Raw genomic sequence first — 138,821 nt, 5'->3', positions numbered from 1 at the left:
CTGCTGGAAATGTCCATCTGCCCTTGTCCTACTTCGGGATACCTCGTCCGGGGCACGTTGGATCCCAATGTGTTGCAAAAGTTGATTCACCAAGGTTGTCTGTTGTGCAAGGGCGCTCGTCAACTCTATGACTTGTCGAGACAAGTGTTGTTCGCCATTTGGATTGGAAGAGCTTGGAAGGAATGCACCTCCTTGGGTAGTGAAAGGGTGGTAGACTTCGGGCGCGAGATTTGAGTTGGGAAATGTCAAACTCGCGAAAAAATGTGGTGAGAATGCCCCCGATTCGATGGTAGGTCCGGATGGTTGAGATAGTCTTGGGCCGACTTGGGCTGCTTGGAAAGCCACTGGAGCAGGATAGGCAGTGAGAGTGGGCTGCTCGTCGGGAGCAGGCTGGGTCATGAAAGCAGGCTGCTTGGCAGGAGCAGGCTGGGCCACGGGAATGGGCTGCTCGACGGAAGCAGGTTGGGCCATAGGAGTCGGCTGCTTGACGGAAGCAGGCTGGACCACGAGAGTGGGCTGCTCGTCGGGAGCAGGTTGGGTCACGAGAACAGGCTGCTTGGCAGGAGCAGGCTGGGCCACGGGAGTGGGCTGCTTGATTGAAACAGGCTGGACCACGGGAGTGGGCTGCTTGATGGAAACAGGCTGGACCATGGGAGTGGGCTGCTCGTCGGGAGCAGGCTGGGTCACGAGAGCAAGCTGCTTGGCAGGAGCAAGCTGGGCTGCGAGAGCAAGTTGCTTGGTGGGAGCAGGCTGGGCCGCGAGAGCAAGTTGCTTGGCGGGAGCAGGCTGGGCCACAGGATTGGGCTGCTCGACGGAAGCAGGCTGGACTACGAGAGTGGGCTGCTCGTCGGGAGCAGGCTGGACCACGGGAGTGGGCTGCTCGTCGGGAGCAGGCTGGGTCACGAGAGCAGGCTGGGCCACGGGAGTGGGCTGCTCAACGAAAGCAGGCTGCTCAATGCGCGGTGCATGTGAATGCGAGGCTTGGGCTTGGGTCCACGTAAACTTGGATGGCACGGCTTGGATTGTGGTCTTGGTACCGTGAGCCTTGGATGGCACGGCTCGGGCCGTGGTGAAGGCTTCATGGACCTCGCCACGAGTGGCTACCGAAGTAGCCACCGCAGTGGTTCCCATGGTGGCCGTGGTGAAGGCACCATGGACCTCGCCGTGGGTGGCTACCGAGGTTGCCACCGCGGTGGTTCCCATGGTGGAAACTTGTTGTGGTGATGCCGCTCCCCTTATTGTCGCATTTTGCCTCACGGATCTCCGGGCCGTGGTGAAGGCTCCATGGACCTCGCCACGAGTGGCTATCGAAGTAGCCACCGCGGTGGTTCCCATGGTGGCCGTGGTGAAGGCACCATGGACCTCGCCGCGGGTGGCTACCGAGGTAGCCACCACGGTGGTTCCCATGGTGGAAGCTCGTGATGATGATGTCGCTCCCCTTATTGTCGCATTTAGCCTCACGGATCTCCGTAATCTCATTTCTTGAACATTAGAATTTTCACTTGTGGAATTTTCTAAATTTCTAGCCATTATATTTTGCTTATACGTTTTATCAAAGAACCTTTGCAAGTAAAAAATTCTAATAATAAGAACGTATGAAAAATATTCAAATGGACTAGAAAATAAAGAAAAAAACCTTTTTGTGCGAGAGTCTTCTACGAGTATGGATTTCAACTCTCAATGAAAGCACCAATTTGTGGATGCAAATTTCTTCCTCCTCGATCTTGGATGATTTTGCACCTACAAAACAATTAACACCTTAGGTTAAGGCCAAGAGCCTCACGCGCCCACGATGAATGGGGGGGGCTTTGGCCGAAGAACCTCCGATGCCAAAGTTAGAATTTAGAGAGAAAGAGTGTTTAGAGAATTTTGGGATTTTTGCCAAAGTGTTGGAATTAGCTTTTTGGTGAGAATGGGAGTATATTTATAGGGATAGGAGGTGGCTAGGGTTTTTAGGTTTAATTAGCCAATTTATTTGGCTATTAAACATAAAATGAATGTTTTGGTGGTTTTTTGTATAATTGGCTAATAAAAAGGAAGAAATGGTGGGAAAAGGTAGAAAAAAGGTAATGGATTAGGTTTTGAATGGGATAGCCGGCCCTCTTGTGTTTTTAGGTTTGAGTGGATGTTTCAAATTGACAATTAAGGGATTGATTAGGTAATTAATCCCTTCATTAGTCAATTATTATGATTTTATGAAATATGAAAGGAATAAGTATATTATTTAGCTAATTGATTAGCTAAATAATGAAATGGGAAATATATGAATAAATTAGGTTTTAAGTTGATACCTATTTTGGGCACTTTTGACTTGGTTGAAAAAATGATTCTCTACTGCTCGCGTGTAGGAAACCCGGTATGCCTCGAGGGTATTTTTGTCCTCTTTTGTCCAAAAGTCCACGTGTCGCCTAGTGAATATTTTTGGCTCCACAAGGGTGATGTTATCCACACAATTATTTTTACTTCTCACATCTTTGTTAATTTCTGTTATTTGATCATTTTCGATTTTTTTGATCCAACGGCCGAAAATTAAGAAATATGAGTAAGAGGTAAAAATAATGGGTAGATAGCAATACAAGAAATAAGGTAGAAATTATACCGATAATTCCAGTCTCTTTGCCTTCAAGGGCTGACTGTTTTCTTCACTCTATTCAACTTATGTCTACTGGAGTCAATGTTTTAACTTCGCTTTTCTTGCTTGGCCTTGTGTTTACACGTGGGCAAGCAGTCCACTATTAACTACACTGATATCGGTACTATTCCGATTATATAATTCTATTTTGTTAAAGAAGGGTGGGGTAGAGTGGATAAGGATCCTCTCTTGAGCAGATGGAGAGATCCTCCTGACCAGCTCATCGGACCGTTCATTTTTTATCCAACGGTTATAAATTATTATAACTTTTAGAGGGGTCCCTGTTTGTAGCCATTGGATAAAAAATGAACGGCCCGATAGGCCTGGTAAGGAGGATCCTCTCCATCTGCTCAGGAGAGGATCCTGGTCCGGGTAGAGTGGAGTTGGTATCGGTTAGTGAATAAATTAAGCATTCTGATCGTCGACCGTTGCCTGGTGGTTTCGTCGCCATACCCCGAAAACGATATGGAAAGTACGTAGAAATTTAACAGAAACAAGCGATGAAGCTTCACCCTGGCAATCGCCGCGGCCAGTTGAACCCACATTTCTTCAGTCATCTGTCATGTTCGTCTGCTGTTGAACAATCAGTTAACTGCAACTTACATGCAAGCCAAAGAAAAACAAGGAAACTAATCACACTCCTGATGGAAATTGCAGACAAATAGTTGTTAATTGAGAAACTTATAAGCTTATTTTTCCTAAAAAAACACAGATACTAGTTGCACAAATGAGACTTTACTAGGTTAAAATTATTCGAAGAAATAGACATTTTTCCTATCAAGCTAAGCTGATGTTCCGTTCCCTTTCACTTCGGGCTCATGTTTCTGTGCTTCCGAATCTTCTTCTTCCTCTGCCTTTGGTTATGCTTCTTTCTCTGCATTCAAATTTTCGTCTTTCTCTGCCTTCTGTTGAGCTTCTTCCTCGGCCTTGATCTTTGCCTCCTCCTTCGCAGCCTCCAGAGCTTCGATCAAGTTCTTCAAACAAGACTCAGCATCCTCTACATCAGATTTCGGCATCAAATTCTCTGCAACATCAGCAGGTGTCATATTCGTTTCCCCCAACAAACGCCCAATCCTTTCAAACAATTCGTGCGTCTCCAAACCCAAATAATTCCTAGCAAGAACTTTGAATGCTTCAAAGCAGCAGTAGGACAATTCTATGTGCTTGTCCATCCTTCCTCTTCTGATGAGTGCAGGATCGAGCTTGTCCACATAATTAGTCGTAAACACGATCAGTCTCTCCCCTCCACAAGCTGACCAAATCCCATCGATAACGTTTAGCAGCCCCGAAAGAGTCACCTTGCTCGGTTTGTTTTCTTGATCTTCCCTCTTTTTCCGAACTGAATCCTTTTCTTCCTTGTCCTCCTCATCCTTTTTCTTCTTTCGCTGTCCGGTAAGATCAAGCGAGCAATCAATGTCCTCAATCACAATTATAGACTTACTCGGCGTGTCTATCAGAAGCTTCCTCAGCTCAGTGTTGTCCTTAACCTGCGTTAGTTCAAGATCATAGACATCGTAGTTCATGAGGTTAGAAATGGCAGCAATCATGGTAGACTTTCCAGTTCCTGGTGGCCCGTAGAGGAGATAACCCCGCTTCCATGCCTTCCCGATTTTTGCATAGTACTCTTTTCCCTTACTGAACTTGATGAGGTCATTGATGATTTCTTCCTTCTTTTTCGGGTCCATTGCTAGGCTTTCAAATGTTGCCGGGTGCTCAAAAACAATGTGGCTCCATTTCGTCCCTCGGTATGAATTCCAATCCTCTGCAGGATTGTTGATGTAAAGCTTTCTTTGCCTGTTGCTTGCCGATATCGCCTTCCCCTCTTTTATCACATGATCAAGGTAAGACCCCGTCATGATATCTCGATAGCGTCTGTGGAACGTCAGCTTATAACATTTCTTCTCATTTGATTGAGGGTAGATAGAAAATGAAGTCTGGTTCACCATTCGTTTCACCGAAGCCCACGAAAACGTAATGCCTTGAAATTCATCGGTGATTTCTTCGTTGTCATCCATGCTAAGGACTAGAGACTTGCTGTTCTTGACATCATGAGCCTTGAGCCGCCTCACTCGGGCAGAAAATTTGGTGCTGAGGTAGCTCTGGATGGCGGAATAGACTTCACTTTGCTTGCGAAACTGATTGGTGTGCTCATCAAATGTAATTTGCACGTAAGGGTCGAAAAAGTTCGCTAGTTTATGGATGTATAGTTCGACATGATTTCGAAGTTGCACCGGAAGGAAGTCTCGAAATACGGCACTCATGAACATCACACTCGCAACCATCGAGCCTAATTTTGCCCACATTTCTCCCATCATACGCATTTTTTCTTGTATACTTTCTCGGATCTCCTTCCTGTAAATCAAAGTTCCATACATGTGCATAAATAACCAATTAAAAACACAGAAGGAAACTTTTTTACGCACATCAAATTGTGATTTGTAAGTAAGAATGACTGCTTTTAAAGAGACACAAGTAGTTTCCTTGTATTAACGGAAATGAAAATGCCGTTTAATTGTTCAGAAAGTAAATCAAGAACATGAATGTTTTGTAAGTAAAGAAATTATCAATAACTAGAGATAGTATACTTACTTCCACCTAGTTCTTCTCAGGAACTTGTTCACAGTTCAACAAAAATATATAGCAATGACAAGAAATGTTGTTGAACTTGTGTCTTGTGGGGTTTTTAACGTTCTGGCTCATGTTCTTGTTGTGCTCTGCTGCCCACAAGTTTTTCATGTTTTTGACTTAGACCTTTAGTACAGATATTGTTATTCAAAAAAAAAAAAAAGAGGAAATAAAAGGTAGTAGTTGCAAATTAAAGCTTAGCTAGCATGTACTCGAAGATGTTTAGGGCCTGTTTGGTAACGTATTTCGCGAGTGTTTTTAGAGAACGAAAACAAAAAAGGAAGTTTGCATTTTCAATAAATAAGAACGTGTCAGGTAGATTAATTAGAAAATATTTTATGAGATAATTGTATTAGTGAGCTTTTATAGACATTTGAAGAAAATGTATTCCACCATAAAAACAATTGGCAATATGAGAATTAGCTCAATTCCTTATAAGCCCATTTAAGGTCTCTTCTCTTGTAAATGCCAAACTCATTCTCAGCACGTTCCCTAGTGACAAATTTTCAAGTCAAACACGTGGACGACACAAAACGAGGTGACGTGGAGAACCTTTGACCATTGGGTTTCACACATAGGGTAACCTGCTCATAGCTTCAACTTCTCATTATTTATAGTCAGGGTCAGTTCATTTTGTTTTTGTTTATTTTGCTAAGGTTAAGTTTTGGCAATCAGAATGACAAGTTCCTGGAGACCTTCTCCGTAAATTTCCCGACTTCTTTGCTAATATATTATTCATACTACGATCATCCAAATTAAGAGCAAAAGTCACTGTCAATTGCAGTAACCACTAACCACGTCCGCTGCAGGACGTATACTCACATGACGCATCTAACAAAGCAGTGCAGAGACAATATCGACACCGATATGCTACCGAATGATGTCAATGTGTGTCATGGATGGTGAACCTGGAAGGTTCGGACTTGTTTCGTGGCCTTTCCTTCACTCTTCTTTTTCATTTTTTTAGTTTTTTACGTATAGGCCGGAACTTTAGTCTTCCATTTCGACTCATGCTTTCTTCCGGTGATGAAATTCCTGCCTGTAGAAACTGATGTGCAAAATCTTCTGTCGCTGATCGCAGCGTTTTTAATCGAGTTATGGATTTTTATTGTAGAGATCACAATTGTTCTTCATAAAAAGCTTTTTCTGAACGATTTCCTTGCGGCACAGGTTACTTATGTGCCATACATTAATTTATTTATTTATTACAACCCAATAAAATGATTCTTATTACATATAAAGGAAAACCGCACACTGATCAGACTGTACAAGGTACAAATTAAGAAAGGTTGAAATTTATACAAATAACTTCACTTGGGGTCAAGAGGGACTGAAATACCTGTATGAGTCTTTTTGGCCCCCGAAAGGTGGATTGCCGTGGCGAAGCCACCAGCTTGTTCCCTTTTTATAAAAAGATATAGATAATTTCATTCTTTTTTGTACGATATCTTCGCGTGTTTCAACTTATGTTCCATTACATTTCTCTTCGACTTTAGCAGACTGGTCTTTCTCTTTCTGTTCTTTCTCTTCCTTTCAGATTGTTGAACAATGGAAGAATCAAGAACAGAAATGTAAAGAGAGAGCAGACTCGAGAGGAAGAGAGAGAAAGAGCTCCATAACTATTTTTCATTACTTCTTTCACGCTAATGATTACAAGCCAAAGTGACATCAATAGGTTATACCATCCTATACAGTTGTAACTAACTTTACACACCAACCAATCACAATATGACACATGTTAACTAAATTCACACATCAACCAGTAATATGACACATGTCAACTAACTTTACACATCAACCAACAATTTGACACATGTCACAATCCTAACCATTCTAATTTACACACTAAGCACATAATACAACCTATCACAGTTTTGCCGCTTCCACTGCCTTCAGTTTTGCCTCTTCCTCTGCCTTTGATTTTGCTTCTTCCTCGGCCTTCACTCTTGCCTCCTCCTTCGCAGCCTCAAGAGCTTCGATCAAGTTCTTCAAACAAGATTCAGAATCGGGTATAACTGACTTAGGCATCAAGTTCTCAGCGACATCAGCAGGAGTCATATTGGTTTCGCCCAACAAACGAGCAATCGTTTCAAACAGCTCTTGTGAATCCAAATCCAAATAATTCCTAGCAAGCACTTTGAATGCTTCGAAGCAGCAGTAGGACAACTCTATGTGTTTGTCCATCCTTCCTCTTCTAATGAGCGCAGGATCAAGTTTCTCCACATAATTAGTAGTGAACACGATCAGTCTCTCCCCTCCGCAAGCTGACCAAATCCCATCGATAAAGTTTAGCAGCCCCGAAAGAGTGACCTTGCTCTGTGTGTTTTCTTGATCTTCCCTCATTTTTCGAACTGGATCCTTATTTTCTTCCTTGTCCTCCTCATCCTTCTCCTTCTTCTTCTTTCGCTGTCCTGTAAGATCAAGCGAGCAATCAATGTCCTCAATCACAAGTATAGACTTACTCGGTGTGTCAATCAGTAGCTTCCTCAGCTCAGTGTTGTCCTTCACCGTCGTTAATTCAAGATCATAGACATCATAATCCATGAGATTAGACATGGCAGCAACCATGGTAGACTTTCCAGTGCCTGGTGGCCCGTAAAGTAGATAACCCCGCTTCCAAGGCTTCCCGATTTTTGCATAGTACTCCTTTCCCTTTCTGAACATGATGAGGTCATTGACGATTTCCTCCTTCTTTTTCGGGTCCATTGCTAGGGTTTCAAATGATGCCGGGTGCTCAAACACTACATGGCTCCACTTTGTCCCCCTGTAGGAGTACCAATTCTGTGTAGGATTGTTGATATAGAGCCTTCGTTGCCTGTTGCTCACCGATATCGCCTTCCCTTCTTTTATCACATAATCAAGGTAAGACCCCGTGATGATATCTCGATGGCGTCTGTGGAACGTCAGCGTATAATGATTCTTCTCATCAGCCTGAGGATAGAAAGAAAATGAAGTCTGATTCTTCGTTCGTTTCCTCGAAGCCCATGAAAGATTAATGCCTTGAAATTCATCAGTCACTTCTTCACTGTCATCCATGCCAAGGACTACAGACTTGCTGTCCTTGACATCATGAGCTTTTAACCGCTTAGCCCGGGTGGAAGACTTCGCGCTGAGATAGCTCTGGATGGCGGAATAGATTTCACTTCGCTTGCGAAAATCATTGGTGAATTCATCAAAAGAGATTTGGATGTAAGGGTAGACAAAGCTCACTAATTTTTGAGTGTATCTTTCGACATGGTACCGAAGTTGGCGAGGAAGGTATTGTTGGAATATGGCAGCAACGAACATCACGCTCGCAATCACCGAGCCCGTTTGAGCCCACATTTCTCCCATCATCTTCGTTTTCGTCGGAAGGGTTTTCGGAAGCTCTTGAAGGTTTAGGTTTTTTTTGTTTCTGCTACGATGAAAGACATGGTTTTATATAGGGGAGGAGATGCTCGTTACTTGGAAGATAAGTTTCAGTTGTTTACAATATTTAATTGACTAAAGGAAAGCAAGAGGAAGTTCGGTGGAATTCTCCAAAGGCGGCCCGCCATGAAAAAGAAGAGGTTCTGGAGGGACGTAACGACAAAGTTGGGTGAGCTGGACAAATTTGTTTTTTCTTTAAAATCCACATAAAAAACATTTAAAAATTACATTTTATATCACGATTTTTTTTATTTTTTGTTGAAGAATTGATATATTTACATAAAGAATGGGATCTAATCTAAGTCATACAATTTTCTTGTTATAATACTTTCGTAACAAATTCGACAAGAATACCCCTGTTAGCCGGCTTTTGTAGCAAATTCTATTTGTTCTTCACCTCATTCAAAAGATTCTAATCTAAAACTTCCAAACAAGTGGAGTGAAATATACCATATTACTAAATGACATATTACTGAAGCTCTATCCTAATAATCAAGGGTAATTAATCAGAGCTTATGAATCAAGTGACAAAAGCAATTAACCATGTATGATAAACAAAGAAAATAAAACAAACCTTTTGTTTTCCATGGAACCTAGATCGTACGAGAAAATTTTATTGATAAGAAAAATTAAAGTTATACCTAGTCAAGGGGCAAAAATCTTACCCCTCAGAACGCAAGACGATGAAGGAACAAAAACTTGACCACCTCTTAAAACTTGAAGAATACAAAAAAAGAGGGGGATGTAGGAACTCCTCTAAACCAAAACTTAAATGCCGCCACGAATTGCAACCAAGCGACAAGCTACAAACCATATAAAAAAAATTACCTCGAACGAAAGACATGAAGCCAATGCGGTCTCTTCTATAAGACGCATTTGCAAAATCAGCTATCAAGTCCCCCCACGTAAAACTACTATTCATTCCCCTAGAATTAGCAAAAGCATCCGCCAAACAATTTTCTTCCCTAAAATTATGCAAAACACGCAAGCGCAAGTGAGCAATATCATAAACAATTTGCCCAAGAAACTTTGAGAAACCATGGGACATCCATGAAGCGAGCTGATAAAGGGTGAACGACATGCATAGAATCTGTCTCTAACCAAATGTGTTGTCACTCTTTATCTCACGCAATCTGAATTGCCTTGATCACAACAACAATCTCAGCTACAATTGCACTTGGACAAGAAGATTGTAAACATGAAATTTCAAAATTTCAATGCATAGTGACACGCCCAACCTTGATATTCTCCCAAACACCAGGGTAGGTACGTGTTGGCCGACACCTGAGGGTGACGAAACCATATTAGAATGCATGAGAACAAGAAATAAATAGGACTTACAAATTTAAATCTAATTAATATGCAAATGAGAAACGTGTTCAGAGCATACAACTAACTAGAACCCTAAAAAGAAATAACATAAAATTGAATGAGTACAAGAAATAGGTCCTACACCAAGAGGACTCGAAGATGCCGATGCGGAAGTGCCTTGACGCCGGGATTGTATGCCTCGATTCTAAGTCCTGAGGGGGTGCAAAACAAACATAAGTGAACCAAGTTGATATATACATAATACTGAAACAGTTATCAACATACTAACCCCTAAAGTTTTATAAAAACTCAATAGCATAATATGTAATAGGTTTTCCGAAAACCCTAGCATGCCATAAGACCTTCATAAAAGTATCTCGCATATAGTGTGCTAACTAGTGGTATCAGTATCTCTCTTCTGCACAAAACAGTGCCCAACACACGCCCGCCCGAAGGCAATATAAGTATCATCTTCCATATGCACAGAACAGTGCCCTGCGCACGCCAGTCCGTAGGCAATTTAAGTATCATCACCCCTAGGCAGAACAATGACCACTAGATACGCACAAAACCATTGAACATAGTCTTTCCAAACATAGGTACATATATCTCAAAAACAACTTCATAGTATAAAGTCATCCATCATCTATACTACAAAGAAGTGTGTAAAAGCATGTTTGTAAGCAGTATATAGTCATCCATCATATATACTACAAAGAACATCAGTTCGATAAAATATGGTAATTCAAAATATTCTTAGTAAGCCTAATATTTCATAAAATGTAATCATTAAAATCATGTTTCTCACGTGCATTTAGAAGGGGTCTACTTACAGATAGTTCGCTGCCGAAGAGCCAAGCAAACTAGTAAAGACGGAAACACCACAAATAGTTAACCTCAAGCACATAAAGGGTACAATTAATACAACTCTATTCAAATGATTGAATTTGGGAAAACGGATATCAAAAACGAATTCAGGATGTCAAATTACCCTAAGAAGGGTCACGGGTAAATTTCGAAAAAATCAACAAAAAGTCACATGGGAATATTCCAGAGAATGTTTCATCGGGTTGGGCTTGGGTCAACATCTGGATTGGGCTAAGGGTCCTTGGGCCTAGACTTTGGGTTCAAGGGTTCCTGGGCTTGGGATGAAGGCCCATGTCAATAAGGCCCAAGACCTGGGGTTAATTCTAACATTTGGGTTTGGGTTGGGCTAGTGGGCTGAAGCCCTTAGTTCTAAACGGCCCTAAGGCCCAGGTCTGAATGGTTTAAATAAAAAGGGTTTAACAAATAAAAAGGTTTGGGTTTTTAGGTTTTAGCGGGCCAAGGGCCTGATTTTGTTTCTCGTTAGGGAAGAAGGCTGAACAACACGAATGAGAAAGCCGGAGCTTCCAAGCTCTGGTCATCTCCAACACACCATTAAACTTAGTCAAACTTTATATCAATTTGAAGCCCAAAGAATAAGGAGTTGAAAAATACCTATTGGAGACCGTGAAATGGCAGGAGTTGGCCGAAAAATGACTTGAAATCCGCCGGGTTCTCGCTGGAAATTGGGTTTAAGTTCCAATGATGTTTCCTGCACCAAACTTCTACCAAAAGTCTTAGAAAAACTAGAAATACAACCCAAAGCACGAATCAAGAAGTTTTAGGTGATTCTCAGAACTTACCACCGTTGGAAACTCGCCTTCGCACCGGTTTCCATGGCGCTACACCTTTCGGTCCTGGGGTTCGAAGGTTGGTGTGTATGGATGTGTATGTGTGGGTTGGCACCTTGGGGAAGAGAGAGCTGAGAGATAGATGTCTGCGAGGGAGAGAAAGTGAATGAGTCGTGAGAGAGAGAGCTTGGGAAGGAGAGAAGAGAGGGATCTGGGAGTTGTGTGGGGGACACGTGGCAACCACAGACAGGAGGAGGGGAAAACTGGGGAACCAAAAAAGGAAAGGGGCCCACAAGGCACACCATTTAGCACCAAATAAAACAATATTTAAACCAAAACCCACAACCAATGGGAAAATTACAACCCTGCTTCTTTCGTTCTGTAAAACCTGTAAACTTAAGTGGGACAGGTTGTCACACATACAAAGATGAGGAAAACACTCATAAAAAAAACTATTGGAGTCACGAAAAACACCACCACTATCCACATGACAATTTATTTAGAAAACCCATTTGTGTTAACCTTAATCCATCCAACAAAAGCAAGAGCAATCAAAGAAAACAAAACCTAACAAGTGGACCAGTGGATAAACATATATTGAAATCTCGTTATTTCTCTCTTACCGATATGGGTCCTCACATCAAGATTTGAATCTATGTCAATTACGATTCTTCTTTAAGATCTTTATGAGCCCTTGTAAGCTATCTCTTTACTGCTTATATTTTGCAGTTTGTCACTTTGATAAGATAATCTTCCCACCGTTTGGAGTAGATAAGAATGTTAACGTTCCTGAAGAATGACGCGAATTGGCGGGGACGTTGCCCACTGTGCCTCATCTTAATCCCCGTACCGCATAAGTATAATAAGCACATGCAATGTATTCTAACTTTCAGAATGTTGCTCCAAACGCATTTCTCTGATCTAGCTAAAGTGACGAGACCATATACCAGCTACAAACATGTCTGCATAGATATATGTACCTAATAGAAGTCAAGTTAACATCCTGAAGGGTGTGCCGCCTCAGTTGGACGGCCTGGTACATCGATTGATAGCCAATCTGTCCTTGACCTGAAGCGTGACAAATCACTCGATTTGTATGATTCACTTCCTTAGAAAAAAAACAAGGCACAAAATGAATCCATACCCGATCACTATCTCAATCATTTCCATCTCATGAGATTAATCCGGATTACCCCCTTAACTTGAAGTTCTTGATCCAATATACTAGTTTGGGTGAGAATTTGTATAATTTTGTGGAGATTAAATTAAAAATTAAAATATATTTAATTGAAAGGGGGTTTTGGGTGAGTTGGCATTGATTATTCTGTGTGAATACATTGAGTAATGCTATTCTTACCACAATTTTATACCACATTTTTTTACCATCTTAGGTGGCAGATGAGTTGGACAAGCTACATCATTTAATTTCAATTTTTTTATTAATTAAAACACCTAAATAATTTTAGGTGGCAGAAGAATACTTCTTGTATACCACAATCATCATTTAATTAACAATCTTTTTATTAATTATTGATTAACATTTTGAAATTAAATGCTAATTAATTTAAATGATGTGGTTGTCCACATTAGATACCACCAAAGATGATATATAATTGTGGTACAAAAATATGATAAGAATAACATTATTGGAATACATTTAAACAATCCGGTCCAAAAATTGACTCGATTACTTGCTCAGTAGGTTAAGTTAAAGTAAAACCAAATGGAAATTATTATTTTGTTTAAAAAATTGGAAACTGTATTAGTTCTATGACGTCATATTGCAATGATGTCATCCTAGTCTTTCAGTTCAGCATCACGCACATACTGTCTTGGTACTTTCCTTTTAGTATGGTCCAAGAGTAAATCATGAACCCAAATGTTTGGTAATAAAATATGTTATCAACACATAACTTGATGAGATGTAGAGCAGACGTTTGTTTCATAGCCGGACTAGTAAGGAAATATTAATGAGTAACCGTAAGCCTTGGTGCATTTACTTTCACCTTCTTATCCTTTCTCAGGAGGCTCCTTGATCAGTTACGCCTTCCTCCTGTTCTCTTATTTTGTGTTTTTAGAGAGATTTTTAAGAAACAGGTTCATCGTTACTGTAATACTTTGTACCATCAAATATAAATTCACGTGTAAGATTTTATTTTCGTAACCTTGTATTTAGGGGACCATGGTAGCGGTGAATCCATCCACCTCAATTCTTATTACATTGTTAAGATAAACACACATTGATCTGGGTGCAAAATGGAAGAAATAAGGTAGAAACTATATACTGATAATTTCAGTCCTGTGCCTCCCAGGGCTGACTCTGTTTTCTTCACTCGTTTCAACTGATGTCTAACCTTGCTTTCCTTGCTTGGCCTCTGTAATTTACAGATGCGGACAAGCGAAGTGGTCACTACTAACCACACTGATACCAATGCTATCCCGATTATATAATTATAATTTGTTTAAGAAGAGTTGGGTGGAGTGGAGTTGGTATTGGTTAGTCAATAAATTAAGCATTCTGATCATCCGCCACTGCCTGGTGGTTTTGTCGTCATGCTCCGAAAACGATATGGAAAGTACGTAGAAACTTAACATAAACAGGCGTGAAACATCACGCTGATTATTTAAAGTGAATATCTTAAGCATTCTGATCATCTACAAAGCTGGTGGATTCGTCTCTATGTCCCGAAAGCGATGGGGAAAACACGCAGAAACTTGGCACAAACAAGCTTGATGCATCACCCTGGCAATCGTCATGTCCAGTTGAACTCACATTTCTTCGGTTATCGTCATGCTCGTCTGATGTTGAACAATCAGTTAATTGCAACTTACATGCAAGCCAAAGAAAAACAAGGAAACCAATCACACTTCTGATGGAAATTGCAGACAATTACCCTTAAGACTCGAAGCGGTAATCGAAGAAGGGTATCGTTTGGTATGCAGACGGAACGGGACAGAACGGAGAGGGAGCAAAGATGCCCTCGGATGGAAACAAGGAGGAAGAAGGAGACAGAGAGGTTATAATTTTGTGTTCCACGGATGTGGAACGAGTCGTTCCAGGGGGTGAGGCGGAACGAAAATTCACCCAAAATTCATTATGTGGAACAGCGCGTTGCACCCGTTTTAGGCACACCAAACGTGGGACGGAACGCCTCGTCTCACTCCGTTCTGTCCCGTCCCACATACCAAACGGTATGATAGTGAACTGAGGTTTTAAATTACTCGTCCAAAGCGTCAAGTACGGATAATCGGTGAAATCAGCATTCTTTTCCTTACCGACTGAAAGCAGTTAATAATATCTGTCTGCCTGCCTCAATGCTCGCTGACTTACTGGCCACGTTACCGAGTTCCTAGGAACGAGCAAGGAAGAATGCCGCTGCTTATAGTGTAGAAACTTATGATTCTATGAGAGAAAAGGTAAAGGTAGAGAGAGAGAGAGGATTCTAGAAAGAGAAGTGTATTGATTGAATGAATTCATCTTACAGTCCGAAAGAATACAATATCATATAAATAGGTACAATTAGCTTAACAGCTAAGTAAAGTAAAACCTTTAATTACATATAGGTTCTATTATATTCCTAACACACCCCCTCAAGGTGAAGGGAGGAGGTCGAACTGAAAGCTTGGAAGCCAAGGCGGCAAATCTATCAGAGGGCAAAGATTTAGTGAAAATATCTGCAATTTGAAGAAGAGAAGCAACATGATGCACACTGACTTTGCCACAGAGAACCTTCTCACGAATATAGTGATAGTCTATTTCAACATGCTTCGTCCTAGCATGAAATACAGGATTGAAGGCTAGTGCAATTGCACTTTTATTATCACAGAAAATCGCAGGAGTTTTGAGAAGAGGAAAGGAAAGATCCTGCAATACTTGACAAACCCAACTGAGTTCAGCAGCTGTATGAGCTAGAGACCTGTACTCAGCTTCAGTAGACGATCGAGCAACAGTGCATTGCTTCTTTGCACTCCAGGAAATGAGATTCGGTCCAAGAAAAACACAGTAGCCACTGGTGGATCTTCTGTCAACAGGACAGCCAGCCCAGTCAGCATCAGACCATGCAGTGAGGTAGTGAGGACCTTTTGTTAGCCAAAGACCGAAATGAAGGGTACCCTTCAAATATCGAATTATCCATTTAACTGCCTGTAAGTGGACTGTCCTAGGAGAATGCATATGTTGACATACTTGGTTAACAGCAAAAGCCAAATCAGGCCGAGTCCATGTGAGATACTGCAAGGCTCCAACAGTGGAGCGATAAAAGGAAGGATCAGAAATAGGAGAACCAGAGTGATCCAGTTTCGCAGAACCAACAGGAGTGGAGCAAGGCTTGACACCAAGCATATCAGATTTCTTCAGCAAATCAAGAGCATATTTGGACTGATGCAGAAATAAACCTTTGGCAGATCAGTGAACCTCAATACCGAGAAAGTAGTGAATATCACCCAAGTCTTTCACAAGAAACATAGTTTGTAACTGAGTAATAATGGATTGACAAACTGTGGTAGAACTACCAGTGATGATGATATCATCAACATAGACTAAGATGAAAGTAATGGTAAAATCCTTTTTTATAAACAGACTGGAGTCAGAATGTGAAGAGGAGAAACCTAAAGAGAGGATAGCCTTGTGAAAAGCATCATACCAGGCACGAGGTGCCTGTTTTAAACCATAGAGTGACCGTTGGAGTTTGCAGACATGTGTAGGTTTGGACTGATTAACAAAACCAGGAGGCTGGACCATGTAGACATCCTCCTTTAATGTACCATGCAAAAAGGCATTACTGACATCAAGCTGATGGACAAACCAGTCATAGGAAACAGCGATGGATAAGAGAATACGGATAGTAGTAGGCTTTGCAACGGGACTGAATGTCTCAGAGAAGTCAAGACCCTCTTGTTGATGGAAACCTTTGGCGACAAGACGAGCCTTATACCGTTCAATAGAGCCATCAGGTTTATGTTTGAGTCGAAAGACCCATTTGCAACCAACCAAGTTCAAATGAGACTGAAACGGAACCAATTCCCAAGTGCCTGTGGATTTCAATGCTTGAAACTCATCCTTCATAGCTTGCATCCAGTTGGGATTTTTGGAAGCTTGTAAAAAGGTTGTAGGTGTGGAAGGAAGACAAGCAATAGAATCAACAGAGGCTTGAAGGGAATGTTTGGTTGCTGTGAAGACCTTTGGTTTATGAATTCCAGCCTTAGCTCTCGTAATCATAGGGTGCGAATTAGGTAGAGCAGGGGCAGGCACAGTAGCAGATGGTAAACAGGGAGTAGACTGAGGAGAAGTAGCAGTTGTGGATGCATTACTGTCAGGTACAGAAGATGCTTGATGTGGAGTACTGTCAGGTACAGAAGATGCTTGATGTGGTGAAAAACCAGCAGGACTAGCAAGCTGTGAAGTACGCAGTGAAGTCTTTGGTGAAGAGGAGACAGGAATAGTGACAGTAATAGGAGAAGAGCTGAGAGGTGAAGGACGCTGGGGTAAAGGAGAGGCAGAGAACAAGCCTTGCTTAAACGGGAACAGGTGTTCATCAAAAGTAACATGCCGTGAGATATACACTTTGTTAGCCACAGGATCAAAACACCGATAGCCACAATAATTGAGACTATAGCCGAGGAAAACACACAACTTGCTATTCGGATCAAGTTTAGTTGACGAATAGGGCTGCAGCCATGGGTAGCATGCACAGCCAAAGGCTTTGAGAGTGTGATACTGAGGTACAGCATTGAAAATTTTTCCCAAGGGCTAGTAGGAGATGCTTGAGGAGGCAGTCTATTTATAATGTAGACAGCAGTCTGAAAAGCCTCAACCCAGAATTTTGGTGCCATTCCACTCTGAAAGAGAAGAGTCCGACCCATTTCAACAACATGCATGTGCTTCCTCTCTGCGCAGCCGTTTTGTTCAGGTGTATGCGGACAACTTAACTGATGTGTAATACCATGTTTATTGAGAAAAGTCTGAAAATTCTTGCTTAAGAACTCACCCCCTGAATCTGACCTGAGACATTGAATCTTGCAAGAAAAGAAATTTGTAACTTTGAGAACAAAAGTCTTGAAAGTGGAGTAAACATCAGACTTATAAACCATAGGATAAAGCCAGCTGTATTTAGTGTAGTCATCGACCAAAATGAGGTAATACTTGAAACCAGTACATGAAAAAGTGGGAGAAGGACCCCAAACATCTGTATGCAGTAAGTGAAAAGGCCTAGTGGAAGTACAAGGCAAAGTAGAAAATGGTAATCTAGATGCCTTCCCCATCTTACAATCAGTACAAATGGACCCTGAATTGACAGAACCAATAACAGGTAGCTGATGTTTATGGACAACATTATGTAAAACTAAGCTCGATGGGTGGCCGAGTCTTTTATGCCAGAGATGAACATCTGCCTTAGCTATCATCAATGCCGTAGGCGAGAGAGCAATGCCTGAGGATTTATTGGATGCAGTCCAGTAGAAAGGATATAAGCCACCTTCACAGAAGCCCTGGAAAAACATCTTTCCAGTTCTTAGGTCCTTGATATAGAACCCAAAAGGATCAAAAGTCAGAGAAGCCCAATTGTCATAGACAAATTTGTAAACGGATAACAGATTATGGGATGCTTTGGGAACCAACAACACATCATTGAGCTTAAATGTAGCATTGAAAGTACGAATTAAGGCAGAACCAGTATGAGAAATGCACAGACCTTTACCATTACCAACAAACAGCTGATCACTGCCATTGTAGGGAATTGCAGAATTAAGAGATGATGGATCAGGTGTCACATGATGAGAGGCTCCACTATCAGTCAACCAATAGCTCGGTGGAGGAGAAGTCGCAGCCGTCATGCCAACATGAGGTCCATGAGGTGATCTTTGAGATGCAAACTGAAGGAGCTTCTCACAGTTGAGAGCTTCATGACCAAATTTGAGACATAATTGGCACTGAAGAGAGCGGCCAGAAAAGGAATTGGTGAAATTCTGACCAGAGAATGTGGATCTGGAATTAGGACCAGGACCAAGAAGACTTCCAGAAGTGTTGTTGTAATGACGATTTCCTCCAAAATTGCGATTCGAATTGTAGCGATTTTTGTTCTGAAATCGACCACGGCCTCTGAAATTGTTGGAACCAGGTTGAGCCGTATAAGCATGAAAAGATGCTGAAGAAGAAGACGGTTTTCTGGATTTGCGTTTCAGAAGAGAAATCTCTTTACTCAGGAGTAATCCATGCAGCTCATCAGGATTGACAAAGTCAGATCGTGTTTCAATATAATCAATAAATGATTCATACTCAGTAGAGAGACCAGAAAGAATGTAGGCCACAAGATCTGAGTCAGAAATTGGTTCGCCAGCCGCGGCAAGTTTATCAGAGATTTCCTTAAGAGAGTTGAGGTAATCAATCATTGAAGAGTCTCCTTTTTGGATAGTCTGAATCTTCGAATGAAGGCTGTGAATGTGAGTACGAGATGCACCAGAAAACCAACGTTCGAGAGATTGCCAGAGAGATCTGGAATCGTCCATGCCAACCATCAATGGAAGAAGATCTTCAGATAATGTTGAATTAATCCAAATCATCAAGATTTGATCACGATCACACCAAGTCTCAAATGCAGGATTAGAAACTTGAGATCCGGACAAATCAGTCACAAATGGAGGAGGACACACATCAGTTCCATTGACAAGCCCTAAAAGCTTGAATCGTTTCAGAACAGGAAGAAAGAGACTACGCCAAGTGATGTAGTTGTGGCGAGTAAGCTTCGTTGCAATCATGCCAGTGATATTCTGAACAGTGATCGAAGAAAGAGACGGATTGAACGCATTGGGCGCGACATTAGAACCAGAAGAACCAGCCGGAGAAGAAAGATCCGCAGAATTCACACCAGTCGCCATCAGAGAAGCAAGAGTGGAGAAGAAATTTTAAGAAATTGAAGAAGGTCAGGCAGATAAGATCTGTTTGGGAGAAGAGAAAGGGTGAGAAAATTCAAGAAGACGGAAGCGGTGGATCGAGGTCGTTAGACATCGGCGAAGATACCATGTAGAAACTTATGATTCTGTGAGAGAAAAGGTAAAGGTAGAGAGAGAGAGAGGATTCTAGAAAGAGAAGTGTATTGATTGAATGAATTCATCTTACAGTCCGAAAGAATACAATATCATATAAATAGGTACAATTAGCTTAACAGCTAAGTAAAGTAAAACCTTTAATTACATATAGGTTCTATTATATTCCTAACAGATAGATCACATCCAGATCGTTGGTTAGACCGACGAACTAGGTGGGACAATTGACCTTTTTAAATTGTTAATTGAGAAAATTATAAGCTTATTTTCCTAAAAAAACACGGATAAAAGTTGCACAAATGAGGGTTTACTTGGTCATATGAAGCTAAGCTGATGTCCCGTTACATTTCACTATCTGCCTTCGAATCTGCTTCTTCCACTGCCTTCGACTTCACTTCTTTCTCTGCTTTCAATTTTTCTTCTTCCTCTGCCTTTTTGCTTGTTTTTACCTACGCCTTGATTCTCGCCTCCACCTACGCAGCCTCAAGAGCTTCGATCGAGTTCTTCAAACAAGACTCAACATCCTCTACATCAGATTTTGGCACCATTTTCTTCAAACTCGAATGAGTAAATACCTCGGAAATGAGAGGAATTTGGTTTTAGAATAATACATACAACTTTTAGGAAACAAGCTTTTTAACCAATTCTAAACCTATTTTCTTGCTCTCTTTTTATTGCTCATCAGATGATCCTGTATCACAATCATTTTCTTCCTCTTTAGGTGATGATTTCTCCTTTTCCCTTCTTCCTTGGCTTTCAACCTTCCATTCTCTTTTTCTTTTTCGAGTGCTTCGATCAGATTATGTAGGCAGATTTAAGCATCCTAAGGATTTGTCTTAGGCATCAAAGGTTCTGCAACATCAGCTGGAGTCCTATCAGTTTTCCTCCGGCAGCGTACAATTGTGGAAAACAAATCGTGTGATTGAAGTCTAAGGTAGTTCCCCACCAGCACCTTGAATGCTTCGAACTTGCAGTACAACAATTCTATGTGCTTGTACATCCTTCCTTTCCGGACAAGTGCTGGATCGAGTTGCTCCACATGATTAGTTGTGATGACAATGATCCCCCATCCGCTGCAAGCTGACCATAGCCCATCCGCTCCACATGATTAGTTGTGATGACAATGATCCCCCAAGTGCTGGATCGAGTTCCTTTCCGGACAAGTGCTGGAAATATTAACCCGGCTGGTTTTGGTTTATCTTTCTTGTTCTGCAAGCTTGTCCATTGGATCTTTCTCTTCCTCCTCTTCCCCTTTATCTTTTCTCTTCCTCCTCGGTCCCGCAATATCAAGTGAACAATCGATGTCTTCAATTACAGTAATAGACTTGCTCGTTGTTTCAATCAGAAGCCCCCTCAGCTCAGTGTTGTCTTTAACTGCAGTGAGTTCAAGATCATAAATATGATAGCCCAAAAGATCAGTCATGGCAGAAATCGTGGTGGACTTTCCAGTACCTGGAGGGCCGTAAAGGAGATATCCCCGCTGCCATGCCCTTCCAATCCTTGCATACTAGTTTTCTGCTATGGTGAATGCCATTAGGTCGTCAATAATGTCCTTCTTCTTCTCCAGCTCCATGGCAAGTGTCTGAAATGTAGCGGGGTGCTCAAACACGACATGGCTCCAATGTGAACCATTGTTCGAATAAATCTTTCTTTGCCGGTTTACCACCTTCATAGCCTTGCTTTCTTTCAAGATTTGAGTAAAGTATGGACATATTACGAGATTCCCGTGCCGTTTATGGAAATGAGCTTGTAGTACCTTTCTCACCAACAGGGTAGAAAGAATACGTCTATCTTTTCAACACGTTTGTCCCAGAAACCCACAAGAAACTGAGTCCTTGTGTCACGGGCCATATGTTAAAAACAAAGAAATCGCCCAAGACATCATATATCTAAGCCCATAAAGCCTTGTCTTCATGGAAGCTTCTGGAACATCCCGGAAAAATCAAGAACATGGCGGAGCGTTCAAGATAATCTAGGGCATTCCGGAACATTCCACACAAGTGTACAAATTTAAGCCTCACCTAGAACAATCTAGATTATGCAAGTTGTATCTAGAACTATGCTAGATATTTTTGGATGTAAGTAGGGAATTCTAGAACCCTCCATTGAGGAGGTAACTTAGGCCTATAAATAGGAGGCAAGGCCATTTGGCCAAGGCATCCAAGAATTGTAAGCAATTGTAAAGTTCTCTTAAGTTTCAATACAAAGCTTCCTTTCTCCCATCTTCTAAGTGGATTTAGCATTCTCCAAGCTATCTTAGCTTTCTTTATGGTTTGATCCGGGGAAGCGAGGCTTCGAAGGCTTACTTAACTTGTTCATCGAGGTATTCAAGTCTAAGTGCCGCACGGGCGGAAGGCTTAAAGAGTCATCCCGTGACAGCTAGTATCAGAGCCTAGCTCGTGAATCACTTGAAGGAAAGTAGGATATGGCAAGTGGAGAGATGGTGTCCGGAGTCTCCGACCTAAGGGAGCGTACTGCCGAGGTCCAAGATGTTGCCAAGAGCAAGCCAAAGTTAAAGGACTTGCAAGCATCGATGGAGACCATGGAAGAGCGACTCGAGAAGGTGGAACGAACCATACTCGAGTTCGATACTCGACTTGATGAGGACGTTGTCGACAAGGAGGAAATCCAAACCATGGTGGACAATGGTAAGGATGAACTGCGTGGCTTGGTGGAAGGGCTACGAGATGAGCTCTTTGGCGCTCTCAACACCATGGCAGACAAGATGCGGAGGGAAGTCCAGGTTCACCTTGACAACATAGAGGCAAGGTTTGTGGCACTTCAAAAAGAGATAAAGGACACAAGGGAACTTAAGGGAGATGTGGCGTTTTGTAAAGAAGCAGTCGTGAAGCAATTCGTGCAAGGGCCGAGGGAAATCAAGGCGTTGGACTCCAAGGTAATCGACTCCTTTAAACCCAAATCCTATAATGGGAAAAGGGAAGCAAAGGAGCTCGACACATTCGTGTGGAACGTGGAGCGATACTTCAAGTACCTGAAGCTTGAAGATGACGAGTCCAAAATCTCAACGGCAACCATGTTCTTAGCTGACAATGCCCTTATGTGGTGGCGTCGCCGGAGCATGGAGATTGACCAAGGTACGTTCTCTCTCACCACTTGGGATGAATTTAAGAAAGATCTTATGTTGCACTTCTATCCCCAAAATGCCAAGTACGAAGCCAAGGAGAAACTAAGGTGGCTCAAGCAAACGGGGAGCGTCAAAGACTATGTCAACACCTTCGTGAGCTTGTTATTCGAGGTGCCCAACATGTTAGAGGAAGACAAGCTCATGTACTTCATGAGTGGACTGCAAAATTGGGCAAAACTCGAACTACAAAGGAGACACGTGCAAACATTGTCTGATGCCATTGCCGCCGCCGAATCCTTGATTGAGTTTAAATCAAGCCACCAAGGTGATTTCAAGTCCACGGGGAAGAGGGGTAATCATGAGAGAAGTGGGGGAGAACATAAGCCGAAGGACAAGGCCGAGACAAGCAAACCGAAGGAGAAGAAAGCCGATAAGCATGACAAAAGCAAGGGTAAGTCTTGGCAACCCACTTGTTACCTATGCGACGGCCCTCACATGATGCGAGATTGCCCACAAAAGAAGGCCCTTAAGGCCATGGCTTTCAAGGAGGACAAGGCTGAAGAGAGTAACGATGCAACGATAGGATGCATCCGTCTACTGAATGCCATCCAGACAACCCTCCCACAACCTAAGGCTCAAATTGGGGGAGGATCATTGTTCGTCGACGTCAAGACTGGTGACAAGACGACGCGTGTGTTGGTGGACATAGAAGCAACACACAACTTCATGACGTCGGAGAAAGCCACAAGGCTTGGCCTCTGAGTCACAAAGGAGCCTGGTAGCGTGAAGACGGTAAATTCCGCTGCCACCCCCATTGTTGGAGTTGCGCGCAATGTACAAGTAGACATTGGCACATGGAAGGGAAAGATCGACTTCACCGTAGTCAAGATGGACGACTATGGAGTAGTCATTGGGTTAGAGTTCATGGACAAGGTACGAGCCTTTCCCATTCCCTTCTACAATATTTTCTGTATCCTGGCCGACGGAAGACAACCTTGCCTGGTGCCATTGGAAAGGCAAGCCAAGAAGTGTACCCAGCACTTGTCGGCAATTCAATTTGCCAAGTCTTGGAAGAAAGGCGAGGCCACATTTCTTGCAACCCTAATGTTGAATGAAGGGGAGGAGAAGCACGGGCCTTTGCCGAAACAAGTGGAAGACGTTCTTGTGGAGTTTACGGACGTGATACCTAAGGAACTGCCAAAGAAGTTGCCACCAAGGAAAGAGGTCGACCATGCGATTGAGTTGGAGCCTGGTGCTAAGCCTCCCTCCAAATCACCTTATAGGATGTCGCCACCCGAGTTGGAGGAATTGAGGAAGCAACTCAACGAACTACTTGATGCTGGCTACATCCAACCCTCCAAGTCCCCATATGGTGCACCCGTCTTGTTCCAACGCAAGAAAGAAGGTAGCCTAAGGTTGTGCATCGACTATAGAGCATTGAACAAGATTACCATCAAGAACAAGTACCCACTTCCGTTGATCGCCGACTTATTCGATCAACTTGGTGAAGCAAGGTACTTCACAAAGTTAGATCTTCGATCGGGATACTACCAAGTGAGGATAGCCCCTGGAGACGAATCAAAGACGGCGATGGTGACCAGATATAGATCGTTCGAGTATAAAGTCATGCCATTTGGTCTGAACAATGCCCCCGCAACATTCTGCACATTGATGAACAAGGTATTCCATCCTTATCTTGACAAGTTTGTCGTGGTTTACATTGATGATATCGTTGTCTATAGCAAGACATTGGATGAGCACGTCAAGCACTTGTGCATAGTGTTCAAGACCCTTCGGGAGCATGAACTCTATGTCAAGAAGGAGAAATGCTCATTTGCCACAAAAGAAGTAGAATTTCTTGGCCACAAGATAAAGGAGGGGAAACTTATAATGGAAAAGGGCAAGATCAAGGCCATTCAAGAGTGGAAACCACCGACCAAGGTACCAACACTACGATTCTTTCTGGGGTTAGCCAACTACTATCGGAGATTCATAAAAGGGTATTCAGCCATAGCAGCACCCTTAACAGACCTTCTTAAGAAGAACAAGGCATGGGAATGGACGGACCGGTGTCAAGAGGCCTTTGAGAGGTTGAAGAAGGCCTTAATGGAGGAGCCTGTACTAAGGTTGCCCGACCTTAGCAAGCCATTCGAGTTGCACGCTGATGCTTCCGACTTTGCCATAGGAGGAGTGTTGATGCAAGAGGGACATCCGATAGCCTATGAAAGTCGCAAGCTAAACAATGCCGAGAAGAGGTACACGACCCATGAAAAGGAGATGACCGCCATCGTCCATTGCCTTAGAGTTTGGAGGCATTACTTGCTTGGTACCCCATTCATCATCAAGACGGACAACGTTGCAGCTAGCTACTTTCAAACCCAACAAAAGCTTACACCTAAGCAAGCAAGGTGGCAAGAGTTCTTAGCGGAGTTTGATTACAAGCTAGAGTACAAGCAAGGAAAGGAGAACGTGGTGGCCGATGCTCTAAGTAGACGAGTAAAGTTAATGGCTACGGTACTCAAGCCGCAAAGCCATCTCTTGGGCCGTGTCCGAGAAGGTTTATCACATGACGTCCAAGCCAAGAACATTGTGGAGTTTGTCAAGGATGGGAAGACAAGAAGGTTTTGGCTTGAGGACGGCTTGCTATACACCAAGGGCAAACGGATCTATGTCTCAAAGTGATGAAGCTTAAGGAAAGAAATCCTTAAGGAGTGCCATGACTCAATGTGGGCAGGACATCCTGGCACTCACCGCACGTTGGCTTTGGTGAGCGATGCTTATTATTGGCCACAAATGCGGGATGATGTAGATTCATACGTGAAGACTTGTCTTGTGTGCCAACAAGACAAAGTGGAACAAAAGCAACCGGGATGACTGTTGGAACCACTTCCCACCCCATCAAGACCATGGGAGTGTTTAACCATGGATTTCATCACACATTTGCCTAAGTCTGATGGATGTGGATCTATCTTCGTCGTGGTCGATAGATTCACCAAGTATGCCACTTTCATACCCGCACCTATGGAGTGCACAGCCGAAGTAGCTGCACGCTTGTTTCTAAAGCATGTGGTGAAGTATTGGGGTGTTCCGAGGAGCATAGTCAGTGATCGAGATGCTCGTTTCACGGGTAGATTTTGGAAGGAGCTCTTCAAGCTACTTGGCTCAAAGTTAGACTTCTCCACAGCTTTTCATCCACAAACTGATGGACAAACGGAGCGGGTTAATGGATTGTTGGAGACTTATTTGCGGCACTATGTTAGTGCCAATCAACGAGATTGGGCTAAGTTACTTGATGTTGCCCAATTCTCTTATAACTTGCAACGTTCGGAGTCGACGGGGAAAAGTCCGTTCAAATTGGCTATAGGGCAACAACCCTTGACCCCGAACACGGTCGTGACTGGCTACACGGGGAATAGTCCAGCCGCTTTCAAAACCGCTAAGGAGTGGCAATTAGCCCACGAACTTGCTCGAGCTCATTTGGAGAAGGCTTCAAAGAAGATGAAGAAATGGGCGGATCGCAAGCGAAGGAATGTGGAGTTCCAAACTGGCAACCAAGTCTTTGTGAAGCTCAATGCGTCTCAGCACAAGAGTACTCGTGGCTTGCACAAGAGCTTGTTGCGGAAATATGAGGGACCATTCCCTATCATCAAGAAGGTTGGCAAAGCTGCGTATGTTGTGGAACTCCCACCCCGCCTCAAGTTTCACCCGGTGTTCCATGTGAGCAACTTGAAGCCTTATCATGCAGACGATGAGGAACCAAGCCGAGGTGAGTCTCATCGAGCACCCCCTTTGATGACGGAGGCATTTGACAAAGAAGCGGAGAGCATTGAAGCCAAGCGTGTCGTGGTGCGACCAAGACAACCAAAGCATATGGAGTACTTTGTCAAATGGAAGGGGCTACCATACTCCGAAGCAACATGGGAGAAAGAGACGTCCTTATGGCAATATAAGGACTTGATTCAGACATTCGAGAGGCAAGAGTTGACGAGGACGTCGACGGCTTAAGTGGGGGAGGATGTCACGGGCCATATGTTAAAAACAAAGAAATCGCCCAAGACATCATATATCTAAGCCCATAAAGCCTTGTCTTCATGGAAGCTTCTGGAACATCCCGGAAAAATCAAGAACATGGCGGAGCGTTCAAGATAATCTAGGGCATTCCAGAACATTCCACACAAGTGTACAAATTTAAGCCTCACCTAGAACAATCTAGATTAGGCAAGTTGTATCTAGAACTATGCTAGATATTTTTGGATGTAAGTAGGGAATTCTAGAACCCTCCATTGAGGAGGTAACTTAGGCCTATAAATAGGAGGCAAGGCCATTTGGCCAAGGCATCCAAGAATTGTAAGCAATTGTAAAGTTCTCTTAAGTTTCAATACAAAGCTTCCTTTCTCCCATGTTCTAAGTGATTTTAGCATTCTCCAAGCTATCTTAGCTTTCTTTGTGATTCGATCCGGGGAAGCGAGGCTTCGAAGACTTACTTAGCTTGTTCATCGAGGTATTCAAGTCTAAGTGCCGCACGGGCGGAAGGCTTAAAGAGTCATCCCGTGACACTTGGAACTTGTCGGTGACCTCTTGATAGTCATCCAGGCTAAAAGCAAGGGACTGTTAGTTTTTTATGTCGGCCTTTAGGCGCTTTGCTTGCGTAAAGATTTGGAGCTTAGATATTTCTCAATGGAGGAATAAGGTTCATTGCGCTTGAGACGCTCTCCAATGAATTCATCGAATGTGATTTGGATGTAAGGGTAGACGAAACCCTCCAATCTTTGAGAGTATTTCTTAGTCTGGCTTCGAAGGCTGTAAGGAAGGTATTGTGGGATGATAGACCACGCAAACATCAAACTGCCAACTGCGGATCCCAGATGAGCAAACATGTCTGCTGGAGTCATGTTTAAACTTTGCTTTCTTGTTTGGCCTCTGTATTTTGTTGAGAAATGATGTATACTTCATAGCTTTACATAAATAATTTTTTCTTAGAGAAGGGAAAATACTTAAAATTTAGCGTAAACAAGCATGAAGCACCACAGTGATTACTTTGTATGAATATACTAAGCATTCTGATCATCTACAATGGCGGGCGGATTCAGTCTCTATGCCTCGAAAGCGATGGGAAAAAATGCAGAAATTTGGCATAAACAAGCATGAAGCATCACACTAGCAAATCTCCGCGTCCGGTTGAACCCACATTTCTCCCATCATCATCATCATGTCTGTCTACTGTGGATCAATCAGTCTTAGTTTCTTGCAACATACAATTAGTTGTTAAGTGAGAAAATTTCACTTTAAGAAACAAAATAAGATACGAAAGAACTTAATTAACTAAGGATATTTTGATAAAACACAGATTAGAGTTACTTAGTTAAACTTATTCAAAGAAATAGACATTTTTTCCTTGCGGTACAGGTTACTTATGCCCTTGATGATCGAAACGCTTAATTAGTACAGCCCCATGAAATTATTCTTAGTACACATTAAGGAAAAACACACACTGATGAGACTCTACAAAATACAATTTAAGCAAGGTTGAAATTCATACATATGATTTCACTCTCTTTCGTTCATCTTCAAGCGCTAACTCTGTTTTCTTCGCCCGTTTCAACTTGTTTTCCATTGCATTTCTCTTCAACTTTTGGCAGGTCTTTCTCTTTTTCTTCTTTCTCTATCTTCAGTTTTGCCTCTTCCTCTGCCTTTGACTTTGCTTCTTCCTCGGCCTTCACTCTTGCCTCCTCCTTCGCAGCCTCAAGAGCTTCGATCAAGTTCTTCAAACAAGATTTAGCATCCTGCCTAACAGACTTAGGCATCAAGTTCTCAGCGACATCAGCAGGAGTCATATTGGTTTCACCCAACAAACGAGCAATCGTTTCAAACAACTCGTGTGAATCCAAATCCAAATAATTCCTAGCAAGCACTTTGAATGCTTCGAAGCAGCAGTAGGACAATTCTATGTGTTTGTCCATCCTTCCTCTTCTAATGAGCGCAGGATCAAGTTTCTCCACATAATTAGTCGTAAACACAATCAATCTCTCCCCTCCACAAGCTGACCAAATCCCATCGATAAAGTTTAGCAGCCCCGAAAGAGTCACCTTGCTCTGTGGGTTTTCTTGACCTTCCCTCATTTTTCGAACTGGATCCTTATTTTCTTCCTTGTCCTCCTCATCCTTCTCCTTCTTCTTCTTTCGCTGTCCTGTAAGATCAAGCGAGCAATCAATGTCCTCAATCACAATTATAGACTTACTCGGCGTGTCAATCAGTAGCTTCCTCAGCTCAGTGTTGTCCTTCACCGTCGTTAACTCAAGATCATAGACATCATAATCCATGAAATTAGACATGGCAGCAACCATGGTAGACTTTCCAGTGCCTGGTGGCCCGTAAAGGAGATAACCCCGCTTCCAAGGCTTCCCGATTTTCGCATAGTACTCCTTTCCCTTTCTGAACTTGATGAGGTCACTGATGATTTCCTCCTTCATTTTCGGGTCCATTGCTAGGGTTTCAAATGATGCCGGGTGCTCAAACGCCACATGGCTCCACTTTGTCCCCCTGTAGGGATGCCAATCCTGTGTAGGATTGTTGATATAGAGCTTTCGTTGCCTGTTGCTCACCAATAACTCTTTCCCTTCTTTAATCACATGATCAAGGTAAGACCTCGTGATGATATCTCTATGGCGTCTGTGGAACGTCAGCCTATAATGTTTCTTCTCATCAGACTGAGGATAGAAAGAAAATGAAGTCTGATTCGCCGTTTGTTTCCTCAAAACCCATGAAAGCTTAACGCCTTGAAATTCATCAGTCACTTCTTCATTGTCATCCATGCCAAGGACCAGAGACTTGCTGTCCTTGACTTCATGAGCTTTTAACCGCTTAGCCCGAGTGGAAGATTTCGCACTGAGGTAGCTCTGGATGGCGGAATAGATTTCGCTTCGCTTGCGAAAATCATTGGTGAATTCATCAAAGATGATTTGGATGTAAGGGTAGACAAAGCCCACTAGTTTTTGAGTGTATCTTCCTACATGGTACCGAAGATGGGGGGGAAGGTATTGTTGAACTATGGCATTAACGAACATGACACTCGCAATCACCGAGCCCATTTGAGCCCACATTTCTCCCATCATCTTCGTTTTCGTCGGAAGGGTTTTAGGAATCTCTTGAAGGTTTAGGTTTTTCTGTTTCTGCTACAAGGAAAGACATGGTTTTATATAGAGTGGAGGAGATGCTCTTTTCATGGAAGATAAGTTGACTAAAGGCAAGCAGCGGGAAGTTTGATGAGTTTCATTGTTCACAATATTCCATTGATTAAAGGAAAGCAAGAGGAAGTGTGCTGGGGTTTTGCAACTGTAGCCCACCATTATTGACTAAAGACTACAAAAGGCCATTTTTTACGGCTTTTTAGTTCTAAGATTGACAGAACTTCTCATTAGATATCTAAAATTTAAAATGATAGAAGTGGTCTGTGAGTTTGTCCACCGTCATCATTTTAGTTTTTTGTAAGAAAATTTCTGTTAAATAAGAACAAACATAACAAAATACCTTCAATTTAATAAATAACGGGTCAAAATGATTTGAAAAAAAATTGAGACTATTTTCCTTATTAACGAACATTTTTCACGAAATGATTGACGGTGGACAAACTCAAGTACTAGTTCTATAAATTTTAAATCTCAGAGACTAGATGAGGAGTTATACCAATCTCAAATACCCATATTTCGAATGTGAGCATGCAATGGGATGATTTGTAGTACAAAAAATGAGTCTGCAGTATTAAAAGAGAAAACTGCCATGTATATATAGGAGATTTTTTCTTCGGGAATTGTTATTAGCACTTCAAAAATCTCATTTGACACTCTAAACTTGTTAGATCCCACATTGCCCAGGGGTGAGGATCCTCTATGCCTTATATGTACATGCTCACCTCCTTTAGCACGTGGCATTTTGGGAACTCACTGGTTTCGGATTCCATAGGAACTCCAAAGTTAAGCGAGATTGGGCGAGAGCAATCCTATGATGGGTGATCCACTAAAAAGTTCTTGTTTGAGTTCCCAGAAACAAAACCATGAGGGCGTAGTTGGGACCCACAATAGACAATATCGTGCTACGGCAGAATCGAGTCGGGATGTGACAAAACTTTCTAGAATTAGAAAGAAAAATACACTTGTGAGGAGTGTAGAATAAGATTTTTAAAATGTTAATAACAATTTCCTTCTCCTCTTTTAGATGTTCCAAATTATGTGCCGTAATGGAAACACTTAGAGGTGAAAGATTTGGACATGGAATCGTAGACCATAATGTTGCTGTTATGAAAATTCCGAGTCTCTGATAAGAAAACAAAAACAAGACTTACAAGTCAATGGTCCACCTCACCACTCAAAACCAAGGCCAATAACATCTACATCCTCCTCGTTTAATGACAGCTACTCCCGTGCCCTTCGAGATGACAACCGTGTTGTCGAGGCTATCCTTAATGCTATGAGAATCGACACTGGTACGATCGTCCAAAGACTTCCAAGTCAGTGCCATCCTTTAATGTACACATATCATGTCTTCTAGCTTAAAATTTAAGAATTTTTCTATGTTAGAGAGATTAACAGGAAAAGTATTGAAGTAACACCAGTTGTTTGCAGCAGTCAGCTGTCAAATATAAAAGCTGCTTTCGGTAGACAAGAAGACCGGAAGCTTGTGTGGAAGTCCGGTTTAGAGAACATATTTTCGTTTGTACTCAGTTAGTGCTGACCGAAACGTGCTCTTATTTTCCGCTTATGGACACCGAAATTTCAGCAAACTTTTCTGTCCTGGTATGTCGAACATTTTCTCGAATCAAAATTTCTCCAAACGTACAACACAAGTAAATATTGAAAATAATGGTTCCATATGAAGTTTGGGATTGGAGGGTTTGGAGGGAGTAAGGTGCAGTTTGGGATTGAGGTGATTAAAACAAAAGCTGGTATGAAAAAAAGTTAGGAGCTTTTTTGTGTTTGGTAAACATTCAGCTTCAGTTTTTTTTCACAGTTTTGGGTGAAAAAAACTAAAAACAAGAAGCTGCAAAACCCAGCTTTGAAAAACCGGCTTTTTTTCACATTTGTTTTATATAAAAGTTTACCAAACACTATAATACTGCTTTTTTTTTTCAAAAGCATTTTTACAAAAAAATTTACCAAATACTCTACAGCTTTATTTCACAGTCGCTTATTCTCACAACATAGCAGAAGCAGCTTTTTTTTCAAAACACATCAATACCAAATCAGCCCTAAGTCGTGTTGTTTGAATGAAACGAGTATTTTGGTTTTGGCGTGAGTGATGAGTGGGAAGAGTTTTTTTTTTCTTTACAAATTTTAAGGGTTTTGGTTTTGGCGTGAGTATGGGTGCAACTTGGATAGGAACATCCGATTCCGACCGATTTGAGCTGAAATATTCCAAAGATTTTGTCCGATTCAAATTCAAACATTTGAAATCCAAAGATTTTGTCCAATATCAGGAACATCATACAGAAGTTCAAGTATACCTCGTTAACTCTCAACTCCTCAACTCCTCAACTCCGTCACTCTTCTCCCCATTGTTTTCTAATTCACCTCTCCTTCGAACTCTTCAACTACAAATTTATATATAGCAAATTGAACTGTCCATTTCAAATCATACATACATAGGCAGAAAAGCAAAAACTAAACTCCCGCCACATAAATTAACTGGTAACCAAACAAAGAAAAATTCTTGGAAACCAGAACAAATCCAATTGAACCTTCATGCTGAGTGATTGTAATTGAAAAAAAAAACGTATATTTAAGTGCCCAAAATTGGAGTTTTACATCATATTATGTTCTTCTAACACAAATGATTTCTCGGCCGTTAGGTAATTTATGTGGTTTTCAATCAATAGTTGTACTTATATACCAAAATGGTAAAATAGTTGAACACAAATGAAAGAAATTAATAAGAAATCTAAGTTAGAGCTGTTAAAATTCACTTTCATCTGTACAATTCAAACCTCCACACATTTATTCATACACTTCACCAATTGTAAGACACTACTAATTGCCAGGATAGCAAGATAATGAATTTTGTGAACGAAAAAAAAAATTATATGCAACTTCAACTTACCATGCCAAAGAAGCTCCATAAGAGTAGTAGCATCCTCCTTATTGCATGCATCAAAAGCATTGCAACCATAGATCCTGGAAATTATAAAAATTTATAAAAATTCATCCAATCAAGAGACAATGTAATAGTTGTGGGAAGGTGACTCTACAACCAATAGTCTAAGATATACCTCACAAATTTGCGATTCCATCATAATTTCACACAAAAAAAGTTTGAATTTCTTACTTTGAGTACAAAACTGTATTTTGTAGTTTTAACCGTGGTTCTTTTCCGGCCAAATTTCAATCAGTTAAGGAATTTCCTTAAGAAAATTACAAAACTTTCTAAGTGAACGAACAAAGAAAGAAGCAAAATTTCTATGAACGAATTGCATCCTGATCAAAATTAGCTTAATCGTTTTAAACACAAAATTAGCCAAAAGCGGTAAAGGATTACATCCAACACAAAACTTATCAATGATTGCACCTGCTTGCTTTACGTTCCAACCAAAATTTGCATTGAACAACAATAAAAAAACAAAAGAAAACAGAGAGAATATCATATTGATTGATTATGCCAACATCAAAGCCAAACAATAAAGCAGTGAGAAAGAGAGAAAATATAAAGATAAAATCCAAAATTGGATTTAGAAATTTAAGTCCTCCTCTCTCTTCATGTGTTTGTAACTTTTCAGCCCTTTTTTTGTATTGTTGTGCGGTGGATGAGTGTGAGGTGGGGTTAAGGGTAGCAACCGTTCCTGGAAAAAAAAAAACCACTCAATTGGAAATAAATCCAAACTGATGCAATTTTGCTTTGCAAAGGGAAAACTTTGTAGAACGTGGAGGTTACTTTTTTAACATATGAATTGCAACTTTTGCTTGCAAAGGGAAAATAAATCCGGAACAAAATTACAAAAATATCATAGAATGCTAACCTTCAGTCTTGACTTGAGTATGAAAAACCGGAACCGGATCCCCTCCATATCCAATAAAACTAAGCCTACTGAGCAGGTCATTGAAATTTGATTCAACGACTACAAACAATGGGACCCTCTAAAAGTTATAATAATTGTAGTCGTTTGATCAAATTTCAACGGGTTGAATGGCCTGCTTAGCAGGTTCAATAAGTGCTAAAATCTTACTTTGTTAGAATTTGAATTTTTTTAGGTTGAAATGTTCATAATTTTTTTTAGACAACAAGCCAAAAAGTCACCTTAAGAAAAGTTAACACAAAAAAAAAAAATCGCGTAATCAATTACTACATAAATAAATAAATATATATAACTCCGTATAGAGCCCGAAAGTAAATAGCCCATCATTAGGAGAAATTCTTGTATAAAGACTGACGGTTCGAAGCTCTTTGTATTGGGATTGACTGGTACTTTAGCGTTGGGAATTTGCTTTTGGACTTTCTTTTTGTATTGGGATGGACTTACTTTAGTGATGGGAATTTGATTTTGAACTTTCTTTTTATATTTGGATAGATTTATAGTTTAGTTTTGGATGCTTTTGGACTTTCTTTTTGTATTGGGATGGACTTACTTTAGTGTTGGGAATTTGATTTTGAACTTTCTTTTTATATTTGGATAGATTTGTAGTTTAGTTTTGGAAATTGCTTTGGAGTTTTCTCATTTTGTATTAGCGTTATTTTTAATGAAATAAGTTGTTTGACAAAAACAAACAATTGGGTGTACACTAGATGATATTAAGGAGGTGGTTTGGGATAACAGTTTTATTTTAAAGAAATTTATTAAAAAAAGTTTGGTAAACAAAGATAAAAATCGTGTTCAAAACAGCAGAAAGCATAAACAGCTTTATACTTACTTCCAAAAAAGATGCTTTTTTCTCATTAAAGATATGAATAATACCAATTAATATAACTTTTTTATTTACAATCTTACTTTCATTTTTTTTCCTAAAAGGACCAAGACCCTATTTGGTGAGCTTGATGAGATGGGTTGTTTCCAACTAATTTAGACTGGTAACTCAACCAATGTTTGATGTGAAAAATTGTAATGTGAACCGGATTGGCTACAAATCCAAAGTAAGGAAACTAGGATGGATTACGTAACTGTTTGGGCCCAAAATATTAGTTTGGACCAAGTATAGAATCATTCTCGGCCCAGAAGGCCTTACGACGAGATTATCATGGATCGTTTAGGTCGTGGGCTTCCAAACTTGGGTCGATTAAGTCATGCTGCAAGACGAGTCGAATCCTGGCGCAATAAGGAGTCTCGGCGAGATTAATAACCCGGAAGTGAATCCATCTCGATAAAGGACTGGGTTCAAAATTATAGTGAAAATAGGACTGGTCGAGTTAGAGTTTGATTAGGAGAAGAAGTCCTAATCCGGGTAGGTTTTTAATTCAACCTTGAAGGTATCCGGTGCTATAAATAGAAGAGGTTACGCATCGTTCAAGCCCCCTTCAATTCAACACACAACTGCCCTGCGCAAACTCTCTCAACAACTTGAGATTTTTTATTTTCTCTTTTCGCTGACACATCTTCCGTTGGCATCAACAGCACTTTGAAAGCAACCGGTGATATCTTCAGTCGGCATAGATAGCTTTGTCGCAGTAGAATCAGCCGATCTCGCAGCATCTTCCGTTGGCATCAACAGCACTGCAGCGAGGACGGTTGGTTACCTATCAAAGTCTCTGTCGAGAAGGATTTCTAAATCCTTTTTGGTCGAGGTCATCTCATTAGCCTTCTCGGCGAGGTGAGGTGTTACAATTTATTAGGCTCGGTGCATTGCACGCCGAGTTCTTGTATGATCGGATACTCCCAAGTGGGATTTAGAGTTCGGCATTCAGACGGCCGAACCACGTTCATTATTAAGACTCATATCTGCTTTGAGTATTTGTGCCCTTACACTTTGGTGTCGATTCGGCGAGAGTTTACTCTGACGAATACCATCACTGTGGCCGAATCCGACGGCGACAATTCGTGAACTTCGTAAGAATAGTAGCCTTGTCTTCAGGTTTCAAGAACCCAAGAGGCCGAGACGTGTTCCTTCCTTGGTCGCAATCGCAAGACGCAGAAGTCAGCCGCGCACCCAACGCAACATCAACAAATTTACTCCCCGGCCGAGCTTGGTCGACGAGTTGGCACGCCTGCATTCACCGAAGTACGCAGTTAGCTTATAGATTACTCGGCATGCGTGCCATGTAGGCTTGGTAGTTTTTAGGGTCAACAGTAACCCAACCATACACACAAGTTACAAGTCCCTATCCAACTCTCCGTTCTTCCACTCCATTTCTTCTCTTCTTGTGCAATTTTTTCTGTCGGCAGCAATCTGTTTCTTCAATTTGTTTTTGTTCATCATCTTCTTTTCAACCGACGCTCTTCTTCGTTTCAGCGACCGCTTTTCAGCCTCCATGTCTCGTCGCGAGAACCGTCGTTTGGATTGTCGCAAGCAACACCGTCGAGTCGTCACGAGCAGTGCAATCGATTCTTCGATGCTACATATTTTAGCTAAGCTAGCTATCCCATGTCCCAAAAGACAGAGGAGAGAGATTTTCGTATATTCCAAGTCAAACAGTCAAAATCTGCTATATGTTTCTGTTTGGACCCGATTTTACATCATCGGCCCAAGCGATCGAGGCCGTTGAGTGGACATGATTCTCGACTGGCAGATGAGACAGTGGAAATAATTTGATTATTAAAGGATAATATTATAATTATCTTTTAATATGAATTATCTTGGTATCTTTTTAAACCAGCTAAATAGAGTGCAATTCATATCCCGAAATAAGCAGTAGAATTCGAATTGATGTCTAACAGCACTTGGAAGTAAAATGAATTTAAAATTCGTCTTATCAGAATGGTGATGGCTATTATGGATGAGGTGAGGATGAGATAGGAGACCTAAGGGGGTGTTGTCAGATGAAGTAAATTAATGGCATGTATGCCGTGAATCTCCCAAAATCTCCCAAATATATATATATATAGCCTGCATGCCTATATGGCTATGCGGTGAGGCTCCCAAATATCTATTATATATATATATATATATATATATATAATAGTAGTTATCACTATTTGGTCAGATGATGTGATAAGCCTTGACATGCTTTTGATTTGTTTGAGAGGGCACGGCAGTTGAAGGATAGCCCTCTGATATGGATCAAATTTCTTTTCACAAGTTTAAGTTGCAGTTGGACTTTACAACTCTATCTAGTCGTGCCAAGCAAGTACATCAGCCATTATAAATACAGAGTCACGAACAACGGAAAGAGGACCTCCAATTCAACACACAACTGCCCTGCGCAAATTCTCTCAACAACTGAGATTTTTTATTTTCTCTTTTCGCTGACACATCTTCCGTTGGCATCAACAGCACTGTGGAAGCAACCGGTGATATCTTAAGTCGGCATAGATAGCTATCACCGTAGAATCAGCCGATCTCACAGCATCTTCCGTTGGCATCAACAGCACTGCGGCGAGGACGGTTGATTACCCATCCAAGTCTTGGTCGAGAAGGATTTCTGAATCCTTATTGGTCGAGGTCATCTCATCAGCCTTCTCGGCGAAGTGAGGTGTTACAAGTGATTACATTCGGCACGTTGAAAGCCGAATTTGATATTGGACTTCGTAAAAATAGTAACCTTATCTTCAGGTTCGAGAGCCCAAGAGGCCGAGACGTGTTCCTTTCTCGGCCGCAATCGCAAGACGCAGAAGTCAGCCGCGCGCCCAACGCAACATCAAAAAATTTACTCCTCGGCCGAGCTCGGCCGACGAGTTGGCACGCCCCGCAATCACCGACGGACGTAGTTAGCTTATAGATTACTCGGCCTGCGCGCCACGTAGGTTTTGTAGTTTCTAGGGTCAACAGTTTCTTAAGCAAAAAAAAATACTCATCCCATCCTTTTTTTTTTTTTGAGAATTTTAACAAAAAAATTCTTTAACTGTTTATTTTAATAAAAAATTATATTTTTACACTAAAAAGTTAATTCTAATATCATTCACCTTACCCTTTATTTTGTCCTTATCGTTAAAACTTAAAATTTTCAAATCTTTTTCATTAGTTTTTCTTTTTTTTTTTAGTGAAAAGTTGCTTTATTAGAACACAACAATTACACTAGAAAAAGGCCACATACATACACACAAACAAAAAGACCTTCAAAGCAATTAAAGAGCCTGAAACAAAATTTTGAGCCCAAAACAAAAAACAAAGGAGTTTTAATACTGTTCACTTTAACGAAAAATCATATTTTTACACTAAAAAGTCAATTCTGGTAGTACTATTCAATTTACCCTTTATTTTGTCCTTATCGTTAAAACTCAAAGTTTTCAAACCCTTTTCATTAATTTTTCTAAAAAAAACATTGAAACTAACCCTAGCAGCTTCAAACCGTCTGTGTATTTACTAAAATAGATTAACAAAATAACCTTAATTTTATTTCATTTTTTTACAAAGATGATCTTTACAATATGATTTATAATATAAACGATTGTGCAATTCAAACACAATAAGTTTTGAGTAAGTTTCTTTTCAAACCTTTTTCATTAATTTTCCTAAAAAAAACATTGAAACTAACCCTAGCAGCTTCAAACCGTCTGTATTTACTAAAATAAATTAACAAAACCTTAATTTTAATTCATTTTTTTACAAAGATGATCTTTACAATATAATTTATAATATGAACGATTATGCGATTCAAACACAATAAGTTTTGATTTCAAGTTCCTACTCATCAACCAAACATTATTGTTTTATTAAATTAGATATTAAATTAATCACCGTACGTTGAGCTATATAATCAAACGGTGATAAAAACTAGTGACTACTTGGAGTGGATGTGTTTTCCTTGCAATCTCTTTGGGATTTAGGTTTCTTGCCTAATTAATGGTGAAGTATGTGATCGTGTTTGGGTCGACTAACCCCCACCTTCTCATTTGTCCATGTGTAATAATGGCCATCCATGACCCACCCTTAGTGATTATGATAATGCAAGGAGGAACGCTTTAGCATTAGATGCAACGTCGTGGTTAGGTTGTGAACTCCTCGCACTACTCTTTTCTAATAGTTTATTCGGTTGTTTGCCTCGGAGTAGGTTTTCTTGTAACTGAGCAGTAACTGCGCAGAACAAATGTGAAGGAAAACAATCTCAGACATCCAAGGAAGGAAAAAAGCAGCATAAGCTCTCAAGCCCGGCGAAAGGCGAAAGCTCTTAGGCGGCCACTGCGAATGTTCTTGAGAAACAAGCCTTACATTTTGTCATCATCGATATCCATTTTTTTACATTCAAACAAAAATTCTAATTCAAAAAAATAATCATAATATAAATAAAAATAATAATTCTGCTCAGATAATTTGAATTTTCATTCTCATTGATTTTTTTACAAAATCTCTGAAGTCTGACATGTGAATTAATTCAGAAATCATCACAGCAGATTATTGTAAAAATAAATAAATATTAACCCCGAAAACCAAAATTAAGCAACAATTAGAAACTAATTGCTCTCATAATTTCTCTTAAGAGTTATCCATTCATGTTCTGAATCGGAATAGCGTATATTGCCAATTCCAGGCACGTAATCACAGAGCAAGATCAACACAAAATTCGAACAGAATTTTAAAAAAAAAAACTAAATAGTTTAAACGAAAATTTGAAATTGGTAAAAATTGGAAGAGCGATCAGAGATGGTTAAGGGTTGTCGGTCACGGTTAAATCAGAAACACGGACCAATAAGTTCCTCATCATATCACACTTTAAACCCTAATATTTCCAATTAAATTGGTTTTTTTTTTTTGAGAAATTCATGAAACAAAAAAAAATCAACAAAAAATAGGAAGAGTGGAAGAAATCATCAGAGACTTAAATACTACGAATCACGGAAAATGGAGCGTATCCATCATATTGTTGCAGTATTTTCTTCATCACCTGATTCGCAATTTCCACATCACAAAACTAAAATTGAAGTAAAACAAACTAAATAAATCATACATGAAGAGGGAGGGGCGGCGGAGGCGGAGGGGCGGCGGAAAGGGGAGCGGGCAGCGGAGAGTGTGTGTTTCTGTGCAGTTGACGAGAAACCCTAGAGGGACAGGAGGAGGAAGAAGAAGATGGTTTGGAGCTCTAGGAGAGCATATTTATAGTGTAACGGCGGAGGTGTTAAAACCCTAATGCGAAGGTCCTGGATTTTGATATGGGCTTTCAGACATAAATGGGCCTTGTATTCACTTACTACGTATTCATACTGCAAAGGCCAATCTCTATACTAGTCCACAAATGAATCCCAAAAACAGATCTTTTGGGCTAGTATGACCTACAGGTGGGCCAGGGGCGATTCCGTTTGGTTCGGTTAAACTTTCAAATCACATACTGACTCAAAATTTTGCTTACTCACTTTTTTTTACGTGTGAATGGTTGAGATTTAAGTGATTAAGCTTGTGAAAAAAAAAAATTGCAAGGGAGAATTTCGACACTAACTCAATGCAAGTGTTAACAAAATAATAAAAGTAATATTGACAATTAAGTTATGTTTAGGTGAGTTTCAAAGAGTCAAATTCGATAGGAACCAAACCGCTTAGTTTGGTTCTGTTCATATAAGATTTCATTGCTTTAACATAAAATTCAAACCAAATTGCTCAAATTCGTTTGGTTTGGTTTGGTCTGGTCTGATCGGGTTGAACAGTTCGAACAATTGTCTGACTACTCCTAGGTCTTTCCCTTTTAAAATTCGAAGAAATTGAGGATCCAACGAAAATAAACGTAACATATAAACATAACCATAAGAACCAAAAGCAAATAAAACTTGATACTTATTACAATGAAAATACTCTTAATCAAATATAAAACTGGATTACCACAAATGAAGGGCAAACTAGCTACAAAGAGGTATACCCAGCAGCACCCCACCCTGCAGGACAAAATGTGATCACATACTCGCTTGCCTTGCAAGTCACCAATGGAGGTGGTGAATCATAAGCATAGCTGTAATACGAAGGGCAAGCATCTTTGAATATCTTCGAGTACACACTCGGCTTGCATTTTTCCGGGGTTCCATACTTATTCCGGCAACAAAACGAGTCCGTATCAAACGCCAAACAAGCACTTTTGCACGCCACAACTTCCCCTTCGTCGTTTAAAACCTTCAGCTCATCGGGGCAACAAGTTTTCAAATCTTTCAAACACCCTCTGACAGCGCAATTGGATGCCGCCGGCCTTGATAAGATTGCAACCGGAAGATTATATCCATCAACCACGCTCACAGCGTAGAAATTTGGCTTGCCTTTGTCGTCTTGAAGCGAAACTTCCACTAGTGTCACCGGTGGATTGCCTATTAGTCCATTGCATGCTAATCGTCCGCCACAATCTCCTGTTTCGCAAGCAGGCTTGCAGTTGGAGACAAAGTCGCATCCTGTTCGGGCCCAAATCCGACCACTCCATGACCACGGGGCAGTAATGGGCTGAGTATGTCCGGCGGGGAGGAAGAAGCCGCCATCAGCTATCACAGGCTCTCCGGTGTTGGGGGCAGTCGCTGGCCATATGGGGAAGGGGCACTTATTCTGTATGTAAAATGTAACCGTATGTGCCATTCCCTGTCCTGCAATAGAATATATTGATTCAATGCTATCATACATATAAGATTAAGAACATATTTGACACTGAAAAATCTGAATCTACTCTAAAAGCGGAAAGTGATTTTCGCATTCACGTTTTCTCCCCTGTACTCCCAATTTTTATGTTTCAACGAAATTACCAAATAACATGAAAGTCCACAGTAGGAGCAGAAAGAAAGCGGCAACAGAGTCAGGCAACTTCATGGTACATTCAGGTGGAATACAATGTTTGTTTAGCAGCAACATTTATAGGTAAAGTTAAATGGTGCTTCTTCTTGGATTGCACTTCAAGGTTTGAAGTGGACAATCTTCGGAGATAATTAAGACAGGATTATAGTTATGTTGCCCCTTTAAGCAACATTCTTAAACTGCCATTTGGACCCTCCGTTGACAAATCATGAGAAGCAAAACAATGTCTAATTACTTTTGCACACAAAAATCACCACTAATAGGCCACATGGAAAAAATAAGATGGGCAGTAATTATCAGCGGTGCCGACTAAGCAGAAAAAAGAGTGATGTGACCCTCAATTCCCAACTTTAAGGTCACTCTTTTATATGGTAAAATATTATGTGCAATCGATTATATATGATAATGTGTCTATTTTTCTTCTCATGTGATATATTATGTGAAGGAAGAGATACTAAAATAATGCTAAACATAAGAGCATATAAGTTCGGTTATACCTAAGTTTATCTCATTTTGTGTGCAAAATCTCAACTGAGTATAAACTTGTTCATGTTATACATCTCATGTGTCACGTGAGGAGCAAGATTGGTAAGGGAGGATATACAATTGGTTGCACCTAAATTTCTCTCAGAAAGCAGAAAGGCAAAAGCTTTACAACAATTTAACAATGGGTCAATGATGATGAAAGATTTGTGTAATATGATAAACGAAATATTAAGGAGACTCACTCAAAAGTGACTCTCTATGAACTAATGTTGACATGAGAATTAAAGTTAAATTGTGAGGTGATAAAAAGTTTATAGAGAGTCTCCTTAGCATTTCTCAAAAGCTCTCGGATAATCATCAATGCAATTAATGTGGTAATCAAGAAATTCAACCCAGGATTCTGACCAGACCCTCTCAGCTTTTGTGCATTGTTTTCTTTCCAAAATCCAGATAATATTTGTTATAACAATAGTGATATTTGTTGCCCATTTTATAACAAAATAATAAATGAGTTCCCTTCTTGTTCTGGTCTCTGCAAAATATGTTTCAGAAATTCAAAAAATAAAAAATTGCCTCTTTTTAGTAAAATCTATTCACATACATGGAAAATGACATTATTGTCCAGAGTGGATTACCTTACCTTCTCCTTCACCTGCCACATTCAGCTGTCAAGAATATCCAATGGTATGCACACTGCATCCCCTGCATCAATTTCACTTTGCAAATTTGCTATTCACCATCTCAGCAAATACCATCTACTCAAGTCTGGATGCAGTACATTGAAACTGTTCATACTCACAAACTTATATACACCAAAATGTCGCTGTGACGATATATCACGGACCTTCCACCAACCCAAAATTGAGAATCACATTGCACCAAACACTCAAACCAGAGGGAAGGCCACCACGGTATTGGCTGAGGAGGTGTAAAATATGTTTTTGCACTTTCGATTTCATTAGAAAAATCTGAAAGGCTTTTGTCGTCCTCGTGAACAGGGATTCTCTGTTCCTTTCTCTCTCATCCTCCCTCTCTCTCTCTCTCTCTATCTCTCTGTGTTGTGTTTTGTCTCCAAGCTGTAACATTTTCTGGGACAGAGAGTAAGAAAATGGACATTGGTTCTCTCACCCCGTTCTTCCCACACTCAGTCTCATTTCAAATTTGAACACCGTTTTTGTACACTCTCTTTTGGGTCCCTACGCTCAGCTCCCTTCTTCGCGCCCGCGTCTCTCTCGTCCTCCCTTTGACCACCTCGTTCACACCCCCATCCAACCCCATCCCACCACCAACCCCCATTTCTTATCGCATTTTTTGTCTCTGACATTCATCGAACACCTCATCCGCAACCTCTCAACCATGGACAAGACGCCCCCTTCCGGCGAATACCAGAACGGCGAATCCGTCACCAGCAACCTCCAAGATCTCAGCTTCCAAAACAGCTTCAGCATTAGCATGTGTAGCAGCGCCGTTTCTGGGTCCGATAGCACCAAGGTCAGCAGCACTGGAACTCCAGAAGTACACAAGAACGCCGAGAATGCTGATTGCGAAGACGAAAGTGACAAAAGCAGTTTAAGTCACTTGGGTAATTCCAGCCTGTCCGATCCGAACGAGGGCAGCTGCAGGAGCTTCTGCCCTTCGAAGCCGCACAAAGGCAACGACGCGCGGTGGGACGCGATACAATCAGTGAATTCCAGAGACGGAGACTTGGGTCTCGGCCATTTCCGGCTGCTGAAGAAGCTCGGCTGCGGTGATATCGGAAGCGTCTACTTGGCGGAGCTGAGAGGGATGGGTTGCTTTTTCGCCATGAAAGTAATGGACAAAGGAATGTTGGCGGGGAGGAAGAAGCTGATCAGAGCTCAGACGGAGAGGGACATATTGGGGTTGCTGGACCATCCGTTTCTTCCGACCCTCTATTCGAATTTCGAGACCGATAAGTTTTCTTGCTTGTTAATGGAGTTTTGCTGCGGCGGCGATCTTCATACGCTGCGGCAGCGCCAGCCCGGGAAGCATTTTACTGAACAAGCAGCGAGGTTAGCGTCGATTTGTCTTGATATTACCCTTTTGTCCTTGTATTTTCTCTGCGTGATATTATTAAGGAATAAGGACGTCGTAGTTCTTTCGTCTGTATATTGTATCCACACTGATAACTATTTAAGACACGATAGATGGATGATGAACGGACACAATTAATTAATCCTTCGATTTTTCATAATGAGAATTCGGAAATGATCATATTCCCTATTTAAGGACTTTGAAAATACATTAAAATAATTGAAAGCGTTTTTAGTATAAATATTTTTCAAAACTCACCACTTCCTTCAGTTTTCAACCATCTTGTTATGTTTGTAGCCACAACACTCTTATATGTGGTTGGACGGACCTAGATCCCAAAACCGTTGGCTTGATAGCCGTGTGGCCACCAACATTATGATTCCGTTAAATCCTCCCCCTTCCTGTTCTCTCTCGTGGGGATGGACTTACCTACATCGCGTACTGCACTGTGGCAGTATCTCACAGTTATAACGCAATATATGTCATGTGTTTTAACATTCTTACATGTCAGTGAGTATTGGTTACATTCATAGTGATTTATGATCAAATTGCATTTTGTTTTGCAGGTTCTATGCTTCAGAAGTGCTTCTTGCCCTAGAGTATCTCCACATGATGGGAGTGGTGTACAGAGACTTAAAACCAGAAAACGTGTTAGTGAGGGAGGACGGCCATATCATGCTTTCCGATTTCGATTTATCGTTGAGATGTTATGTGAGTCCTACTCTCGTTCAGTCCGGCAACGATCCATCTTGTAGAATAACTACTTACTGCATTCAGCCTGCATGCATTGATCCGTCGTGCAAATTACCGGTTTGTGTTCAACCTGCTTGTTTGCAACCCTCTTGCTTTAAGCCTCGGTTTCTTAGGTCCAAATCAACCAAGGAGAAAGCCGAAAGAACAGGTTTTGGAAATTCGGATTCGTTGCCTGTACTTATTGCTGAGCCAACGAGTGCCCGCTCTATGTCATTCGTCGGGACACATGAGTATTTAGCTCCCGAAATAATCAGAGGTGACGGTCATGGTAGCGCAGTTGATTGGTGGACTTTCGGTATCTTCTTGTATGAGCTGCTGCATGGGAGGACGCCATTCAAAGGGAATGGAAACCGGGAGACGTTGTTCAATGTGGTTGGTCAGTCTCTTCAGTTTAAGGATGGATTCAACGTCAGTTTCGCCGCAAAGGATTTGATCCGGGGCTTACTTGTGAAGAACCCTCAAAAGAGACTGGGATTTCAACGTGGTGCCACAGAAATTAAACAGCACCCCTTCTTTGCAAGCATAAATTGGGCTCTCATTCGCAGCACGCGCCCGCCGGAGATTCCAAAACCGTTTGATCTTGCTACTCTAAGTCACACATTCAAGTCTGCAGTGCCTCAGAACAAGAAGGGAGCTACCGAATCGAATCGATCGTCAGGTCCATACTTAGATTTTGAATTTTTCTGATGAATTTTGATGGCGCTAGAGAAAGGATTTTAGCATTCTTGTGAGTTGTTCATGTTCTCAATGACATATTATCTTCACATAATTCCTTCATTCAACTCATTGCATAGTGGGGGTGTAAAATGGAACCTAGCTAGCTTTCCTTTGTCACTTGGCATGGGCGTTTCTTTACCCTTAAGAGCAACTCCACCCTTGGTGGTTGCTCGAGGGACAGGCGAAGAGAAAGGGCCCGAGGGCCGGTGGATAAGGCTCCAGCGTTGGGCAGCCCGAGTGAAGGTGGGAGCCCGAGGGCCAGGTCCGTGGAGGATTGCCAGCCCTACAGCCTGAGGTGGGTGTGACGTCAGGCTAACGCCAGGCCTAGCGTCGGTCTTTTTTTATTTTTTTTGTGTCAGGCGCGTGCTCCTCACTCACGAGTAGGGGCGCGTCAGCCGACAACTTTATAGGGCACGGGGCTCGCACGCTAGTTTTCGCAGGTGATCGTTGGGAAGCCACGTGGCTTCCCACGATCCGTTCGATCTCAACGGCTCTTTAATATGAGCTGTTCGATTTGAAACGGTAATTAAAAAAATTTGATTTAATATCAACCGTTCGATCTGAGATCAACGGTTTATATTAATATGCTTTATAAATTAAAAAAAAAAGTTTTAAAATTTAGAAAAGTTACCGTTGTGACATGTGGCACAATCTGGAGTGTTAGAATTTAATTTTTTTTAAATCCAACGACAGAGATTAATTATTTGAATAAAAAAATTTAAAAATTGTAAAAAATCCGAAAAAAAATTCTGAAAATTTAAAAAAAATGTTTCTACTTTTCTATAAATACCTTCTCATTGGATAAAAATTTTATCGAAATTTATGACCAATAATAGTCGTTTTGGGTAAATGACACGTGGCGCAACGAGAACGATTTAAAATATCTTATCCGAAATTACAAATAAACTTATTTAGTATTATTTTGTAAAAAACAATAATAATAATAATATTTTATTGCCTATTGCCAGGGCTATTCAAGTGCAACAATGGAGATGCAAAAGGCAGTTACTGTTCATTAGGGCAGTTACTGTTCACATGGTGGATTGAATAGTGGATTGCCTGGGGGTAGGGCTCCAAGGGTGGAGTTGCTCTAAGGACGTCACAATGGCGGGGCAAGACACTAATCACGCGTTGGCATATGAAAAAATTAAAAACGCTACCCTTTGCGATTTGTTTGGAATACTATAACATCCAATTTGTAGATGGTTACTTAAGTCTCTCTCCCTCTATTGGTGTGAGGTTGTGGAGAAAAACATCGGGCACATACTATTTACTTCATTCGTCCTGACATAAAACTAGGAACAAGATTTGGTTACTTAAAGAATGCGTAGGAGTTCCTACTCAAAACCGTTCGTTGCCGATTTATAAAACTTTGTGTTTATGATCGGAACCATTTATGTTACAAATCACTCTATAAAAATCACCTCTGCAAAAGTCAATTAAAATTACGGTTGGTTGTGTAGTTTTGTTGTACAATAAATTGACTAAACAATCTTACTTTTAATTCATTTTTTACTGAGATGATATTTTCTAAGTGATTCATATATGAAAGGTTCTCAATATATGCATGAAGCTCTGTGATTCTAACATGAAGAGTTTTGTGTATAAATTCTTACTTATCCTTGAGTGGTCAAACATTGTTCATAAAACCAGCATTCTTCATGTATTTTAACTCACCAATTATTCTTGAACCCTACATGTTGTACGAACTGCCTTAATGAGGCAGCCCTACACAAACATCGGGCACAACAATTTGCCTCGTTCGCTCTCACATAAAACCAACCGTCCCATGTATTAAAACTCACAAACCCTAACATATTGTACGCACTACCTTAGAGCACTTCCAGCGTTGGCTGGAGCTCAGGGGACAGGCCAGCAAACAGGGCCCGAGAGCCCGGCCTATTGACTCCAACGTGTGGGAGCCCGAAGGACAGGGCATGCTCAAGCACCAGGCCTGTCACGAATTGCCAGCCCGTGAAACCGAAGGCTATCTGACGTAAGGTTAACGTCAACCCCTTTTTTTATTTTTTTCTGTTAGGCGCTTGCACTGCACCCACGCGTGGGGGCGTGTCACCCTACATGTTTTCAGCGCATGGGGCCCGCAACGCAATTTCAAATTGTTTCCGTTGGGAAGCCACGTGGCTTCCTATGGTCCGTTGGATCTCAATGGCAAGAAAATGTAGACCGTCAGATTTGCAACGGTGAAAAAAATAAAAAAAATCTTATTTAATATCAACCGTTGGATCTAAGATCAACGGTTGATATTATTCTCCTTTATAAATAAAAAAATAGTTTTAATTTCAAAAATGTTACCGTTGTGCCACGTGGCACAATCTGGAGTGTTGAAATTCAATTTTTTTAATCTAACGGCAGAAATTAATTAGTTGAATAAAAAAAATTTAAAATTAATAAAAATCTGAAGAAAAAAAATTGAATTTTTTTAAAAAAAATTGTTTTTACTTTTCTATAAATACCTTCTCATTATCATCTACCTTACACCATTATTTCATATTTTCTCAACTACTTTCAACCACATTCTTATCTTTCTCTCAAAGTTTCAATCCACTTTTTTTTTCAACAAATGACTACTGATGCAGATACGAATTGGACGCTTCTTGAAGATGTTGCGTTATCATCTCTCATTTTATGCTCCTCGTCCTCTTCCCTCTCATTTTGGGCCACCTGGAGATTGAACATTTCTTCTGATTGGTTAAACAATTCTTCCTCTTGCTGATCAAGTTCCCACATCATCCTTAAAGAAGAAGACATTGTAAAAATGAAGCATAAACTATGAATAATGATATAGATTTTCGTGAAGAATGAAGCAGAAACCACACCTGGAGATTGAACATTCCTTCTGATTGGTTAAACAATTATTTCTCTTGCTGATCGATTTCCCACATCATCCTTAAAGAAGAAGACATTGTAAAAATAAAGCAGAAACTATGAATAATGATATAGATTTTCGTGAAGAATGAAGCAGAAACTATGAATAATGATAGAGATCTTGAGAAAATTGGTGTAAGATTTGTGAGGATGGATGGTAGATTATATGGAGGATTCAGAAATGATTAGGTTGTAGATAATGCCACGTGGCATGCTGTCATTCGTTGAAAATCTGATGGAAATCTATCCTAAAAAATTATGACACGTAAACACGACGTGATTGGTTAATAATTTTATCGGAAATCCATCACCAATAATTGTCTTTTTAAATTTTATGACACGTGACGCAACGAGAACGATTAAAAATCTTATCTGAAATTACAAATAAAATTATTTTGTATTATTTTATAACTTTTCGGATAATGACACGTGACGCAACGAGAACGATTAAAAATCTTATCCAAAATTACAAATAAAATTATTTTGTATTATTTTATAAATAAATAAAATGATAATATTTTATTGCTTATTGCCAGAGCTGTTGAAGTGCAACAGTAGAAATGCAAAAGACGGTTATTATTTATTAAGAACAGTTACTGTTTATTAAGTGGATAACGTAGTGTCTTGCTTGGGGTGTAACTGCTCTTAATGCGCCAGCCACACACGTACCGGTACTGCCATGATGTGGCAACCCTATTGAATACTCCATCAGTGGTGTCGTCTTTTCAATCACTTCACTATATGTTGGAGCCGGAATTGACATGAAAAATGTCTGAAACTTTGGCTGGAAATGCACTTTTTGAAAATGAACTTTTGTCTCCTTAGCACTTTGATCTCTTTTGTTCTTTTATAATCTGATTTATGAGTGTTTTGATTCTGCTTTTTTTTTTTTAAGAGCGTTTTAACAAAACACTTCTAGTATTGTTTATTTTAACAAAAAATTATATTTTTATCTTTTTTTAGTACTATTCATTACATCTTTATTTATCATTTTTACTAAAATTAAATTTTTTTTGAACATTTCATTAATTTTTCTTTTTTTTTGAATGGTTCCATGCGCTTCTTTTTCTTGTGCAGCCAGCCTTTCTTTAGTATTATACTTGAGGGTGACGTTATTTATACGCTTCTTATAATTTTCGGTTATCCGACCAAATGCATTAAAAATGATCAAATGACACAAATTAATAAAGAAAGTGTAAAAGATAAAAAGAAGTATGTGGATTCCACTACCCAAACTTTTTCATTAAACTTTTCCTAAATTGTGAAAATGAAAATTTTATTTGGACCCATTTGTTTTATCCCGACATCCAACTAAGCAATTTTCTCTAACGAACTCCCAAATTTGCCCCTAAATAAAGAAAAGAAAGAAAATAGAAAGTGGTCTTTTTATTCTCTTTCTCTTCCTCCCTCTTCTCATACCTTTAGAAGAATATGAATCATCATACTATATCGGCGTCGATGTCAGCGTGGACGTCGAACATGGCTCCGCACTATGCTCCCGTCAATCCCACTTCAAATCGGCCTCCAATTGATTGGATCCACATTCAAATAGAGAAACAAGAAGGAGAGCATCAATGATCGACGGTATTCCACTAAACATTTAATGGCAAAGTTGGAATTCTAAATTTAATTTTCTTAAATTCTTTATTTATTTAATGGCAAAGTTGGAATTCCACTAGACATATAAAAAAAATGAAAACAGTATTTAACTTTCAGTTTTTGTTTTCACTTTTGAAAAATAAAAAATTATTGGTTAACTAGGTTTAGTTTTCAGAAAATAAAAAGCAAAAAACAATTCAAAATTTGAATTTGAGTCTGAGTTTTTATTATTTTTTTAACTAAAAAAACTTAAAACAAAATAGTTATCAAACGACACATAAAAATTATCATCTTTCACCACAACTTTTACATCGAGCATTTTTCAACTCCCTCCTTCCTGAGAGAAGTTTCTAGGGAACTTTAACGAAAAACACCCGGTACTGTTCACTTTAACGAAAAACCACATTTTTACACTAAAAAGTCAATCCTGGTACTATTCACTTTACCTTTTATTTTGTCCTTATCATTAAAACTCAAAGTTTTCAAGCCCTTTTCATTAGTTTTCCTAAGTTTCTATGCTATTAAAACATAGCCTAATACATTATATGTCATCATAAAAGTAGAGATAACTTCGTAAGTGTCTATTTCTGACCTTATAATATAGGAAGCCTTTAAGGGAATGAATCCTTTTTTTTTTTTTTTATTTATAAAAATGGGGATTAGTTGTGGGATCCACATGACATCGAATTGTAACGATCTGAACTGTCTATTTTTCAAGTTGCACCTTATATATCATTCTTCCAAAATATTAGGCAAATCAAACATATTTAAGACATCTAATTGAGTTTAAAAAAAAATTAACGTATTGTTTGAGCCCAAAAATATGGTTTTGAGCCAAGTTTAGAATGTTCTCGGCCCAGTGTTGGTTGGGCAAAGTTCAGAGTCCTTCTTGGCCCAGAGGCTGTGTATGGGTATCATTGAGATTGAATTGAATTTTTGCAAGGATTATTTATGAATCAAGACTTACAAACTAGACGATTCAGATTGTAAAAATTTGATGTGGAATAAACCTCCCACCTAGTCTATATTTAAAAATAAATAAATAGAAATTATTTTGCATGAAGGGCCTGAATACATGACATACTGGGTCATGTTTCAAATCTACCGGATAATCTTCATCCTCCCCCTCACCCCCTCCAGCTACGTGTCATCAATGACAGTCTTAAAAGCCACATGAATTATTACGGTTATTGGGCCACCGGTGGGCCGAGCAAACCAAAGACCCCGCGGACAACTTTCCATTACCATCTGATTAAGGACAAATACGAGGCCACTACACGACAGACATCGGCGACACGCACGAAGATGCTCTCAATTTCTTTCACCAAAACGCATTAAAAACATTAAAGCATGATAGAGATCAACGTTCATGTCATTAGAGTCATGCATGGCTAATAGATCAATATTTTTATTAAGAAATCATTTTGAGGTTTACGATACAATATAATCAGTTTAATTATGTTATAACACGTTAATATTTATTATAATATGACTTTACAAACTTGGTGTTTAGAAGAAAATTTTCTTATGACTGTCATCGTTAGCATGATATATTGATTCACTTACATTATACCTTAACTCATTACAACACGTAAATTGACTCACATTTTGAGTAATGTGACTCATATTCCAAGTAATGTAGCATTGTCGATGTGCGCTCAAAGCACAAAATAGTACATTGTATGTTATAATTTTTCAGATACACTAAAAAAAACCTATTCATAAACGTCTCCATAATATTAAGCACTAATACAATAATTAGCATCTTTCTCTCTCATCGTTCATTATTAAGCCTCATACACAATACAACACACACAAGACAAATGGGTGGTGAATCCAATATGATGTTTTCACCATTTCTCACTTGTTTTCGGAACTCTCGGCGACACTGTCATTGATCACATAAGCCAAAACATTCAAGCAACCACCATATTGCTCTCTCTGTCTCCCTCTATATATATCCACATACAAACCCTCTTAGTCAGGTGCTAATAACAAATTAACACTAACTAAACATAAAAATTGTTAGTACAAACAGTTTTTCCATAGCCAAGGTAGTCTAATTGGCAAAAAATTCATTCCCCTCCATGGCCACCACTGTAGAGGAACGTTCTCTTCCTACCTTCTCGACAATCGACCGCTGCCCGTCAATTGGTCGCGAAAAACATACCGTGATGGCGGACATGGATGGCACTTTGCTTAGAGGACGGAGCTCATTCCCTTACTTTGCCCTCGTCGCGTTCGAGGTCGGCGGCATACTAAGGCTTCTCTTTTTACTACTGGCGTCTCCACTCATTGGCCTGCTGTACTACTTTGTATCGGAGTCAGCCGGCATTCGTGTCATGGTTTTTGCCACCTTCGCCGGCATGAGAGTTTCCGACATCGAATCCGTGGCGCGTGCGGTACTCCCCAAGTTCTATTCAGCGGACTTGCACTCCGAGACGTGGAGAGTCTTCTCTTCATGTGGGAAACGCTGCGTTTTGACCGCGAACCCCAGAATCATGGTGGAGCCGTTTTTGAAGGAGTTTTTGGGTGCTGACCTGGTTCTGGGGACTGAGATCGACACCTACAGAGGCAGAGCCACTGGGCGGGTTCTCAATCCCGGAGTTTTGGTCGGTGAAGCCAAGGCCAACGCGCTTAACAAAGCGTTTGGCAACGAGCCCTCGTCCGCACCAGATATCGGGCTCGGTGATCGGAAAACGGATTACCCATTCATGAACCTATGCAAAGAGAGCTACGTGGTTCCTGCTACGCCGGAAGTCGAGGCGGTGAGCCACGATAAGTTGCCAAAACCGATAGTGTTTCACGACGGAAGGCTGGCTCAGAAGCCATCGCCGCTCATGGCTTTGCTCATAATTCTTTGGATCCCGGTCGGTTTTCTTTTAGCTTGCTTGCGAGTAGCAGCCGGCTCACTGCTTCCTATGCACGTCGTATACTACGCTTTTTGGGCGTTGGGCGTACGGGTGTATATCAAAGGGACCCCACCACCTCCCGCCAAGAAATCCACAGGCCAAACCGGAGTTCTTTTCATTTGCTCCCACCGCACTCTCCTCGACCCGATTTTTCTCTCGACCGCTCTAGGCCGGCCCATTCCGGCCGTGACCTACTCTCTCTCGCGCCTGTCGGAGCTCATCTCGCCAATTAAGACCGTCCGGCTCACCCGGGACCGGGTCAAGGACGCGAACCAGATTAAAGAGCTCTTGGAACAAGGCGACCTCGTCATATGCCCCGAGGGAACAACGTGCCGGGAACCATTTTTGCTCCGGTTTTCAGCCCTGTTCGCTGAGCTGACAGACGAGCTCGTCCCCGTAGCCATGTCAAACCGGATGAGCATGTTCCACGGGACGACGGCTCGAGGATGGAAGGGGATGGACCCGTTCTACTTCTTCATGAACCCTAGCCCGGCGTACGAAGTGACGTTTTTGAACAAGCTGCCTTACGAGATGACTTGTGGTGCCGGGAAGTCGAGCCATGACGTGGCGAATTACATACAGAGGAACATCGCGGCGAGCTTGTCGTACGAGTGCACCACCTTCACGCGGAAGGACAAGTACCGGGCTTTGGCGGGGAACGACGGCATCGTGGCGGAAAAGTCTAAGCGCGCGGCTACAGCTACGAAAATTATGGGCTGCTAGCCATAATTGGTGTGTGTGTGTTTTTTTTTGTTCCTTCTCATAAATTTAATCGCAGATAATCACATGCATATAACAACTTATGCATGGTAATTAGTTGAAATACATTTACTAGTTTAAATGTATTTGTTATTCCTTTGCTTTGTACTTTCGCCTAGTCCTAGAGGTCAATTGTGAGAGAGATTTTTCAATGTGATTGGTACACGAGGTGGTACATCACATGTCACAACAAATTGTGAGATATATATGTTAAAAAGTTAATAACTTAAAAAGTAAAATTTCCCACCACTTACAAAACACGTGATGTACCACTCATATTCTCGTCACAATTAAAATTTTCTCTAATTTTGATAAGGATAATTCTATTCACACATTCCCTTTAACCTCCTACACACTTTTGTTAATCTTTGTTCATTGATTTTTTTCAATTCTTTAGATCCGACGGTCAAAAATTAAGAAGGATGTGTGAGAGGTAAAATTGCATGTGTGGATAGTACAACCCTTTTGAAAATACCTAAGGCCAATTGCCCAGTTAATATGAGACATTTTTCAATATGATGGAAACACAGTGCAATATGCTAAGTGTAATAATATTTTCGTGCAAAACAATAAAATTTGTGAACTTTATTATAGTAGTCAACAGTTAATATTAACTGGCCCAATAATAAAGAGGTTGGGTAGTAGCAAAATGTAAATTCCCACAAGATGTCAGGCCCAATATTTAACCTTCCTAGGCCCAATATTTAACATTGTGTTACACAATGCAAGCCTAGATTTTTGTAAGTTATACAACGAACGGAATCGAGAGTTCCAAGTGGGTCATTTTTTTTATTATAAGTATAATTAAGAATTTGGGATGAACGGGAAGTCGATTTAGTTACAGTGCGTAACTACACCTAACTCATGATTTACAAAAAATGTTGGTCGATGAAGACAATAGAACAATAGCCACAAAAACAAAAAAATTTATCATTGGAACAACTGACCTGACGAATCAACTAGTTACTAACTCGAAAAACCGATGGCACTAAACCGCACCATCTATACTCAGTTTACATGATAAGTTTTAGACCCATGACGAGTAGGAGAAAGCAACATTGCTGCAAAACATGAGTTTGATCCAACACCTCACTAATCCACTTAATGTGATAGCTACCCAATCAAACAGCCCTATCGAAATTTTTCTTTAACTAGCACAACAAAAAATAATCAAAAGGGTTACCAACGAAATTTCTTGAAGAACAAAGTCAATCCACCAGAAAGTTGAGAGAAATCCCAAAGGGTTAATATTGATTGATGATTGAATGATTACATTTGTTACATCATGATGACTTAAATAAAAGATTACAATTGCTTGGAACAACTAAAAGAAATCTAGGGATTAAACAACATTAATTAAACATTAATCGGATGGAAACCGAAAGGTATAGTATTTACTACGAAACTTTAAACACTATTTTGGAAGCTGAAACGATATAAGGTAGCCAAAATCCAACGCATATTCGTGGCGCCGTTCCTTTTTGAAAAAAATATCACGGGCCCAAATCAGAACTCGAACACTAACTCTATAAATCCCACCGCATCCTTTTATTTTCCGACGATCCATTTCCTCTTCGATCTATTCTGTCATTTCTCTACCTCACCAACCCTTGGTATTTGTTTTTCTTTCTTTCGACTGACCTTTTGGATTTTGTATACCCTACGAGCCTCAAACTCAAGGAACATTCCAAAAAATAACAATTGGGGCTTTGACAGTAGAAAACATATGGAATTGGATCCTCCTAACCGACACGGATAGTTGGATTTTGATCTAACGGATATAATTATTATAATTTTAAAGAGACATTCCTATTTGTAACCGTTGAATTAAAATCTAATAGTCCGTATTGTCCGATCAGGAAGAATCCGAGGCTTTGCCTCGGAGAGGATCCAATTCCAAAACATATCCATTTACTTGTCACACCTGAATAAAAAGCTAAAAAATCGAATTAATTAATTAACTTTTAGCAAGAAAATTAATTAATTTGCAAACCAACCCACCGTTTTAGTACTTTTACCGCCATAAAACCCCAAGGAAGGGCCAACGTCTTCCCTCTTCGTCTCCTCCGATTCTGTAACATTTCTTACAGACCTTCACCAAAGCCCTAGATTTTCTCATGGATCTTCGATGCTTTCTCGCACTTTCTCTCTGTTTCCTCTGCATTTTCCCTCACCTCGCCCATTCTCGAACTCGCATCCCAGTATTGCTCGAGCAGAAGAAAACGTATTTCTCCGTCTCTTTCTCTCTCTACGTATTTTTTTATCTACATTTTTGTGGAATTAAATTTTTTGTTTGTTTGGAAATTGTGTGAATTTTCAGGGAGGGATCGGTGATCAGATTGAGAAGAGGAGCTTCATCTGCTACCTTCGATCCGACTCGTGTCAGTCAGCTCTCATGGCGTCCCAGGTTTGTTTTTCTCAATTGCATATCCAATAATTTCTGCTCAATTTCTCTTTGTATTATTGTTTCATTAGTTTTTTTTTTTTTAATTCCCGTGTGATCAACAATCTACAGGGCGTTTTTGCATAGGGGTTTTCTTTCTGAGGAGGAATGTGATCATCTAATTGAAATTGTAAATGATTTTCTTCCCTATATTTTCATTGAATTTTGTTTTTAGTCCATCTGAAATTCACTAATTAGAGTCTTTAATCAGTAATAATTTGGTTTTAATTTTGAATTTGGTTTGGTTTGTGTGAATTTCGCGAGGTAGGCGAAGGATAAGCTAGAAAAGTCTATGGTGGCCGATAATGAGTCTGGCCAGAGTATGGAGAGTGAAGTCCGGACGAGCTCCGGCATGTTCCTTCTGAAAGCTCAGGTTTGTCAATTCCTCTGCTTTCTTGAATGAATGTTATGAATTCGTTCGATGATTTTGATTTACTTCATTAATGTCGTAATGGTATCAGTCTAATGCGTTGTGATTCCATTTTGTTGTCACTTCATGTTATCCATTATACGTTTGAAGGTCTGCGGACATAGCTTAGAAATAGAGGATGTTGATGAGTTTGACAATTTGTAGTGCATCTTACTATGTACACATTTATGTATACTGTTTGTGGTAGATTCAACAACTCATAGTAGTCCTTTCGTGTAGTTCTGGACATTCTAGTTCGGTACAATTGTTAATTTCCTTTGGTGTTGTCCAAGTTGTGGAATTATAACTGAAAAGCCGAACATTCTTCGGGTTATTAAGTATGGTTTTTCCACTGTGGACAATTGAATCTAGTGTGCGGAAATGGTCAAGATGATCATCTTCTTCTAATTTACATAAACTCAAGTTTGTTGTTCGTCATATAAAAAATGTGTGAGTGGGATTATTGATCAAACCTTCGTATCAACGTATCTGTTTCGGAAAATAGAGAAGTTTCTGTTTGTGCTTAGTTGTCAAGTAATGATCCTTCTTACTATGCTCTGAGGTCCATACCCATTATTCTCCTTTTGGTACGTTGCATGATAGATACATTCCCATGTGTGCATATATTTTCTATTTATTCTGTGACTTTTGAACTCAGAAGGCTTACTTGGTGTTCTTTGTTTCACCTTAAAGGATGAAATAGTTGCTAACATTGAGGCCAGGATTGCTGCATGGACCTTTCTTCCAGTTGGTAATTTCTCGTGCGCATTTGATTTATAGCTTATTGGACTACTGAGAAAGTGTCTTATTTCATCTTTATTGAAGTCTTATTTCATCTTTATTGAACTTCCTTTTCTTTTCTTATCAGAAAATGGGGAGTCCATTCAGATACTGCATTATGAACATGGTCAAAAGTACGAACCACATTTCGATTATTTTCAAGACAAGACTAACCAAGAATTGGGTGGCCACCGTGTTGCCACTGTATTGATGTATCTCTCTAATGTTGAAAAGGGTGGGGAAACAGTCTTTCCCAATTCGGAGGTAATTGGTTACTTGCAAGGCTGAATTCTCGTCCTCTTTTTTTCCTTACCTATTGAATTTTCATTTGTCTTCTTATGTGTTGACAGGGAAAACTGTCTCAACCTAAGGATGATGACATGTCTGATTGTGCTAAAGACGGCTATTCAGGTATCACGTTATGATATGGTCACGTAAACTAAATGTATTTGAAACTTGCTGCTTAGTTATCTTTTAACTAATTCACAAGTGGGTGTGTCCTGTGTACAGTGCGGGAGCGGGTAGTGAGAATTGTAGTTTGAAATTCATAGAGACAAATCGTATTTGCTGTTATATTTGTGTTGTATTCATTTATTTACTATGTCTATGTATCCTTACAGTGAAACCGCACAAGGGTGACGCCTTGCTGTTCTTCAGTCTCCATCCCAATGCAACAACCGATCCAAGCAGCTTGCACGGGAGTTGCCCTGTCATTGAGGGTGAGAAATGGTCTGCAACCAAGTGGATTCATGTGAGATCCTTCGAGAAGTCACTAATAAAGCGTGCAACTGGCGGGGTTTGTTCAGACGAAAATGATAACTGCCCCGTGTGGGCTAAAGCGGGAGAATGCAAAAAGAACCCAACTTATATGATAGGCACGGAGGGACTTCTTGGATACTGTAGGAAGAGTTGCAAGGCGTGTTCGTCCTAAGGGAGGTCAATATTTACACACAACGGTTAAATGCTAAGTTGTATATAACATTGAGCTCTGCCATAGTGAGATATATGTTTGGCGCTGCTGTGCCCAGATCAAAATTTTAGAAACATTGTTCATTGTTGCACAGTTTACTATTACAAATATGAAAGGTTATTCGTTGAAGCATCGCGAGCTCTTTACATCCTATGAATGTGTTGAAATGACTAAATTTGCTAACGGACTACACCACGAGGGTTTAAAATCCTAATTTTTGTTACCACGCGGCCTTGGATTTATTGTGCTTGTGCCTTAACCAAATAATTCATCCAATTAGCCAGCTGAGAGAGAGAGAGAGAGAGAGAGAGAGAGAGAGAGAGAGAGAGAGAGAGAGAGAGAGAGAGAGAGCATAGGTTTGTGATGTCATGTTAAACCGTTAGTTTTCCGAGAGATGAAAATGATCATGCAATTCTGGTTAATTGAGAGCCTATTAGCATGCATTCCTTGCCCTCTTCTCTTTGCCAATTTCTTTCCTCTTTTTAAATAACACTTGCAAAGCTTAGAACTTGCATCACCATTACATAATTATTCTCTTTCACCTCTCTCTCTCTCTCTCTCTCTCTCTCTCTCTCTCTCTCTCTATGGGAAGGCCGCCTTGCTGCGATAAATCGAATGTGAAACGAGGCCTCTGGACTGCCGCAGAGGATGCAAAAATTCTTGCATATGTATCGAAATATGGTGTCGGAAATTGGACATTGGTTCCTAAAAAAGCAGGTTCAGTTTTATGCTTAACTTATTTAATTGCTAACCGAAGTGCCTATTTGATAACTATTTCGTTAGTTTGTCCGATGTTTAAAGATTATGTGTTTGCATGGTTTGTCTGCAGGACTCAACAGATGTGGGAAGAGTTGCAGGCTTCGGTGGACTAATTACCTGAGGCCTGACCTCAAGCATGACAACTTCACTCCTCAAGAGGAACAACATATCATTAACCTTCACAAGGCCATCGGAAGCAGGTGGAGTTGATTTCTTTGTTTACTTTTCTCCTTTTCATATGAGTGTTGTTGTCAACAAGCAAATACAACAGTTTACAAACTTTTAGCCAAAAAAATCGAATTGATGGACACAAACAGACAATAAGCCGTACTTAAATTGAGGTTTAGTGTCCCTTTAATGTATATTTAATATCAATCCATTTAAATTTTTTATGAAAAATTTGTAGCTGCTTTTATGTGCACATATTTGCTTAGAAAAATTAACCAAAAATGTCTCTTTTAAGTAGATAAAATTAAAATGCCAAGAGATTAATCAAGATTAACATGAGAAAAGTAAGATTCAAAGATCTGATTTGGCCTTATTGAATGGATTTCAAACACTCTCTCTAACTCTAAAGGCTGATGACATGTTTACTTGCTTAAAATGAGAATCGAAATTATTCTGATTTCCGACTTTTTCATATCTACAAACAAATAAATATTGGAATTATTCACATTATTAACTTCCTATGCGTTTACTAACACATGCAATACTTGTTTTATGCAATGCAGGTGGTCTCACATTGCCAAGCAACTACCAGGAAGAACAGACAATGACGTCAAAAACTACTGGAACACCAAGCTCAAAAAGAAGCTTTCCAAAATGGGAATTGACCCTGTCACCCACAAACCCTACTCCCAGATCCTCTCCGACTACGGAAACATCAGCGGCCTCCCAACCGCTGCCGGAAATCAATTATCGTACTTCTTTAAGTTCTCAAATAGGGCATTCGCACCCGAACCAGAGCCTTCTTCCGGCATCACAGGAATCCCATATACCCGTGTGATGATGAACCCTAATATTAATGGACAAGGATCAGAGCACAATTCCTGTGATAGCACACTTTCACTTGGCTTTTTGGCTCATCGGTTTCAAGAGAGTGTGCAAATTGAGCAGCCGCACTTTTTAAATGAAGTAACCTCCTCTTGCTCCTCATCATCCTCTCCTCGTGCCACAGATCATCAATTAATTTCTCAACCAACTTACGCGTGCCGGGAATCACACGAGGCTCAGGTTACGCCGTCTTCTTCTCCGTTTAACTGGAGTGAGTTTCTTCTCCATGATCCTTTTGCATCAGCTGATCCTTTGAAGCAAGAACAAGATTTGCATGACGTGGTGATGTCAGCTTTAGAAAACCCTAAACTTGGAGTGCAAGGCAACTCTGATGCAATTGAGGGATGTGATTTCGGAGGTCAGAGGAGCAATGGCTTGCTTGATCAGCAAGCTTCTTCGTCTTCCATGAGTTCGTTTGTGGAGACTATCTTGGATCAAGACAGTGAGATGCAGGCAGCTTTTCCTCAACTTTTGGATGCTTCTTTCGATTATTAATTAGTAGTTAAACTTTTTTTTTTTTGATAAGACGATATCTTATAAACTATGATAATTTAGAGAAAGGCGGATTCGAACTTTGGATGCAACGGGCGAACATACTACTATTATCAACCGGTAATAACTTACATCTGCATTAATGAAGTTAATTTCTTGTCTCAATTTTAACATGTTCCGTTAATTACGTAATGAAATTATCTATATTACTTTTCACTTGCCACCAAGGATCAGACCACAATAATCGAGATGAAATTATTTAAGGTTGAGGGAGAGAAAAAACTACTTTCCCTTGTCATCATTTTTAAGTAATTTTTCTACAATTAACCATATTTGACGAGAGATTATTAGATAGTATTAGAAAATGATCACGTTTTAATATGGGTGGATTATTGTTATATTATAACCTAAGGCATAAATTCGCCATCCACTCATTATAATGTGAACTAACAAGTTACCAAAACCAAGGAGAGATGATACTCGTAAAATGAAGGACTTTTTAGTTACTCGTTAAAAAGTTCTTGTGTAATATTGGAATGTGGACAATGTTTGAAATTTCTTTGATACTAGAAAGATATGGGGAGGGGTTGAAGTTTAGACTTCATCCTATATCAAAGAAACTCTTAAATTTTAGCTATAATCGATATATTTGACATATCAGTTAAATATTAGAGAAACTCTTGCATTTCGTATAAACCAGTGTTGACATTTCCTAAAGTTTTATTTGAAATTTCCATATTTTTTTTAGCAATTTTCCATTATTTCTATCGAGAACAACTGATATCGATATCAATATACCAATCGATATTTTCGTAAATTTGCATATCGATATTTACACCGATACGAATATTTTAAACGCTGAATGTTTTACGCAGCATAGTAATGTAATTGCATCTAGAATACTATAACCACATAAAAACCACTATTTGATATTTCCAAGTCACTTAATGAAAACTCCTCTCGCTCAGCTGTAATTACGGGTAAGTGGCCACAAACTCAAAACAAGAAACCGTTTTGTTAGTTAGAAAAAGGAAAGCCTTTTAATATCATCCTCCTCCCAGTCAAGGAAGGGGACCGAAAAAAGACGGATGAAACAAAGCAAGACGGAGACAGAGACTGAAAGTATCGATCAATGACTGCGTTGCAGAGATCGGCGACTTCATTCCGAAGGCAGGGCTCCTCCGGCCTCATTTGGGAGGATAAGATTCAAGTCCTCGAAAAAAAGCCTACTCTGAAGGTCGCTATTTCGATGAACAAAACTGACGGGGAAGAACATCCAAATCGAGACGAAGGGTTTCGAGAAAGAAAGGATGCTGATTCACATTCCTCACCAGATTCATCTTTACGTTCTAAGCCTGAAGAAAATGTTCATAAATGTTCTTTGTGTACCGTTTTCGGGCGATGTATGAGGCCACCTGCAGCGTAGTTGGATCTTTGAAGATTTGAATGAAATCTATATTTCTTACTTTCTTACCATGAACATCTGGAAAGATGAAATTATTGATCATCAGCACGCAGATAAAAGAAGCAGCTTCAAGATACAATCAGTGGATTTAAATGGAGGGGAGGGAATGAGACCTGTAGACGCAGCAGGAGGAGGAGAGGTGAAGATACTGGCTCTTGCTCCGATTTATAGCCAAACCTGTTGCTGCCAAGAAGCTGCATACAGAAACCGGAAGCATACTGGACACGGAAGTATGAATAAAATTTTCTTCTTTATTTCACTCTTCCTGCTGAAACTGTACATTCAAAATTCTATATACATACAAATTGAAGAAGCTCAATACTAAGATTTTGAGACTCCATATGATCTCGTATTAGTTAACTTATTTTTCTGTTATTTATCGATTTGAAAAACTCGAGTATTGTGTTGGGATTACAGAAACTTTTGATTCAGAACCACCGGTAATGATTTATTATTGTAGTCAACTTTGTTGAACCGTATGCAGCATAACAAATGCTCCGGCAACTCTTCTGCTTTGTTCCCCTATTTGAAATTCACAATGCATAGCACAGATTAGGTGTCGATCTTAAGTATGAGGTAAATACGCCAAGTTCAGATTTATGAAATATATTGTTTACCTGAATTGTGAGACCAAAATCCAATATCGTCAGCTTCATTCTTTCGTGAAATGCATCAATACCTTTTCTAGGGATGTAGCTGAATCTGTGCATATCCAAATCGATCTCGAAGTAGTTTTCTCCCTGTATGAGTATGATTGGAGGGAAAGAAAGGTTAAATGGATATGGTGCATTTTCTGATAATTATGCAGGTGGAGAATCGAAACCAAAACTTACCAAGTAAAATTCATGTTGAGGACGTGAAAGAACAGGTTTTTCATTGTAAGCATTCATTAGCTTCTTCTCGGCTGTATTTAAATGAAGATCCTCCAAATTTGCCACTCGGCCCAAAATTTTCAATCTTTCCCTGAAGGGTGCAATTGTATCGACAGGGAATCCTCTAACTCTCTCCACTTCATCATTGATTAATCTCTGTCAAGAAATTAACCAAGGACACAATAATTAATTAGTTATACATACTAAATCAACCTAATGAGCGAGTCACGAGTCTGCCATGTGATGCAGCATATTTTCAAGAAAACCAAACTTCGTAACTTTATTTATACGTGTTAAAAATCAGGAACGGCCACAGCTAGAGTTTCAAGCAGCTTACAGTGATACTTTCTCGGAAATGAGGAGGAAGCTCCTTCGAATAAGTTTCAGAAATCTTACAATACATAACCAAGTTCATTCCTTCTCCATCACCATCGCCTATGAAAAAATTGGCTGGATAAAGTGGTATCTGTAGCATAGAAGATTCACATAGAATTTGAGAAAAAATTACAAAGAGCATTTAGCATAAGAAGAAAAACTATTCCCAAACATAGAGGACAAACAGATTATGAACATACAAACAGGTTTAGCACGGAAACGAAATAAGACGTAAAAAGTTCAGGAAAATAAGTTTGTGAAGGAATAGGCACCTGAACATTTACAACAAGAATAGAAGGGACATCTCCGGTGGTACTCACAACCGGAAGTTTCACAAATCGAGCAATGTGATCAATCTTTTTCGGAGATACGAAAATATCAGCGGCAAAAGGATAAAATGCAGCGCAATTCGGAGCAATTTCTTTCTTCTTATCCCTATCAAGCAAATGAAGAGTTGATACAAACACAAATCAGACAGATTATTCCGAGAAAATAGAGAAAAAGATCAATTCTATTGAAAGTACTAAGCTCTCACCTAAGATAATTTTTACCCCGGACTTTGAAAGTGTTTGGCTCGAGAGGTGACCAACAATCTGGCATTCTCTTCTCAATGGGACAGTAGGGAATTGTAGAACCGGCTAGTGGTCTTTTCGCAAGCGATCTCGGTGAAACTAACACAAACAGGGAAGATTAAGATCAGCTGCCAGTCCACATTGTTAAGCTGCATCATAATACTAACAAATGGGAAAGTCCACGGGCAACACTCACGTAATGTGGGGGTGTGATCAACTGCAGCTGCAGCAGAATGCCCTTCCCTCCATTTAAACGAAAGGCCTTTCCTCCTCAAACTTGGCGTGGCCGTGGTTATTCTTTTGTCGCCCGACAGGCTATTGGAAGGACGACAAGGCAAGCAAGAATTTTGAAGAATCCCACAGTGATCCAGTCCCTGCATTCTGTCCCCTCCGCCATGTTCGTCCACGATCTCCTCTGCAGACACAGCGGAGGTGGAATGCAATGGCGGCGGTTTCTGTGCCTGCCGAGAAAGACCTCTCGGTGACAAAACACTCAACGTGGATGCACTTTCCGACTCGTTTAATGACATCACATCTGCATATTATATCAAACCAACCCACTTCTTAAATAATGCTCTCGCCTAAACTCGCTTAACTTCGGTTGCATAACGCTACACAATTATTTGAAAAAAAAAATGAAAAAAAATACTGAAATTGAGAAATGATAATACCATCGTAAACACTGTAAAAATCGTCATCTCGCTCCGACTCGATCGCCGAATTTGCATCAAAAAACGCCCCATCCATACTTCCTGCTGGTCAGAACTCATCCGATTAAATTAAATCAAAACAGAAACAAATAAAATAAAAAGCAAACCCAAACCAATCAAAGAGTAAATTAAACACCTTGGAGTGCAGGAACGGAGCGACCGGAGGACGACGAAACGCGCCGGCGAATGACTCGTCTCAGGCGGCGGCCGCCGCCATTCTTCTTTTTCTTCTTCGAGAATCCGAAACTGCAGCCCTTCGGCCTCGAAGCACAAGCTCCCATTTCCCCAAAACTAAATTAATTAAATACTTAATTAATCAATTAATTAATCAAGATTCGAGGCCTCCTTCTCGCTCGCTTGCGACTTCGGAACTGGGCAAAGTTGGAGTCTTTGTGACGCCCGGAGAAATGTCAATTATGTGGAACGCAGAAGTGACTAATTTTTAATTATAAATTGGATTTTAATTTTGGCAACGGGTAGTTTGGTGGGATAGTTCAGTTTCTGTGACGCGCTCTTTCCACCTTAGTAATCGACGGCTGAGACGATGCCGCGTGGCGAGCTGATCGTCATGGTTAGACTCCGTGTTTGCATTGCATGTTTGATGTGGCACGTGTCAGCTTCATGTCGTTTCAGAAATAATTTCGGCGACGTTCTTCTTTTAGTATAAGTGGACAGAAATCATCTTCGGATTTCGCTGTCTGAAGCTTAAGAATCAAACAAATTTAAATAATTTAAATTGTTCGACTGTTGTCAATAAGGTCATCTCCGACCGACGTGTAGAAAAACACACGTAGTTGAGTTACTATAGGCCCAGCTCAATAACCCCACATGTAGGCCCAGCTCGTATTCAGCCCAAGAGAAAAAAGGATACTTGTTTCTGATAACTTGAGAGACGAAGTGAGGAGCTCTCCCTCTACGGTCTGCAGCTTGAGGTGGAGCTCAGGCAGAGCGGCAATGGTGGTTTCATCTCCTTCGATTCTCTCTCCATTCCGAATGAATGTAACAGCTACGGAATTTGGCTGGCCTTCTACCACTCCTCCTCGCATCAATTTCTGCAAACAATCGACCACAATCGCCCGTCGTCGTCCACGCTTCCGGTAAACCTCATCGTTTTTGTACGACACAGTTCATCTGATCAAAGTTTCGTCCTTTTTCTTAGAAATTTGAACTTTTTAGTTGTGTTAATGGCTGCAGAATCGGAGAAGGAATCGTGGAGTGCGTCCGTTGATGGAGCAGTACGGTTTCAACCCCGACGAGGCCTTATCTCCTGAGCCCTTTCCAAACGTACCTCTCTCTCTTCCGTTAATCTGTTTGATTATTACTGGTGATATATATATATATATATATATATATATATATATATATATATGTGTGTGTGTGTGTGTGTGTGTGTGTGTATTTACGTTTGGAAATTGGAACGTTAGGGGAAGAGGAAGAAAAAGCTAAAAGAGTCTGGACGGGACATGCAAATTACACCAAGGGAGCCCAAGGCCCCACGAACTACCCATAAGTTGCTTACTGTATACAATATCTCCAAATTTTGTGTCTTTTCTTATTAGTTTTTAATGCAAGTTAAGAACACATTTAGCTGCTACTTGTTGATTAGCGAAATGGCGGTATACAATAACATGTTTGTCAGTTGGAAAATAGTGAAATACTGATTTATTAAGATTTCTCGAGTATGAGGTTGCAGCCAATGTAGGTTCTTGGAGGAAAGGCTCGGAGAATGAAGTTGCTATCTCCAAAGGGTATGGATGTGCGCCCGTTGATGGAGGTCGAGAAAGGTGCAGCCTTTGATATCCTGCAGGTAAGTAAGTCTTTTGTCTACGACACGTGCTTGTAAATTTGACATTTGTGCTTGTAAATTAATATTTGTGCCAAAAATCTTAGGCTGCTGGGGGTTGTCCTGCATCTTTAAGGCCTGGCCGTTGGTTAGACTTGTACAGTGGTACTGGATCGGTTGGAATTGAAGCTCTTAGCCGAGGGTGCTCTGAGGTACCATTCATAAATTAGTTCATATCTCTTTCTACTACAAAAATCTTGAATTTTTGTATAATAGTTTTACGTATGTACTTTAGCTCTCAACTCATAGCTGAAGTGCTGAACCTACAACAGTCTAAAGTAGTCGTCTAGTTTTAAGTGAAGTTGGGTTTTAACGTGGAATCTCCAACGAAAAGTTTTGTACAATGCATTTTTTTTCTGTTTTTGTTGTACTTTGTAGCATGTTTCTCTCGTCTCTTTGGGTCAAGGAACATACATCTTTATGGATTTCCTACCTTTCACAATTACCAATTCCAGGTACATTTTGTTGAGATGGATCCATGGGTCATTTCAGATGTTTTACGTCCAAATTTGGAATGGACTGGGTTTCTTAATGTGTCAGTTATACATACTGTTCGTGTTGAAAAATTCATGGAACGTGCACAGAAACTTGCAGGTATGTGCTAATACTCTCTCTCTCTCTCTCTCTCTGTAACATAGACAAAGGATGAGTGCTGATTAGAAGAGACTTCATGGTGCAAAAACATTGTCATAATCTTATATTTGTCATCGTCATATTTCTTAAGACATATGTACCATATTTCATTTTCCTTTTATATCCAATCATTACAATAAAATTCAATTTCCTGCAGGTAAAGAACCATTTGATTACATTAGTGTTACCCCTCCGTATATGGAAGTTGACTAGGCAGTACTGATGGATCAAATATCAAGTTCGGACCTAGTTGGAGAAGATACCTTTATAGTAAGTTCTGATTTTCTATTTCTGTTATTGCTTATGTTTTTGCCAGTTCTTCATTAATCTTCCAAATTCAAGGTCTAGGTAGTTGAGTACCCACTAAGTGTTAGACATTGAGCCTTATTAAACAACCAATCAAGACCAAAACATGAATTACAACTTAAAGATAACTAACCAGAACTTGAAACATAGAAGAACCAAGAAGAAAAGCATACCTGCGCCAGTTCCAGAACTTGAAGCCATTGCACCAAGCTTTCCAGTGAACCTTCTCTTCTCTCGCAGATGACTAAGTACTTGACTTACAAATAGGCTTAAGTCCAGATATGAGCGTGTATCTGTGAGAAGAGAGGCCACCATATATATACATATAGTTCTTTCCATAATCAGATAGGATTCCCTATTAAAATCCTAATATGAAACAAATACTTGTTTCCTTGTCTCATAAGAACTGATTTAAATGCTATACAAAATCCTTTATCGTAAAGGATCAACATTCCCCTTGTTAATAAGACTTTTCTACCAACTGAATACCTATAGCCAGTCCCCAAAACTTCCCTATCTCATACTCATTCCAACATTCTCCCACTTGAGTATGAGAACAGTTTTAGGCACTCAACTTATTCAATTTCTGATAGAAGTGATCACTAAGTCTTATACCAAGAGCACTCAATCACAAACCATTCATATACATTTTAAAACATAGAACTCTGTAACCTGAATTGCAGCCATAATGCAAAACCGTTCTTCAGAATTACATATATTTAATTTGCATTTTCCATCATTGTGAACCTGATCATCAGCAGCAAAATATATAACAATTTGCTCCCACTATTTCATAGCATTGACAGCACGATTCAAAGATAATCAATTGCCCTAAACAATGTATGAATCAATAATTCAATAACAATTGCTTAAACAGACTAACTGTTATAAAAAGCATCAAATGAATTATCTCAAACTTTATTTCTCAAAATAACAGATCATAAACCTGATCTCTATTCAAAATAAACCAAAAACAAAACTAGCTAATCTGATACTAGCATAAAACCTGTCTATATAGCCGCACCAGCTCTCTGAACTTCACAGCAGCTATCAACAGTTGTTTTTTGTTATGACAGATCACTCCCACTAATCAAATGATTCCAGGATCCCCATCCGAGAAACATGAGCTTTAAACACTCCAATTGGTAGTGCTTTGGTCAAAGGATCTGCAATCATAGCATCAGTGCCTAAATGCTCCACCTGAATTGCTCCTTCCCTAACCTTTTCTCGAACCTTAAGAAACTTTACATCCATCAGTCTTGAAGCAGAAGTTCTCCTATTATTCTTGGCAAAGAATACTACAGAATTGTTATCACAGTACATTTTAATAGGTCTTTGCACAGAATTAACAACCTTCAAATCTGTCACAAATTTTTTTAACCATACTGCCTGTTTCATTCCTTCAAAACAAGCTACAAATTCTGCCTCCATTGTAGACGTAGCTATGACAGTCTGCTTTGCACTTTTCCATGAGACTGCTCCACCACCAAGCATGAATATATAACTTCCAGTGGATTTTCTATCATCTATATCACCGGCCAAATCAGAATCAGTGTAGCCAACTAATTCCAAAAGCTCATCTCTGCCATAAACCAACATGTAACTCTTGGTTCTTTGCAGGTACCTTAAAACCTTCTTCGCTGCTACCCAATGTAACTCTCCTGGATTTGCTTGAAACCTACCTAACACTCCCACTATAAAAGCAATGTCAGGTCTTGTGCAAATAGTTGTATACATCAAACTTCCCACCAATGAAGCATAAGGCTTATTTGCCATTTTATCCAGCTCCAATTTTGTCTTGGGACACTGAGCCTTAGAGAATTTGTCTCCTTTGTTTACTGGTACTTCACCATTATTACAGCTTGCCATGTTGAATCTCATTAGTACCCTTTCTATGTATCCTCTTTGTGATAAACCAAGTACGGATTTTGATCTATCACGAACAATTTCAATACCAAGCACATAGTGTGCTTCCCCAAGGTCCTTCATTTCAAAATTCTTGCTAAGCATGGTCTTTGTGTCTTTGAGCAGCTTCATATCAGAACTCGCCAGTAGGATGTCATCGACATACAACACTAGAAATATAAAGCTTGGTCCTGAAAACTTAACATAAATACAATCATCTAATTTGTTTTCCACGAATCCTTGTCTTGTAACTACTTGATCAAATTTTAAGAACCACTGTCTTGATGCTTGTTTAAGACCGTAGATCGACTTAGTATGTTTACAGACCATATCTTCTTTCCCCCTTTCAACAAATCCAGGAGGCTGTTTCATGTAGATGTCTTCTTCCAGTTCACCATTTAGAAAAGCAGTCTTTACATCCATTTCATGTAGTTCCAGATTGAAATGAGCAACAAGTGCCATGATAACCCTCATAGAATCCTTGGAAGAAACGGGAGAAAAAGTGTCATTGTAGTCCACTCCCTCTCTCTGAGTGAATCCCTTGGCAACCAACCTAGCCTTGTACCTTTCAATATGTCCCTGAGCATCTCTCTTGGTCTTATAAACCCATTTGCATCCGATGGCCTTGAATTGAGGATTGTAATCCACCAACGTCCATACTTTGTTCTTTGACATAGACTCTAATTCCTCCTTCATTGCAATATGCCATAATGATTGCTACGGACTATCCATTGCCTGAGAATAAGTAAGAGGATCATCCACATCGCCAAAATCAAACTCACACTCCTGCAAATAAACATAGTCATTCGACATTGTGGGTTTCCTGATTCGTGATGATTGTCTTAATGGCAATATCGGTTCATGAGGAACTTCAGTGTTCAAATCCATTTGTACTTCAGAGTTTGAAGTAGGATCCCCTTGCATCTGAATTTGAGTCCCAAAATCAACTTCCATTCTGTCCACAGTAGGTGGAGCTGCCAATTGATCTTCTTCCAACTCAATTACAGATGAAGGAGTTATTAACATTTCCTTGTAAGCATCATTGCTTGAAGACGTCTCTTCATAATCAGGTTTTTCAAAAATGAACCTTCCTTGTGATAAATCTGCAACATCTTGATCTTTAAAGAACCTGGCATTGTTAGTTTCTTGAATTCTAGTACGAGCTTGGGGACAATAGAATTTGAAGCCTTTTGATTTCTTTGAGTAGCCAATGAAGTAGCACGATTCAGTCCTTGAGTCCAGTTTCTTCTCATGTGGATTGTAAATTCGAGCCTCAGCTTTACATCCCCAAATATGGAAGTGATCAAAACTAGGCTTTCTCCCATTCCAAACTTCGAAAGGTGTGGAAGAAACTGCTTTGCACGGGACTCTATTTAGTATATACGTTGCTGTCTTCAATGCTTCTCCCCATAGAAATCCTGGTAACTTGGACCTTGTCATCATACTTCTTACCATTCCAATCAAGGTTCTATTTCTCCTCTCTGAGACTCCATTTTGTTGTGGCGTTCCAGGTGTGGTGTATTGAGCCACAATGCCTTGTTGCTCAAGATAGAGAGCAAAGGGACCCTTGCATTGTCCAGCCTCACTGTACCTGCCAAAGTACTCTCCTCCTCTATCTGATCTAACAATCTTAATAGTCTTTCCTAATTGTTTCTCTACCTCAGTTTTATAAATTTTGAAACAATCAAGAACCGATGACTTCTCACTAAGTAAATACGTATAACAAAATCTTGAGAAGTCATCAATAAAGTTAACAAAATAAGAGTTTCCACAGATGGTTTTAGTTGGAAAAGGACCACATATGTCAGTGTGTATAATTTCTAGCAAATCATGACATCTCTTAGCATCCAATTTCCTAAAGTTAGTCATTTTTCCCTTGACACAGTCAACACACTCAGTTGTAGTAGTAAAATTCAATTCAGGAATTAACTTGGCCTTGGACAGCTTCAAAACCCTTTCTTTGGATATGTGTCCTAATCTTTTGTGCCAAAGGATGAAAGAATCATCGCCGCAGTGCATTCTTTTGGTGCTTGTGTTTAAAACATGTTGGTTAATAGACTCCACAATACAATTCAAACACCATAAGTTGTCACTCAAGTATGCAGTTCCTAAAACACTATCTAGATGGTTCTTTTGAAATTTTTTTAAGCATTCATCATCTCCTAAAAACCCAAAACCATCTTTGACTATTTTAGATGCAGAGATCAAATTTCTCCTCATCTTTGGCACAAAAAGCACATCATTCAATCTTAGTATAAAACCAGATGATAATTTTAAGCAAACAATTCCAATGGCCTTTACTGCAACCTTAGTTCCTTCACCCACAAAAACGTTATAGCTTTTAAAACCAATTTGTTTTGATGTCATAAAACCCTCTAAAGAATTTGTAATGTGGACCGAGCAACCAGTGTTGAACCACCAAGAATTCACAGGGATTTCAATCAAATTTGACTCAACACAGACATTAACTTGTTCTACACCCTTACTCTTAAGATAGTCCTGAAAAACTTGACAATCTTTCCTTAAGTGTCCTTTAGTTTTGTAGAAAAAACACCTAAGTTTAGCAATATTTTTGGTTTTGACTTTAAGATTGTTAGATCCCTTAAAAGAGTCCCTTACTTTAGCAGATGCATTAGACTTAAAAGAGGTTGTCTTTGTATGAGAATTCTTACCAGAATATCCAGATTGTGAATTGAATGCCTTTTTCCCCTTGTCTGATTGCACGAAATTCACCATTTCAGCATCCTTTCCTCTTTCTTGCCTTTGTCTGTTCTCTTCTTGAACACATTGTGCTATTAACTCATCAACATCCCAATTCTTGTCTTGAGTATTATAAGACACTTTTAATTGACTAAACTTGATTGGAAGGGCTTGAAGAATCATGAAAACTAGTTGTTTCTCTCCAATGTTGACATCTAGAGAATTCAACTTCTCGGCGGCATCGGTCATTTTCATAATATGGTCTCGGATGGAACCTGTGCCTTCAATCTTATATGTGGTAAGCATTGCCATGTATTGACTGATTTCTGCCTTTTGAGATTCTTTGAACTTCCTTTCAATCGCATTCAAATAGTCAATGGCCAAGTCATGCTTCTTGATCCCACCTCGAACCGTATCTGTCATGGCACTTTCAAGTATAGAAAGTGCTACTTTGTTAGCTCTAACCCATCTTTCTGCATCAGCTTTCTCTGCCCGAGTGCTTTGATCAGTCAAAACTGGCTTGGGAATGTCGAGAGCTATGTCAAATTCATTAAGTGTCAGTAAGAGTCCAATCTCTCTTCTCCACTTCTTGTAGTTGCTGCCTCCGGTGAGAATGGGGATATTAGCCAAGTTCATAGTCCTTAATGTTAAAAATGAGTTAAACTTTTTTATGTTAAATCTGAGTTTTGTCAAGAAAGTAAGAAATCTGAAACTAATTTTTTGTATATATTTCTTTCATTGGAAAGTTAACTGTTTAGGTGTATTCCTAAGTATTTATCTTCTCCCATATCTGAGTTGCTCAAATTATTAGGTCTTATAGCCAACTTATCATTTGGTTTTGCTTCAAATAATGACACCAAAATTGCTCGATATCAATACCTGCTATATATGTGAATTCTTTTCTTATGAATACAAGATATATATGTGCTACATGGTCTATCTCTTGATCTTCCAATGCTATAGTTATAAACTTATTTTATAACTATATAAAAAGTTGTTTCCTTTTAAATTTTGAATGCAAGATGTATGTATTTATGTTCTACATAGCCTATCTACTTATACTATTGTCTTGTTGATTTGTAGCAAAACATTTCCTTTAGAATTTCCTTAAAAATTGGTATCCTTTATTTTCTTTTGAATCCTTGCTGATATGATGTTGGCATTATTTTATTCATATTGGTGTGTGGTCTTACTCCATTCAAGGCCGGCAATGGAGGTCTAGAAGAGCGCATTGCATCTTAGTATAAAATTGGTTGACCCCACTAAGTGATTTATGCTTCTAAGATCTAAGGTGAAGCAAATACTTTTGACTGAATCTCTTGGTTTTACTGGGCCCTTGAAAGCACATTATATGTTCACCTAATAGAGGTGGCAGTATCTAAAAGTACAAATTTCATAAAGAGAGGTGAATTTTGATCAAATGACAAACGGTGGCCCTTAATAAATACTTTGAGTTTCGTAATTGCAAGTTTGATTTTCTGTTTCTCTGAAAGCACAAAGAAGTTGCATATGGAGTGGGGGAAAACTAGTAGATTCAATAAGGCATTATATCAGACATGCAGGTTACACTTGTTTTGGACAGAATACTAACTTTGAACTAGGTTCATGCCTTCATTGTGGGATGAGGAGGGTTGGATTTATTGTGACGTGTTAATGTCATATGTATGTCAGATTGATTAGTTCACACACACTCACATGGATACTGTGCATCACAAAGAACTAACATTTTCTGACTGGATATATTTGCAGAATTGGATAGACAAATATCTCAAATTCAAGTCAAGTTCAGTATTTAAATAATATTGGATAGGTACCTTTCTGGTAGCATTTCTTTATCTGTCACTTAATAATCGTCTCTCGGGCGAGCTTTTGTACACATCAGTTTCTGTAAGTAGTGACCATGGATAAAGTTCAATCATGTGGTATCATCGTCAGATTTCGTAAAACACCACTAGTTTTTTTTCAGGTTTCAATGTTTCTGATTCCTCAATTAACCGTCACTCTCAGGTTGTATTCTTAAAATGCTAGGGTTGTTGCTGACATTGATGAGTCTGATGGGAAATTCCCTATTATACCCTTCTCATGTTATGATTAATAAGAAAGTAGATTTTGGAAATTTACTTGTGTGTTTGCTTCTCCAGTTTGTATCTTTGTTATGTATTACTGAATTTAGTAGAGTAATTATGTGCTCACATATCTTTATTCAACTCTTGTTACTCTACAGGCTTTTAAATTTTGCACATCCGCATGCATGTGAATAAAACTAGTTCAGTCTGTTACGAGATCATCCTTACTTGAAGACGCTTGAGGAGTAGGTAGAGTAAGCTTTTGTGATACATTGTATATCATATATTCATGTGACTGACTGATGTTGAGTAGTGTTGCAACTGACTAGGGGACAGAAAAACCTTATGGTCCTGTAATGAATTGATTGCATCAAAGTAATTACATAATTGATAGCTTAATTGATAGCTTAATTCATAGTTCTAAAGCATTTACCCTCTTTTTAGTGGGACTTTTAAATTCTGTTTGGAAATTTCACCTCATTTTGAGGGCATATTTGGAAAATTATGCCTAGGTGACTATTTGGTATTGTTTTGTTTGAATGAAAAGTAGCATATGAACTTTCTTTTTATTATTAATTATTACTTTATTACAGACAATCATATGTCGAGATCCTTACTAAGCAAGAAAACTCTCAACCGTAGCCAAAGTTTTAGCCTGACACCTTTCTGTTTATTAATATTATTATCATTGATATCATTTGGTTTCTGTTGTTTGGGTGAAGAATGTGGGTGAGGCCGTTTATATAATGTGAGATTAGTTTAATTCAGTTAAGAAGTCAGCTTGTACTCTGGAGCCAAGTATTCATCATAGGTGGGGATGGAGGAGTTTGTGTGCAGCTACCATATAGGGTAGCTGACTCAAACTGTAGGACCAGCGTGTGGTTGGGTGGGACCAAATACAGGGGGACCCGACTCTGTTGTTGGGAGGGTTGGACAGGTTACGTGGTCCAGCAATCGGATCCAAGATTTTTCCGGTAGAGGGGAACAAGCAAACCAGTAAGTAGGGGGTTCCAACTTCCTCAGTCCCGATTGTATATAATGGGGTAGCTCTAGGCTCTATGTCTTTTAGAAACTTGGGAGTACGTAAGGATTAGGAGGACAGTGAGGTCCCCTATTAGCTGCAAAACACAAACTAAAGCAGAGAAAGAGAGTTCAAATGGACCCATTCAACACAGAAAAGGGTTAGAATAACGAACTTTTCTGTTTATTATTCTCCGCTTATTCTCTCTCTCTCTCTCTCTCTCTCTTCACTCACACTCACAGATACAGATCTCATACAGCACCTTCTTGTATGAGCCTTTAAATAGAACCAACAACTCTACCCGCCAAGTTACAACCTAATCATTTGTTCTATTCTGTTCTCCTTTTTGCTCTCTCTCTCTCTCTCTCTCTCTCTCTCTCTCTCTCTCTCTCTCTGTGTTTCCATTTGTGCTTGCTTGTCTGAGAGTTCATCCTTGTCCTCTCGCCACAAGCATTGGTCTTTTGGGTACAGTCTTTATCTTGGTTTGAAATGACTGGCCATCAGGCGTGGTCGGAAAGCCAGTAGGTAAAAGTTAAAGTCGGAGGGGGCTAAGGGGAGACATATACATGGAGAGTCGCAGGAAGGTTTTAAGAGCTCTGTTTGGAGCTCTTCTGCTGCTGGTTGTCTTCTGGTTTTTCCTTGCTGGAATACTTGTAAACCGCGGTGCCGAAAAAAAACCAACCGTTACAGTTTCATCCACTAAAATCTTCAAGCATTGGAAGTTGATTGGAAGAGAGAAGCATACTGTTGTCTGGGACTCCACCTTTATCTACGTGAGCAAAAGAAGAGTGCCAAATGGACCTGATCCCATTCATAACAGGTACTTTCATTTTCCTTCATCAATTTGTACTAGTATATTTCTCTCTCGCACAATAATGTCTGCTGCATGCTTAAATATGAGGGAAGGGGACATGCATACTGAGACTGAGGAGAGAGACTTCCCTATACCCCGGGATGCCACTGGCGTCCCAGATCAATAATACAATGCTGTGTGGGGGATTTAAAACTCATGGCATTGTATCATTGGTCCGGGAAACTAAAATGGCATCCTGGGTGTAGGTAAGTCCTTCAGTAGACAAAGATCCTAAAGAAAGAAAACCAATATAGGAAAAGCCAGATCACATCAATTGGAAAGAGAATATATTGTTTCCATAAATTACGTTTCATATGAGACGTGACGGTGAACTTTATTAACCGGCTTTGATATCAACACTAAGCAAAAGAAATCGATAAATTTATTATATATTCTAAATAGAAGGAACTTATATTTCAGATTATATATGGAAATTGATGATTGTCTCCCTCTTTATCAAAAGCTTCTTTATATACCAAGCTTTCTCTTATTTTTATAAGCAACACATAAAGGCCTTGGAGAAAGAAGAAGACAACTTTTGTTGTGGGAGAGAACATAAAGAACTAGCTTCTCCTTTTTCTTTTACTAATTTTGTTAATCTATTTAAAAGTGTTCATCCGCTCTTTTTTCCCGTAAGAATTCAAGATTAATCAGGATATTAATTGTAATCTTAAGTATGATAGAAGACCATGGAGCCCCCGAATTGTTCGCCTCTCATATTTTTAGTGCTTTTTTTTTGTGTATACAGGAGAGCAGTGAAGACTAGACAACCACCTACACGAGCCTAGACGTGCGGAGTTTTGAAGCATCAGAACTCGAGCAGGAGGCATGTACAATAAGTTAATTATATATCTGCATTCTGCATTTTTTTTTATCCTTCAGTTAATTATCGTTTTCCCTGCCCGGTAGGAATTAGGACTTGTGGAGTGATTAGTTACTAGATTTTTTAGGAGAAAGATAAGCTTAAGCTCACTAGTTTGATCGATTTCCAAGTTCCGAGCATTGTTGCAGACTCACTGTAGGGTTGTTCATGGGCATGGAAAGAAGCCAAAGCTTATCTCAAACCAAATATACACGTTCAAGAATCTTGAGAAAGATAAGAACTTTTGAATGTATCTCGATTATGTTTGCTTAAAATGTTTTGGAGACAAGTTAATGGAGTGGATTTCACTTTTGTATTGAAAAAACCAAGTATATATAATCTAGTACCATCCGATGTGAGAGTTAGCCTAGTCAGATAGCTCTATTGAAGTCTTGGTCCCCCTCGCATGATATATATTGATGTCACTCGAAATATGCACTCACGTGAAGATGTGAATATCTCTCTCGTTACGTGACCCCACATGAGACTGATTGGAGTGGAGTGGAGTGGAGCTTGTAACTTGCGTGACTCACTAATCATTCATCTCTCTGCTTTCTAATAGTTAGGCCTTCTTCAAGTGGCTTTTGTTGTTTGTGTTTCCCACGTAAAGCAATTCTCTTCCACTAAAAGTAAGAACCTTGAATAGTGTTTGTGCTGATAATGCTCCCATTTTTTTTTTTTTTTAAATTTATCTTTGAAAAGAAAGATGTTGAACGCACGGGGCGTGAGCTTGTTTAAGGGCGTTCACCGTGAGAAATTTTTAATTGTGACGAGAACACGAATGGTACACCATCACATGTTTTTATGTAAGTGATGAGAATTTTTATTTTTTAAGTTATTAGTTTTTTAACACACATATCTCATTATTTGTATAATAACATGAGGTGTATCACCTCGTCTGCTGGTCATATTAAAAAATCTCTCGTTCACCGCCACCTGATATCTAGGCTTCCAATCGAATCCCTTCATTTAATGCGTATTTTCTCCCAAAAAAAAAGGAAGATATAACATAAAGCATAACCCACCAAACGTAAATTTAAAAAAAAAAAAAAGATTTAGAAAAGAAAAGGAAAAAAAAGAGAAAGTGCTTTGAATATGCAAAAGTGAAAACGAAGGAGCTTAAAAATGTGGTGTTTGCTTTAACTTTTGCTTCCTTTTGTGGTTTGATTTTGATTGATTCGAGAGGAAAGGCGAGGACTGGGTCCAAAAGTGAACGAGTGAGATTCAAAATTACGGTCCTTTTCTTTGTCGCATGGGAGACAGACTCCTCTCCCCTCCCTTCGAGAAAATTTTCACTGTGTTAAAAACATGGTCGAGTTCATCAAATGACATGGTACAAGTGGTTAAAAAAATTATTTAAATATTCAACCATTAATATTATAACATTTAATATACTACGCTGTGTTCCCTTCACACTAAAAATTCTCTCCCTTCCGTGCAGTGCATTTCCCCTCTCTTTGCATTCAAACTAATCCAACCAAATTACTTTATCACTAGCTTAAGATATCGGTTTTGATATCAATAATTAATTACGAAATTCGGGTCACTAATCATTTTGATATCAGTAATTAATTACGAAATTCGGGTCATTAATCATACTTAAAGGCAATGCTAGAACAATCACACTATTTTTTTAGAACACACGATATTATCTGCACTAAGGGAAAGGGGTGAGCTTAGCTTTACAATGAGCTAAGCAATAATGTGATTCAAACTCGCATTTGGCGAAAATCGAACCTAAGACCTCTCACTTACAAGTGAAGAGGAATACCACTAGACCGTAATACTAAATGGCAGAACAATCACACAACTTAAACACACAAAATTTACGGCATTGTTGCCACTCTTCCAAATATAGAGGTGGGCTACGCGGCATTTACTATTGCATGTAGGATCCACCTGAATTAAAGAGTGTCACCAATGTGATCAGTTATGCAGAAAAAATCTTGCATAATTGTTGCTAAATGTGAGTGGTTGGCGGTTTGGTTGTGTCTTATCGATCTACCAGTTACTCACATCTCGTTGCTATTGCACAAGACTTGACACACCCGGACCCCAATGTCCTCGGGACATCGGGATGGTCACGTGCTAGCTGACATCCGAAGGGTGACGAAAGTAATTTAATTTAAGCAATTACTGAGAAATATGCTAAAACAGGCAATATGGATTAATAATACAATACTAAAGTTCAACAACTAATTAATAAAATTATGATAACACATAATATTCAGAGCATATGTCTAATACAGAGTATAAGTGGAATTTAAGATAGAGAAGTGCTATTACAATAGGTGCCGAAGTAGAGAAGATATAGCACGAAATCATTGGTAGGGAAATTCCTCGTAGCTCAGATCATACTCCTCGTTATAAGGTCCTGAAGGGGGCGTAAAACAAATGTGAGTGGACCAAGTTGATATATATATAATAAAATAATTATCAACATACTAACCTCCAGATTTTATGAAAACACATATATCATGATCAACATAGGTTTTCTGAAACCTAGCATGTCGTGCAATATCTCAAATCATAACTTGTATATATAATATTCACTAGTGAATGTCCAATAACCCCCAGACCCCATGCCGGCTGTAATACCCTGAAAATTTTAAATATATGAAAATGTGGAGAAAATCGAAAATAAATCAATGTATGATTATGAAGAATTAAATCGAGAATATTATTGAGCTTTTATATGATTTTTCAAGAATTTATAATAATTCGTGTAAGTTAGTTTTAAATTAAACTAGTTACGAGGTTTAAAGTTTGGACCTTGATTATTTAAAATACGTAGACCTTTCGAGGTCAAAAATTATATTTTTGAATAGAGCTCGACCTCACGAACGTGTAGGCGCAAACCGTTCGTGAAACGGAGTTAGAACGAAGAAGTTATTAACGTTTAAAGTTGGGGGCATTTTAGTAAAATAGTTGAGTTCAAGATAACTCCAGATTTTTTAAGACAAATCTGGAAGGCCACGTGTGTGGCCGAGATTTAAAGACAGAAAAGATGGGTGGTGGAGATGGATTATAAAGGAGAGAAAGGAGGGAGGAGAAGAGGAGGGGAGGAAAGGATGACCAATGGGGAGAGAGAACCGGGAGAGGAAAGGAGAGAATGAGGGAGCGGGGGGTCCCTTGACCCGTGTGACCGGACCCAACCCGGTCGGGTTTCTTTCCCATTTTTCCGACGAAACTAGCCATTTTTCCAGCGAAATTACATCAAATTAACCATTGTAAAACCCTCCATAACCTTCCTTCTCCCTAATACACCTCGAAATTTATGTAATTTGGCTTTGGATTTGGGAAAACCGCACCGGTGGGTGCGGTGAACTCGTGACCTTGTTTCCCCAATTCTCAAATGATTCCATCAAATTAATACCACAATTAGACTCCTCTTAAGAGCTGGAACAAAGCCCATTCATTGGTTGGGGCGTCAGAGTTGCTATGGAGTCGAATTGAGGACACCCAAATTCTAGGGTTCTGACGGGTTTTGACGAAATTGGAGTCTTTCCAGGCCAAATTGGCCTTGGTTGTAGGTATGAAATTTTCTTTACTCATTGAGATCTTCATTTTTGTAATTTTTGAGAATTTTTAAAAATAATTGAATTTTTCGGCGAACCGGGGCGGCCGACCGCCACCTGCGGTGGCGCACGGCCAGGGAGCCGACAAGTGAGTTTTATGCAAATTTTGTTATTCTAATTATTTTTTTATAAATTTAATTGTTGTGGTTTGAATATTACTACGATTTTGGTATATGCGGGATTAAAGGAATATTTCGGGTTCGGTTTAAAATTTGAAGTTTTGAACTACGAAAGGCTTGATCCCTATTGAGGGTACGTAGGCAGTCTAACGAGACGTTAGATGCAGCCGCGAAATAAATGTGTTTAAATCTTCGAGAATTAGTATATAGATGGAAATTGATCCAAGAGAAGAACATAAATTAGCTATGTTTTTAGGTTGGGCCTACCATAAATATTTTCCGAAATATACAAATATTTCGGGGCATGGGCTTTACAAATGGTATCAGAGCAAATGATCCCACTTTACATTATGAGATATGGTTGAGTTTTGAATGTGAGTTATGGATCTCGTTGGTATTGCATTATCTCATAAATTCTATGAAACATGAGGAATCTATGTGGAAAGTATGCGTTGTAAATCATCATGAAATGAATTAAATGGGAATAGAAATTTTTGAAATGTCACATCTCTTGTAATAGCCTTAATGTTGGGGGTATTTGATTAAGGTTGGGGTTAACCTTTATTTAGGGTTGAATTTATATTATGCATTATGGAAAACGTATAGGAAATACATATATGTATGCATTGTGCTTGTGATGACAATTCCATGATGAATATGAAATAGTGATAGTAGAAATAATTATTTTTATTTATATTGCATTAGTCTCTAAGTTCTTTGAATAATAAGGAACTTTTGTGGAATGTATTGTTGTGAAGTATGATACTTTGAATTGAATGGAATGGGAGTAGGAAAATTTTAAAATATCATATTTATGTTATAGCTTTGAAGATGAGCATTTGATTAAAGTTTGGTTTAACCTAGAATTGAATTGATTTTTGTTATGCATTATGAAAATGTGAAATGCCAAAATGATGGTGGAATGGTGACAAGTAGATGGAAAAATTGCATTATACCTGTGCCAGTGGGCCGAAAAGAGCCCGTGGACATGTGATTGGGCCGAAAAGAGCCCGTGGACATGTGATTAGGGCGAAAAGAGCCCGTGGATATGTGATTGGGCCGAAAAGAGCCCGTGGATATGTGATTGGGCCGAAAAGAGCCCGTGGAAATGGGATTGGGCAAAAATGGCCCGTAGATGTGAAATTTGGGTACAATGACCTGTAAATGTGCAATTGGGCGAGAAGGGCCGTGAAAGAAAAAAAAAAGTGGTGAATATTGGCCAGATATAATACAATATTTTCCGCATACTAGTCACTTATGGAGGTAAAAGAAAATGGTGGTGAAATCATTGTTTTGATAATGGTAAGTATAACTCGAAATTTAAAAATCTGATGGCCATGAAAATTTTGGTTGGGCATATCAATATTTATGGAAGCGATTGTGATTTATTGAATGGGAAAGGAAATTATAAACGATGGTTATGGTCTGCCTAATATAATTAGAATGGTGGTAGGTAAGGATGAAACTATGAAATGAAATTCTAAGCTTGTTTAATATCAACAAATTTTTGGTGGTGTGAGATGTGAAATTTTTTATGAAATGTAAACAGTACACTAGACATGTAGCTCACTAAATTATTCAAGCTGTGGTTAGAATTTGGTTGAAATTGTTGATATTTGGTTTGTCAATTATAAAGATTTGGCTTGAAATTCTACTAGGTTACTAGTCGATGATTTGAAATTTCAGTATTTAATTGGTCGGGAATAGTTATGTCTGAAAATTTATAATACTTATGCTGCCAATATTGGGTATTTTCTGATGTTGGTATCGTCAGTGATGATTGTAAAAAAAAAAAAAAAAAAAAAAAAGAAAGAATTGTGGTAAATGGCTGCGTATAGCCAATGAAGGCCATGAGAAATTTTGGCTAAATGAGGATTTATTTTACCAATGGGTATAGTTAAAATTTTTGATACTAAATTTGACAATGAATGTGTTGGGGATATGACAATGAGAGAAATAATCACGATTATAATTCGTTGTTTTGCTTGAAATCGTAGGTGGAGGTTATAATTTTATTCACCCTAAAAGAAATGGTGGAAATAATGCTAGTTCCTTATCGTGATTTGACGATTGAAATCTCGGGGACGAGATTTATTTTAACGGGGGGTGAATGTAATACCCTGAAAATTTTAAATATATGAAAATGTGGAGAAAATCGAAAATAAATCGATGTATGATTATGAAGAATTAAATCGAGAATATTATTGAGCTTTTATATGATTTTTCAAGAATTTATAATAATTCGTGTAAGTTAGTTTTAAATTAAACTAGTTACGAGGTTTAAAGTTTGGACCTTGATTATTTAAAATACGTAGACCTTTCGAGGTCAAAAATTATATTTTTGAATAGAGCTCGACCTCACGAATGCGTAGGCGCAAACCGTTCATGAAACGGAGTTAGAACGAAGAAGTTATTATGTTTAAAGTTGGGGGCATTTTAGTAAAATAGTTGAGTTCAAGATAACTCCAAATTTTTGAAGACAAATCTGGAAGGCCACGTGTGTGGCCGAGATTTAAAGACAAAAAAGATGGGCGGTGGAGATGGATCATAAAGGAGAGAAAGGAGGGAGGAGAAGAGGAGGGGAGGAAAGGATGACAAATGGGGAGAGAGAACCGAGAGAGGAAAGGAGAGAATGGGGGAGCGGGGATCCTTTGACCAGTGTGACCGGACCCGACCCGGTCGGGTTTCTTTCCCATTTTTCCGACAAAATTAGCCATATTTCCGGTGAAATTACATCAAATTAACCCTTGTAAAACCCTCCATAACCTTCCTTCTCCCTAATACACCTCGAAATTTATGTAATTTGGCTTTGGATTTGGGAAAACCACACCGGTGGGTGCGGTGAACTCGTGACCTTGTTTCCCCAATTCTCAAATGATTCCATCAAATTAATACCACAATTAGACTCATGTTAAGAGCTGGAACAAAGCCCATTCATTGGTTGGGGCGTCGGAGTTGCTATGGAGTCGAATTGAGGACACCCAAATTCTAGGGTTCCGACGGGTTTTGACGAAATTGGAGTCTTTCCAGGCCAAATTGGCCTTGGTTGCAGGTATGAAATTTTCTTTACTCATTAAGATCTTCATTTCTGTAATTTTTGAGAATTTTTAAAAATAATTGAATTTTTCGGCGAATCGGGGCGGCGGGTGCGGTGGTGCACGGCCAGGGAGCCGACAAGTGTGTTTTATGCGAATTTCATTATTCTAATTATGTTTTTATAAATTTAATTGTTGTGGTTTGAATATTACTACAATTTTGGTATATGCAGGATTAAAGGAATATTTTGGGTTCGGTTTAAAATTTGAAGTTTTGAACTACGAAAGGCTTGATCCCTGTTGAGGGTACGTAGGCAGTCTAACGAGATGTTAGATGCAGCCGCGAAATAAATGTGTTTCAATCTTCGAGAATTAGGGTACCGTTTGGTACGCAGACGGGACGGGACGGAACAGATGATGTAAATATTGAAAAAGATAAGGAGAAATTTTGTCATAAAATGTTATAAATTTGTGTTCCACGAATGTGGAACGGGTCGTTCCAGGGGGAAGAGGTGAAACGAAAAATCAGCCAAATTTCGTCCCATGGGACAACTCGTTCCACAGTTTTTAGGCGCACCAAACGTGGGACGGAACGGCTGGTCCCGTTCCATCCAGTCCCGTCCCACGTACCAAACAATACCTAGTATACAGATGGAAATTGATCCAAGAGAAGAACATAAATTAGCTATGTTTTTAGGTTAGGCCTACCATAAATATTTTTCGAAATATACAAATATTTCGGGGCAGGGGCGTTACACCGGCTCCTCGTCTTTGAGTAGACAGTCAGAGGAAAACACACTACAGGCCACATGCATGCTCCCCGTCCCTGTGCTAAATAGCCAGAGGAAACACACTCCAGGCCATATGCCAACACAAAATTGTCGCCCGGGACGGACCTAAATCTATCCCTACGTCCCGTAGCGAAAAGGACCACTAGGTAAGTACAAAACCATTGAACATATATATATTGAAAAACAACTTCATAGTATAAAGTCATCCATCATCTATACTATAAAGATGTGTTCTAAACATGTTCTAAATATCATATCGTCATCCATAAGATATTTTATAAGAACACGGGTTATAAGAAAAATAGTAGTAATTCAAACTTGTGTTAGTAAGCATGTTATCTCAAAAAGTTTCATAGAACATAATTGTTAAATCATGTTTTTCATGTATGCATTTGTACTATAAAACATGCATTTTTAGAAGGGGTCTACTCACTATACACCGTTGGTGCAAAGCTATACTAAAAAAGGAATAACGGAATCACCGCTAATAATCACACCTATTCACATAAAGGAGTACATTTAGTCAAACTCTACTCAAACGATTGAATTTGGAAAAACGGACTTCAAAAACAGGTACAAAACGTCAAAATTAGCCTAAGAGAGGTATCGGACGAAAACAGAAAAGTCAACACGAAAATCAAAGTCAACGATCAACGTTGACCGGATCAACGGTCAGACCGGGTCAAAAGGGTCTAAGCTTAGGGTTGGACCGGGTTTAGGGCTTTAGGGTTAGGCCGATCGGGCCCTAAGGGTTTTGGTTTAGATAATTAGGCGGGCTAGTTCTTAGGGGTTTAGGAGGTCTCTAGACTCGACCTAGACCCACACACGACCCGATAGCCTAATTAGAAAGGGTTTAGGGTTTAGTCAACGGGCCAAAGGCCCTAAATGAAACGGCCCGAAGGCCTTTTGGGTTTTTAAGGAATTAAAATAAAAATAAAAAGGGAACGGGCTAGGGTATTGGGCTAAAACAAAACGGGCTTAAGGCCCGTGGGTTTAGAAAACGGCCTAAAGGCCTTGGTTGAACGGAGAAGAACGTCGGAGCTTCTACAGCTCCGGCCGACTGCAAACGCACACCCTAGACCCCGATCTAGGTATCAAAATGAAGAACAAGACGAGATGAGTGTTTTTATATCTTTGGTTTACCGTAAAACGGTCGGAGGTGATCGAAAAATCACTCGACAACCACGGGCTCGCCAGAGATTGGTGTGTCTTCCCCCGAGTTGATCTCGTGTTACAACCTTGATAAAAATGAGCTAAAACTCAACAAATTTCATTCGAGCTTCACAATAGAACGAAAATAGAGGAAAATCCAAAACTTACATAACCGGAAAAACGAATGAATCTCGCCGAAGAGTTCTTGGGTTCCACCGCTCCTCGCAGCGATGGGAGAGAGAGACGGCGGAATGCTGATGATGATGATGATGCCTGAACGATGGTAAGGGTGTAGGTGCACTTGGGTGTTCTTGGGTTAAAGGAATGGAAAGGGATTAGGGGGTTTCGAGAGAAGGAATGGATAGTGAGTGCAGAGAAAGAAAGGAAAAGGGGTCACGGGTAGGGGACAGAGAGAGAAACGTAGGGGGTGATGGGGTGTTGCCACATGGCAGTTTGAGAATGAGAACAAATCTCATTTTCAGATCCTGATTGGGTAAAGGAATGGGGTCCAAATTGATAATTCTATTAATATTTGGGGAGAATTACAGAATTACATTTATAAGTGGGGGTGGGTGTAACAATCTACCCCCCTTATAAAAATTTCGTCCCTGAAATTTACAACCTTAAGCAAATAAAAACGAATACTGACTCCTCATCAAATCCTCTATTTCCCACGTTGCTTCCTCAACAACGTGGTTCCTCCAAAGCACATTCACCAACGAAATAACTTTGTTCCTTAACACTTTATCTTGTCGATCAAGTATAGCCACTGGATCTTCGACATAGCTAGCATCCTGATTCACTTCCAGCGACTCTAACTGAATGATATGAGAGGGATCTGGTACATATTTCCGAAGCATAGAAACATGGAAAACGTTGTAAATCAGTGACAACTCCAATGGTAGCTCTAATCTGTAGGCAACTGCACCAATTCTCTCATTAATCTGATAAGAACCAACGTATTGAGGACTAAACTTTCCTCGCTTACCAAAACGAACAACACCCTTCCAGGGAGACAACTTCAAAAACACAAAGTCACCAACCTTAGACTCACTGCCTCTGGAATGTTTATCCATGATACTTTTCTGTCGATCTTGCGCTGCCTTTCGGTTTCTTTTAATCAGCTGGATGTTAGCATTAGTAGTGTCCACAATTTCTGGTCATAGTAACACTCATTCGCGGACCTCTATCCAACATAACGGCATCGAACACACTTTTCCTTACAAAGCCTCATAAGGTGCCATACCGATACTCGAATGATAGATGTTATTGTATGCAAACTCAACCAACGGCAGATAGCTATCCCAATTACCCTTCCATTAGAGAACAGACACTCTCAACATGTCTTATAATGTTTGAATTGTCTGCTCAGACTGACCATTGGTCTGTGGATGATAGGTAGTGCTAAAAAGCAATTGAGTACCCATGGCAGTATTAAAAGCTTTCTAAAACCTGAAAGTAAACCTGGGATCTCTGTCTGAAACAATATAGACGGGTACACCATGAAGTCTGACAATATTATCGATGAACAACTTTGACAACTTCTTCAAGGAATAGGTCTGTCAAACAGGTAAGAAGTGAGCGGTCTTAGTGAGTCGATCCACAATTTCCCAAATGTCGTCCAATCTCGACTGTGTCCTCGGTAAACCATACACAAAATCCATAGTGATGTCTTCCCATTTCCACTTTGCTATCGGAAGATTTTGCATTAGTCCCCCAGGTCTGTCTATTGGCATTCACCTGTTGACAAATGATGCATCTACTTACATAATCTGCCACATCCCGCTTCATTCCTATCCAATAATAGAACGGACGGATAGTGCGATATAATTTGGTGTTTCCCCGATGCATGGCATATGCTGAAAGGTGCGCTTCATCCATGATTTCCATTTTCACTGATTCGTTATTCTGAGGCACGTAAGGCACGTACAGTCTGTTTTCCCACATTAATGTTTCATCATTTCAGATATTAAAATCCTCATTTTCTCATTTTTCCACCGAAGTCTTTATGTCGGCACATTCATGATCAAGTTCTTGGGCTTCTCGGACCATATCCACTAAAACAGGTCTAACCTGGAAATGTGCCAATCAAGCTCCCCGATCACCCGGTTTCACCGTGACGCCAGTTTCTCGAAGCGAAAATAGTAGTGGGACATGGATATCTCTAAGGGATGCAAGTTGTTCGTGATATTTCTAACTTGTGCATTCGCCACTACATTGGCATGTTTGGGATAATATTCAATCGTGCAGTTATAATCAATGATAAGTTACATCCACCTTCTCTACCTTAAGTTCAAGTCTCTCTGCGTAAAGATATATTTGAGGCTCTTATGATCAGTAAAGATGCGACACTTCTCGCCGTACAAGTAATGTCTCCAAATCTTTAGAGCGAACACCAATGCACCAAGTTCCAAATCATGTGTGGGATAGTTTCTCCTGTGGGTCTTAAGCTTCCTGGAAGCATAGGCAATGACTCTTTCATGCTGCATCAATACAAAACCCAAACCTGACAAAGATGCATCCGTATGGATCTTAAACTCACCGTTATCGTCTGGGAGAGCAACAACAAGAGCTTGAGTGAGACGCTGCTTCAGCTCCTGAAAACTCCGCGTACAGTCTTCATCCCACTTAAACTCGACCTCCTTTCGAGTCAACTTATTCAAAAACAAGGCAATTGCTGAGAAACCCTGAATAAATAGTCAGTAATAGCCAGCCACACCTAGAAAACTCCTTACTTCTGTAACATTCCTCGGTTGTTCTCATGTAGTTATTGCCAACACCTTCTGATGATCCACACCAATTCCCTCAGCAGATACTACATGTCCGAGGAAACTGATATGGTTTAACCAAAACTGACACTTGTTGAACTTAGCATGCAGCTGCTAACTTCTCAACCTTTCCAACACCAACCTTAAATGTTCTATGTGTTCGTTAACACTCTTAGAATAGATCAGAATATCATCGATGACCACAATCACAAACCGGTCCAGATACGGTCTAAAGACTCTGTTCATCAAATCCATGAACGCTGCAGGTGCATTTGTCAATCCAAAAGGCATGACACGGAAATTCAAAGTGTCCATACCTAGTGCGGAAAGCAGTCTTCGGTACATCTTCCTCCCGAATTAGCAGTTAATGATAACCAGAACGAAGATCGATCTTAGAGAACACATGAGCACCCTTCAGCTGGTTAAACAAGTTATCGATTCGAGGTAGAGGATAACGATTCTTCACCGTCACCCGGTTCAACTACTGGTAGTTGATGCAAAGTCTCATTGATCCATCCTTCTTTTTGACAAATAAAACAGGAGTGCCCCAGGGAGACATACTAGGATGGATGTAACCTTTATCCACTAATTCCTGAAATTGAATATTCAATTCCTTCAACTCTACTGATGCCATTCGATAAGGTGGTAAAGAAATATGGTCCGTACCTGGAAGTAAATCGATGGTAAATTCAATTTCCCTCGCAGGTGGTAATCCTGGTAAATCCTCTAGAAATACATCGGTGAATTTCTTCACCACGGGTACATATTTAGGACTTAATGAGGATTTATCCATCGTCACTCATCCTGAAGTGTGATCGACGATCGTCCAGGCCGATTGAACGTCACAGATTTCTCTCAACATGCGACATAAGCACGGTGCCTAGATAGCCAATCCATCCCCAAAATAACATCGAACTCCGCCACATTAAAAGGAACCAAACTAGCCTCCATCATTTCCCCTTCCACTATTGCCAGGCAACTTTTATACTTCCACTTTGCACAGAACATATCTCTTTACGGCATTTGCACAAGCATATCATAGCCAAGCAGTGTAGGTTGCGAATTTAAATTCAGTGCAAATGATGAAGACATAAATGAAAAAGTAGCACCAGATCAATGAGAACTCTCGCCCAATTACCACAAATAAGTAACATACCAGTAATAACTTGAAGATCCTGATAAGTCTCATGCTGAGTCATGACGTTGATACATCCATGGAACTGAAGTCCTGCACCATTATTACGGCCACCTCGAGCCCTAAAATCCTGGTTGTTAAGGCATGCTTGGTTCCCCTGAGTGTGGCTACCCGAAGCTGCACTAAACTGTTGCGGCTGTCTCTAAGTAGAAAATTGAGTATTCTGGCTCCCACTCCCGCCATAGTTCTGAGTATAATTGCTGTCATAACTAGAACTCGGGTTATCCACCATAACTCGGAACAAATGCATAACTTTCGGCAGGCTGCCCTGAAGAGCAAAATCTGACAATATGCCTCGTGCCTCCACACCTGTGACATGTGATTGGTGATGTGAAATGACTGAATGATCGCCTCCCATATTCGTTGCCTGAGCCCTCGCTAGAAGAACATGAACCCTGGCCCTGACGTTTGAAGGAATGAGAGTGTCTAAGGCCAACAAAGTTAGAGGAGCCACCAGGTTCCCTCATACTTCGAGATTGAAAACCACGACCCCTATGGTTCTGGTACCGAGGTCGGTCTTGATTTTTGGGTGGTTCCTGAAATTGTGACTGTTCCTGATTAATAGTCACACACCTAGACTGCTCAATTCTCAAGCAAGTCTCAATCATCTCTTTGTAATTTCTATGTCTCTAGGTTGCCACTGTTTCACGATAGTCTGGATTCAAACAGATCAGTAACTGAACCATCATTTTGTTCGGATTTCTATAAGTCCTTGCATGATGTCTCGACATATGCTGAAAAGTATTATCCACCTCAGTGACACTCAAATCGACTTGGCAAAACTCTAGAAATTGTTGTCTCATCCTTAACTGATAATTAGGGCTCAGAAAATGTACGCTGAAGAGTCTCCGGAATGTAGCCCAAGTCATCGAAGTACCAAGTGGATGAATATCTTTCACTGATTTCCACCAATCTTAGCATTCCTCTTAAGAAAACAAGCTGCAATCTCCGCTCATTCACCTGGTAGACATCTCATACTCTCTAGAGTATCTTCCACTTGCTCCAACCAGTCCTCAGCCTCCAGACAGGCTCTCACTACTTAAAGATTCGGAATACCATGACTATGAGTAATCTCAATATAGGTGCAATTCGATCTATTACCACCAGTAAAGGCATTCCATATAGCATTAGTCAATTGCTGGATTCCTCCCCCTACACCAGAACGAGCTCGACAAGGTACATTCCCATCAGCGGGATCTATAATTCTGATAAGAGACAAGCACGATTTAGAACAACTGGAGATTAAAGATACAATAAAAATGATGATTACCAAATGATGGAAAGAAATCTTAAGTATGCTCTGAATGAATCATGCTCTGATACCAATCTAACACGCTTCGACCCTGATGTCTTCGGGACATCAGAATGGTCACGTGCTGGCCGACACCTAAAGGGTTACGAAAGTCATTTAATTTAAGCAATTACTGATAAATATGCTAAAACAAGCAATATGGACTAATAACACAATACTAAAGTTCAACAACTAATTAATAAAATTATGATAACACACATAATGTTCAGAGCATACGTCTAATACAGAGTACAAGTAGAATTTAAGATTGAAAAGTGCTATTACAATAGGTGCCAAAGCAGAGAAGATATAGCACGAAATCACTGGTAGGGAAATTCCTCGTAGCTCAGATCGTATTTCTCGTTATAAGGTCCTTAAGGGGGCACAAAACAAACGTGAGTGAACCAAGTTAATATATGTGTTTTCATAAAACCTGGGGGTTAATATGTTGATAATTGTTTTATTATATATATATATATATTAACATGGTCCACTCATGTTTGTTTTGTGCCCCTTTGAGGACCTTATAACGAGGAATACGATCTGAGATACGAGGAATTTCCCTATCAGTGATTTCATGTTATATCTTCTATGCTTCGGCACCTATTGTAATAGCACTTCTCTATCTTAAATTCCGCTTGTATTTTATATTAGACGTATGCTCTGAACATTATGTGTGTTATCATAATTTTATTAATTAGCTGTTGAACTTCAATATTGTGTTATTAGTCCATATTGCCTATTTTAGCATGTTTCTCAGTAATTGCTTAAATTAAATGGCTTTCGTCACTTTTCGGATGTCGGCCAACACGTGACCATCCCGATGTCCCGAGGACATCCGGGTCAGGGCGTGTCATTCATTCATAGCATACTTAGGATTTCTTTCCACCATTTGGTAATCATCATTTTTATCGTATCTTTAATCTCCAGTTGTTCTAAATCTTGCCCGTCTCTTATCAGAATTATGGATCCCGCTGGTGGGAATGTACCTCGTCGAGCTCGTTTTGGTGTAGGGGAGGAATCCAACAATTGACTAATGCTATACGGAATGCCTTTACTAGTGGTAATAGATCGAATCGCACCTATATTGAGATTGCTCATAGTCATGGTATTCCGGATCTTCGAGTAGTGGGAGCTTGTCTGGAGGCTGAGGACTGGTTGGAGCAGGTAGAAGACACTTTGGAGGGTATGAGATGTCTACCAGGTGAATGGGCCAAGATTGCAGCTTATTTTCTTAAAGTGAATGCTAAGATTTGGTGGAAATTAGTGAAGGATGCTCGCCCACCTACTACTTCGATGACTTGGGCTACATTCTGGAGACTCTTCAGCGCATATTTTCTGAGCCCTAGTTATCAGTTAAGGATGAGACAACAATTTCTAGAGTTTCGCCAATGCGATTTGAGTGTCACTAAGATGGATAATACTTTTCAGCATCTGTCAAGACATCATGCAGGACTTATGGAAATCTGAACGAAATGATGGTTCCGTTACTGATCTGCTTGAATCTAGACTATCGTGAAGCAGTGGCAGCCTAGAGACACAGAAGCTACGAGGAGATGATCGAGACCTGCTTGAGAATTGAGCAGTCTAGGTGGGAGACTATTAATCAGGAGCAGTCACAGTTTCAGGAATTACCCAAAAATCAAGACCAACTTCGGTACCAGAACCAAAGAGGTCGTGGTTTTCGATCTCGGAGTATGAGGGAACCTGGTGGCTCCTCTAACTTTGTTGGCCCTAGACACATATTCCTTCAAACGTCAGGGCTAGGGTTCAAGCTCTTCTAGCAAGGGCTCAGGCAAAGAATCTGGAAGACGATCATTCAGTCACTTCAGATCACCAATCATGTGTCACAGGTGTGGAGGCACGGGGCATATTACCAGATTTTGCTCTTCAGGACATCCTGTCGAGAGTTATGCATCTGTTCCGAGTTTTAGTGGATGGGGTAACTCGAGTTCTAGTTATGGCGACAATTATACTCAAAACTATGGCGGGAGTGGTAGCCAAAATACTCAATTTTCTACTTAAAGATAACCGCAACAGTTTAGTGCAGTTTCGGGTAGCCGCACTCAGAGGAACTGAGCAGGCCGTAACAACCAAGGTTTTAGGGCTCGAAGTGGCTGTAACAGTGGTGCAAGACGTCAGTTCAATGGACGTATCAACGTCATGACTCAGCAGGAGGGTGATCAGGATCCCCAAGTTATTACTAGTATGTTACTTATTTGTGGTAATTGGGTAAAAGTTCTCATTGATCCAGGTGCTACTTTTTCATTTGTGTCTTCATCATTTGCACCGAATTTAAATTCACAACCTACACCGCTGAGCTATGATATGCTTGTGCAAATACCGCAAGGAGATCTTTTCTGTGTAAAGTGGGAGTATAAAAGTTGCCTGGTAATAGTGGAAGGGGAAATGATGAAGGCTAATCTGGTTCATTTTAATTTGGCGGAGTTCGATGTTATTTTGGGGATGGATTGGTTATCCAGGCATCGTGCTTATGTCGCATGTTGGGAGAAATTTATGACGTTCAAATGGCCTGGACGACCGTCGATCACATTTTAGGGTGAGCGACGAATCCTTCCTAATAGTATTATTTCTGCTATCCAGGCGACTAAATTGTTGAATAGGGGATGTGTGGGATTCCTAGCCCACGTAGTGACGATGGATAAATCTTTGCTAAGTCCTAAAGATGTACCCGTGGTGAAGAAATTCACTGATGTATTTTCGGAGGATTTACCAGGGTTACCACCTGCGAGGGAAATTGAATTTACCATCGATTGACTTCCAGGTACGGACCTTATTTCTTTACCACCTTATCGAATGGCACCAGCAAAGTTGAGGGAATTGAAGATTCAACTTCGGGAGTTTGTGGATAAATGTTGTATCCAGCCCAGCATGTCTCCCTAGGGCGCTCCTGTTTTATTTGTCAAAAAGAATGATGGATCGATGAGACGTTGCATCGACTACCGGCAGCTGAACCGGGTGACGGTGAAGAACCGTTGTCCTCTGCCTCGAATCGATGGCCTATTTAACCAGCTGAAGGGTGCTAAGGTGTTCTCTAAGATCGATCTTCACTCTGGTTATCATCAGCTGCTAATTCGGGAGAAAGATGTACCGAAGACTGCCTTCCGCACTAGGTATGGACACTTTGAATTCCGTGTCATGCCTTTTGGATTGACAAATGCACCTGCAGCATTCATAGATTTAATGAACAGAGTCTTTAGACCGTATCTGTATCGGTTTATGATTGTGTTCATCGATGATATTCTGATCTATTCTAAGAGTGGTAACACATACAGGAAACATTTAAGGTTGGTGTTGGAAAGGTTAAGAAGTCAGCAGCTGCATGCTAAGTTCAGCAAGTGTCAGTTTTGGTTAAACCATATCAGTTTCCTCAGACATGTATCTGCTGAGGGAATTGGTGTGGATCATCAGAAAGTGTTGGCAATAACTACATGAGAATAACCAAGGAATGTTATAGAAGTGAGGAGTTTTCTAGGTCTGGCTGGCTATTACCGACAATTTATTCATGGTTTCTCAGCAATTGCCCTGCCTTTGAATAAGTTAACTCGGAAAGAGGTTAAGTTTAATTGGGATGAAGACTGTGAGTGGAGTTTTCAGGAGCTGAAGCAGCGTCTCACTCAAGTACCTGTTCTTGCTCTCCCGGAAGATAGCAGTGAGTTTGAGATATACACGAATGCATCTCTATCAAGTCTAGGTTGTGTATTGATACAACATGAAAGAGTCATTGCCTATACTTCCAGGCAGCTCAAGATCCACGAGAGAAACTATTCTACACATGATTTGGAACTTAGTGCAGTGGTGTTCGCTCTGAAGATTTGAAGACATTACTTATACGGCGAGAAGTGCCGCATCTTCACTGATCATAAGAGCCTCAAATATATCTTTACGCAGAGAGACTTGAACTTGAGGCAGAGAAGGTGGATGTAACTTATCACTGGCTATAATTCCACGATTGAATATCATCCCGGACATGCCAATGTAGTGGCGGATGCACTTAGTCAGAAATATCACGAACAACTTGCATCCCTTAGAGCTATCCATGTCCCGCTACTATTTTTTCTTTGAGAAATCGGTGTTACGGTGAAACCGGGTGATCAGGGAGCTTGGTTGGCACATTTCCAAGTTAGACATGTTTTAGTGGATATGGTCTGAAAAGCCCAAGAACTTGATCATGAATATGCTGACATAAAGATTTCGGTGGATAAAAGAGAAAATGAAGATTTTAATATCCGAAAGGATGAAGCATTAATGTAGGGAAACAGATTGTACGTGCCTCAGGATAACGAAGTAGTGAAAAAGGAAATCTTGGATGAAGCGCACATTTCAGCATATGTCATGCATCCGGGAAGCACCAAATTATATCGCATTATCCATCTGTTCTATTACTGGATATAAATGAAGATCTGGGGGATTATGTGAGTAGATGGAAATGATGTGACGGATTATGTGAGTAGATGTATCATTTGTCAACAGGTGTAGGCCGAGAGACAAATACCTGAGGGACGAATGCAAAATCTTCCGCTACCAGCCTGGAAATGGGAAGACATCGCCATGGATTTTGTGTATGGATTTTGGAAAGCTTTTAATACTGTCATGGATTTTGTTCAACACTGCCTACCATCCACAGACCGATGGTCAGTCTAAGCGGACAATTTAAACATTGGAAGACATGTTGAGAGTGTATGTTATCTAATGGAATGGTAATTGGGATAGCTATCTGCCGTTGGTTAAGTTTGCATATAATAACAGCTATCATTCGAGTATTGATATGACACCTTATGAGGCTCTGTATGGAAAAATGTGTCAGATGTCGTTATGTTGGATAGAGGTCAACAAACGAGTGTTACTAGGACCAGAGATTGTGGACACTACTAATGCTAACATCCAGCTGATTAAAAGAAACCTAAAAACAGCTCAAGATCGACAGAAAAGTATCGTGGATAAATATTCCAAGGATAGTGAGTATAAGGTTGGTGACTTTGTGTTATTGAAGTTGTCTCCCTGGAAGGATGTTGTTCGTTTTGGTAAGCGAGGAAAGTTGAGTCATCGATACGTTGGTCCCTATCAGATTACTGAGAGAATTGGTGCAGTTGCCTACAGATTGGAGCTACCATCGGAGTTGTCACTGATTCACAACATTTTCCATATTTCTATGCTTCGGAAATATGTATCAGATCCCTCTCATATCATTCAGTTAAAGCCGCTGGAAGTGAATCAGGATGCTAACTATGTCGAAGAACCAGTGGCTATACTTGATTGACATGATAAAGTGTTGATGAACAAAGTTATTTCGTTGGTGACGGTGCTTTGGAGGAACCACGCTGCTGAGGAAGCGATGTGGGAAACGAAGGATTTGATGAGGAGTCAGTATCCGTTTTTATTTGCTTAAGGTTGTAAATTTCGGGGACGAAATTTATATAAGGGGGGTAGATTGTTACACTCACCCCCACTTATAAATGTAATTCTGTAATTCTCCCCAAATATTAATAGAATTATCAATTTGGACCCTATTCCTTTACTTAATCAAGATCTAAAAAGGAGATTTGTTCTCATCCTCAAACTGCCAAGTGGCAGCACCCCATCACCCCTCACGTTTCTCTCTCTATCCCCTACCTGTGACCCCTTTTTCCTTTCTCTCTCTCTGTCTCTGCACTCACTCTCCCTTCCCTCTCTCGAAACCTTCTCATCCCTCTCAATTCCTTTCACCTGTGAACACCCAAGTACACCCACACCCTCACCATCGTTCACGCATCATCATCGTCATTAGCATTCCGCCATCCCTCTCTCTCCCGTCGATGTGAGGAGCGATGGAACCCAGGAACTCTCCGATAAGATTCATTCGTTTTTTCGGTTAAGCAAGTTTCGGATTTTCCTCTCTTTTCGTTCTATTACGAAGCTTGAATGAAATTGTTAAGTTTTAGCTCATTTTTATCAAGGTTATAGAACGAGATCGGCTCGGGGGAAGGCACACCCATCTCCGACGAGCCCGTGGTTGTCGAGGGATTTTCCAATCACCTCCGACCGTTCTACGCAAACCAAAGGTATAAAAACACTCATCTCGTCTAGTTCTTCATTTGATACCTAGATCAGGGTCTAGAATGTGCGTTTGCAGTCGGCTGGAGTTGTAGAAGCTCCGGCGTTCTTCTTCGTTCAACCAAGGCCTTCAGGCCGTTTTTTAAACCCACAGACCTTAAGCCCGTTTTGTTTCAGCTCATTACCCTAGCCCATTCCCTTTTTATTTTTATTTTAATTCCTTAAAAACCCAAAAGGCCTTCAGGCCGTTTCATTTAGGGTATTTGGCCCGTTGACTAAACCCTAAACCCTTTCTAATTAGGCACTCAGGTCGTGTGTGGGTCTGGGCCGAGCCTAGAGACCTCCTAAACCCCTAAGAACCAGCCCACCTAATTATCTAAACCCAAACCCTTAGGGCCCAATCGGCCCAACCCTAAAGCCTTAAACCCGGTCCAACCCTAAGCCCAGACCCGTTTGACTCGGTATGACTGTTAAGCCGGTCAACGTTGACCATTGACCGTTGACTTTGACTTTCGGGTTGACTTTTTTGTTTTCGTCTGAGACCTCTCCTAGGCTAATTTCGACGTTCTGTACCCATTTCTGAAGTCCGTTTTCCCAAATTCAATCGTTTGAGTAGAGTTTGACTAAATGTACTCCTTTATATGAATAGGTGTGATTATTAGCGGTGATTCCGTTATTCCTTTTCAGTATGGTTTTGCACCAACGATGTACGGTGAGTGGACCCCTTCTAAAAATGCACGTTTTAATAGTAGAAATGCATACATGAAAATCATGATTTAACAATTATGTTCTATGAAACGATTTGAGATAACATGCTTACTGTGGCTAGTTTGAATTACTTCTATTTTTCCTATAACCCGTGTTCTTATAAAATATATGATGGATGACGATATGATATTTAGAACATGTTTAAAATACCTCTTTATAGTATAGATGATGGATGACTTTATACTATAAAGTTGTTTTTCAATATATATATGTTCAATGGTTTTGTACTTACCTAGTGGTCATTTCCGTTACGGGACGTATGGATATATTCCAATCCGTCCCAGGCGATGGTTTGGTGTTGGCATCGGGCCTGGAGTGTGTTTCCTCTGGCTATTTAGCACAGGACAAAGAGCCGGCATGGGGCCTATAATGTGTTTTCCTCTGACTATCTGCTCAGAGACGGGGAGCCGGCGAGCCGGCATTAGGCATGGGGGTTATTAGACATTCACTAGTGAATATTATATATACAAGTTATGATTTGAGACATTGCACGACATGCTAGGTTTCGGAAAACCTATGTCGATCATGATATATGTGTTTTCATAAAACCTAAGGGGTTAATATGTTGATAACAGTTTTATTATTATTATTATTATTATTATTATTATTATATATATATAAACTTGGTCCACTCACGTTTGTTTTGCGCTCCCTTCAAGACCTTATAACGAGGAATACGATCTGAGCTACGAGGAATTTCCCTACCAGTGATTTCGTGTTATATCTTCTCTGCTTCGACACCTATTGTCACACCCTGGCTCAGGCTCCACCACATCCCGGGCTCGACTTCACCGTAGCACAATATTGTCCGCTTTGGGCCCAAACCATGCCTTCACAGTTTTGTTTCTGGAAACTCACACGAGAACTTCCCAGTGAATCACCCATCATGGGATTGCTCTCGCGCGAACTCGCTTAACTTCGAAGTTCCGATGGAACCAAAAGCCAATGAGCTCCCAAAAGGCCTCGTGTTATGTAGAGATTTGAATATACATATAAGGTTTACAGGATCCACTCCCTTGGGCGATATGGGATGTTATAATTCACCCCCCTTAGGGGCCCGACGTTCTCATCGGCACACTTCCGGCCAAGGATTGACTCTGATACGAAATTGTTACATACCGGCCCGAGCCCCTACCACATCCCGTGCTCGACTCCACCGTAGCACGATATTGTCCACTTTGAACCCCGACCACACCCTTACGGTTTTGTTTCTGGAAACTCACACGAGAACTTCTCAGTGGGCCACCCATCATAAGATTGCTCTCGTGCGAACTCGCTTAACTTCGAAATTCCGATGGAACCCGAAGCCAGTGAGCTCCCAAAAAGCCTCGTGCTAGATAGAGATGAGAATATACATATAAGGCTTACATGATCCACTCCCCTGGACAATGTGGAATGTTACAAGATTTTTCTCGTTTTAAGTAAATCTAATATATTTTGTGTAAATAAGTGTCTGTTTATACTTCAAATATATATAATTTTATTATAAACTACAAAATAGAATGACGTATATAATGAGATATACATATAAGGCTTACAGGATTCACTCCCCTAAGCGATGTGGGATGTTACAAGATTTGTCCCGCTTTAAATAAATCTAATATATTTCGTGTAAATAAGTGTCTGTTTATACTTCAAATATATATAATTTCATTATAAACTACAAAATAGAATGACGTATATATTATAAAGTATTGGAACATAATGAAAACATGAGGAACAAGCATATAATGTGTGTTTATTTAAGTATTCAACAAGTCTCATACAATTTATTGGGAAAAAATAAAATATAAAATGAAAGTTATTTATTTTCTGTCTAAGTGATTCGCAATCTAGGCGGGTGTCAAGGCTGGTCTGGGCGGACCCCTCAGCAGGTGTAGGCGTCATTTCTTAATTTCCAAACGCCTAGGTACTAATTGGGACGGTAGTCAGCCGCCTAGCGCCTAGGCATGGTCTAGGCTAGGGCTGGAAAAAAATCCCAAAAATCCCAAACCAAACCAAAAAAATCCCAATCCCAAACCAAAAAAATCCCAAACCAAAATTCCCGAAATTTTCGGGATGTAATCCCAAACCAAACCGAAAGTTTCGGTATGGGATTCGGTATTGCATTTCATTTTTTCGGTATTCCCATACCGAACCGAAAAAAAAAATATATATATATATAATTTTTTAATTATAAGAGAATTATTTCAACCGTTGATTGTTTTGGATTTAATCTGTGCCGTTGATTTCTTTTTTAGGTCAGATCACATTTCATTCCTCCGTTCATTTGTTTCGAAGTGCAGCCCCCTAACCCTTAGCCTCCGGCCCTCACATCCCTCACCAGACTGAGAATTTCCAGTTCTCTCTCGCTCTCCATAGTTGCTGACAGAAACAGATGCTAAAGGGAATCAGGACATCAGAACTTGATTGGTAATCTGCAAATCCACGAGGTGGGTTTTTTCGAATATTCAAATCTTATTAGTTTGAACTTTTGGTGTTTTGAGGAAATTTTTGTGATTATTTGGTTGTGAAATTTAGGATTTTGGCAACATGGGTCGGTCCAAATCTGATTAGGGAGGGCTCTCTGATCAAAAGGGAGCTATTTTTCTGTAAATTTGAGAGAACCCAGGAGGTAGGATTTGTTATTGTGGACAAGTTAATATGCGTTGCAGCTGCTTTGGTGCTTCGGTTGCTGAGAGGAAAAGGAAATCTGGTTCTGGTCAATTTGGCCATGATCTTGATGGTACGGACATGGTTAAATGTTCCCACTTCCTGGTTTTGTTATTTTTTTTACCTCCGTACTGTGGTTTTTTTGTTCATTGGATTCTGCGGATCATCATTGTTATTGTGATTGATTGATTGTTATGTGTGTTTCATAGAGAATGTGCTGGAAAATATCAAGGCTTTCTCCTACAATGAATTAAGATCCGCGACGGATAATTTCCATCCGAGTAATAAGATCGGGCGAGGCGGTTTTGGAACTGTGCCCAAAATTATTTCGGGATTCCCGATTTGTCCCGAAATCCTGAAATTATTTCGGGATTCCCGAAAATTGGGATTCCCGAAAATTTGGTTTGGGATCGGTATTGAAATTGAGATTCCCGAAAATTTCGGTATGGGAATCGGGACAAGGGTTTCGGTATGGAATCCCATACCGAACCACCCCTAGTCTAGGCGGCGCTAAGTGAGGAATTTTTAGAACAGTGCTGAAAGCACCTCCCAATGAGCAGCTCAAAACAAGTAGAAAGCCTCAGTCTGCATCGAACAGGTCCGGCTTGATTGTCTGCTCGGTTCTAGCTTAGCGCCTAGGTCGGGCTCAGTTCTATAAGTTGTAGTTCAAGCCTATAATCCATCCACCAGTTTCTTGGCCAACACATAAATTGATCATAAACACAGTTAATTTCTGAAAGAGTGAAACTGATCCTTGGAAGCAAAACAAAATCTTGTTTAAATCATAAACACAGTTAATACGAAAGGAGGTTGTAAGAAGTTGAACTCAGTAGAATCAGCACGAAACACAAAATCTTGTTTAAATCTGAACAACGAGAAGGTGAAGGTCACGGTAGTCTATGGAGTCTAGCACGATTCAGAAAAGCTTGACATCCTGAAAATTTTTCTTCGTGTGAAGCAGTAAAAGTAGCACTTAAAAACAGATTGAACAGATAGAAGGCAAGGATTTAACTGTTTGCATATAGTATATTACACTAGAAGTTCCATTGTCATCTTTCGTTCCAATTTTCCGTGGCGAAGAACTGGAAAGCATATTGTAAATGTCGCTGGATCTCTAACAAAAAAAATTCGTGGGATGCAGGACCTATAGCTTGTTTATTGGATTATACAGCTAACTAATTAAAATCGAGATCACATCGTACGATTTACATACATGAGCCTTATGATAAATTACCTCGATATGGAATTCTGCAACCATTTGTCATCTCTCTCCGCTTTATTTGAGTTTAAGCGGAATCCTTATTCCTTATCTGGCCTGCGAAAAAGCAATGGAAACTCGTCGTCTTGTCCCCTGAAACTGTGTTCTTTGCTCATACTCTTCAATGCATGGTAAACCTGGTACATAGACCACCTGTCTTTAGGCCGAGAAATCACACAACTACTAGCAATCTTCAAAAACTGCAAAATTTCCTCGTCATGCCCTTTTCCGATGAGAGCTTTATCGATGGCATCCTTGGTTCGACCAGAACTAGAGAGACGATTCACCCAATCCACTACATTACCCTTGAAACCTTCATCAGCAGTGCTGACTTCGAGAGGCTTTTGCCCGGTTGCCAGCTCCAGAAGCACAATTCCAAGTCCATAAACGTCCCCTTTCAGTGAAGCAACCAGAGTACTCGGATACTCTGGAGCTACATAACCAAGTTCTCCCAAGTCTCCGTTAACAAAACTGCTCTCCTTAGAATCAGAAGCCGTGAGCGTTGCCAATCCAAAATCCATTATCCTAGCATCAAAATCCTCGTCGAGGAGGATCACATTGGAGCATATGTTCTGATGCATAATCGGAGGTTGGCAACCGTGGTGAAGCCAAGAAAGTCCCCTGGCAGCACCCAAACCGATCCTAAACCTAGTCGACCAGTCCAATCCCTCACCACTTCCGTGCAACAACGAATGCAAAGTCCCACTCGACAAGTACTTGTACACCAAAAGCTTCTCCTCCTCCACAATGCAGAACCCCAAAAGGGGGGCCAAATTCGGATGTCTAAGTTGTCCTAACCGGTTCATCTCCAACCGAAACTGCTTCTCACCGAGCTTACAAGCACTAAGCCGCTTAATGGCCAGCGCCGACCCATCAGGCAGCAGAGCCTTGTAAGTTGTCCCTGTCCTAGTCGAAATGATCACATTTTTGGGGCTAAAATTATTGGTAGCCGCCATCAAATCCGCCAACTTAACCTTCACAAGTGGCTTCTGAAACAAGGAAACCTGAGTAAGCTTACGAGCCCTCAACCTCTCAGCCCAATCCTCCCTCCCAACACCATAACCTCCCGTCCTCCGCCGCTTACTCTGCCTCACATGGTACCACCACCACAGCCCCAAAAAAGCCAGCAAAGACGCCGCAGCGCCAAAAACTCCGGCAGCAATTATAATAGTAACACTCTTCTTGCTCAGACCACCACACTTCGACCCGAGAGGCCCGCCGCAAAGGCCGCTGTTCCCGGCAAAGTCCGCCTTATCAAACCCGTCGAAAAACGAAGGGATAGACCCCTTCAACTTATTATTCGCCACTGAAAACGTCTTAAGCCTACCCAAGCTAGAAAATTCATAGGGAATCGGACCCGAAAGCTTGTTGTCCGAAAGGATCAGAATGTTCAGATACTCACAGTGCTGCAGGTCCGGCGGGATAGCGCCGGAGAAGTCGTTCCCGGACAAATCGAGGGTCACCAAAAAGGGCAACCAATCGCAAATATCCGGGGGAATCGGCCCGGAAATCTCGTTCCCGCCGAGATCCAGCTTCGTGAGGCTGGCGCAGTACTCGATATCCTTCGGGACCTCGCCGGTGATCTCCATGTCTCGGAGCTCCAGACTAAAGATCCGATTCTCCCGATCGTTCCAGCAGGTGACGCCAACGAAATCGCAGATGACTCCGACGGTGTGGTTCCTGAAATCCCAAGACGCCAGCTTTCCGAGCGGGTCATTCAGCGACTGCTTCAGCCCCTGAAGGCACCTCACGTCGTCTTCGACCACGGCGGCGTAAGAGCAGAAATGGGTGCTCATACAGCCCCATAACAGTACCGGAATCCAAATCCTGGCGATGCGGGAATCCATATCCGGGCAATTCAGCAGGAAAAACAAATTGTGGGTTCTTCTTGGTGATGTCTGAAATGCTCAAAGGTCCGAACTTTTCAGTCAACTTTGCACGTATGATCCTGTAAAGGAAGAAGAACGTGCGATAGACAAGACGAGGGCCATTGACTTCTCTGCTTCTCTGTCTGAAAGTCTGAAATTATCAATTTATCAGTACAATCCAGTCAAATGAGTTGCTTGTAAAATCTTGGGTTGAATTTCTTCTTGGTTTAGTGGACAGGTGTTCAATTTAATTACTTTTTAATTGAGGGATTATTTGACCAAAAGGGGTGCCTACTACACTACAAAATGAATTGAATATGATACTTCCTTAATTGTTTAACTAACTTCCAATTAGTTTATAATTAATGTGAGTTTTATCTATGGTGATTTGTCCTTTATTGCGCAGCCAATCAGGGTTGGGCATTGGGCAATATGCATCTTTGACTGCCACTAGCTAATAGCTAGTGGCTAGCATATTGGGTTGGAATTTATCTTTAGTATTGCGCAGCCAATCAAGGAATTTTTTTTTATTGTGACGGAAAAACGAGTAATATATCAAGTGTTTTTATGTAAGTGGTGAAAAATTTTATTTTTTAAGTTATTAACTTTTTAACACACATATTACATCATTTACATAATGATTAATGACATATGATGTACCACCTCTTATGCTGAGCACACTAAAAAATCTCTCATTATCTAATTTGTTTAGCTTCTAGTTTGGTCATATCATTCTGATTTCTAACGTCATATTAATTTCAAAGCCTTGCTAACTACTAAGGCATGCTTATACTCTTGTGACATTCTATTGTCTACATAGAGAAACCGGTAAGGATGATGTTATACACACACTTCTTTTTACATTTAACATACTTCTTTTAGTTTTTTCCCATAGATCGAATGAATTTTAAAAAAAATTATCAATGAACAAAATTTAATAAGGATGTGTGAAAGGTAGAAAGAAATGTGTGAATAGCATTACCCAACCATAATGCTACAATAAATTTGTAAATGACTCATTTTATATCAAATTTATAAATTTCTTCACATGCATTTCAATGCCTATGAATGTCATTTCCAATCCCTTAATATTTTATAATATATTATTTAATAATTTAGTCTAAATGTCATCGTAGCAATCCAAAACCCATAGTGAAACTTGGAATTGAATCATTTCCTGAGCCCAAGGAGAGGATCCTCCTGATCAAGAAACATGGGTCATTGGATTTTTATCCAACGACTACAAATAAGGGATCCCTTTAAAGTTATAATAATTATAGTCATTAGATGAAAATCCAACTGCCCACGTTCCTTGGTCAGGAGGATCCCCTCCTTGGGCTTAGGAGAGGATCCAATTCCATGAAACTTTATACGAAGAAGTTTTGACACATGAGGTCGTTATTCTAATGTGACATGTCAAAACTTAGAAGCGTTCATAATAGAACGAGGTTGACGTACAAATGTTTGGTCAAACCAACTAATTGTGTAAACTAAATCGTACTAAAATATAATCACGTGATATAACAGTTTATTTGATGTGTTATGAGCGGATGTTTAATTACGACATCATAAAAGAAGAAAATATCACCTCCATCGTCTCTGCGTATTGTAACAAGTTTGACGAGTAATTTCACGTGGCTGTATTCTAATACAACGAAATAATATTTCCGGTTAAAGCATTGTAATTCAAATAGAATTGAGGGGCAATTAGGTAAAATTAGATAGAGAACGGACAGGGGCGCACGCAATACGGCCAACTACCGAAAACTCCCCCCAAGAGAAAATGGACGACGAGGCGCAGGTGAAATTCCCAACCACCTTCCACTACTACTGGTGGCGCCACTACCATCTCCGCCACTCCCGCCGCCTCGATTTCAAATCTTTTTATTTCATTTTGTGAAATCCGGCGCTGATTTACTTTGTTTTGCTGTTGATGGTGCAGAAAATGGTGGCTCTGAAGAAGGCGTACGCGGAGATAATTCTGAACACGGCGAAAGAGGCGGCGGCGAGAGTAATGGCGTCGGAGCGCAAGGCTCTTCGGTACCAGCACGATCTGCAATTTACGAAAGGCGAAGCGCTTCGCGTGCTTTGCCGCTTAAAGCAAATGCTCGATTCCAAGGTTTGTTTCTTTCTTATTTTTCTTTTCTTTTATTTTTTTCCTTCTGAATTTTGCATCCTTGTTTTTTGAACCAGTTTTGATGATCGGATTCTTGTTCTTGGAAAGAGGGGTTTTTTATTTGTCTAAACTAAATGGAATCATCAATCTTGAATCTTTGTGATTTATTTATTTTTTGATGGAATGTGAATGTGTTTGAATTCTGGAGGTTGTAATTGCGATTCGTTTTCGCGAAAGAGGCCATTTTCTGTTCTATTGAACTTAGATGAAGCTTCACTTTCAAAATTGGGTGTCTTTTTGTCTGCTGTAAAAGCAGTTTTCTATTTCTAAAAGCAAGAAAGCTCTTTGTTAATGTTTAAGCTCTGAATCTTTATAATCTAGTTTGGATGGAATGTGACTGTGTTAGATTTGAGAGTAATCGTGATTCGTAGTAGTGAAAGAAGCCATTTTCGGATATTTTGAACTTTGAAGAAGCTTGACACTTGAAGTTGGGATTCTTTGTGTCTTCTGTTACAACAACAACAAAGCCTTTTCCCACTAAGTGGGATTCTTTGCGTCTTCTGTTAAGGCAATTAAATTTCCCGAAAAGCAAGAAAGCATTTCCTGAACGCTAACTACTTGTTAGGAATGTCAATGTCGTTGTTTAGCAGTAAGCTCTTTGTTGATGTTAGCTCCTTGTTGATGTTCAATCAATCTACACATTTTTAAACTCCTGTGATGTATCTGTTATGCCTTGTCTAAATTTTCAGGTTCCCCCCTTTGTGATGTTTGGTGGTTTATACTGGCATCGTCTGGTGTTGCTTGAAGGTTCTTTAGATTCTCTTTGCAATAACACATGTGCAAATTGAGTGATACAAAGAGTTTTAGTTTTTACCTTACGGAATTTCTACTGATCACTACTCCTTGTATTTACTATAAGTGTTTTTATATTGGATTAATCGATATTTTAATTGATGCAGACTAGTGACGCGGAGATAACATCTTTGAGCCAACAACGAAAGATTGAAGAGGTTGAAGCGCAGCTCCAAGAGGCGGAGGATATCATAACTGATCTGAGATCAGAATTGAAACAAGTATGGAGTGAATTGGAGAGGCTAAATAACAACCAAGTGAAGCCTTTGGACGAACAAATCATGAGGGAAGATACATCATTTTCTGACAATCCGACACCTGAGCCCATCATACTATCTCCTTCAGGTTCAGGACATGAAACTGTTCCAACTTCAGGCCCAATGAACATCGAAGTAAATAGAGGTATTGAGCATAAGTTCTTTAATGAAATGAAACAAAGTGAGCAGTTAAGTGTTCCTGAATTGGATAAATTTTATGCCCCTGACTCTGACCTTGCCTCAATAATCATGAGCCGTAAGGAGCCAGAGCTGCTCAGAAATGGGTGTACACAGAGAATCCGTGCATTTGAAAGAAGCTTAATTGATGAGAAAGTGCTGCCTTCTGGATACGTAGACAATCACAATTCCCCCGGGAAGAATGAGTTGGTCATCAAAGAAATTGACGAGGAAGAAAGGTGTAATTTGCCCTCTTTTAGCGACAACAGCATGGAAGTAGTTAATGGGTTATCTGTGGGAAAAACCAAAAGTCATGCTAAAGTACACACATTACGCAGAAGAAAGACTCGATTTGGGAAATCCAAAACTTCACGCCGATGTCGTCCTAGTGAGCTCGTGAAATCTCACCAACCAAATTTTGTTCAATCTCATTGCAGAATATATTCTCTGAATGGAAATGATGGATCCCCTAAAGAAGCTTGCATCCTGCCCTCTATCAAGACCGAGAATGTAGCCATGACAAGAAGTTCCAGTGAGTTGGAAGAAAGTTTGCAGCATAGTAGCTGCTATTTCATGGACATAGTTAAGAATATTCCGAAGGGAAAAAGAAAAAGGAAAATGAAAAGTAAGGATGGCATTACAACCTCACTCACGAGTACTGATCAGCCGTCTTCTGTTCTTTCCCGCTGCAGGACTTTTGCATATTTACATCATGGTGGTTTGAAATCTTGGGAAGATAAACCAAACACAACTGAAAATGAGGCTAAGATGAAGCCATTGCCTCGTCTGGATCCTGGGTTGACATTAATTGGAAGTCATGTGGATCCTATATCAGGGTCAGCTAGTGTCAATGTGAGCATGAAGGGGATCAATAGATCTGGAGCTGTCCAAGATGCAGCAGACAAGGACATGGAGTTGATAGATGTGCCTGTGTTGATGACGGAAAGTGATGCTATGGAGAATTCAGAGGCTCCGAGTTCTGCACTCAACCTTGGTTCTGCTGATGTATCACTAATGAACTCTGAGTTAAAAACTGTCAAAGTATCATTGATGAATTCTGAATTAATACATGTGAATGCATCATTGATGAAATCTGAATTAAAAGATACAAGTGCATCATTGATGAGTACTGAATTAAAAGACGCGAGAGCATCAGAACAATCAAATGGTTCTCCTAGTCTTGTGGACAACAGCAGACTTCTCAAGTACACTTTCCAGAGGAAGCGCAAGAATTCCTCAAGAAACCCTGGTGAAACTGCTGCCTTTGAAGAGAACACTGCTAAGAGGAGGACGGAAGAGAAAGAATGTGTTGCACAACAGCCACAAACGACAAATGAATTATCTAGGGACAGCCGGCGACTAGCTCAGGTTGCTCGACAGGTTGGTTGCCAACAATCCTTTTCTTCACTCCTTCAATTTGAATTGAAACTGAGATAGCTTGACCTTGTTTTTCATAACTGTGAATTGTATTAGCACGCCAACGGCTAACTGCTAAGGTCACTTTGCACTGTGTTTGGGAAATACTTAGGCTGGGGAGGAAAGTAGCTCGATTAGGCAATCATGAACCACGACGTGTTACAACTCGCACATATTTGTTAAAATTTCATAGAGCACAACCAATAGAGTCAAATATTTTAATGTTTCATTGAAACTCAGGATCTTTAATTGAAATGATCTGAAGTATGTTGTAGAGCTTTAATTCCCAGGGATAGAACTCTAACATGATCGCTGAAGATGGGAACTTAGCCGCTGTTTTCTCCGCATATTTATGCTTTGATATATGGTTTGTCTGTAAAATCTTTATTTTTGGGGACTAGAAGTATCTTATGTAGCCTCTATAACTCTATAATCTATATGCTTGTTAAGTTACTGCTACGGGGTGATTGATCTCTCTTAATCTTTCATTTGTTGGCAGCTCATATCGTTGTCTGGGAAGAGATGGGATTAACAACCCCCGATCAGAGGTAGTTTTCGAAAGAGAGAGGGCAAGAGAGAGATTTATAAATCTGCAGTAATATCCGTTCATTTCTGTTAGTTTTCTAATTTGCATTTGAATGCTATTTTACAAATCCAATACCGGTGCCAAAGCTAACAGGTGACAAATTCAATTCCTGTCAAAACTTCCCCTAAGATGTCTTATTTAGGTCAGTTTGGCAAAAGGCAGGTGTGTCCGCCTGCTTGCACCCAAATCAATCCCTCGTAGATTAGACTAGTTTAGATTTAGAATATCACATTTCAAGCCAAAAGAATAATAACCAGTTCATAGCTGTCTAGTTTCTGAAAATTTGGGCCATTTCTTATTTGATTCTTTTTTATTTTGTTTTGGTCCGCAAAAGGGTGCAATCTAAAGCGATGCAATTCGATTCCAAAGGTCTACCCACAGCATAACAGCTGGTTATTGCATTTCAGTCCGGTTCGGTTCGATTTTAAACCATGCAATTTTTTTGTCCAAACCAAACCAGGTTCAGCTCGACCGGTTTGGTTGGCTGGACCATATTAATGTAACTGCTAAGCAAATGAGATTTGTTGAGCCACAAAGGCAAAACACTCCTCCAAAGAACTAGGGAATTGTCTAGGTAAAAATACTTGGTGGGAGTTCATGAATTCAAATCCTTTCTTAATTTTTGTGTCGAAAGCTTAATGGAGCAAAGAGTTCTGGCCCTTCAAGAGAGAGAAAGAGATTTAGGCCGCTTAAAGACTGTATAATTTAATTGATTAGTTTAAATTTCTTGATCCCTCGGCTTTGGACAGAGATCCGAAAACATTTGAAATCTGAGTTAGTGAGGCCATTTTGCCTGGTTGAGAGAGAGAAGGCAATTTGTGTTCCCTCTAATATTTTATTAGTAAAGCATATCTCATCTTCCTATGAAAATTTGAAAAAAATCCAGAAACCGAAAAGAACCAAAAGAACGATTGTCTGGTGTTGACAATGACAGCAGCTGCCGATGGTTGTGATGTAATTACGGTGGCATGTGGGGTCGTTTTCTGATGATGAAGCAAACAGGCGTGCTTTTTCGACCTTCACGTTCCATAATTCCGTTGCCCCTCCGTTACGCGGCAAGTCCCTCTTTTCCAACTTCGGATTCGAGTAAAAAGGCACGCGCCTTTCCTTACCTTGGTAAGTGATTCCTACTTCCCTTAATTTTTGCTTTTCTCAAAATAGAATTCTTTTTTATCTTATATTTTTTGTATAATATTTTATAATATTATTACGACAATTAATGTTGATTATCAAGTGACAAAGCCTCATTAGCATTTATCTTAAATCTAAATCAAATAATTTATTTTTCTCAATTTCATAGAATCAAGTAGAAGATCGATCTTGATAATCCAAAAAGTAATGATACTTGTTTGGGCACACTTGGATTAAAGCCAAGCACCAAAAACAAGGGAAAATTTTCGAGTTAACACGATATTTTGTTGCATAATCTCATTTATCATATTACTATAAATTACGTAATAGATGAGATGGCGTGATGAATATATATATATATATATATATATATTCAATTAAATCTACGGATGTCTTCAAAATCAAACATTAGAAACTTGCATGGTTAAATCTAAAGTAGGAGAAATTGTCAAGACTATGTTTGATAAGGACTGCAAGGCTGCCTGACTATGACAATATTCATTGAGAATATATTTTTGAGAATTTAAGCCCAGCTAAATTGCCAAAATCAAGAGAAACATTTGAGGGTAATTGAGGATGTCCTCTATCGTACTTACTCTCATGATCAAATATCACGTAACAGGTGAGATAGAATGATAAACATATACTCTGATTACATGCAAGAATATTTCATGAACTAGCTAGAAGGCTAAATCTAAATAGGAGAAATCATATCATAACGGGAGTAAGATTCTCTCACATCCAAATCCTCTCTCTTCCCCACCTCATTCCTTCTTGTCGTTTTCTCTGTAAATAAATCATCACAAGATGTTAACGCAACTTAATCGAGAACGTTTAAATAGGAAGAAACTGAAAGAGAAGAAAAATAAGAGAAGAGAGAATCCGGATCCTTCAAATGGTTCCAGTGCAGGTTGCTGATGGGAAGTACATGGAGTGCAGGGACTGCAGGCTTTAGTGGATTTATGTCTAAATGTCTCCCCTCCCCAAGCAAGCTTAAGACATGTCTCTCTGATCATCACAGCTGGCCCCTGAAAAGTGAAGCGCACTCACAAATCCCACAAAATCCGCTCCTTTGCCCAAGTACAAATTCGTGACCGTGTTCTCGACACACTGAATTTTTTTTTCTTTTTAGATAAATCTCATTCCCTTGGTGTATATAAACCAAAGAGATGATATCACAATTTATACATGTAGAATTTGAACATCTTAAAAAACCAAACGCATCGATCACATGGAGAAGTGGAGAGAGAGTGGGAGAGTAAACACAGTTTTGTTCACAGCAGGAGCAGCTGTGGCAATGGCATGTTTAAAACGTGTTATATTAATGGTGTTTCTCATGGAGCAATGGCGGGCGTCGGTTTTCCTTCTGCTCAACCTCGTCCTCCTAGCCATTGTCTTCACCTCCATTTCTTCCGGGACCTCAAATATTAATCGGAATCGAGATTGCGAAAACGACAATGGCGAAGGGATCAAAAGCAATGGAGGGGGAAAGAAGAGAAGAGAATATCGGTGCCAATCTGCTCCTCAAGCGGTTGAAGAAGTTAAGGAATGTGAGGATGAAATGTGCAAGAGCTCAGCGCGCGGCGGCGGCGAGAGCGAGCAAGAGCGGGATGAAGACGATACGGAGGAGGAGGAGGAGGAGGTTCGGAAGCTGTCGGAGGAGGATTTGAATGAGAAAGTGGAAGCTTTCATCGTTATGTTCCGGCAGCATTTGGTTTCCGATGCAAGAAATTGATTGAGGTTTGAAGGGTTTAGGGTTTCAAAAAATCAGCATTCTGATGTTCAAACCTGTAATCTGTTTAAGCTATTGATCTTGGTTCACTCTTTATTTTTTCCATTTTCTTGATCAAAAGTTTCACTCTTTTATCTTGATTAAATTCTTGGATTTTACAACATTTTGATAGAGATAAATAAATAAAATGTACAATTTGATCTTTTTTAATTCATTAGATTTGACAGCTGAAAATTAAAAATGAAGTGAAAAGTAAAACGAGGTGTATGAATATTATTCCCAAAACTTTGAGTGTACCTTTTATATTATAACCTTGTAAAGAGATTTGTGTGTATTATGATATATATTCTTATTTTTATCTATGTTTTCACATGATGAAAATGTTTTCTTATGTACGAGATCACGTGAGAAGAATATAGATACGAACCCGAGCCCGCCATATGTGGGTAGCAACAATAACAATTAACTAAGGTTCTTTTTCCCACCCAAACAATTTTCCAAACACTTGACAAGGTATTCAATACTGTGAAAATGGGTGCTAAAATGGGAGGGCAAGATCGTAATTTGATGATTAATAATTGGAAAACGAAGCAAATGGGTCCCCAGTGAAGGAAGGTTGAGGAGTAAGTAAGCATCTCATTATAGTTCCAACATGATCCTCTCCGATCCTTTTAGGGTTTGTTTGTTTGCCTTCACTAAATATTTTTGGTCTGGACTGGACTAGCTATTAATCGAATATCGTGTTTGTTACATGCAGGAATAGATTTAATGAGATTAGAGCCGACTAAGTCCTTAGTTAGAAGGTCTTAGCGAGACGCCCTAATAAGCACAGGATTGCTAAGACCGTTCGTGTCCTCATCCAGTTGTTCTCCTCGCTTCTTTGTTTTGGTCTGGTCAACTGACCTCGCCGACCAACCCATCGATGGCGATGGCGACGATCGTCGACTAGATGTACTTGTTTTCGGCTCCACACTTCTTCGACTTCATAAAGGACGAGAGCGAAGCCGAGTCTGCCATAGAAAGCTCTTCACTGCCGACGGCATGGTCATTCACGTCGATTGGAAGAGGGGATGAGGATGGTTCATCGGAGAAGAGAGGTTAGATGAGGAGATTATGGTGGGCTTGCGGCTGGAGGTTTGATTCAGAGATGAAGGATCTCAATTAGGCAGAGGTCTGATAGACTGATTCGCTTTTTTCCATTTTTTCCCACAATTTTTATTTTTATTTTTTTAATCTTTTTCATTTAGGGGAAATTTATTGGCAGTGTGGATTTATTGTTTGGTTTGATTTGAATTGGGCATGGAAATCTTTGGTTTTTTTATATAGAAAACGAACTTATGGATTGGATTATGAGCTAATTTGCAATTTCTCCTCCTTCGTATTTTTCAATTTAGGATTTGATTGCAGGTTAGTTAGTATATGATGTTGTTGCATGAAATTGTGTTGCTATGATTGTATACGGTCCATTTTTCACTGTTTTCATTATCCTTTTTTTAGTCCGACATAGCATCAAACGCTTCATTACGTTAATCCAGCTTAATCTATTCTAAGCCAGTTCAGCTTAATCCTAAAAGTTAATCCGGTCCGAGATAGTTTGGTGCAACAAATGCACCCTTAGTGAGGATCCTGGAGATTCGTAAATCGTGTTCGTTCATCGTACATCATGCAGTTAGTTTTTATCAAGTATTCTTTGTATTTAACATTAAATAAAAATATTTAAAATAATTTTTGACCGTACGATGTACAATGAACGGATATAATTCACAAATCCTTGGAATCTTCACAAAGAGGATCCGGATTCATTATAATTTGAGGTAGAAAGGTACTGGAATCGCATCTATTTCGTTCCATGTATCCAACAAAAATATATACCTTGTTTTATTATTATTTTTCTTATGAAAAAAGGGAAATACATTAGATAGAATGACTTCAGTTCCGATGGAATCAAAGAGATGGGCACTTTTCGCCATAAGGAGGCAGTGACCCGTCGCCATAAGGAGGCAGTGACCCGTCCCAAATATGAAATCATTAAAATGAAATCCTATGCTGGTAATTATATCCGCCAACAAGATTGCTTCTCTATAAACTAGACCCAAACAATTATCTAATCGAAGGAGAATGTCTTAAATAATACTTTTTGGGATGTGCTATCCACACACCCTAAATTACTTCTCACATACCTTTGTTAATTTCTGTTCGTTGATATTTTTCAATTCATCCAATCCAACAGCCAAAAATTAAAAAAATATGTGAAAAGTAAAATGAAGGATGTGAATATCACACTCCTACTTCTTAGTCGTCAAAAAAAAAGGCGCGAGACCCTTTGTATTTGATATATTTTCAGTATGATAATACTTTGTACTTTGGGTCTACATTATTGAACCTCCACAAAAAGAAACCCATAAAAAAATTAAAAATTAATACTTTGTACTTTGTGTCTACATTATTGAACCTCAACAAAAAGAAACCCATAAAAAATAAAAAATTGGATTTTTTATTTATTTTTCTTGCAATTGAGGATAAGTTTGGACCAGATGATATCCGACCGGCCTACTTAAAAGACCACCCTAGATGCTAAGTTGGGTGGAAAAAGAAAAGGACTTGTCTGCCCTCTTAGTTATGGTGTCCTTCCATGCCCTCCTATTTTGTGCAGTCACGGTTAAACCACGTCAATATTTTGTATTAATTTTTTAATAAGATAATAAGACAAAAAATAATAAAAATATAAAATATTAACGTGACTTAACCGTGACCGCACAAAATAGGAAGGCATGGAAGGGCACCACAACTAGGAGGGCAGACAATCCAAGTCCAAAAAAAAAATGAATTGAACAAAATTGTGCAGCCGACAAAAACTGTGATCTGTTATAATGATAAATTTTGTTAGATTAAATATCAAATTAAATACGAATCTACACTATCATACAAAAATTTAACATTTTTCCACTACTATAGTAAGGGACCATTTGATTTTAGGAAACTTTAATGAAAAGCTCTCGGTACTGTTCACTTTAACGAAAAACTACATTTTTACACTAAAAAATCAATCCTGCTACTATTCAATTTACCCTTTATTTTATCTTTACCGTTAAAACTCAAAGTTTTCAAACTTTTTTCATTAATTTTCCTTTGATTTTAACCGTTTCACTTTGATTTTTGTATTTTCTTATTAAAAATTTAAACGGTTAAAAGACCTCAAAATTGCTCTAGAACACCATAAAAAATCTTCGTGTATATATTGTTTTGTCATGTTATGTACTTCATGTGCTTGCACAATAAATTCAAACGTACAAGTCGCTAGTGTCATTACTACTACTATGGGCCACATATCCATGCTCCCACATGGACTGATGGTGAGATGATCTGTCATTAATAGTTTTGTTTTTGGCTATTAATCCTTGTTAGGGGTTTTTACAACAACTTATCATATATAAACCAGAGTCCTTAAGCTTAATCCTTCGCGAGACTCGTTTCTATCATTGGCTTAACACCTATTTACATACGAGCTTTACAACTGTCTTAGCTTATCATATTTTCAAAGAGTCACTCATAAATATGCAGTGCAACGATCGATCAGTAATTTACGTACATTCATCAATGATCGATAGACAACCAGTATAAGTCAAACAAATGATTAATCAAAAACACTATGAATTGGTTCCTTAGGTTCATTTCGTTTAATTAAGGAGTCAAGATCCTCTCTTAATCTCTATGTCCGGAGCTCAAGGACCCAAAAATCCGAGCCATTGAAGAGAGAGAAAGAGGGATTCAAACTCATGGTTTGTGTGAAATGAGCCAGCATAATGAGCTAATGAGGATCACACAATTTAAAATGAGTGATCCAAATCTCAGAAATTCTTTAGCTTCAAACTTAAAATTCAAAGAGAATCTCAACTCGTAATTAAGGGGCAGCAACGTACGAAGAAAGAGATTCTAGCTTGTTGATTGGACTTGGACCACTAGCCTATAACTTGGCTTTAAATTGTTTGATTTGGACATGTAATAAACTTGTCACGCAGAAATCCCACAACACCAACGTGACAAGCACCAACCTAACCAACCCTAATAAACCAACCAAATGATAGAATCACTGCGAGGCCAATATCTTTCTTCATAGCCCTATTAATCCTCCATTTGTTATCCTAATTCCAACCCACCTTTTACTTCACCCGCACGGTATGTTTTCTCTCTTTTGTTTGCCGCCGGATCTGTATTTTCCCTCAGCTTCTTGTGCTTGTCTGTTTCTACGCTTTCAAATCCTTGCGAATACGGCGGGTTACACAATGATCTTACGGCTAAATCCGCGTTTTGTTTTCGTGTCCAGAGCAATGCGACTTGAAGCCGCCATGGTAGGAGGGGAACAACTTTCATCTGATCAGCAAGGTGCAGGAACAGCTTGCATGGACAACGAAAGACGGGATGGTTAGGGATGGACGGAGAGGATCATAAATCGAGGAGGAGAAGGTTTAGAAAGTGGTTCAAGAGAAAGCATAAGAGAGCTGACCCCTATCAACTGAGTCAAGTTTCAGGTTTTGTTTCTTCTATCTATGCATCTGATATCGACTTCTTGTTTCTTCCCACAGCGTAAGTTCAATCCGGACTGAAGTTTACTCAACTTTTCTTCAGATGGGTGCAAAGATGAAAGCGGAGATTACTTGGATGATATTCTCTTTCGGTCCATGGAGATGGATCCAGGCACTTCAACTAGTGAGCTGAGGTAATTTTTCGATTTATGGAAGAAACAAAGCAACGAGAAAGTGTATGATCTTCGTAGTACTCCGTCTGATAACCATTTTCGTTTGTTTTAGAATCTTCGTGGGAACTTGGAATGTTGCCGGACGGTCTCCGGTAGGGAGCTTGGCAGTAGATTTGGATGAGTGGCTGAATCTTAAGGATGATGCGGCAGACATGTATGTTCTCGGGTATGTTATACAAATTTCGACCTCAACATTACTTATAGTTTCAGGATATCACAAGCTAGAATCTCAAAACTAGTAATTTTGCTTGCAGATTTCAGGAGATCGTACCTTTGAGGGCCCGAAATGTGATAGGAGCGGAAGACCCAACCGAAGCAAGAAACTGGAACCAGCTGATAGGAAAAGCTCTCAACGAAAAATTCGGGTGCCCTTGGTTGACGCCCATTGTGAATCCAATTTCAAGTGAGAACTACCACTACGTGCAAGTTTCCGAACCCGAACCTGAAATCACGAGAGAGCAATCAAGAACCCTGCATGAAAAGCCAAGGAGTGTGAGTAAATACAAGCTGATGGCAAGCAAGAAGATGGTTGGAGTCTTCATTACTGTATGGATGAAAAGTGAATTGGTAAAAAAATATGACATTTCAAATGTTAAGGTTTGTTCCGTGGCCTGCGGCATCATGGGTTATTTGGGAAACAAAGGCTCGGTTTCAGTTAGCATGACGATTGAAGGAACTAGTTTTTGCTTCGTTGTAGCCCATCTAGCTTCTGGTGAGAAGAAAGGAGATGAAGGCAGAAGGAATCATCAAGTCGCAGAGATTTTCAAGCGAACTTCTTTCCCTCGATCGCCTTCAAACGACGATATTCCTCATCCTCTCACCATCTTAGGACACGAGTAGGTGTTCCTCATCCTAAAACTGACAATGATAGAAGGACAAATTTGACAACTAGTAGTTCAAATTTTTTTTGCTTTAATATAACTATATTGCATACCGAGCAAGATTTAGTAAGTAATCAAAATTCGATACTCACAGGAGTCAGTCAAAAATTAACCAGATTTCAAAACCAATAAGGTATCTGGCTGACCCAATTAACTTGATGAGTTAAAATTATCGAAGAATGTATGAAGTCATCCTTAACGAGCTAATTTTTCTGTTGTGAAACAGTCGGATTTTTTGGTTTGGGGATCTAAACTATAGGCTATACTTGGAGGACAATTCAGCCAGGCAGCTGATAAGGAAACTAGACTGGAGAGCATTGCAAGAGTTTGATCAGCTTCGTATGGAACGGGAATATGGTGGGGCATTTCAGGGTTGGATGGAGGGAGCTTTAGAATTTGCACCTACCTATAAGTATTCTTCATCAAACTGCAATCGCTATTCAGGTGGGCTTCCAAGCAGATCAGGAGAGAAGCAAAGGACTCCAGCATGGTAAGAACCACCACCATGCTACTAGATGTTTAGCTCTCACAGATAAATGTGGCCACAACACAATAGACCAGCGATAGCTTTACCTTAGAGACTCATGAGGACCTACCCTAGACTAAGTTATCTACCCCCGATAGGCCTCCCACAAGCCTTTATCTACAAACAGCTTAACTTTCTTTCTTCTGCGACATAAAAATTAAAGAGATAATTTGATTATGGTGGCAGGTGCGATAGAATTATGTGGTATGGAAAAGGAGTGACACAGCTCTCTTATTTCCGTAGTGAAAGTAAGTTCTCTGACCATCGCCCTGTCTCTGCCCTATTCGCAACACAGGTAGACGTACTGCAATCTACTAATCCAAGAATGGTTTCAATTCATACCGTTCTTCCCATCATACCAACTCTTAAAGAAATTGTAAGTTCTCTCTAACAGTGTCAAGTATCAGTACACTATAGTCACGTTCAATTTGAGTTTTATAAGGAGATGAAGCTTTTGTTGTTGAGTAATGAGAATACATTTACCAATGCAGGTACAGAGAGACCGTGACGAAGAGGCCAGTTCTACATTATTATCAATGATCTTAAAGGATATAGAAGAATCACCAACAGGAAATGCAAGTTGTATAGATATAGATGACAGTGGTTGCAGCTAGTGTCTAGCAAGTTGTGTTCTTCGATGCATGCTCTCAAATGTATAAATAGAAATGAGCTGAAATAATATATAGAAAGGTTTAAAATGAAAATTCAGCGGTACGGAACCTTAACAAAGTCAGAGGCAAACTGCGGTCACTGATAAATTGTGTAAGAGTGCCATAGATTTATAGTTCTTCAAGTTCTCATTTGCAGTACATTACGTGTTAGGTTAAACGAACATATAAAGTGTAGTTATGTGAAGTAGATTATTACTTACAAAATGTTAATTTGCCTAACTTGACTGAATCAATCCACCCAGGATCTCCACGTTGTCAAAATGACAACTGGGACAGACATCTGCTCTGCAACGTCTCACCAACGGTAGCACACATCTGTTCCAATTCTGAAGTCTGCTTGTTTCCCGTCAAAGGCAAAACATATGTAGGTCATGCTCACAAATATGGCATTCAGCGGAAAACTAGACCTTAAAATCCAACATAGCAATTGAATTCTAGACTAACTAAAACAGGCATTCACTTAGGAAGAAAGCTGTCCAAGAAGCTTGTACAAATAGCCGATGTGGATTTCTGTTGCATTCAATTATGGCAGTTTTCAAAACGATGAAGAATTCAAGCAGCCAACTGTTCTTATGATTGTGCTTAAGCATTGAACAATTTCTGTAACCAATGTATTCTTGAAAAGGATATCTTGTCAAATCACGCACTTCTTTTGTTGCTTTCAACGTCTCCTCCATTAAGAACACCTCCCTTCTGCAAGCACTCAGCGCCTGCTGGACCTGCAGAGGCAGAAGTGCCATACAATCCAATTACTTAAGCTAAGCTTTTATCAAACTGTAAAGTTAGCCATTTGTAATGTTTCAAAGACCGATTTCTTCACCTGCTTTTGAGTATTCTGTTCAGCTTCATATTCTTCTGCCGCTTTGGTTGTCTGAGACACCACACCAGCAAGCATATCCTCAAGTTCTCTTAAATCACCTTCAGTAACCTCCTCCTTTCCTAGCTTGGGATCTTCTTCTGAAACAAAATTGCAATTTCTTTCAGTTTCTACCCACATTACATTATGGGATCATTTTGTTCCAATTGTGAGAGAGATTTCTTTTGAAGAGTAACGAGAGATGGAGGATTTTAATCCATAACAAACAGAAAATTCAACAAATGAATTGGAATAAGATGGAACAGCACCTGTTACGAGATCAATTCTTCTGGTAAATGGCTAAACGTACACAGGCCATCACCTTCTGCACTTCCACTGTACTCTTCCACATGAATATGGCCAGCAATTGACTCTTGGAACCTCCTGCATTCACAAATGCGAAAGTAGACTATAATGGGGCACCAGAAATACGTCACGCATTCCAAATTATTTGTGAACTTCTTAAGAACTGCAGCTTCGTCGATCAATTCATAAAATGTGAAAACTGATCAAAGCAAAATTCAGTTAACTGTCTGTCAAGATTACGAAAATGCCTCCTCTTCTTCGTTACATGCATAAAATGTAGCATACAAGTACAACATTTTCCTTCTAAAATGATGCTAACCTTATCTTAGTGTTTATCTAAATCATTTCACTTATAAACTCGTCTCTGCATAAACAATTACTGAAAGTAATTAATAGGAAAGCAATTAGATTTCGAAAAGAAATGGAGATGTGGAATTTAATCGAAAAACAATTGAGATGAAAATTTCCTACCGCGAAGCAGCTTGTTTGTTCTTTTGCAAGATCCAAGCACAAAAATAACACAATGAGGATCAGTAACCAAACATTTTAGCTAACTAATTACAAGAAACTGAAATTCCAAATACCTTGAGAGCTTCGACTTCAGATCCAACGGCGGAAATCTCTTCTTGTGTATGAGAAATCCTCAACTGAATTTCAAAAATCAGATTAAAACCTAATCACATCAAGAACAAAATCACTCAATTCAAAAAATGCACAAAAATAACGAACAAACCTCCAGCGTTTGAATTGCTGCTTCGTTCATCGCCAATTCAACTTCGTAGCCTTTGATCTCTTGCTCGGTGTATTCCTTGGCGCGCTTCGCTTCTTCGAGCTCTGCATTTGCAACTTCCAGCTCGGATCCGAGCTCGTCGATTCTCTTCCTCAGACTTAACACTCTTCGCTCTGTATTTCTCAAATCGTGCACGTTAAAGTTCTTCAGTTCAATGTCTAGCTAAATTTAGTGAAATAAAAAAATCGGAACTCTACTTGCTCGTTTCTCGAGAAAATTGATTTTTCAAATTTTCCTTTTCATCCACATTTTCTCGGGAACCAAACAGAGTAGCGAATGCAGAACGGGAAAAGGTGTGTAGGTAAGAACTGTACCTCCGTGCGACTTTTCAGATGCGAAATCGTTAATTAAGTTTAGGAGCTGCTTTAGAGCGTCGCTTCCCGCCATGACTTGTGTGCTTCTGTTTCGCGCTTCTTCCTACTCAAACAGTCTCAGATCATCACACTCGACCGCGGATCTATTTTCTCATATGCGAGATCATAAATTCATAATGGTCTTTCAAGCCCAAGACTAGGCCCATTACCCTTTTATTAAAGGGAGTTTTAACGAAACACTTTCTGTACCGTTCACTTTTAACGAAAATGACATTTTTACTTTAAAAAGTCACTCATGGTACTATTTACTTACAACATTTTTTTGTCTTTTTAATTAAAACTCAAAGTTTTCAAATCATTTTCATTAATTTTTCTTTTATTTAAATTTTGATGGTCAAGCCCAAAAAGGGCCCACTACCAGCACTAGGAAAAATAGGTCAAGTTCGACTTTTAATAAAGGTGCATTTGCAAGTTGGATAATGCTAGGAGACTAAATTTTTAAACCAAATTTGCAAACCAAATGGTGTGTCACCAATAAGAAATAAGCACGTTAATCAACACTTATGTAATAATTCAGCCATCGTCAACATCCACATCATTTGATTTGCAAAATTTAGTTTAGAAATTTGGTCTCCCTAGCATTACCCCTTGCGAGTTTAAGTGCCTATGCGCGTTTACTCATATATTCGAGGTTTTACGCTTTGAATGTCACCGAAATGACCATGTGCAGTAGTGTTTTAGTTATGGATATAATGGATATATGTGCTTCTAATAAACACTTGGCATACGATGAGTCTTTAGATGTGCGGTCCTTTTTTTTTTTTTTAGGAAGATGGTTTGTGTCTTGCACACTGACAAATAGTTAATCTCGCCTAACACACTTCTATAAAAAAAAAATACAAAAAAATAAAAATCATCGCTTCATCTCTGTATCTATGTGACTAGATTACCACCTATGAGTCCAATATGGAGTGATTAAAAGTTGAGGTGATCTCTGCATAGTAATGTCATGACAATCCGCAATGGTACCGTCCGGTTGCATTCCATTCGAAGCTGAAATGGAAGGTGACTTAGCCAAAACCCTAAGTGGCGGTAGGAGAGATTCAGCCTTACAATAGAAGTGGTGACACAATACATATATCGCGGTTGCGTAACAGTGTTTTTTGTTTTTGTTTTGTTTTTTTTTTCATGTGCTGGGTGGATGAGGTGAGAGATTGCTGGAATGATTCTCTTCGGATTCTTTTGGTGAGGATTTTAGATATCCGTGAATCGTATTCGTTCATCGTATATCGTGCGATCAGTTTTTATCAGATACTATTTATGTTTAATTTTAAATGAAAAGATTTAAAATAATTATTGATTGCACGATGTATGATGAACAGACACGATTCCTGAATTCTCGAAATTCTCATAAAAAGAATCCGGCAAAGATTCGGATTCGAAATAGAGAGATGTGCCTGCAGAAAAAGCTGTTGCATGGTCATGTTGGACGGCTGGTGGGATGTCGGCACATAACTGTCATAGTACTATTTTTATCCACTTTTGCTGGTTTCCATTATCAAGAAGCATATAATTTCAACAACGGAAATGCAAAGGGATTATTGATATACATTTGGACTTCTTGGAGAAGTCGAGGTTTCATAAATATTGGTAATATAAGAAGTATTTTAACTACTTATAAATATATAAAGTTTCGAATTTTGAAATTCAATATGTAAACAACACAAATTGAATGACGTGAAACATGTGTTGCAGTTGAGTTTCACTCATATAAGTAGTTTAACTATTTATAAGTACATGCAATATTTCTTTTTTTCTCAATGTGAGATTCAACCTCCACAATGTTTCCCTCCAAACAAAAAGTATTTTGCCTTTGTGCATGTTTTTTTTTTTATTCATCTCATATATATCTATATATATATATGTGTGTGTGTGTGTGTGTATTGTTAAAATATCTTACCTCAGGTAGAGATAGAGAAGAGGAAGAATTAAAATATTTTAACCTCACTCCATCTAATAAGGAGATTTTTTGTGATAAAACTCCCATTTGTCAAACTGTGCAGGTGGTAATTACAAATTGAGGACAATATCAGTGTTACTAGGCATTTGGCCTGTCTCTCTAATAATTTGACAAGTTCAAAATAAAGGGTTTATGGAAAATTCAAAATTGTCTAATAATCTCTTTGACACTTTATTCTTTTTCATAAAGAGTTATTTATAAAATTAAAAGGAGCAATATTAGGAAATAAATTAAAACAATAGTTTGTCCACAAAATAAGGAAATCTTGACCAAACCAAATCAAATTATATCAAATCTCTAATTAAATCGAAGGAAAACTAATGGAAAAAAACTTGAAAATTTTGAGTTTTAACGATAAGGACAAAATAAAGAGTAAAGTGAATAGTACAATGATTGACTTTTTAGTGTAAAAATGTGATTTTTCGTTAAAGTTCCCTTAAATCAAACCATACCAAATCCCTAATTAAAACAAAGGGTAAATTACACAGTAGCCCATCAGGTTTTGAGGTCTACTACAACCCCATACAACAACTTTAAAACATTTCACTTTTATATCTCAAGTACTATTTTATTTCAATATAATACATCCGTTAGATTTTCAATCCATTAATCCGTTAAATGCTGACGTGGCTACCACATTTGTGCCACGTGGCAAAAAAAAAATTTAATTTTTTTAAAAACTGAATTTTCTTAAAAAATAAAATAAAATAAAAGCAAAAGTTGAAACAAATGCCCGCAACCCCCCTAAACCCAGGAAGAAAAAAACCTCCCTGTCGATTATTCCCCCCACACTCCCCTCTCCCCCTCCTGCTGCAGCGACTAACCCCCACCCTCCCCCCTCCTCCTCCTCCTCCTCCTCCTCCTGCGACTGATCCCCACCCTCCCCCTCCTCCCGTGACTGACCTCGCCAATTATTCCCCCTCACCCCACCTCCATTCCCGATTATCCCCCCCCCCACACTCAGAAACCCACATCTCTCCCTCCGCATCCACCCTCTTCCCTCCTCTACACACCCCACTCCTTAAATCCAACACCCATTCCTTCCATCTTCACCTCACGAACTGGGAGTAAATGAGATCTGAGTTTTTTTTTTTTTTTTTTCTGGGTTGCAGGTGAGGGGTTGGGGGAAGAAGACGAAGATGGGGAAGAAGAGAAGGAAGGAGGAAGGGAGGAGGAAGGGGGGAAAGATGAACTGATGGGGTTTTTTTTTTCTTTTTTTTTTTCTAGGTTGCAGGGGGAAGAAGATAAAGATGGGGGAGAAGACAGGATGAGGATGAGGGGTGGGGAAGACGAACTGAAGGACTTTTTTTTTTTTTTTTTTCTGGGTTGCAGGGGAAAAAGATGAAGATGGGGGAGAAGAGATGAGAGGAGGAGGAAGGGAGATAAGGTTTCTGGGTTTGGGGGTTGCGGGGAGAAGAGAAAAGGAAGAGGGGGATAAGGTTTTAGCTTTTTTTTTTTTTTTTAATTTTTAATTTAGAAGATTCAAGTTTTAAAAAAATTTAAATTTTTTGTTTTGCCACATGGCACACACTTGGCAACCATGTGGCACAAACGTGGCAGCCACGTCAGCGCTTAACGGATCAATAGATGAAAAATGTAACAGAGGTATTATTTTGAAATAAAACAGTACGTGAGGTATGAAAGTGAAATGTTTTAAAGATGTTGTATGAGGTTGTAATAGACCTCAAACCTGAGGGGTTAATATGTAATTTACTCTAAAACAAATCTTTAAAATACTTTCTTTTATATTTTTTAGCACTCCCCTTTAAACTCTTGATTTATGAGTTCACCAAAAAGGAATCAAATCAAATTTGAAACTTTATAAAATTTAACACCCCCTCACACAAGGCCACGTATTAAGTGAGCCACACAGCCAATAAATCTTCACTGATATTTTGAAACAAAACGCCAATCGTTTCGAACGTTCAACAAATTGCAATCCACCTTAACTAACGTCTCTTTTTGAATGTCCAACTGGAACTAGCGCCAATCTTTTGAAAAGCCCAACTATAACAAATGCCTTTTTCGAAAGGGCGACTAACAAATCATAATCTTCGGAACTAACGTCTCTTTTCGAAAGCTCAACTAAAACTAACACTAAATCTTTTCAAAATACCAACTAAACCAAGCCAAACCAAATCAAATCGTATCAAATCTGTGACATCCCACATCGCCCAGGGGGTGATCCTTAAATGTATATTCTCATCCCTACCTAGCACGAGGCCTTTTGGGAGCTCACTGGCTTCGGGTTCCGTCGGAACTCCGAAGTTAAGCGAGAAGGAGGTCAGAGCACTCCCAGGATGGGTGACCCACTGGGAAGTTGCTCATGAGTTCTCAAAAACAAAACCGTGAGGGAATGGTAAGCCCAAAAACGGACAATATCGTGCTACGGTGGTGGAGCGGGCCCGGGATGTGGTGGACCTTGGGTCGGGATGTGACAAATTGGTATCAGAGCTTAACCCTGGTCGTGGTGTGCCGACGAGGACATCGGGCCCCCTAAGGAGGGTGGATTGTGACATCCCACATCGCCCAGGGGGTGATCCTTAAATGTATATTCTCATCCTTACCTAGCACGAGGCTTTTTGGAAGCTCACTGGCTTCGGGTTCCGTCGGAACTCCGAAGTTAAGCGAGAATGAGGCCAGAGCACTCCCAGGATGGGTGACCCACTGGGAAGTTGCTCGTGAGTTCCCAAAAACAAAACCGTGAAGGAATGGTAAGCCCAAAGCGGACAATATCGTGCTACGGTGGTGGAACGGGGCCCGGGATGTGGTCCGCCCCGGGCCGGGATGTGACAAAATCCCTTAATTAAATCAAATCATATCAAATTCCTAATTAAAATAAATTTTTAAAATACTTTTCTTTGTATTTTCCAATATTCCTCCTCAAACTCATGATTTATGAGTTTGCCAAGAAGAAATCAAAATCTAATTTGAAACTTCATAAATTCAACATACGCATGGTTAATGCATGCAACAATACCATATATTATTCGGTGAAGGGGAAGAAGATGATCGGTTTCTTTTTTTTTTCTTTTTTTTTAAAGTTTTTATTTATATAAAACAAAATAAAAAATATTTTTTATTACTAAATATTTTAAGATGGTAATTGTTTGGACCCGTTTTTACACTATCGGCTCGAGTGATAGAGGCCGTTGAATGATAAAATGGTTGAAATAATTTTGTATTGAAAAATAATATTGTGATTTTAATCATGGTATTATCTTTTAGTAATATATTAAATTATTTGAACCTTATATTACTCTAAATCCGGGATATGCACGGCATCAGATAATGAAGCGGGCATGATGAGATATTATCTATATGAATTTGAAGTTCAGGATGCATGCGGCAGTTTTGGTAAAAGATGATAAGAGCCTAGGAAAGCTAGGTTTTTGGTGATGATGTGGTAATGCGATAAGCCTAGGATTTGATGGTGATGGAGTTATGATAAGAAGCCTAGATAGGCTAGGTCTTTGGTCATGATGGGATAAACCTATATGGGTTTTTATTTGAAAAGCCAGCCACACAGATCATATTTCATTCTGCAAGTTAGAGTTGTAGTTGGACTCCACAATTATCTAGCCGTGTCAAGCAAATATCAACCCTATAAATATGAGGCGCTGTGCAACGTAAAAAGCCCCTCCAATTCAACACACAAATTGCCATGCACATTCTCTCGCTCTATGCGAAACCTCTCAACAACCTTGAGATTTTTGTTTTTCCTCTTTTCGCCAACGCAACTTCAATTTGGATAAACAGCACTGTTGCCGTAGAATCAGCCAACCGTGGAGCATCTTCAGTTTGGATAAACAGCACTGCGACAGGGCCGACTAGTTACCTATCAAAGTCTAGGTCGAGAAGGATTTTTGAATCCTTATCGGCAGAGGTTATCTCGTTAGCCTTCTCGGCGAAGTGATGTGTTACAAGTTATTATACTCGGCACGTTAAACACTGAGTCGTTTATGATTAGTTATTCGCAAGTAGGTTTTAGAGTTCGGCATTCTGACCGCCGAACCACTTTCACAATCAAGACGTATATTCGTTTTGAATACTTGTGTCCTTATACTCTGGTGTCAATTCGGCGTGCTTATACTCTTACAAATATAATCACAGTGACCGAATCCGGCGCCGACAATTTGTGAACTTCACAGAACTAGTAGCTTTGTCTTTAAGCTCTAGAACCTGAAGGCCGAGGCGTGTTCCTTCCTCGACCGTAGTCGCACGATCGAGAAGTCAGTCGCGCACCCAACGCAATATCAACAAATTTTGCTCCTCGGCCGACGAGTTGGCACGCCCCGCATACAATCGAATGACGTAGTTAGCTTACTAATTACTCGGCCTGCACACCACGTAGGTTTAGTAGTTTTTAGGGTCAACAATAATATTTAATTATTATGGGACCTAGTTATGTGCCACATTAGCACATAACATAAATTTTAACAAAATTATGATGAAATGACCACATTGATTTGCGACATTAATTTTCAATGACTACATTGATCGATTTTCAATTTCAGGGACCATCTTGATAGAATGTGACGACCCGTCCCGATTAATTATATATTTTTATCCTTGAATGTGTGAAATGACGATTATGCCCTCGAGGCTTAATGATGTGGATGTACGTGTATAGTTTTAAATTATTATTTTCCTGCTAATGTGATCAAATCAAGTTCGTAACGAAAATGTTACAAACAAATAGGTGTAGATGAATAAGTTTTGGTTTTACACTTAATCTACCAATCATTTTCTTTTCTTTTCCTACAACCTTAGACCAATTGTTAGGCCCTAATTCCATAGCCCAAACAAGGCTTTGTTTCTTTTATTTCTGCCCAATCCCCGTAACACACACATACACTCACACGTGCAAACCTTCTCTTACTCTTTTCTTTTTTCTCGACTATTCTTCCTTGTATGTACGATCCTAGCCTTCAACTCTCAAACATCATCCAAACTTCATCGATCGAGCTTGAGCTTTGCACCAACGTGTTTCTGGTGACTTTATGAACCCATCCACACCATTGGATCAAAGAACAGATCACAGGAACCTGAGAACCTAGGAGCTCTGGCGTGGTGCTCTGTTGCTCCGTCGTGATCGTGGTTATTTCACGGAGTTTTAAAGCTTAATAAAGTCTTAAAACTACTCCATAGAGACCTGGGAACAATTTTTGGAAAGTTTTGGATGTCGGGATAGGCTAGTTCCTCAAGTTGCAGGTTGATTAGAATATTCAAGATATATTCCGACTATACTTCATCAGTTTTAGGACCTCTAAGAGCTAAAATCATGTTCTACTCGTTCAGGGCTTCAAATTGATATAAAGTTTATGAAATTTGGTTGAAAAACGAGGAAGATATTAAGGTTTAAAGATTTTTCCAGAATCCGGTGACGCAGCGGCAATCGGCGACGGATCCTGGTGAAACATCGGAGAAGAAATGAGCATATTCCGTCAACTTTGACGGAATATACTAATGGCATCAGGTATATTTAACGAAATATTCTATTATTTAGCGGAATATTCTCTAACGGCGTTAAAGGTTCCGTCCAACGTGTCAGGCACTTGCCTACGTGGGCCGGCGCGTAGGTCATCAGAAATTTTTTCTAAAAATATGGGGATGCTTGTGGTGTTGAGTAAGCCACGATGGTATATTCAAACACCCCAATTGAGTAACGTATGAGAAGTTATTTTATGGTTTTGATTATGTGCTTAAAAGTAACGTTAAAATAGTTGTTTTACATATAGGTGAGACGTTTCTTGAGGACGAGCGCAGTCAGGCGAGACTCAGGGGTTACGACCCAGCTACATACCAGTGAGTGGACTTTTGGTTTTCTATATATACGTATATATGTTTTCCATTTTCTCAGAAATTATTTTAAGTGGATTTGCGTTTTTAAATGTCATGTCAATTGCATTACATTTTAGCATATGCATTAGTATAGATATGCATATTATTGCATGATGCTGCGGACGCCAAGGTAAACTTCGGGTGAGTACATATTGATGATAGTGATTGTAGTGTGTATAGTTATGTTTACATGCATTTAGTGCTCATTATCCTGCACCTCGGTGTTAGTGCTCCGTCCTAGGCCAGGGCCTAGCCTTCACGTGATTGTTCACCTCCCGCACCACACGCTCACCTTGGATCCAAGACAAGTTCCAACCTGTCGTACATACCACACTAGGTGGTTCCGACTCATAGGTGACTTGCGATATTTCGCACAGCCTTCACATGAACGTAGCACTTGAGCGTATTTATTTACACCTAGCCTGTCGTACAGACCACATTAGGTGGTTCCGACTCGTGTGCAAGATTTGATTGATGAGCTATAAACTCAGCCGTACAGGTCAAGTTAGGTGACTCCGGCTGGCATCTTAATTTATGTTGATTCATTTCACCTAGCTTACTTATTTCATTCATGAGATGGTTGACATGGCATATACTTAGTTTTCACTACTCTCAAGCACGATTTCTATATACGTATGTATTATTATTTTATGGGAAATTATATGGGTTTTACGGTGAGGGGTTATATGTTTTGAAAGTGAAATGGTTTTGAAAAATTTTATTTTTGCCCACTCACATTTTCTGTTTTGCGCCCCTCCAGGTTCTAGATAGAAGTTCGTGTTGGTGAGTCACGAGGACTCTGCGGCAGTTATGATAAACATCTATCAATGTAAGGTTTTCTTTCATATCCTGTATAATTAGTATTTAGCATGTTGGACTGACCTTGGTACCTACGCTCTGATTATGTGTATCTACACTAACACTTCCACTCGTACTTATATACTAGTCTAGTGTAAGCAAGGTTCTAAAAAACGCTAGGCGCTAGTCAGGCGGCTGGCTGGCGCCTAGCGCCTAGGCGGCTAGGCAGGGTCTAGGCGGGCGCCTAGGCATCCTAGGCGGATTTAGGTACTTTTCTTGTATATCTTGTAAATAAGTGCATATTGACACTTACAAAAAATTATAGTTGTATGAAATCCATGGATAAGATAATAAAAAATGATAAAATGAAAAAAGAGTATCCAACAAGTCCAAAATTTAAAAACACATTAAGCATATATGTCATATAACCATAGTAAGGAGCATTGTAGGATGACAAATGTACAACAAGTTCACTATTTTAAACAACTTAGACTTAGATAGGATTTTTTTTTTAATTTTTTAATTTCATTAAAAAAAAAAACCGCCTAGCCCCACCTACCCCGCCTAGGCGCCGCCTAGAGCCGATCCAATTTTTCCAACCGACTTGCAAGAAAATGCCTCGACTCACCACCGCCTAGTGCCTAGGCCGTTTTTTAGAACAGTGTAAGTTAGTTAGTTTGGTTTTTATTTACCCAAATTATCTCATCACCTTCACTTTCGCACGGCGCACATGGCTACATCACCCTCACATGACTGCCAGCATACCTCGATTTAGGTCGGGGTGTGTCATAGAATGGGTTAATTTCAAAAACTTTTTGTGATAAAAACTCCTTAATAATTTACTAATTAATTAATTGGATTATTGGTGGAGTTGATAATCATTAACAAAATTATGATCATCAAATGTTTGACAATAATTAATGTAACTTTCAGCCTCTCATCTGTAGGACATCAACAATCAAAATTATTAGAGGATTGATAAACCATCTCCCTTTCTCTATTACTCGCGCAAAAACAAGGATCTAGATTCTCTCCCCTTCCATTTTTTCCTCTCCTCCTTCTTCTCTTATTTAAACACTCAAAATTAAGAAACATCATCATTTTATTTTACCTTCTTTGGTAAAAAAGAAAAAAGAAGAGGAAATTGAGAGGAGGGAAGAAAATTCAACTCCCAACAACAAGAACAATTTGAGTGAGCTAGGCAATCATGGAAGTAAATGATGAATGGAATTCCTAGTTATCAAAACTTGCATTAGTTGGTTATAACAGGAACCCCAGTAGGGCAAATGGGATTAAAAAAATAGAACTCCAGTTAGGAATTTCAGTTTTCATATTCCTTGATGTGAAGTGTTTGTAGTTTGGCTGGCAGATTAAGGTAGATATTTTTTCACATATTGATTCTCTGGTGAGGTTGAATTTCTAGGGGACTAATTATGACAAAGGCACTTGTTTTCGATTTTATTTTGGTCATGTTAAATTTGTTTACAATATTTACATTTATTTGGTATAATCATCATTTTTAAGAGTCAGATGGTGATTGTATTAATCGTATATTCACATAAATTATATCTGATAGTTAGATGATAATTATATTAAGGAGAAATTAGGTTATCATCTTTCTTTTTGTTAATCCATTAATTAAAATCTTATTCCTTTTCAAAATTTTATCAATGTCCTTAAATTTTAATAAACGACATTAATTATTTCAATAATAAAATATTTTTTATTTCTAAATATATTCATTTCTAATGTTATATTTGGTATATTTATATTTATGGCTAAATTTGTTGTCATATATTTTTATTTTTAGTTTGTACCCATTTTTAATTTGCAACCTTTTTTCATTTGTACCAATTTTCTTTTCAGTTTTAAATTATACTCTTATATTAATTTCTTTTTGTGCCCATATTTTTTAAAGTTTTATTTGTATTTGTACCCATATTTTTTAATTTATTTGTACCCATTTTTTATTTTGCTAAATGTACGCATACTAATTATATGTATTTATTTTATGTTTTAAAATATATCAGTAATTATTTTTTAAAATATGTTCTTAATTTTGTGGGCACATTATTTTCTTTCTATAATTTGTGAAGAACAATATTATTCTAATATTTATTTTTAAGTATTTATTATATTTTAAAATATTATTTCAATTTGTTTAAATTTCATAATTTGTGGGACATTAAATGCATAAATGCATGAGTTAAATCTCTTAAATGATGTTAAGGACATCGATCAAAATATTTAAACAAATAAGGTTTCAGTCTAACAATTAAGTTGATAAAGGATCAAAACCAAAATAACCCTTATATTAAATAAGTATAAGTATTGTACTCATTCCCGTAATTAACATTCAACAAAATTGAGAGGAGTGTAGGGAAGCAAAAAAAGAGATGTGTCGATAGCACCACCCTTAATTTACTCATGTTTTGAAGTCTTAAACAGTAAGAGATACAAAGTATATTCCATTACCTCCGTGCATGTACCTTTATCGACCTACTTTTGAGTATATCGATATTTTTACACTAGGGGAATGAGGAGTTCGGATAAGTCACACAATGGGCAACCTAATTTGGTATCGAATTCGCCATCCACGAGATTCAAACCTAAGACCTCTCACTTCCAAGTGAAGATGAATATCACCATATCGTAGTACTGAATGACCTTTATTGACCTACTTAATGGAACCAAATAAATGAAAGTTGGAGAAATGGAAGGGAAAGAGATCATCTCCGGATCTCTTCCACCAAAGTCCACGGATCAAATGATTCGAACTCTTGAAATTTGATGCAACAGCTAAAAACAGAGACCCCTTTTAAAAGTTATAATAATTTTAACAATTGCATTAAATTTCAAATGTTCATATCACTTGATCCGTGGACGTTGATAGAATAGATCCGGAAAGAATCTCTTTCCAAATGGAATGACTGTTTAAATAGCGATAGCTACCATATATGGCTCTCAGGGCAACTGTTGGTGATTGTTAATGGTGGGGATGGTAATTAAAGAGGTTGTTGGATGACCTAAGAAGGGTAGCTGCTTTTTCTTTAATCATGAGGAAAATAATTTGCTTTTTTTCTAAATCTGCTGAAAGATTCTGTAGAAAAAAATGGATGATGGGGGAGCTGTTCTTCCAAATTGGGGTATCAAAAAGCAAATGGTGGAGCCTCAAATACATGGAGTTATGGACCCTTTTGGGTCCTCTGCTTCAATAATAGTATTGTCCCCTTCTATAGTACAACGGTAGCATCAGCCATCAGCAAACCCTTAACGAATTGAGATCCTCTTTGCATCTATCATCTATGTGTTCTTAGTTAGCGGACTCAGAGATTCAGATCACTAATTTAAAATCTTATAGTTCCTATTTGTCCATCTCACTAGCTAACCTTACACAAACCAAGTTCGAATCTCTCTCCTCTTTTTTTGAACAGCCTAGATTTTTGAATCTGCTAACACGGGACTTGAAGATCTAGAGAGGATCTTGATTCCCCATTATTAAATGAACCCTATTGAAATGAAGCATCTCCATTACTCTTCTCTATTGTGTAGTTTACTTGGGAAGCCGAAGAGGTCCACAAGTTTATTGAGGCCTGGCATGCACTACTACTACTAGCTAGCTACTTTAATTATCTCATTCACGCTACCTCACGTGTATTACATCTTGAGCCTAATAAGTGAATAATGTGACGTTGGAGACTGGAGCATGTGTTATCTTTGAGCAATCTAGTGAAAAATCTCGTCTAATATCAAATCACTTGATCGTAAAAAGGTATATATTTTAAGCTCTTGTGCAATACTTATGAGATACATGCTGTCAAACCCTTCTTGTAGAGTGTAGACAGCAATGCATTAACAAAGCCAATTAGAAGGAGGAATATAGAGCTCCAAGCAAGCAAATTAAAATTGATCATGTCCACCAGGGTCGACATAATCAAGTAGCACTGGACTGGAGTGTGCCCCCTTGCTTTTATCGAGCTGACATTGGTTAATAATATCATTGAGGACCAAAACCACAAGCATTAAGAACCAAATTCCAATGGATATATATATATATATATATATATATATATATATATATATATATATATATATATTAGCAAAAATTCACCGTGTTCAGTCTTGACGAATTTAGAAGCTCTTTGCTCTGGAGTTGGAAAAATGGCAGCATCGATGCGCACAGTGCAACAGACGGTTATAAATATTCCTTGATGTCTACATAGAATCTATGCTACTGCAGAAGCGTAAAAACGTGCATAACTTTTGTTTTCTTTTTATAAAAAGTGATATAAAGAAGGAAGAATAGAAGATAATACTGTTTGAGTGTATGAGTAAATAACTAAGTATACTCTTATTTACTTGAGTTCCAAGTTCTTTACATCAGTTAAATGCACCAATGAATTGCCAATAAAATGAATAGAATGTTGGAAAATACAGATTTATTTTAATATTTGGTTTTTTGACCCTAGTCCGTTAAAATTAGGGTTTCATTTTCTTGCCTATTAGGTTTATATTATTTTTCTATATATAATACTTTGTAACTCGGTCTTACAACATGTAATTTTACGGGTTATGTAGCCATCTTGGCATATTTGTAGTGCTCTATTTTGTTTCAATTAATAAGGTCTTCTTCATAGTTTGTTTGTATATGCTCGTTAGCGTACTCAATTTTCGACTTATAAAACTCATCAAGCAACAATTAGAATACATTTGGTAATTAAAAATAATATTCATGTAATCAATTTTTGCACGCAATGTGTTTTAAGTTAGATTGTGTGCAAAAAGTTAATATCAAGTTAATTAGCTATTAATTTCCAGGAAAGATGGATTTGATCCAATTCTTTCTGGATTTGATCCCATTCTTTCTAAAGCAAGTATACAAATCATCTTCATGCTTAAAAACAACCACTTTTATTAGGAAATAATTGGGTGGTTGAGCTTGAAGACAGTTAATATATGACTGATGTGGTCTTGAAATTAAAAAAAAAAAAAAAAAAAAAGATTCTGCTATCCACACACTCATTTTTACTTTTGACACAATTTTGGTTAATTTCTATCATTTGATATTTTTTAATTCATTCGATCCGACAACTAAAAATTGATAGGAGTGTAAAAAGTGAAAATGTGTGTGTAAATAGCACCACTAAAAAATTAAAGATGTTTCAAGTGGGAAACCCAATATTATGGGTGTATTAAATCTTCTTCTCTTCAAATTTGCCTTTATTCCCACCTTTACATGCAAAATAAATTCCCCCATATTGAAGTATAATACAAAGCGTACAAGAAAGAATTGTTCAAGTTGGTGATTACTGATTAGTCCTGTCCAAATATATGTTATTTTCCATTTGAAAAAATTAAAGTCACTGCCATATTTACTTTTAATGATTTAGGAACTTTTTTCTTGTACGTTCACAACTGAAAGCTATACTGATATCAAGTGTTATGTGAACCGAAGAAAGTTAGAGTTCAACCATAAAATTAATTGGTAATATATATAGAGAGTAACTCAATTTTTATAAGCATATGCAAGGTCCATTATTTCTTCATTGTAAGATTAATACTCTCAACAAGGCTACTCACGTGCGGCGAATTCTCAAGTCTATGTGGACAACACAAATTGGATGACATAGAGCATGTGTTGTTGTTGGGCTTCACACGTGGAACAACATGCTCTGATACTAATGTGGAACAACATGCTCTAATACCAATGGGAGTAGCTTAATTCCTTATAAGTATATGCAAAGTTCTCTTGGTTCTCCAATGTGAAATTAATACTCTTAAGTCTCAACAAGTATCATCTAAATAAAGCAGTAGTTGTTTTCCTCAAATGTGTAGGGAGATTCTTATAGTTAGGTATATATTTTTCTCTTATGTCACTCATTATGTGATTTAGTTACGCAATGAATAAGATTGAGATTAAGATTGAGCATGATAGAACCCAATATTATGTTCAAGTTAATTTTTCTCCTAAGTTATAATCATAAATTAAGTCACGCAAGGAGGAGATTCTTCCATATAATTAGGCATATTTTTTTTCTATCTTACCCGATACGTGATTTGGTTATGTAATGAGTGAGAGAGCGATCAAAAGATCGAGGAGGGTATAATTTGGTTACGTACACCCAAGTTTTTCTCTTCAAGTGTAAGCGGTCACGCCAGCCATTAGTGAAATATAGAGGGTAAGAAATAAGAAATTGTTATTAGCATTTCAAAAATTTCATTTGATACTCTAAACTTTCTATAATTAGAAGAAAAAAAAAATACACTTATGAGGAGTGTAAAATAAGATTTTTGGACTGCTAACAATTCTCAAGTTATATCCCATTTATAATCAATACTACAAGAAAAAAGAGCAACAAATTAAAATTGGTAACCGACCAATTAGTTGGATATCTATTAATGAGTTTGTTGATGAAGAATATGTCCATGCTCAACTGTCTGCCGGCCAATTGGAAATGTGATTAGGATGCTACTTTCTTATCTTTTCAAGCGTGGGATTTAACGAAGAAATCGAACACAACACCTGAAATGCGTATATATGTTAATATTACAAAACATAAATTACATATAATTGTTTTCATCTTCCGTATCCGGTCTCATAACAATACCATTTGGATCATCTAAATTAAATATCTACTTAAAATATTCCATCAATATACCCAATTTAGCTGTAAATTAGATTAACTGGCCACTTTGTTTTAGATTTGTATAAATTAATTTTTAATTTGTTTAAGTTATTAGTTTAAGAGAAGATCATGGGTAATTGGAAATATCACATCAAACAAGAACGTCACTACGTGCGTTTGTTTACTTCAACAAGAAAAATACAAATTAAAATAAAGAAGAAAACGGTATTATGATATACTACTTAATCAATGTCAACCCTTTTCCTTCTTTGGCTTCATATAAAGAATCGTGTGAAAATGTTTTTAAAATAACTGGTGCTTCTTTAAGTATTTTTTATAATTAACTTGCATTTTTACTAAAGGTTGGTTTCAAAAATATTTTCACAAAAAACGGTTTTAAGCATTTTAAAAATATTTCTAAACGAGCAGGAAGAAGAGATGAAACTCTTCATATGGACAAAAAATAAGAACTCTTACTATATATATGTTAATATTGCAAAACATTATTTACATATAATCGATTTAATCTTCCGTATTCAGTCTTGTGACAATACTATTTGGATCATCTAAATTAAGTATATCCTTAAACTATTCCATCAATATACCCAATTTAGCTGTAAATAGTCCAAATTTAATCAGATTAACCGTCAACTTTGTTTTGGATTTGTATAAGTTAATTTTTAATTTGTTTTAAGTTATTAGTTTAAGAGAAGACCATGGATTATTGGTTAGATCACATCAAACGAGAACGTCACTACGTGCGTTTCTAATACTTCAGCAAGAAAAATACAAATTAAAATAGAGAAGACAATGGTATTATGGTGTACATAATACGTAGTCAATGTCAATCCCTTTTCTTCGTTGGCTTCAACATATAAGGGCTTGTTTGGAGATCCTTTTAAAATAACTGAAAACAATTTTAGAAAATATTTTTTGGATTTCAAAAATACTTGAAGTACTTCCTGCCAGTGACATCCCACATCGCCCAGGGAGTGATCCTTAAATGTATATTCCCATCCCTACCTAGCATGAGACCTTTTGGGAGCTCACTGGCTTCGGGTTCCGTCGGAACTCCAAAGTTAAGCAAGAAGGAGGTCAGAGCACTCCCAGAATGGGTGACCCACTGGGAAGTTGCTCATGAGTTCCCAAAAACAAAACCGTGAGGGAATGGTAAGCCCAAAGCGGACAATATCGTGCTACAGTGGTGGAACGAGCCCGGGAAGTGATCCGCCCCGGGCCGGGATGTGACGATTTGGTATCAGAGCCTAACCCTCGCCGCATGTGTGCCGACGAGGACGTCAGGCCCCTAAGGGGGGTGGATTGTGATATCCCACATCGCTCAGGGAGTGATCCTTAAATGTATATTCTCATCCCTACCTAGCACGAGGCCTTTTGGGAGCTCACTGGCTTCGGGTTCCGTCGGAACTCCAAAGTTAAGCGAGAAGGAGGCCAGAGCACTCCTATGATGGGTGACCCACTGGGAAGTTGCTCGTGAGTTCCCAAAAACAAAACCGTGAGGGAATGGTAAGCTCAAAGCGGACAATATCGTGCTACGGTGGTGGAACGGGGAGGGGAAGTGATCCGCCCTGGGCCGGGATGTGACATTGCCACTTCAAATGTTTTTTCAAGATTCACTTGCATTTTTACTAAGGATTAACTGCAAAAACGCTTTCAACCATTTAAACAAACTTCCAAAAGATTCCTAAGAAGGGTGAAACTCTTAATCTGGACAAAAAAAATATCTTTCTTATATATTATGTGTGTATCTTTCTTTATTATATGCTTCTTCATCACTTGGGCAGTTGGACAGTTGGACTAAATACACGAATTAGAACGTGTAATCTTTAAATGGAAGCCATATAGCAACATGCAAATACGTCATATGTACTACTTGAAATACTGGACCTCTACTCTTACTACGATGGTTAAGAGACAGAAAAACTTAGCATATATGTTCCATAAAGTTATGAGAAATGTTAATGTGATTCTCTTAAAAAAATGAGCTCTCGATATGCTTTTTGTTATGGCATACTTTTGACATAATATTTTATAATATTAATACAAGAATTGACGTTAAACTATGAACAAAAAGTCTATAAAGAATTTTCTTAGCATTTCTCGAAAATACATAGGGTTCCTTAATTTCTTCGCTCTTAACAAGGAGCTGTTTGGTTAAAGTGCATTAATGCTTCCTCTTGCAGAGAGAAGACCACTGCATGTCTTTCCCCTTTCCTCCCTCCACAATTTTCACGTGGCACCATCTGCATATGCTTCTGCAACTGAAAACTACCAAATTAGGTCACGTGTTGGAGGCATTAGCCGTGCATATTAATGCACAATTCCACAGCATTTTAGCAACTGTTTTGAACGTTATTTTCTAATTCATGCAACTCTTTTATAAATTCGTTTTTGAAAATTGGGAAACATATCAAGAAACCTGCAGGGACAATAAAAGCCAAATTTAATGCCAAGTCTTTATAAATATGTGTTCAAACCGATTGAAATTAATAGACACAACGGCAAGCAAAGCAAATGCATGCACGCCTTAATTTGCCATAAAATATCACTCAATATCGAACTAAAAAAAATAAGATTATTGGATGCAAGCCATGTGTATGTTATGAGCCACGTGTTCACTTTCTTGCATGTTTTTGTCGAGAAAATTTTTAGTGTGGCAGAAATACGTATGGTCAGGTATATAAAGTGTTATAATATAATTGGTTTTTTTTTTTTTTCAAATTTCTAACTACTTGTATTATTACATTTAGTGTACCAGACCTTATTTTCGACACACTGAAAAATTT

The 138,821-nt window shown here is 39.3% G+C and overlaps 16 protein-coding genes, 2 long non-coding RNA genes and 4 other non-coding genes across 36 annotated transcripts; 10 read left to right on the top strand and 12 right to left on the bottom strand.

The window, feature by feature from the left end:
- Positions 1-3,248: 3,248 nt before the first annotated feature.
- Positions 3,249-4,978, bottom strand: LOC103404398 (AAA-ATPase ASD, mitochondrial-like). The gene has a single exon (XM_017323978.3). It carries the CDS (start codon positions 4,951-4,953, stop codon positions 3,493-3,495), a length of 1,461 nt encoding a protein of 486 aa, XP_017179467.3. The 5' UTR covers positions 4,954-4,978; the 3' UTR covers positions 3,249-3,492.
- Positions 4,979-6,865: 1,887 nt separating this feature from the next.
- Positions 6,866-8,639, bottom strand: LOC103425828 (AAA-ATPase ASD, mitochondrial-like). The gene has a single exon (XM_017329692.3). The coding sequence runs from the start codon at positions 8,591-8,593 to the stop codon at positions 7,124-7,126; it is 1,470 nt and encodes a 489-aa protein (XP_017185181.2). The 5' UTR covers positions 8,594-8,639; the 3' UTR covers positions 6,866-7,123.
- A 19,448-nt stretch (positions 8,640-28,087) lies between these two features.
- Positions 28,088-30,191, bottom strand: LOC103404391 (AAA-ATPase ASD, mitochondrial-like). Its single transcript, XM_008343293.4, has one exon. It carries the CDS (start codon positions 29,866-29,868, stop codon positions 28,324-28,326), a length of 1,545 nt encoding a protein of 514 aa, XP_008341515.1. The 5' UTR covers positions 29,869-30,191; the 3' UTR covers positions 28,088-28,323.
- An 8,737-nt stretch (positions 30,192-38,928) lies between these two features.
- LOC114822804 (small nucleolar RNA SNORD14) lies at positions 38,929-39,054 on the bottom strand. Its single transcript, XR_003770998.1, has one exon. It is a non-coding gene; the product is annotated as a small nucleolar RNA SNORD14 (small nucleolar RNA).
- Positions 39,055-39,122: 68 nt separating this feature from the next.
- Positions 39,123-39,221, bottom strand: LOC114822834 (small nucleolar RNA R64/Z200 family). Its single transcript, XR_003771023.2, has one exon. It is a non-coding gene; the product is annotated as a small nucleolar RNA R64/Z200 family (small nucleolar RNA).
- A 62-nt stretch (positions 39,222-39,283) lies between these two features.
- Positions 39,284-39,373, bottom strand: LOC114822833 (small nucleolar RNA U54). Its single transcript, XR_003771022.1, has one exon. It is a non-coding gene; the product is annotated as a small nucleolar RNA U54 (small nucleolar RNA).
- A 257-nt stretch (positions 39,374-39,630) lies between these two features.
- On the bottom strand, positions 39,631-39,716 carry LOC114822832 (small nucleolar RNA Z199). Its single transcript, XR_003771021.1, has one exon. It is a non-coding gene; the product is annotated as a small nucleolar RNA Z199 (small nucleolar RNA).
- Positions 39,717-40,524: 808 nt separating this feature from the next.
- LOC103404393 (pathogenesis-related thaumatin-like protein 3.5) lies at positions 40,525-42,889 on the bottom strand. Of its 3 annotated transcripts, none has more exons than XM_008343296.4 (2): positions 42,702-42,889; positions 40,525-41,375 (listed from the first exon to the last, which is right to left on the bottom strand). In XM_008343296.4, the coding sequence occupies exon 2, from the start codon at positions 41,365-41,367 to the stop codon at positions 40,657-40,659; it is 711 nt and encodes a 236-aa protein (XP_008341518.1). In that variant the 5' UTR covers positions 41,368-41,375; positions 42,702-42,889; the 3' UTR covers positions 40,525-40,656. The 3 variants fall into 3 exon arrangements, with proteins under 3 accessions (XP_008341518.1, XP_008341519.1, XP_008341517.1); XM_008343297.4 differs by having other exon boundaries at positions 42,707-42,845; XM_008343295.4 differs by lacking the exon at positions 42,702-42,889 and adding an exon at positions 41,532-41,626.
- A 257-nt stretch (positions 42,890-43,146) lies between these two features.
- LOC103404392 (serine/threonine-protein kinase D6PK) lies at positions 43,147-45,640 on the top strand. The gene is made up of 2 exons (XM_008343294.4): positions 43,147-44,096; positions 44,685-45,640. The coding sequence occupies exons 1-2, from the start codon at positions 43,423-43,425 to the stop codon at positions 45,556-45,558; spliced, it is 1,548 nt and encodes a 515-aa protein (XP_008341516.3). The 5' UTR covers positions 43,147-43,422; the 3' UTR covers positions 45,559-45,640.
- Positions 45,641-52,094: 6,454 nt separating this feature from the next.
- On the top strand, positions 52,095-53,781 carry LOC114822404 (glycerol-3-phosphate acyltransferase RAM2-like). The gene has a single exon (XM_029096706.2). The coding sequence runs from the start codon at positions 52,161-52,163 to the stop codon at positions 53,706-53,708; it is 1,548 nt and encodes a 515-aa protein (XP_028952539.2). The 5' UTR covers positions 52,095-52,160; the 3' UTR covers positions 53,709-53,781.
- A 1,973-nt stretch (positions 53,782-55,754) lies between these two features.
- LOC103404396 (probable prolyl 4-hydroxylase 7) lies at positions 55,755-58,475 on the top strand. Its single transcript, XM_008343299.4, has 8 exons — positions 55,755-55,968; positions 56,065-56,151; positions 56,260-56,317; positions 56,456-56,560; positions 57,290-57,347; positions 57,465-57,640; positions 57,727-57,787; positions 57,997-58,475. The coding sequence occupies exons 1-8, from the start codon at positions 55,862-55,864 to the stop codon at positions 58,305-58,307; spliced, it is 963 nt and encodes a 320-aa protein (XP_008341521.3). The 5' UTR covers positions 55,755-55,861; the 3' UTR covers positions 58,308-58,475.
- A 401-nt stretch (positions 58,476-58,876) lies between these two features.
- LOC103404591 (transcription factor MYB35-like) lies at positions 58,877-60,866 on the top strand. The gene is made up of 3 exons (XM_070817256.1): positions 58,877-59,063; positions 59,176-59,305; positions 59,837-60,866. Exons 1-3 carry the CDS (start codon positions 58,931-58,933, stop codon positions 60,651-60,653), a joined length of 1,080 nt encoding a protein of 359 aa, XP_070673357.1. The 5' UTR covers positions 58,877-58,930; the 3' UTR covers positions 60,654-60,866.
- Positions 60,867-62,348: 1,482 nt separating this feature from the next.
- Positions 62,349-65,128, bottom strand: LOC103404389 (uncharacterized). Of its 2 annotated transcripts, none has more exons than XM_029097575.2 (9): positions 64,781-65,128; positions 64,606-64,686; positions 64,131-64,469; positions 63,898-64,033; positions 63,635-63,797; positions 63,325-63,453; positions 62,949-63,143; positions 62,733-62,855; positions 62,349-62,637 (listed from the first exon to the last, which is right to left on the bottom strand). In XM_029097575.2, exons 1-9 carry the CDS (start codon positions 64,923-64,925, stop codon positions 62,527-62,529), a joined length of 1,422 nt encoding a protein of 473 aa, XP_028953408.1. In that variant the 5' UTR covers positions 64,926-65,128; the 3' UTR covers positions 62,349-62,526. The 2 variants fall into 2 exon arrangements, with proteins under 2 accessions (XP_028953408.1, XP_028953407.1); XM_029097574.2 differs by having other exon boundaries at positions 64,606-64,689; positions 64,781-65,099.
- Positions 65,129-65,188: 60 nt separating this feature from the next.
- Positions 65,189-74,496, top strand: LOC103404593 (uncharacterized). Its single transcript, XM_070817061.1, has 10 exons — positions 65,189-65,215; positions 65,535-65,741; positions 65,839-65,928; positions 66,069-66,164; positions 66,347-66,451; positions 66,535-66,639; positions 66,943-67,081; positions 67,278-67,390; positions 67,469-67,713; positions 72,670-74,496. Exons 1-8 carry the CDS (start codon positions 65,189-65,191, stop codon positions 67,331-67,333), a joined length of 825 nt encoding a protein of 274 aa, XP_070673162.1. The 3' UTR covers positions 67,334-67,390; positions 67,469-67,713; positions 72,670-74,496.
- Positions 74,497-86,131: 11,635 nt separating this feature from the next.
- Positions 86,132-88,591, bottom strand: LOC139193635 (uncharacterized). The gene is made up of 7 exons (XM_070817059.1): positions 88,419-88,591; positions 88,289-88,340; positions 87,795-88,195; positions 87,276-87,441; positions 86,932-86,985; positions 86,755-86,821; positions 86,132-86,664 (listed from the first exon to the last, which is right to left on the bottom strand). The coding sequence occupies exons 1-7, from the start codon at positions 88,589-88,591 to the stop codon at positions 86,132-86,134; spliced, it is 1,446 nt and encodes a 481-aa protein (XP_070673160.1).
- Positions 88,592-99,407: 10,816 nt separating this feature from the next.
- LOC139193702 (uncharacterized) lies at positions 99,408-100,969 on the top strand. The gene is made up of 2 exons (XR_011578139.1): positions 99,408-99,542; positions 100,741-100,969. It is a non-coding gene; the product is annotated as an uncharacterized lncRNA (long non-coding RNA).
- On the top strand, positions 99,853-100,563 carry LOC103446808 (uncharacterized). Its single transcript, XR_530951.4, has 3 exons — positions 99,853-100,016; positions 100,105-100,309; positions 100,446-100,563. It is a non-coding gene; the product is annotated as an uncharacterized lncRNA (long non-coding RNA).
- A 251-nt stretch (positions 100,970-101,220) lies between the features above and the next one.
- Positions 101,221-103,585, bottom strand: LOC103404388 (inactive LRR receptor-like serine/threonine-protein kinase BIR2). The gene has a single exon (XM_008343286.4). The coding sequence runs from the start codon at positions 103,339-103,341 to the stop codon at positions 101,536-101,538; it is 1,806 nt and encodes a 601-aa protein (XP_008341508.3). The 5' UTR covers positions 103,342-103,585; the 3' UTR covers positions 101,221-101,535.
- Positions 103,586-105,081: 1,496 nt separating this feature from the next.
- On the top strand, positions 105,082-108,838 carry LOC103417061 (uncharacterized). 3 transcript variants are annotated; one of them, XM_070817258.1, is made up of 5 exons: positions 105,112-105,163; positions 105,305-105,481; positions 106,228-106,285; positions 106,438-108,144; positions 108,680-108,838. In XM_070817258.1, the coding sequence occupies exons 4-5, from the start codon at positions 106,612-106,614 to the stop codon at positions 108,710-108,712; spliced, it is 1,566 nt and encodes a 521-aa protein (XP_070673359.1). In that variant the 5' UTR covers positions 105,112-105,163; positions 105,305-105,481; positions 106,228-106,285; positions 106,438-106,611; the 3' UTR covers positions 108,713-108,838. The 3 variants fall into 3 exon arrangements, with proteins under 3 accessions (XP_028953373.2, XP_070673359.1, XP_028953374.1); XM_029097540.2 differs by lacking the exon at positions 106,228-106,285 and having other exon boundaries at positions 105,082-105,163; XM_029097541.2 differs by lacking the exon at positions 105,112-105,163 and having other exon boundaries at positions 105,195-105,481.
- A 2,160-nt stretch (positions 108,839-110,998) lies between these two features.
- LOC108169873 (uncharacterized) lies at positions 110,999-111,839 on the top strand. The gene has a single exon (XM_017324107.3). It carries the CDS (start codon positions 111,129-111,131, stop codon positions 111,630-111,632), a length of 504 nt encoding a protein of 167 aa, XP_017179596.3. The 5' UTR covers positions 110,999-111,128; the 3' UTR covers positions 111,633-111,839.
- Positions 111,840-115,628: 3,789 nt separating this feature from the next.
- On the top strand, positions 115,629-118,601 carry LOC103404385 (type I inositol polyphosphate 5-phosphatase 4-like). Of its 8 annotated transcripts, none has more exons than XM_029097724.2 (9): positions 115,629-115,805; positions 115,954-116,158; positions 116,256-116,346; positions 116,438-116,551; positions 116,640-117,221; positions 117,361-117,399; positions 117,493-117,756; positions 117,979-118,168; positions 118,284-118,601. In XM_029097724.2, exons 2-9 carry the CDS (start codon positions 116,059-116,061, stop codon positions 118,404-118,406), a joined length of 1,503 nt encoding a protein of 500 aa, XP_028953557.2. In that variant the 5' UTR covers positions 115,629-115,805; positions 115,954-116,058; the 3' UTR covers positions 118,407-118,601. The 8 variants fall into 8 exon arrangements, with proteins under 8 accessions (XP_028953557.2, XP_070673360.1, XP_028953558.2 ...); XM_070817259.1 differs by having other exon boundaries at positions 115,664-115,805; positions 116,438-116,539; XM_070817260.1 differs by having other exon boundaries at positions 115,726-115,805; positions 115,954-116,093; positions 116,213-116,346.
- A 62-nt stretch (positions 118,602-118,663) lies between these two features.
- Positions 118,664-120,900, bottom strand: LOC103432077 (uncharacterized). 3 transcript variants are annotated; one of them, XR_011578137.1, is made up of 8 exons: positions 120,730-120,900; positions 120,359-120,528; positions 120,210-120,272; positions 120,097-120,116; positions 119,945-119,989; positions 119,642-119,703; positions 119,284-119,420; positions 118,835-119,182 (listed from the first exon to the last, which is right to left on the bottom strand). XR_011578137.1 is itself a non-coding variant. In XM_070817264.1 (6 exons), exons 1-5 carry the CDS (start codon positions 120,800-120,802, stop codon positions 119,962-119,964), a joined length of 354 nt encoding a protein of 117 aa, XP_070673365.1. In that variant the 5' UTR covers positions 120,803-120,900; the 3' UTR covers positions 119,635-119,703; positions 119,945-119,961. The 3 variants fall into 3 exon arrangements, 1 of the variants encoding a protein (XP_070673365.1); XM_070817264.1 differs by lacking the exons at positions 118,835-119,182; positions 119,284-119,420 and having other exon boundaries at positions 119,635-119,703; XR_011578138.1 differs by lacking the exons at positions 119,945-119,989; positions 120,097-120,116; positions 120,210-120,272; positions 120,359-120,528; positions 120,730-120,900 and having other exon boundaries at positions 118,664-119,182; positions 119,589-119,705.
- Positions 120,901-138,821: the final 17,921 nt, after the last annotated feature.

This window comes from Malus domestica, chromosome 17 (genome assembly GCF_042453785.1).
Source record: "Malus domestica chromosome 17, GDT2T_hap1".
NCBI lineage: Eukaryota > Viridiplantae > Streptophyta > Magnoliopsida > Rosales > Rosaceae > Malus > Malus domestica.
The sequence above is the reverse complement of the archived record's forward strand: the minus strand, read 5'-3'. Positions and strand labels throughout refer to the sequence as shown.

Bases quoted from the DNA above. Each gene is read 5' to 3' on its own strand.
- LOC103404389 (XM_029097574.2), bottom strand. From the start codon at position 64,925: ATGGGAGCTTGTGCTTCGAGGCCGAAGGGCTGCAGTTTCGGATTCTCG. The intron at 63,798-63,897 runs GTGAGAGCTTAG...TTTGCTTGATAG, and splicing joins CGGGGTAAAAATTATCTTAG to GGATAAGAAGAAAGAAATTG. The intron at 63,144-63,324 runs GTAAGCTGCTTG...ATTTCTTGACAG, and splicing joins ATTTCCGAGAAAGTATCACT to AGATTAATCAATGATGAAGT.
- LOC103432077 (XM_070817264.1), bottom strand. From the start codon at position 120,802: ATGGCGGGAAGCGACGCTCTAAAGCAGCTCCTAAACTTAATTAACGAT. The intron at 120,117-120,209 runs GTATTTGGAATT...ATCTTGCAAAAG, and splicing joins CTGAAGTCGAAGCTCTCAAG to AACAAACAAGCTGCTTCGCG. The intron at 119,990-120,096 runs GTAGGAAATTTT...TTGTTTATGCAG, and splicing joins AACAAACAAGCTGCTTCGCG to AGACGAGTTTATAAGTGAAA.
- LOC103404385 (XM_029097724.2), top strand. From the start codon at position 116,059: ATGGACGGAGAGGATCATAAATCGAGGAGGAGAAGGTTTAGAAAGTGG. The intron at 117,222-117,360 runs GTAGGTGTTCCT...CGATACTCACAG, and splicing joins CTCACCATCTTAGGACACGA to GAGTCAGTCAAAAATTAACC. The intron at 117,757-117,978 runs GTAAGAACCACC...TTATGGTGGCAG, and splicing joins AAGCAAAGGACTCCAGCATG to GTGCGATAGAATTATGTGGT.
- LOC103404392 (XM_008343294.4), top strand. From the start codon at position 43,423: ATGGACAAGACGCCCCCTTCCGGCGAATACCAGAACGGCGAATCCGTC. The intron at 44,097-44,684 runs GTTAGCGTCGAT...TTTGTTTTGCAG, and splicing joins TTTACTGAACAAGCAGCGAG to GTTCTATGCTTCAGAAGTGC.
- LOC103404593 (XM_070817061.1), top strand. From the start codon at position 65,189: ATGCCGCGTGGCGAGCTGATCGTCATG. The intron at 65,742-65,838 runs GTAAACCTCATC...TAATGGCTGCAG, and splicing joins CGTCGTCGTCCACGCTTCCG to AATCGGAGAAGGAATCGTGG. The intron at 66,640-66,942 runs GTACCATTCATA...TACCAATTCCAG, and splicing joins TTAGCCGAGGGTGCTCTGAG to GTACATTTTGTTGAGATGGA.
- LOC103417061 (XM_029097540.2), top strand. The intron at 105,482-106,437 runs GTTTGTTTCTTT...TAATTGATGCAG, and splicing joins AGCAAATGCTCGATTCCAAG to ACTAGTGACGCGGAGATAAC. The intron at 108,145-108,679 runs GTTGGTTGCCAA...ATTTGTTGGCAG, and splicing joins TAGCTCAGGTTGCTCGACAG to CTCATATCGTTGTCTGGGAA.
- LOC114822404 (XM_029096706.2), top strand. From the start codon at position 52,161: ATGGCCACCACTGTAGAGGAACGTTCTCTTCCTACCTTCTCGACAATC.
- LOC139193635 (XM_070817059.1), bottom strand. From the start codon at position 88,591: ATGGACACTTTGAATTTCCGTGTCATGCCTTTTGGATTGACAAATGCA. The intron at 88,341-88,418 runs GTTGGTGTTGGA...AAACCATATCAG, and splicing joins GAACACATAGAACATTTAAG to TTTCCTCGGACATGTAGTAT. The intron at 87,442-87,794 runs GTAGAGAAGGTG...GTGGGAAAACAG, and splicing joins CAGAGAGACTTGAACTTAAG to ACTGTACGTGCCTTACGTGC.
- LOC103404388 (XM_008343286.4), bottom strand. From the start codon at position 103,341: ATGGATTCCCGCATCGCCAGGATTTGGATTCCGGTACTGTTATGGGGC.
- LOC103404393 (XM_008343295.4), bottom strand. From the start codon at position 41,595: ATGAAGTTGCCTGACTCTGTTGCCGCTTTCTTTCTGCTCCTACTGTGG. The intron at 41,376-41,531 runs GTAATTTCGTTG...ATTCTATTGCAG, and splicing joins GTGGACTTTCATGTTATTTG to GACAGGGAATGGCACATACG.
- LOC103425828 (XM_017329692.3), bottom strand. From the start codon at position 8,593: ATGATGGGAGAAATGTGGGCTCAAACGGGCTCGGTGATTGCGAGCGTG.
- LOC108169873 (XM_017324107.3), top strand. From the start codon at position 111,129: ATGGAGAAGTGGAGAGAGAGTGGGAGAGTAAACACAGTTTTGTTCACA.
- LOC103404396 (XM_008343299.4), top strand. From the start codon at position 55,862: ATGGATCTTCGATGCTTTCTCGCACTTTCTCTCTGTTTCCTCTGCATT. The intron at 56,152-56,259 runs GTTTGTTTTTCT...AACAATCTACAG, and splicing joins CAGCTCTCATGGCGTCCCAG to GGCGTTTTTGCATAGGGGTT. The intron at 57,641-57,726 runs GTAATTGGTTAC...ATGTGTTGACAG, and splicing joins CAGTCTTTCCCAATTCGGAG to GGAAAACTGTCTCAACCTAA.
- LOC103404398 (XM_017323978.3), bottom strand. From the start codon at position 4,953: ATGCGTATGATGGGAGAAATGTGGGCAAAATTAGGCTCGATGGTTGCG.
- LOC103404591 (XM_070817256.1), top strand. From the start codon at position 58,931: ATGGGAAGGCCGCCTTGCTGCGATAAATCGAATGTGAAACGAGGCCTC. The intron at 59,064-59,175 runs GTTCAGTTTTAT...GTTTGTCTGCAG, and splicing joins ATTGGTTCCTAAAAAAGCAG to GACTCAACAGATGTGGGAAG. The intron at 59,306-59,836 runs GTGGAGTTGATT...TATGCAATGCAG, and splicing joins CACAAGGCCATCGGAAGCAG to GTGGTCTCACATTGCCAAGC.
- LOC103404391 (XM_008343293.4), bottom strand. From the start codon at position 29,868: ATGATGGGAGAAATGTGGGCTCAAATGGGCTCGGTGATTGCGAGTGTC.